Here is a 139,898-nt window from a genome sequence, read left to right as displayed (position 1 = left end):
TTTGAACACAGACCTGCCTGCCTCCAAAGCTCACGTGCTTCCCACTACGCTGTACTGCATTCTGAACCAGCTGGGAGCTTCGAGACTCTAGATTACATTAATTCTAAGTTCAATATACATATAAATATACATATAGATGAACATTCCATACATCTACTAGGAGCAGTCAATGACAAAATTGCTAATGTTGAGTAACATATAGAACTTAATAGCACAAAAAGGCAGCCCTTGAAGAAGGCAACTTTTGTCCTGAAGTTTTTTGGCAATGGATTCACCCTAAGCATGCAGGTAAAACATTTTTAAGGCTTCTAGGACCTATAATCCTATATGAGGCAGTCCTAACAGTAGACGGGGTCCAAGGCCACTAATACGAGTCCAGAGTTGCCTTCCTATAATATATGTTGCCAGTCAATTCAAAAGATCACCACTGGTTCTTTTGCCCTGTCAGGACAAATACCAGTTCACTTTTCAAAATTCCCTCCAGCTCTAAAATAAATGTTTAGAATTTCAGTGAAATGAAAACATACAAGTCAATCTCACAAATTGGACTTCGTGAAAATGTAAAAGTTCTGTGCATCGGAAGACACTATCAGAGTTAAAAGACAACCCACAAAATGGGAGTAATTATTTGCAAATCATGTATCTGATAAATGGTTAATATCCGCAACGTTTAGAGAACTCCTAAATCTCAGCCGTGAAAAACAACCCGATTTAAAACTGTGTGAGGACTAAGACATTTCTCCAAAGGATATAATCAAATGGCCAAAGAAAGATGCTTATCACCACCCATCAGGGAAATGCAAATCAAAGCTACAATGAGAGACCACCTCCCGTCCATTATGATGGCTACTATATTTAAAAAACAAAACAAAAAACCAGAAAGTAACAGTATGGGTGAGGATGTAGAGATACTGGAACTATCCTTCCCTGTTGGCAGGCAGGTAAAATGGTACAACTGTGTAAAACGGTGTGGTGAATCCTCAAAAAATTAAAAATCGGAGCTTCTGGGTGGTGAACCTGTGGAGATGTGGGGAGTGTCACGTGCCTGGAGAGGACACGAAGTTCCAAGCCCCTCTCCCCCACCTCACCCTGTGCATCAATTCCATCTGGCTGTTGATTCCGATCCTTCATCATATCCTTTAACAACACTAAAAAAAATCATAGAATTACTACACGATCCTGCAGTTCCAATTCTGGGTATATAAAAGAACTAGAAAGCAGGGTCTTGAAGAGATATGTGTACATACACCATGTTCACAGAAGCTATTCACAATGGCTAAAATGTAGAAACAGCCCAAGCGTCCACTGACAGATGAGTGCAGAAGCAAAATGTGGGGTGTGCGTACCATGGAAGATACTCAGCCTTCAAAAGCAAGGAGACTGACACCTGCTATAACATGAATGAACCTCGAGGGTGTCCTACTCAGTGAAATAAGCCAGTCACATAAAGACAAGCACTGAGATTCCACTTATGTAACATACGTGGATCAGTCACAGTCACAGGCACGGGAAGTAAGATGATGGCTGCCAGGGACTCGGGAGAGGGGTGAGGGGCAGAGTTTCAGTTTCGCAAGAGGGAAACGGTCCAGAAAGTGGCTGGTGGTGATGTTGACAGCTACAGATTTCCCTCTAAGTACTGACTGGCTGTGTCCCACCACTTTTTGTGTACTGTGTCTTCATTCCCATTCATCTCAAAGCATTTTCTGATTTTCCTTGTGACTTTGTCTTTGACTCATTGGTTATTTAGGACTGTGTTGGTTAATTCCCATATATACGTGAGTTCCCCAAATTTCTTTCCATTTTTGACTTCATTTCTCATTCCACTGTAGTCAGGAAACATACCTTGTATCATTGCAATCCTTTTCACTTTTCAAAGCTTGGTTTCTGACCTAGAATGGGGAGCATCTGAGAGGATGTTCAGAGAAGAATAGGTCTTCTGCTGCTCTTGTGTAGAGTTTTCTATACATAGTTTTTAGGTCTAGGGGGTTCGCAGTGTTTCCGAGTCTTCTATTCCCATGTGGATCACAACTAGTTGTTCTCTTGTTCTCTCCATTATTGGAGAGTGGGTATTCAAATCTCCAGCTATGACGGTTGAATTGTCTACTTGTCCCCGCAGTTCAGTTTTGCTATCATTATAAAACGACCTCCATTATCGCTGTGTTTAAAGCCTATTGCATCTAATACTTGCAAAACCACTCCAGCTTTCTGATTGTTGCTGTTTGCATGACATCTCTTGTCCTGTTATTTTATTTTCAAGTCATCTGCATCTCTGAAACTGAAGGGTCTCTCCTGTAGTCACTATATACAGACAGTCCCCAACTTTACGATGGTTCGTCTAACAATTTTTCAACGTTACAATGGTGCGAAAGTGATATGTACTCAGTAGAAACCATACTTTGAATTTTTATTTTCTCCTGTGTGAGACAACACTGTCTTGCGATGCTGGGCAAGTCACAGCCTCCTGTCAGCCATGTGATCACGGGGGTAAACAACTGATACCCTTCAACCATTCTGCTTTTCACTTTCAGTACAGTATAGTCAATAAACTGTGTGACATATTCAACACTTTTATTATAAAATAGGCCTTGTGTTAGGTAGTTCTGCCCAACTATAGTGTTCTGAGTGCATTTAAAGGGCGCACGGGGGACGCCTGGGTGGCTCTGTCAGTTAAGCGTCTGCCTTCGGCTCAGGTCATGATCCCGGGGTCCTGGGATCATGCCCCACATTGGGCTCCCTGCTCAGCAGGAAGCCTGCTTCTCCCTCTGGCCTGCTGCTTCCCCTGCTATGCTTTCTCTCTCTCTCTTTGACAAATAAATTTTAAAGGATGCACGGCAAAGCTATGATGGTCTGTAGGTTAGGTGTGTTAAATGTAATTTTTTAAAATCATTTTTTAAAGTAATCTCTACACACAATGTGGGGCCTGAACCTATAACCCTGTGATCAAGAGTTGCACGCTCTGCCAACTGAGCCAGCCAGGTGCCCCTAAATGCATTTTGATTTATGGTTCATATTTTTAACTTACCAGGGTTTATCAGGACATAACCACATCAGAAGTCAAGGAAGATCTGTATTTGGAGCTTATATTTTTATCTAGTCTGTCAATCTCTGCCTTTTGACTAGATTCCTTAATCCATTCACATTTAATGTTATTGTCGATATAGCTGGATTTATCTTTGCTATTTTACTTTTTGTTTCTTATATGTCTCGTCTTTTCCCCCTCTATTCCTCCTTACTGATTTCTTTTGTGTTTAGTGAATATTTCCTTGTGTAAAATTTTAATTCCTTTAATGATTTTTTTCACTACATGTTTTTGTTATGTTCATAGTGCTTGCTCTAGGGGTTTACTATATACATCTTTTAACTTATCAGGAGAGTTCAAGATTATTCTAACCTAATTTCAGTGACATATAGAAATGTTACTCCTATAAATATTACTTCCGTTTCCTTTCCCTCCGCTTTGTGCTATTATCATTAAACATATTACATCTGTGTATGGCACAAGTCCCAAATACACTGTTATAATTGTTACTTTATGTAATCTTGTGCTTCAGGAAGAAACTGAGAGGAGAGGGACTATATATGGAGTTTGTTATACTCGCCTTATTTTTTTTTTAAGATTTTATTTATTTATTTGACAGAGAGACACAGCAAGAGAGGGAACACAAGCAGGGGGAGTGGGAGAGGGAGAAGCAGGCTTCCCGCGGAGCAGGGAGCCTGATGCGGGGCTCGATCCCAGGACCCCGGGACCATGACCTGAGCCAAAGGCAGACGCTTAATGACTGAGCCACCCAGGTGCCCCTATACTCACCTTATTTACCATTTTCATTTCTTTTCATTTGTTCCTGTGGATTTGAGTTACCATCTGGTGTCATTTCCTTGATCCAAGGCAGCTTTGCTCTTATCACCTGGGCTGTTATTGTTATTTATATTTGTATATGCTATCAGGCCAGCAATACAATTATATACATATTGCTTTCTACAATTGCTTTTTTTTTTTTTTAAAGATTTTATTTATTTATTTGACAGAGACAGAGATAGCAAGAGCAGGAACACAAGCAGTGGGAGTGGGAGAGGGAGAGCAGGCTTCCCTCCGAGGAGGGAGCCCGATGTGGGACTCGATCCCAGGACCCTGGGGTCATGACCTGAGCCGAAGGCAGACGCTTAACGACTGAGCCAGCCAGGCGCCCTACAATTGCTTTTTAAATCAGTTAAGAAAGTAGAAGAAATAGGTGTTTATGCTAGCTTTTATAAGTACTTAACTTTATTGGTGCTCTTTACCTTTTCATGTGGACCTGAGTTATCTTCCGTGGTCACTTGCTCTCAGCATGAAGAACCTCCTGTAGTATTTCTTACCAAATGGCTCTTTGAGTAACACATTCTCTTGGTTTATGTTTATTTGGAAATGTTACCTTCATATTTGAAAGATAGTTTTGCACGGTGCACCTGGGTGGCTCAGATGGTTAAGCATCTGCCTTCAGCTCAGGTCGTGATCTCCAGGTCCTGGGATCGAGCCTCGTGTTGGGCTCCCAGCTCAGCAGAGAGTCTGCTTCTCCCTCTGCTTCTCTCCCTGCTTGTGCTCTCTCTGTCTCTCTCTCAAATGAATAACTAAAATCTTAAAAAAAAAAAAAAGATAGATAGTTTTGCTGGATATAAGATTCTTAGTTGCTAGGGTGTTTTCCCCCCAACACTTTGTCTATGCCATTCCACTGCCTTCTGGTCTCCACTGCTTCCAATGAGGAGCCAGCTGTTGATGCTGTGGGGTCTCCTTGTATGAAATGAGTCATTTTTCTCTTGCTCTTTCAAGATTTTCTCCTTGTGTTTCAGCATTTTACAATGTAAAATGTGTCTGGGCATTGATCTCTTGTTTTGTCCATTGAGTCCATGAGCTTGGAGTCCATTGAGCCTCTTGCATGTATAGAATAATGTTTTTCAGCATAGGTGGGTTGTTCTCAACTATTTTTTTCTTTGAAAAATTTGCCTACATTCCCATTACATGTATACGGGGGATGAACATAATGGTGTCTCACACTTCTCTGAAGTCTCTGTCGTTCCTGTGTGTATGTGTGTGGTAGAATATATGTAAGATAGTTTACCATTTTAACCATCTTGAAGTGTACAATTAAGTGGCATCAAGTATATTCACAATGTGGTACAACCATCACCTCTATCCAGTTCCAGAACTTTTTCATCATCCCAAACAGAAACTCTGTACCCATCAAACAATAGCTCCCCGTTCCCCACTTCCTCCAGCCTCTGCTAATGTCTGCTATTTTTCATTTGTCTATGTCTGGCCAACTTTTATACTTTAACCCTAGCAGCTTCCTTTTTATCAGGCTTTCATGGGTGAGGGGCAGTTCTTTGGCTTAAAAATATAAGTTGAGGGGCGCCTGGGTGGCTCAGTCGTTAAGCGTCTGCCTTTGACTTGGGTCATGATCCCAGGGTCCTGGGATCGAGCCCCACATCGGGCTCCCTGGGAGCTCCCTGCTCCGTGGGAAGCCTGCTTCTCCCTCTCCCACTCCCCCTGCTTGTGTTCCCTCTCTAGCTGTCTCTCTCTCTGTGTCAAATAAATCAATAAAATCTTTAAAATATATATATATATATATATATATATATAGAGAGAGAGAGAGAGAGAGAGAGAGAGAGAGAAATTACTGCCTGGGGAAAAAGAAAAAATATAAGCCAGGTGGGGATGGGAATGGTGGTAAATTTCATTTGAAAGGATTTTTTTTTTTTTTAATACACAGAGAGAGAACACGTGTCATGAGTAGGGAGACAGAGAGAGAATCCCAAGCAGTCTCCACACTCTGCATGGAGCCTGAAGCAGGGCTCGATCTCACAACCCTGATATCATGACCCTCGCTGAAATCAAGAGTCAGATGCCTAACTTACTTAGCCACCCAGGTACTCCCATCTGAAAGTATTTTTTGAGTAGCTCTGTGGTCAGAATTGTCCAAATTAGAAGCTGACATTCAGAACCTGACAGGAAAAAGAAGACATACAGAATGGCCAATAGACACATGAAAAGATGCTCAATATCACTAACCATCAAGGAAATGCAAGTCAAACCCACAATGAAATATCACCTTACACCTGTCAGAATGGTGATTATTACAAAGCTATACTGTTTTACTCTGATCACTTTTGCAAAAGTGTTCCTGCAAAATGCTTCGTGTTCAAAGAGATTCATGGAAAGGACTTTAAAAGTACAAGTTTTCTGATAACTTTAAAATCATAAAACTAAACTGGGTACAAATTTCCAGAACTAATAGAAACACTGGATTCCAGAAGAACAAGTACAAAGTATATGGGACTGAATGAACTCACGAGGATGATTATGATTTTTTATGACTTTTTGTTTGAAATACTGCTGGTTCCTTAATGTTTTGTTTTTCCAGACCTAAGGAAATGCCTTCTCTTAAACCATCTATGCCTTCCAGCAATTTGGTACAGTACAGCTTTGTAAACAAAGATGAAATATTTACCTTTTCTCTGGACCTATTCCCTCCAGAATTCAGAAACTCTTGAGGATTCTTTTCATACCAATATGGGTAGTTATTTGCATAAGTTCAATAAGAATCTGTTTTCTTTGTAACAGGACACAACTGGAAATGCTGGCCATATTGCCAAGGGTTTGATTGGAATGTCATATTTGAGAGAGACCTGCATAGACTCAGATGTGACCACACAGCCTTCAGGAATTGCTTGGATAAATCAGTCTGGAATCTTCCTCACGGGTTCTTGGAAGCCTTACCAGGTAAGTAAGGAAGGTCACTTCTTGGTAGGTCCAGGAACCTCAGCTTATTTGGGGGGATCTCAAGAAGGGAGGAATTCACCCCAACTGTAAGTAGCGCAGGTAACATCTGATGACAATCCTTGGCTTGGCTTCCTGGCTTTAGAGGCTTTTAAAAGTTCAATCTGAAATTCCTAATGAAAAGTTTCAGGGGCGCCTGGGTGCCTCAGTCGTTAAGCGTCTGCCTCCGGCTCAGGTCATGGTCCCAGGGTCCTGGGATCGAGCCCCGCATTGGGCCCCCTGCTCGGCGGGAAGCCTGCTTCTCCCTCTCCCACTCCCCCTGCTTGTGTTCCCTCTCTCGCTGTGTCTCTCTCTGTCAAATAAATAAAATCTTAAAAACAAACAAAAAAATATTTTATTTATTCATCTGACAGAGAAAGAGCACAGGCGGGGGGCAGCAGAGGGAGAGGGTGAAGCAGGCGCGGGACTCGATCCCGGGTCCTGGGATCATGACCTGAGTTGAAGGCAGACGCTTCACTGACTGGGCCCCCCAGGTGCCCTGCCAGTGCCTTAAATTTTGATCACATCCTCAGGTAGGCTGAAGGTCAGATCAAAAGCGGGAGAATTGTTAAGAGACAAGGCCATGGACAGAATCAGTTGTGCCGAGTCCCAGTCAGCAAACCCAGACCTAACACCCAAGCCAACTGCAGCTTCAGCCTCTACTAGTCTGCACCAGTGGGGGGACTGCCGGATGCGGGGAGGGGATATTCAAACCCAGGTCCCCACCAGCGAGGGGATCCCTGACCGCGGGAAGGGATCATTCAGCCCCGGGTCCCCACCAGCGAGGGGACCTCCTGACGGGAGGAGGGAATCCTTCAGCCCTGGGTCCCCACCATCAGGGGAGACTACCTGACCCAGGAAGGGGACCGGGCCGGAGCCCGCCCATTTCTCGCTAGAAGCCCCCCCATTGTCCCCCAGGCTCTGAGGCTGAGCTCCAAGCTCCTCTGTCTGCTGGGTGGATGCTGGAAGAAATTGTGTTTTTTGTGTGTTTTTTTGGCAAAATAATAAATTACGTGAGATTGGCAGACAGTTGTTGCTGATACATTATTCTCTCAATGTTTGTGGAAATTTTCAAAATAAAAAAAGTTTTTAAAGATTTTATATATTTGAAAGAGAGAGCACATGAGTGGGGGTGAGGGAGGGCATAAAGAGGCAGAGGGAGAAGCAGACTCCCCGCCAAGCTGGAAGCCTGAGCAGCAAGCCCAATACCAGGAAGCTGGACGCGGGGATCCATCCCAGGATCCCGGGATCCTGATCTGAGCTGAAGGCAGATGCTTAACCGACTGAGCCACCAGGCTAAAAAAATAATTTTATACACCACACAATCACTGGGGTCCTTGAGGATCTCCAAACATATTTTGAGCTAGTCGGCTTTCAGCTGCGAGACCTGGTCCCAGCCTTAAAGCTGCCGGACGTTAAGTTTGCCACCCAAGGTGGCTGGAATTTTCCCAGCCATAAGGATTCCACTTCAGAGATGAGAGGCGTTCTCTAAAGGGACTGATAAAGCCCCTGAAGCAGAAAGGAGAGGAGACAAGGGCAGAGGGGACTGCAGCTGAGCAGAGGGCCTCTGCGAGGAGGACCAAGAGCCCTTCCAGGACCAGCATCGCGCCCTGCTCACCAACAGGGGGAGGGAGGACGGCGCTGTAACAGCGGTACTGAACTCTGAAGGAAGGACTCTCCTCTAGTAGTTTGCGGAACCCCAAGACGGGGCCCAGCAGGACCCTCGAGGGGATCCTGGAGTACCCAGGATGCCAGGGAGGTCAGGTCCTTGGCCAATGGTCCCAGGTCCCAGAAAGCACCGGGCAGGTTGTTTTGCAAGGACAGCCCTCGACTAAGACAGCCGGGGGGGCCGCACGACCACACTGGAGTTGGTCACACGGGCTCCATAGTGACCAGCCCAGAACTGCGTGTCCTGGCCCGGGTGTTGGAAAGACACAAAGCGCAGGCCCATCCTGGTGTTGGAGAACACGTGGGTGACCTGAAAGCAGACGTGAATTCGTCCAGGACGTCCTGCCTGGCATCTAGAAGCTGGACAAGGAGTCTGTACCCACAGCCACAGTCGTCAGACACCGGGCTCCCCACCAATCAGACACACAGATCTCAACCCTGCCACTATCTGGCAGCTCTGGCCACAGACCCTCCAGGTCCCAGACCTGCTTTCTGTGACACCACCAGTAGGAAGACACGAAGCAGGTCTGCGAGGGGGCCCCAGGCACCGGGAACAAGTTCACCTCCACCACCCGGCCGTCCCCACCGTGCTGCACGCACTGCTGGAGGCCTTCCTGGCCGCAGGGGTTGCGGATGAGGTTGCGTCCGATCGGGCGGCGCTCGCAGAAGCGGCCCAGGAGGCAGGGCCTGCCGTCGCGGGCGGGGGGCAGGCAGCTGCGGATGAGCGGCAGCACGGCAACCTGCTCCCGGGCCAGGATGCTCAGCCACAAGGCCCGGCTGTCCACCAGGTCGCGCCAGCCCGGGCACACCCGGCGGCAGCACGCCAGCAACGCGCGCGGGGGCACGTGGCTCAGCACCAGCAGGAGCAGCTCCGGGGGCAGCTGGCTCAGGCCCTGCGCCTCCTCGGGTTCGGGCTCCGGCGCGCCGGCGTCGGGAGGCCCAGGCGCCCATGGTCCATCCCAAGACCAGGTACGGAAGCGACTTGGACCACAGCCCAGGATCCTCGCCCGCGGCTCTCTCCGGTCCTAGCAGTAGCTTCCTCTTTATAGTTTTAGCCGGGGCCAGAGGGGCGGGGCCAGCCCGACCAGATCGTGGGGCGAACCAATGGGCCGGAGGGGCGGGACCGTGGGGCGGGACCAATGGGCCGGCGGGGCGGGGGCGGGGCCGCGGGGCGGGGGCGGGGCCGTGGGGCGGGACCAATGGGCCGGCGGGACCGGTGGGGGGGGGGAGCGACCTGGGGCGTGACCAATGGGCCGGCGGGGCGGGGCGGGGCGGGGCCTCGGGACTCCGCCCCGGCCTTCGTCTTCTGCGGGAGCTGCAGCCGCCGCCGCCTCGGAGGAGCCGGGCCGGAAGCGAGAGCCGGAGCGGGTCCGCCAGCCGCCGCCATGGGGAACCGCGTCGCGCGAGAAGACTTCGAGTGGGTCTACACGGACCAGCCGCACGCCAGCCGTCGCCAGGAGATCCTGGGTGAGGAGGCCGGGCCCGCGCCCCGTTATGTGCGCGCGGCCTCCCGCCTCGGGGGCGCGCTCCGCGTCGGCCTGGCTCCCCGGCGCCCGCGGCCCGTTAAGAGCCAAGGCTCCTGGCGGGCGGGGGACCCCGGGGGGGCGGGGGTCCCGGCGGGGGCGGCCCGGGGGCGTTTCCGGCAGGGAGGGGGCTCTCGGGGGCGCGGGGGTTCCGGCGGGGGCGGCCCGGAGGGTTCCCGGCGCGCCCGGGCAGATCTGGCGGCTCGGAGACCCTCCAGCGCGGGCCTCGGGAGCGCGGGCGCCGGCGGATGCGGGACAGGGCGTGGTGCTGGGCCCTTGGGCGAGCAGGGCTGGCCCGGGGCGGGGGCGAGGGGCTGCGAGCTCGGGGCTCCGGGAGGCTGGACCCGCGCGTGGGCCCCATCCCTCCCGCTCGGCGGCCGCGAGAACCGGCGCACGGAAGATCGGCCGAGCTTGGCCGGCTGCTCCCCGACTGTCCATTCTGGGCCCCTCGCCCCAGGCTCGCTAGGCCTGGGCCGGCCCTGCAGGTGCCGGGCGCGCTCAGCTGCCGGGAGCTGCGCCCAGGCCGCTCCTGACGCCGGGGCCGGCATTGTGCTGGGTGGGTTACAGACACGACCCCGCCGGGCACTCTTAGAAGCTGGTCGGTGGTATCCCCACTTTAGCGACGACGTAGAGTGAGCAGCGTTACAGGGGTTCCGATCGGGGCAGATGCTCTCCACCTCTTTGAGAAGATCAGGGAACCAATGGGTACTAAGTCCAATAGGAGGAATGATTTCTCGCAAAGTCCTTACCTAGCTTTTCTTCTCAACATCCATTTGCCCAGTGAGCAGAGAAAGCCAGCCCCTGATTTTTGCTGGGGTGTCTAGAGTTATAAATTTCATGCTTTTACAAATAGGAGTTAGTAGGTTCAATTAAAATGGATTTAAAAGAATGGAATCAGTAAATTGGTAGCCTGAATCTTTACAGTTGCTATTCAGGATAGCCCTTTAAGAGATTTGGTTATTGGATGTGTGCTTTCTTTTTATTTTTAATTAAAACATATTTTGCAAATCACTTACACAGGAGAGAAAGCATATGATACATTTGATCCATGCCTTAGACAGTCAGCATGCCCCCATAAGAACAATTTGGTGTCCACCTTGTAAAAACCCAATGCCTCAATACTGGAACTTAGCCATGGATTTAATACTCAGATAATCAAGGAAGTGAAAAGGTGCTTATTGATGCTTATCTTGACAATGAGCCTTTTCCCACATACTTAACATCACTGAACCATTTCACTGGGAAAGTAAAAGGATGACACATTCCTCAATGAAAATATAGTCCCTTTCCCTGCAGGTGCAAAACCTGCTCAGTATCCCATTTCTGCAGTGGAGATGCAATAACCTCAGGAAAGATGAGAATACTTAAATGATAAAGAGGTATTTCTGGAATTGGTTGGGTTTTGGGGGGAGAGAGAGAGAGACATGAGGGAACATGGATCTCTGTTTTAACAACTGACATCTGTATGCTAAATGTATATTTGGAGTTACATTACAGTTCATTTGAAAGGCATTTACTCAAGCGGCGCCTGGGTGGCTCAGTCGGTTGAGCATCTGACTCTTGATTTCAGCTCAGGTTCAGGATCGTGAGATGGAGCCCCCCATTGGGCTCCAGGCTGACATGGAGCCTGCTTAAGATTCTCTGTCTCCCTCTCCCTCAGCCCCACCTCCCCCTCCCTCTCTAAAGAAAATATAAATCAAAAAATAAAAGAAAAATAAGTAAATAAATGACCTCCTTAGTGAAGGCTAGGAACGAGACCATTAGTGGGTCAAATAATAGTGCACAAGAAATGCTCCTTTTAATGCCGTACATCCACAGAGAAACATGTTTTTTAACAGCTTCATTAAGATACAATTCATGAACTATAAAATTCACTCATTTAAAGTGTACAATTCAGTGTTCTTTAGTGTGTTCACACAGTTGTGTACCTATCAACACAATCTAAGTTTTAGAATAATTTTGTCACCCCAGAAAGAAACTCCATACTCAAAAGCAGTTCCTGTGTTCCCCAGTCACACTCCTCAGCCTTAGGCAACCACTGATTTGCTTTCTGTCTCTGTAGATTTACCTATTCTAGACAATTTTTTTAAAGGTTTTATTTTATTTGAGAGAGAGCATGAGCAGGGGGAGCGGCAGAGGCAGAGGGAGAAGCAGACTCCCCGCTGGACAGGGAGCCCAACATGGGACTGGATCCCAGGACCCTGAGATCATGACCCGAGCTGAAGGCAGACGCTTAACCGACTGAGCCACCCAGGTGCCCCTATTCTGGACATTTCTTATAAATGAAATTATACAATCCTTGGTCTTTTGTGACTGTCTTCTTTCCCTTACCATAATGTTTTCAAGGTTCATCTATGTTGTAGTAGGTCAGTATTTTATTCCTTTTATCGGCCAAGTAATAGTCCAGCGTATGGCTATTCTGCATTTCATTTATTCATTCTTCAATTGCTAGACTGTGGGGTTGTTTTCACCTTATGACTATTATGAATAATGCTGCTATGAACCCTCACATGGAAGTTATTAGATGGATGTGTTTTCATTCCTCTTGGATAGCTGCCAAGGAGTGGAATTGCTGGGTCATTGGTAGCTCTGTGTTCAGCATTTTGAGGAACAGCCAGATTCTTCCAGACCAGCCGCACCATTTTACATTGTCAACAGCAGTGTCTGTGGGTTCCGGTTTCTTCATATCCTGGTTACTGCCTGTCTGTCATTGTAACCATTGTAGCATATGTGTGAAGGGGCACTTCATTTTGGTTTCAGTTTGCGTTTTCCTAATGACTGATAATGTTGAGCATCTCTCGTGCTCATTGGCCATTTGTCACTTATGATTTTGGGATAGTATCTAAGAAACCACGAAGGTTATGGAGATTTACTTCTGTTTTCTTATAAGAGTGTTAATAGTTTTCTTGTATTGAGGTCTGTGATCTGTTTGAGTTAATTTTTGTGTACGGTGTGAGGAAGGGGTCCATCTTCAGCCTTTTGCATGTTGATAACCAGCACCATTTGTTGCAACAACTCTTCTTTCCCTACTTCATTATATCAGTACCGTTGTAGTATTGGTTTTTATGTACTAAAATAAGCTTTGCAGACATTTGGTACAGAATTACTTGGAGCAACTTGATTTGTCTTGAGAGAACGAGGCATGTGAATTTCATCATTTTAGAATACCTATAAAATGTGTATTGCCTTTTATCCTTTGTCAGATGTGTCAGTTTCACCAAGTTTTAAATAAGGTAAAGATGCCAGAGCTCTGTCTGAACAGAAATACACAGAATTATTACTTCCTGAATGAATTCTTCAAGGAATTATTTCTTATCCACCAGTTTTGTTGTTGGAGAATCGCTCCCCAAATGCTCATATTTTAATGAATGACTTGATAGGAAAATTAGTTTTAGACAAATTCACTTCTAGGCCTGTAGGGTTACCTTTTTGTGGTCTATTGCCTACAAAATTATTAACATTTGATAACATGAACTAAACCAACAAAGATTAATAGTTAGGGAGTGGAGAGAAAAAATGGGGAGTCGCACGTCGTATATATAAAACCGGACTTCAGTAGCCTGCCTTGCAGTGTAAGCTTTGGTTGAATTCCTCCTTTCAAACGTAGAGAAAAGAGGGTGAAGCTGCTCTTTTCCCTTCTTTATCTTTTCAAAAACATTCTGAATGACTTAGCTCAAAAGAAGATCCTTCCTCTTCATGCTGTCCTGTATCAAACCTACTCAGCAACATATACAACCAGACACTCATCACACCTCCGCCTCCCTCTTGGGGGGGGGGGGTGTTGCAGGGGCGGGTAAGATCCGGAGAAGAGTTTGCATTTACCCTTAGAGGACACTTGCCTGAAATGCAGAGTTTTTGCTATTGGGCTTTTTCGTCATACTTGGATATTTGCATGTAGATTCAACAGCGCAAATAAGAATCTGACAAATTAGCACCGTGCAGTTCTCACACATTATCCTGATTTCCTGATGGCTGTCAGAAGGCCACGCTGGCAACAATCTTAGCTATCTGAATGTCTAAAAATAGGGAAGTGGGTAGAAGTTACAACTGGCAACTAGAAGTGATTCAGTCATTATAAAGGAAATTATAAAATCTAAGTATGTGTTCTCTATAACATACAAATCATATGTGTCTAAGTACATTGCATCTACATTATACATAAGTATCTACATATATTGTACCTCTGTCAGACACGAGAATATAGAATAGATTTATCAGACTGTGATTGTGACTTTGCAAAACTTACCAGTTTTATATACAAAGAACTGTTAGGGGTAAAAAGGGAATTAGGTAACATGAAATCTTTACTCGTGTGTGATTTTCTTTCTGTTCGTACGGAGAGTCTAGATTTTGAGGCTAATTTTTCCTGCACAAATTTGTTGTGACATGGTATTTAGTAACTTTACTATTGGAATATACACCTCCCGGTAGTGGGGATAAAGTCTCTAATGGAGGGCATATCACGATTGGGAAAAAGAAAAAAAATAATTAATGTGTTAATTTAATGGGTGTTGATTTAATTATAATTGCAGAACTTGTGTGTGCTCTTCTCAGCTCCTGGTTTGTTTGTTTTTCTTTACAGCAAAGTATCCAGAGATAAAGTCCTTGATGAAACCTGATCCCAACTTGATCTGGATTATAACCATGATGGTTCTCACTCAACTGGTTGCATTCTACTTAGTGAAGGACCTAGACTGGAAGTGGGTCATATTTTGGGCGTATGCCTTTGGCAGCTGCATTAACCACTCCGTGACTCTGGCTATTCATGAGGTCTCCCACAATAGCGCCTTTGGCCACTACAGAGCTATGTGGAATCGCTGGTTTGGAATATTTGCTAATCTTCCCATTGGCGTTCCCTATTCAGTTTCCTTTAAGAGGTATCACATGGACCATCATCGCTACCTTGGGGGTGATGGCATCGATGTGGATATTCCCACCGATTTTGAAGGCTGGTTTTTCTGTACCACTTTCAGAAAGTTTATATGGGTTGTCCTTCAGCCTCTCTTTTATGCTTTTCGACCTCTGTTCATCAACCCTAAACCAATTTCTTACCTGGAAATTATTAATACTGTGATCCAGGTCACTTTTGACATTATAATTTACTACGTTTTGGGAATTAAATCTTTGGTCTACATGTTGGCAGCATCCTTACTTGGGCTAGGCTTGCACCCGATTTCTGGACATTTTATAGCCGAACATTACATGTTCCTCAAGGGACATGAAACCTACTCGTATTATGGGCCTCTGAATCTGCTCACCTTCAACGTGGGTTACCATAACGAGCACCATGACTTCCCCAACATTCCCGGAAAAAGCCTTCCACTGGTAAGTAAAGACATTTGACACATACTCTAATTTCTGATGGTTATATGACCAAAATCAGTCTCAATTTGCCCATTTTAAAAGGAATCTAGTGGGGGCGCCTGGGTGACTCAGTCTGTTAAGCATCTGCCTTCGGCTCAGGTCATGATCCCGGGTCCCTGGGATCGAGCCCCACCCCTCCCCCCTCAGGCTCCCTGCTCAGCGAGGAGCCTGCTTCTCCCTCTCTCAAATAAATAAATAAAACCTTAAAAAATAATAAAACAAAAGGGACCTAGTGTATTTTGCCCATCTAAGCTGCTCGTCAAAGCAAACGACAAGTGTGCGTCCTGAGTGTGCCCTCCTGAGTCCTTGGTGTTCACTCTCTGAGTCCCGAAGCCTAGCGGTGGCCCTTAGGGGTCAGCTGGAGAACCTGCCGACTTATAAACAAGTCAGATTGAGAAAGGAGTTCTCATGTGAAGTGAGCCCAGGTTCACGTCCCTTTCATCACTGTTAAGTTGATGGGCTTAGCTAAGATTTATGTGCTGGCTTGTTGGGAAATGCAGACATCCCTCATAATTGGCCTGCACAGTAAATGGACAGTTTCCAGGGCGGCAGACTTTCTTCAGGCAGGGCCTGCCTGTTCCCCATGCGGCAGATTTGGGTGTAGTGTTTGTGGAGGATGTGAAAGAACACAGTTTGACCCCCATCCTTCCATCCTCTGCAGAGGCCCACCTTCGTAACTTATCTTTCAGGTTAATTCTTTTATTAGACTTCCCTTCCTCAAAATGGGTGGCTTTTACAGTTTATTACCAAAAAATGTTTCCATAATTCAAAAAAGGGGAATATGTATGAAAGGTAATAGTTTTTCTTAATTTTTTAAGCTATGATATAAGGGAGCTAACAATTTTTTTAAAGATTTTATTTATTTGACAGAGTGTGAGCACAAGTCGGGGGGAGGGGCAGAGGGAGAAGCAGACTCCCCGCTGAGCAGGGAGTCTGATGCGGGACTCGATTCCGGGACTCCAGGATCCTGACCTGAGCCGAAGGCAGTTGCTTAACTGACTTGAGCCACCCAGGTGCCTCGTAGGGAGCTAACTATTGCCAAATATTTTATGCCATCATATCTACCCAATCGAATTTTATGGATTTCCTCCTAAGTTTTTAACTATTGACTGATTACAATACAAAAACACACAACATGAGAACTAAGTGTGACCTCTGATTATTGACTGGATTCCCACTCGAGGAAAGGAAACATCTAGAGAGAACATTGGGTCATTGGGGAAGCTTTAAAATGAGTAGTGCATCCTCGAGAATATTGTGTTGATGTGAACTTTCTTGGGTGTGAAAACAGTATGATGGTTTTGTAGCACAATGTCTTTATTCGTAGGAGGTAGGTGTTGAATAGTGGGGTGGAACGTTAGGGGTGAGTTGTCACATGCCTGCAACTTACTCTCAAAAGGCTCAGCAGGGAAAGCATACTATGTGGTATATGTCTGTGCAGAGACAGAAAGTGACTCGTGGTAGTTGGTGGGCCTGGGTAAAGGGCATAGTGGGGGGTCTCTGTTCTGCTCTTTCAACTTTTCTGTAGTTGTCACATTTTTCAAAATAAAATGTTTGGGGAAAAACCTTGCAACTGGAGCCAAATTTGAAAGCAGGTGTAATGTGCCCAGTGTCGCTCTGCCCATGCACGTGCCTGACGACAGGGGAGGCCTTGTGTGCCTCTTCCCTAAAGAAGTGAATTTCCACTTATTTTTTAAAGAGGATACAAAGCTGGTTGCCCTTTGAACAAAATCATTTTTCAACATTAACCACACAGTGGATCCTTGGAACAACACAGGAGCTGGGGTGCCAACTCCCCACAGGGTTGAAAATCCACATGTGACTTTTGATGCCCCCAAAATGTACTACCAGCCTGCTGTTGATTGGAAGCTGAACCAATGACGTAAGCAGTATTTTGTATGTTTTACGTGTCCTATACAGTGTTCCTGCAGCGAGGTCAGCTCAAGAAAAGAAAATGTTAAAATCATAAGGAAGAGAAGACACATTTACAGGACTGCACTGTGTTTAGCGAAAATATGTCCGCGTATGCGTGGAACCACGTGGTTCAGACTGTGTTGTTCAAGAGTCAACTGCACCTTAACTTACGGGTTTTTTTTTTTTTAAGATTTTATTTATTTGAGAGAGAGCACATGAGAGGGGTTGGGGTCAGAGGGAGAAGCAGACTCCCTGCCCAGCAGGGAGCCTGATGCGGGACTCGATCCCAGGACTCCAGGATCATGACCTGAGCCGAGGGCAGTCGCTTAACCAACTGAGCCACCCAGGCGCCCTTTTTTCAACTGTTTTTAAAAGATTTTAATTATGTATTTGAGAAAGAGAGAGGGAGAGAGAGAGCGCACAGGCAGGGGGAGGGGCAGAGGGAGAAGGAGAAGCAGACTCTCCACTGAGCAGAGAGCCCGACTCAGGACTCGAGCCCGGGACCCTGAGATCATGACTTGAGCCGAAGGCAGATGCCCAACTGACTGAGCCACCCAGCTGCCCCCATCTTGCGGGGTTTCTTGAACAGCCCCAAACAGAATTTGCTCACTTCAGACATCACTTGCCATAAGGCCCATGGTGAGCAGTGTCTGTTCCGTTCCTGCTCGCTTCCTGCTGTCTCACTGCTGAGCTGCGCTGACAGGTGTCCTCAGAGCTCTGGTCTTCCCTTACCGGCTCTTCCTGTCAGGTGTGCATCAGGGAGCATTCGGTTCTGTGTGCTCAGCAAATCCCTGGTATTTACTGGATCGTCATACTGCAGGAGTTACTGTGCGTGGTGTTAATGGGTGTGTGTGACAAGGTTTCTTATAACAGCCTTATTAAGATATAACTTCCATGTATAGCTCAGCTATTTAAACAGCACCATTTAGGGGCGGCTGGGTGGCTCAGTTGTTAAGCGTCTGCCTTTGGCTCAGGTCGTGATCCCAGGGTCCTGGGAGCGAGCCCCGCATTGGGCTCCCTGCTCTGCAGGAAGCCTGCTTCTCCCTCTCCCACTCCCCCTGCTTGTGTTCCCTCTCTCGCTGTGTCTCTGTCAAATAAATAAATAAAATCTTTAATAAATAAATAAAAGGCACCATTCAGGGACGCCTGGGGGGGCTCAGTTAAGCGTCTGCCTTCGGCTCAGGTCATGATCCCAGGGTCTTGGGAGCGAGCCCCACGTCTGGCTCCCTGCTCAGGGGGAAGCCTGCCTCTCCCTCTGCTTCTCTCTCGCTCTCTCAAACAAACAAATAAATAAAATGTTTTTTAAAAATAATAGAATAAAATGCACCATTCAGAGCTTGATGGGAGAGAGTCTTTGATCCTAGAGGGTCGAGTGTATGTCACTGTTGAAATGCTTGGTGCCGGGATCCCTCCACTGCAGCTCTTACCTGTGAGCGTTTGGGGCAAGAGGAGGGCGGAGGGTGGTTTTTCCTCTCGGTGTATGTGCTGCGTCGGTCCGTGGCGTCCAATCTGACTCTGCCAGCACTCATTCTTGCTGCGCATTTGGCCTTGCAGGTGAGGAAGATCGCTGCCGAGTACTACGACAACCTCCCCCACTACAACTCATGGATAAAAGTACTGTATGATTTCGTGACGGACGACACCATAAGTCCCTACTCGAGAATGAAGCGGCATCCAAAGGGCAAGGTGGTACTGGAGTGAAGGTCCTCATGGCTAAAGGAATTCCTCTGTGGAGCTTCAAAAGGGCTGGAAAGTGGGCTTTCTGCGTTACTAATCGAAGCCCAGAGAAGGTCCCGAGCGTGAGCCCTGTGGTCCCTGGAGCTTCCCTGGCCTCCCATGGTCAGCCCGTCTAGCCTGCGTTCAGCTTTGCTCACACGGAGCATGTGCGTTGCATCATCATTGTTGAGGATGGTTCCCCTGACATCTGACATTTTGTAAGCATATCATAAAAAAGCTATTTCTAGTACATTATTTTCACTATAAAGCTGTACTTTATTAAAACAGCTAATAAAATGAGCTATTATTCACAGTAGTATTTATCACATTTGCATACTTTACTAGTCTTTATCTAATACGGTACTAGGGTGACTTTACTTTAAAATGTCCCCCCCCAGAAGATCTGGAAATATCTTTCCCTGTAAGCTGAATTTTTTATTTTTACTATTGTACGTGAAACTGAGATGACACACTCCTGAATCCTGCAGAGCCTCATAAATAAAATACTTTTGCGTTCAAACACATCCAACACTGAACTTCCTTTTTCAGATGCAGCGACTCCGATTAGAAGCAGCTCCACAGGGGGGAGCGCCATGTCATTTGATGGCAGCAGAACGGGGGTGTGGTCTGATGGGGTACAGCTGGCTCCACGGGGCCAGGGCCCTGGGGCTGAACTGTGTCACTGGGGTAAACTGAGTGTGACGTGGTGAAGTGTTCTATTTCAGCATTTTTATTTTTCATTTTTTTTTTCTATTAGAGAGAGGCAGAGGGAGAGAGAGAATGCCAAGCAGGCTCCACACCCAGTGGGGAGCCCAACTAGGGGCTGGATCTCATGACCCTGAGGTCATGACCTGAGCCGAAATCAAGGGTCGGACGCCTTAACCGACTGAGCCACCTGGACTCCCCATGGTGAAGTATTTTAAAAATAATATGTGGTATCAAAAAATCAAGTAGTCTATAATTTGTACACAACACCAATCCTCAAGCACCCCCCTTCTTTTTTTTTAAGATTTTATTTATTTATTTGACAGAGCACAAGCAGGGGGAGGGGAGGCAGAGGGAGAAGCAAGCTCCCCGCTGAGCAGGGAGCCCAACATGGGGCTTGATCCCAGGACCCCAGGACCCCAGGATCATGACCTGAGCTGAAGGCAGATGCTTCACCGACAGCCACCCAGGCGCCCCACCCTCAAGCACCCTTATGAGATGTTACAAAGTCCAATTTCTGTAATCACCAGCTGGACTGCATCCTTGTTCTTTGAAGGACAAGCAGACCTGCTCTGCACACCTCGTTTCATCCCCAAAGTACTTTGCTTTCCCTTCCTGGTCCTCTTGCCTGGGAAAATTCCTAGAATCAGAACTATTGCTTAAAGAACCATTGCGTGAACGGTTTAGAGTGATAACAGAGCCGATGTTACAATTCAAATACACGCACTCAGTAAAACAGTGTCTGTGAAACACCCGTGGATGTGATGCATTAAGTCAACTGTGTTCTCTGGAAAGCGGCCCTCCCACTCTCCTCGCTTGCAGAACTTGGGCCACCGGCTTCATATGCCACACAGACGCCGACAACTTCCGACTCCCCATCCCGCTCGGCCTTCCCTGGGCCCCGTTACTACTACCCACCGCGTGGGGGCCGCGGTGAACGCAGTCGTCCTTCCCCAAACCTGCTGTGGGCAGTCACATTACCGGTTCTCACTCGGGCGGCAGGTCTCCTGACCAGTCCGGTGCCCAGCCGCCAGTTCAGCCCATCGTTTCTGTCCCCGGCAGGGACTTTTCCAAAGACAGATCTAGGACTCTGGGGGCAGTAGGAAGGCTGGGACCCAGCACCTCTACAGCACCAGGGTTGCACGTGAGAAATCCTGTGGCTTTGCACAACTCCCCTCTGCCTACATCTTTTCTCCTGGTCTGCTTGGCTCATCCTCGGGGCTCACGCCAGCCCTCTGCAGCCCGTCCCCACCCCCGGCAGGCCAGGCACCACTCTTTTGGACTCTCCAAATGATTCCGTGGCCCCACATACCGTTGAGAAATTTGCAGTCTGTTTCCCCATGAGGCAGTCACTCCTGAAGGGCAGGAAAGATCTTCACTTGTGTCTGCCAGACCTTGCAGGGTCAGCAAGCCCAGAATAAATGGAGAGCCATGTGCATAACAAAGCAAAGCTGGAGGGCAGGCGGCTAACCTTGGAGGGTGGTGGTTTGCCGAGAATCCTGACGTCTGCTGAGCCTGTGCGAGCTTACCCTCCATACTTCTAGATGCAGATAGCACTGTTTCTATGCTCCTTGTGGACAGGAGAAGACAGGCTCAGCGAGGCGGAGTCACGTGGCCCGAGGCCACGCTGAGTGAGCTGTAGGGGCCGCAGCGGCAGCTCGGGCCAGGGACTCCAGAGCCCGGCCCGGACGGGCGTGGGAAAGAACGTGTTCCCTCTGCTGCCCGCACGACCTCCTTCCGTGAGCCTGCGGTTCAGGCCGCATCTCAGAGCTTTGACTTCCAACAATCTAAAAGTCATTTTTTGTTTTGTTTTTAGAGTTTGGCTTTTTATAGAACATGTTACGAGAGGTTTAGTCAAAGGGATCAAAGTCCACGCCTCCTGATTCTTCCTTCTGTGCGCCCAGGTCCTCTGCTGGGGGGTGGGGGGCAGGGCCACTGGCAACCCTGCGGTAGGTGAGGCTCCCAATGTTGACACTGGCCGGCGCCTTTGCCACAAGCCTGGCCAGAAAGGGTCAATATTTGCACCAGCTGCTTTAATGAGGGCACTGCTCTTACCTACGTGACCGTGCCCAGCACCGCACCACACTGTGCAGCACGAAGACCCGGCAGATGCCGGCCGGCGCGGAGCCGGCTGCCGGGAGTCTGAGCACCCGGGGAAAGTGAGGGCCTCAGGGGGACCCAGCACCTGAGCAGCATCTAAAGGGCCCATCTAAACTCTACTTTGGAACATTAACCCTTAAATCCGTAGCAAAAATGCATGTACTTATTCACTCTATAGGCATGGTGCCAAGCACTGCATTAGGCAGTGAGGATGCGGACGACACGGGGCCCCAAAGGAAAGCGCCGATGCTCCAGCACTAGGACTGCGTGTGGAATCCGAAATCAGCGCCTAAGACAGGGGAGTCCCGTGTGGCTGAGGGGAGGGAGCACAGCAGGCACGGACGCCCCACCCGCCCCGCAGGTCACCCTGTACCCCGTGCCGGGCTGGCCAGGGAGGGACCTTGCGCACTGGCTCGGGAAGAAACGGGGCCCGAGAGACACGCTCCTTCTGCTCCTCCACCCGCCCGGCTGACTCCGAGGCTCCGTGTTTGAACAAGGAAATGTGCTGTGTGTTGTCTTGCTGGGAACGTCTTCCAGGAGCTAGGCTTAGTCATGTGGGATGAAGCAGGGACGGGCAGCAGGCCCTGCAAACACCACGCTCAGAGACCCAAGGGCATTAAACACAAAGACCCTCTCGGAGGCTGGGGGGCAGGGGGCAGGGAGAGGGCATGTGCCCCACGGGGCCGAGGCTGCGGAGGAGGAGGGCGGCGGTGTCCGGGGGCCGCCCCGACGGGGAGAAGGGGCAGGATGCGCAGGTCAGGTCAGGCCGGCATGCTTCGCTGGCAAGTTAATGACATGGTGGACCGAAGAGAATGGGTGCAGCGTCTGAGACAAGGCAGGCTCCGTGGCTGCCAAATCTGCTCTGGAGTGGTCGACGACCCAGCGGAGGGAAGCTTCCAGACGCCCACAAGTAAAAGCACCTGTGCCGTTGGGCAGGTGGCCGTGACCACAGGCTGGCGTGATTTGGCACCCAAGACCCAGAGAGCAAGGGGTCGGGCCCCGGCCTGAGCTGCTGTCCGTCACGGGGCCCCTCCCTGGATCTGGGGCACATGCCTGGCCTTTCCTCCTCAGGGCAGGACCCGCACAAACACAAACGGCATATTCACAGCCCACGTCCTTGTGTCGGAAACCCTCTGTGGAAAAGGCCTAGAAGGACTGCGTGGCCCTTGGTGCTGGGTACTAAATCCCCGTGGGTCAGGAGTTGGCTAATCCAGGGAGGGCTCTGCAGTCTCCCTCTGATGGCAGCTGGAACAGGCCAGCAGGAAGGGCTGGAGACCCAGGGGAACGAACCTTTTGTCACAGAGGGAACGGGACAGTCCTGCATCGGGTTAGTGGCTCAGGCCCCACATTTCCCTCCCAGGTAGTAGCGGAGATATTTTGGCACAAGAGGGTTTCTCCCTTCCGAGCCTGACAGGTGCTACGTGCTTCCACCTGAGGGTCCTGGAGCACGGGATGGGCCCAAGCAAAACCCAAATCTCCCCAGTCCTGTGGGTCCAGGCGTGCTGGGCGGTCTCACACATTCCACCCATCCTTCTGTTGACGGAGCAGAGACGCGGGATCACGCACTAGGAAGATCTCTGCCCTCGCCGTCCTTCTAGCTCGATGTAGAGTACGTGATCTCATTCTCGGTTAAAGGAGGAGAATGAAAGCCAAAGTTTGGCACCCCGCATCAGGTCGGCCAGCGTGCCCTCCAAGGCTCTGACCAGCATGTTCCCAGCTCCAGCCCTCCCGCCCCTGCCCTGCCCGAAGAGCCTCTGGAACCCTGGGTCTGGCTGCGAGGATGCTCTTCCACGCAGAGGGCCGGCCTCCCCCCGCTCGCCGGGCAGCCCGCCTCCTTCCAGGCTAGGTCAGGCTCCTGGCTGTGCTTCTCAGGAAATCGGTGGTATGGCTCCAGCCCCTGGCCGAGCTGGCTCTGTGCAAGCTTGCTGAGCACTGACATGAGCAGGGCGTTGGGCGACCTTCACTGCCTCACAAAATTCCACGTCAGCAAGCCAGACTGCTTTTCAGAGTAGAGGACGCTGGGTGCACAGGAGCTGCTAATTCCCAGAGAATCCTGCCCGGGGTTGGTGGGGGCTGACGGTGCTGAGGAGCTGCTGTGGGTGCGGGGGGGGGGGGGGCAGGCACGGGCTGCTCCCCCCACGTGCTGTCAGCCCCCACACTGGTATCATCCTCATTTTGCAACCAAGGAAACAAATTCAAAGTCCATTACATCCTTCTTGAATTTGGAGCCCTCTCCCTAATTAGTCTGACACCTGTAGTTTTCAAGGACAGTATCAAGGACAGGATCCACTCCGGGGATCGCAGGGCTCCGGGCAGGGTGGGAGTGTGGCCCGGGTGGGGGTGGCCTGTGAACTCCTCAAGCTTTCTCCAAAAACCGCTCCCGTGGCCTGAAGCGCACATCTAACCAAAGGGTTCTAAGAGCAGGCTCCGAAGCACACGGTTTTCTGCAGAGACCATCCCGCGGCCAATCTAGGAAAAGCAGGCAAAACCTGGGCCCAGCCGGCCGGCAAGAAAGGCGGGCGGACACGGGGATGCTGTGAGCACCCCAGACGCCCAGTCCCCTTGACCGGGTTTATAAGCCTCAGCTGCAGACCCAGCTCCTGGGCCCAGGGCAGAGCCCCGGGGAGGGACCCCGGCTGGGTCCCTGGCATTTGGGGGCACCCGGAGGGCACCGTGTCACCGCTACACATCTCAGACAGCAACGGGGAAGGAAGACAGGACCCGTGAGCCCGTGTGCCCACGGCAGGTAACTGACTCCCTTGGGCACTTCCCCGTCCAGTCTACTTTCCGGGGCTGCTGGGATGGTGTGTGGGATCGTCGGGAAAGGCTCCGTCACCACGTGGATTTCGTCACAGTGGCTCCTGCCGGCACCGGAAACACCAAGGTGCTGAAACTGGACGTCACGACTGTTCCAAATCATAGCAGTTAGGATGTGCTGCCCAAACTCCTGTCGGAACCTTTTTTTCTCTTTTTTTTAGAATTTAAAAGAATTGGGGTAAAAACACATAATATAAAGCTTACCCTCGTACCCATTTCTACGTATGCAGTTCAGTGGTGTTAGGAACATACATGTTGCTGTTCGGCCAACACCCGAAACAGGTTCGCCCTACAAAACGGAGCATGAACACCCTGAGCAGCTCCCCATCTGCCCCTCCCGCCACCCCAACGCCCCCACTCCACTTTCTCCACTCTCTAAAACCAGCACAGCTCCTCTCGGCCCATTGGTACCCCCAACAGACGCTCCGTGGGAGGCCCAGTTTCGGCGGGGGTAGCCGGACACTGGTCAGGTTCAGAGGGGAGACACAGCCGCCCCAGCGCGGGGGCGGGCAGTTCCCAGCAGCTGATTCACGCTGCAGCTGGGGAGACGCGGGGGACAGTCTCCTGGGGACAGGCCGCCAGCGCTCCGTGGCCTGGGCTGTGCGTCCATGACTGGCCACCTCTCAGACATCTCAGGGCTAGATCCTGGTAATTCACAGATTTTCCAAGTACCCAATTTGAACAGACACTTGTGCTTGACTGGAAAGGCCCCGAGATTGGGTTTTCCAGCGGCATCTGGCCATGAATGTGTGCAAGTGTGGACATGCCGGCGGCCGCGGGGCAGGGTGGGTTGTGACACGGGAGGAGCGGCCTCTCACCGTGCCCTCGGCTCCGCGCCACTCCCACGCGTGCGGGCAAGCACGCACACACACGCACGCACAGGACCTTGAGGCCCCGCCAGGGCGTGTTCCAGCCACAGCGCCTGCTTTCTGCCCTGCACACACTCAGAACCGCGAGGCTGCAGGGCCTCCCAATCCCGCTGCCCGGAGCCCGGATCTCTGCCAGGTCCCTTCCTTCCCCACCCTCAGGGCTCGCAGGACGCCTCTCCTCACCCACTGCCTGGTGTGGGGTTTCTCCTGAAGCTGACCTGAGGCAAGAATGTGGATACACACAGCGTGTGTGGAGGGTGGACCCTGGGGGATGGGGAATGGCGTCAGGAAAGGACAGAGGTGGCCCTGGGAGCCTGGGTGGGTGTGTCTCGGCAGCCCTGCTGTGCGGATTGCACCTTGGAGCAATTCGCGCAGCCCTACGTTTGTTCTGTGTCTTCTTCTGGGTCCACATTTACAAGAACAGAGTTTTTAAAGGTTCCCGTGTGGGGTGAGGGAGTGAGGTGTACGTTTGTTGACTCCCGTCCGTCCCTGGTTAATGGAGTCTCCTGGGGACACTGCCCATCTGCTGCAGGTGGGGGGACAGAGGAGACACTGAGGCAGACCCGGGAAGGTCCCTGCATGATGGGGACCTGGGCCCCCAGACTGGGTGGGAGGCCGGGCACCGAAGGCCAGCGATGTCCCCTATGTTTTCATGGGGCCCCATGTGTCCTTCTAGAAGAGTGCCCCACGAACTCGGGTCTGCTTTATCTTCCTCATGCATACATCCCTCCCTGAGGCCATCCCACTCATACCTGCCCCGCGCAGTTACAGCCCCTCGCGCCCCCCACGCTCCTGCTGAAGCGTAGTGAGCTTGCCCACTCACACCTTTGCTCCCTCACCTTTGGTGGCACCAGGCTGCCAAGGGGTTTGGGGATGCGGGGAGCGTGGTGTGAGGTGGACAGTTCCAAAATGGGGTCCTGAGAGGCTGGTTGGCAGTTCTCACCCCCCCTTTTTTTTTTAAGATTTTATTTATTTATTTGACAGAGAGAGACCAGCGAGAGAGGGAACACAAGCAGGGGAAGTGGGAGAGGGAGAAGCAGGCTTCCCACGGAGCAAGGAGCCCAATGTGGGGCTCGATCCCAGGACCCTGGGATCATGACCTGAGCCGAAGGCAGACACTTAACGACTGAGCCACTCAGGCGCCCCAGTTCTCACGCCTTCTTGATGAAGAGGGTTGGTCCACGAAATCGTTCAGGGTCAGGGACCGAAGGTGTGTGTCCCCAGTGTTCAGGGTTGGAGCCCCGGCCCCATCGTGATGTATTGGGGCCCCGAGGTCAGACCCGTGCCCGAATTAGAGGGGAGCTGCCAGAGCACATAGAGGAGGCCGTGGGCCCCGCGGCGAGGGGGTGGCCGCCTCCAGCCTCAACATGAAGCCCGCCCTGCTGGCATCTTGGTCCTGGATTCCCAGCGACCAGCACGGTGACCAGTAGCCTCTGTCGTTCAAGCTGTACAGTGTGTGTCTCTCTGCCGCGGCCGGAGCGGCCGGAGACAGACCACACAGGGCAGCGCGCGTGGGAACATCCTGGGTGTTTCCACCGACGGCAAAGGAGAGGATTTAAAAAACAAAACAGGGGCGCCTGGGTGGCTCAGTCGTTGGGCGTCTGCCTTTGGCTCAGGTCGTGATCCCGGGGTCCTGGGATCGAGCTCCCTGCTCCATAGGAAGCCTGCTTCTCCTTCTCCCGCTCCCCCTGCTTGTGTTCCCTCTCTCGCTGTGTCTCTCCATGTCAAATAAATAAATAAAATCTTTAAAAAAATTTTAAAAATTCTTAAAAAAAAACCAAACAGACAAAGGAGAAACTCCATGGAACACGAGTGACCAGCCCGGTGAGTTCTGCTGGCCTCACACGTCGTCGGGGGGTCAAGCTCCAAGAAGGGGAGGTCCCAACAATCGGAACGGCCTGCGGAGCTGTGGGTGACCTTCCTGTGGGTGTCCCTGCAGGCAGGCACCTCCGGGTAAGGGGTGAGGCAGACAGATCTGTCCCCTGAGGCCCCTCAGCCTCCTGGACTGAGACCGCCTTCACGGGGAAGTGACGCTAACCTCTGATCAGGGACAAGACCACACAACCCATCCGACCAGGGGAAAACTTGGGGACAAACGTTTGAAAAATGTTAACAGTGGCGGTCTTTGAGAACGGAATTATGGATGGTTCGAATACCCTTTTGCCACCTTCCCATCAACTTGTAGGAATTCCTGTAGCCACAGAAAAATAAACGGTGCGGAGTCGTCCACACGGGTATGACAGATGCTCTCCTGCTCCCGAGCTGGTCACTCAACCAGGCCCTGGACTCTGAGGACTCTCCGGGCCTCTCTCCTTTGATGAGTCACTGCTCTTTCTGCCTTGTGACTACACTTGGGGCATTATTTAAACCCTAGACCTTCAAACTTCTCATAATTGTGCTTTGTTTCCTTGAAGAAAGGGATTTTCAGCGGGTGAGACTTGCCCGGCTGCCCCTCTGGCTGTGGCCAGCTCCTTGCGCGCTGAGCAAGGACAAGTGACACCTCCCGCCCAGGAGTCCCGGGAGAACTGAATGGGTTAAAACTCAGCCCCGAGGCCGCCGCCGGAGTGACAGGCGCAGAGGCCTCTGGGGGCGTGGGTGGGACAGGCACACAAATGTAGGCCCACTGTCCCCTCCGACCTGAGCCTAGGAAGCCCCGCGACAGGCAGGGACCTGGGGTTTGCTCAGAGCAGCACCACCAGAGACCGGCCCGAGCCCGGCTCACGGCTGCCAGTCAATAAATATTTGTTGAACAAGTGAGTGAAACCTCTCCTCCCAGTTAGGTTTCTGCCCTGCAGTTTCTAATTCCAGGGGACAGTGGCCTCCCGTCCCGAATCAGGAGGACTCCCCGCAGTGAACTTGGCTGATTTTCATCTGCCGCGGGAACCTGCGACGGGCCCCGCAGGTGGAAATCAATTGGAAATCCTTCGCGGTTGGAGACCTGCCGTGATTCCCAAAGCGTCTCCTTCCTTTGAGCTTTGTGATCGGCCAGGCGGAGGCCAGAGGGCTCCTGCTTGGGCCGCCCTCCCCAGCCTGCTGAGCTCCTCTGCCCCTGAAACCCGGGCCCCGTGAGGGCCCACGGCAGCAGAGCGAGAGGCCGTGTGGGCTCCACAAACACCGACGTGGCTGCAGGGGAAGGAAAAGGAGAAAAGCAAGGAGACAAAGGCTTTTGTTCACTCGATCTGGAACAACTCCGGCCCAGATCTCATGCTGCAAAGCAGGCAGGCCCGCACGTGTCCGTGCCACGATCCCCCGAGGGCGAGCGCACCTGCCCGGTGACGCAGGGCGGCCGGGGCCCAGCTCTGCCAACCCTGCTGTTGGTCTCTTCTGGGCTCAGGCATGCCCCACACACACAACGGAAAGTTGGCTCCGTGACTTAGAGCGTGATCATCACTCTCCCTCAGCCCACTCGGCCAAGCTGTTTTTCCCAAAAGCAACCCCTGAACCTCTGTTTTCGTTGTGAAATGTGTCATAAATACAGGAAAGCACAGAAAATGTATACATGTGCTTAGAGAAGCATCACAGAAACGGAGCGAGGGTGGGAGGCACGGGGGACGCCAGTCAAGGGTACAAAGTCTGCGTTGCACCATGAGAATGACGATGGGTTGTGCAGTGCCCGTGCTTAGTAACTATACTGTGCCGTCTGCTTACAAATTCAGGAGGACGGTACGTCTCATATCAAGTGTTCTTATCACAAAGAAGGAAATTAATGAAGAGGGCGGGAGGGAGGTGATGACAGATTGAGGGCACTGGCTGTCGCAACGGTTTCACAGGTGGGTACTAATCTCCAATCCCATCAAGTCCTACCCAAGTATGTACGGCTTTCTGGAGGCATCTGCACCTCAATAAAATGGACCAAAAAAAGAATGAAGCAGAACACACACCACAGAGGACCCCCGGGCCGCCCTCCCCAGAAGGGACCATTATCCCGACTTCTGTGGATCTTTCTTTTTTTGAAGTTCTTCACAAGAAAGGCTTATTGAGATTTTTGAGGAAAGCAGAAATCAAAATCATTTTGAGGATGGAGGAACACAGTATCTCCTAAATCACTACAAATGTTTATTTATTCATTCAGGAATTTCTTCAAGCTACTCAGAGAGTGCGAAGCGAGCAGAGGGAGAGAGAGAATCTCAAGCAGACTCCATGCTCAGTGCAGAGCCCGACACGGGGGCTTGATCTCATGACCCTGAGATCATGACCTGAGCCGAAATCAAGAGTCGGACGCCACCCAGGTGCCCCAAAATCTTTTAATTAGAAAACGTTTTTAAAATCGTAGCTGACATACAATGTTACATTCATTTCAGGCGCAGAACACAGATTCGACGATTCTATACGTTCCGCAATGCTCACCCTCGGCCATGGCACGATGCTGTTACGATATTATGGAGCGTATTCCCCATGCTGTGTGACGCATCCCCGCGGCTTACTGATAACTGGAAGTGTGTGCTCTTGATCCCCTGCACCCAACCATCAGTTTGTTCTCTGCATTTAGGAGTCTGTCTCTGTTTTTTAAGATTCCACATTCAAGTGAAATCATGCGGTGGTTGCCTTTGTCTGACTTGCTGCACTTGGTCTTACCTATGTGTGGATCCGCAAAAAACCTATAGTTCTTTTTCGAAAAGCTGAGCAGGTCCAAACCTCACTCTGTGGGGCCCTGATGCCCCATCGGATGCCAGTGCCCACAGGCAGCCAGAGCGGAGCCCGGCTTCAGCCTCCTTGGGGTTCCCCGGGGCCCCTGGAGGTACGTGACGTGGTGCCGTGTGAACTCGGTGCTACCTGTCCGGCCGTGAGATGCTCAGGAGGGAGTGGGCTGCTGGCCTTTCTGCCTCCAGACTCGCGCTGGCTGCCAGAGGCTGAAGTCCGTCTGCTCAGGGGCTTGGGAAGCGAGGTGCTCACTGCTCCAGGGAAAGGACAGAAGAAGACAGAGAAGTGGGCCAGGCACACGGTGGCCATTTCATCTTCGATTCAAAACACTGCAGGAGACGGTTGATTGCTCTGTGGTCATGACCTGTGATGACCTGTGTTCTGAGCCCCTGCTGCAGGCTGGCCGGGCTGCCTCCCCGAGGGCCCCCATCCTCCCTCCCGGGCCGGGCCCTGTGTTCCCCGTCTTCCATTCCTTGGTTTTCTCCCTCACTTTGGTAGAACACATCCTGATTAGTTTTCTGAAGGGTGAGGGCATAGAAGTGGACAACACTGCTTGAGGGTGGTCACCTGGGGCTGCTCCAGACCCACCACTCCTCCCCGGGGGCTCCCGCAAGAGGGCCTGCCGCTGGTCCCGGGGTGACAGAAGATTAGGAGGGTCAAGTCTGTGTCCACAATAACTCAGGTTAGCGCTGGCCTGCTCATGGAAAACCTGCAGCAAGAGGTGAATGGCAACCCCAGGCCCTCTGCACAGGCACCGATGGGGCTGGGGGGGAGGTGCATCCAGAGTCTTACCGCCTGGAACCAGGACATGAGGCCTGGGTGCCCGGCACCCTCCACAGGGCGTGTGGCCTTAGAGGGTGTGTGAGCTGTTTCTGGGCACTGAGAAGGCTGGGTAGGGAGTCCCCAGCCCTGCTCCCCACCCGGTGCTGCCCACCCACCCGCCCTGCCGGCCGAGGGACGTAGCACTCAGGACAGCTCTGTGACCTGGAGGAGAGGCATTGGAACCACGGCCCATGGGCTTCTGGGGGTAAACCACGGCAGGAGTGTCACCTCCCCATCTCAAGGCCAGCGAGCCTCTGTGGTCGCAGGTAAACACGCTGGCCATGCGTTTCCACCCCGGGCACTAGCGTGTGTCCCGCGCAATCCCTTCCCAGGGCTCCCCACCCTTAAACTGCGAGGGTGGAGCTCTAGGGGTCCTGGGGGCGGGGGGGAGGCATCAGGATCGCCTGGGAGAGTTGTGTGAGCGGGCTTCCCTGCGCCCCGCCCACGGACTCTCATCCAACCCATCCGCGGTGGCGGCCCAGGTGGTATGTTTTTGAAAAGCCCTGGATGATCCTTGTGTAACCCAGAGTTGAGCAACACTGACGGATGATTCAAAGGCCTTTTGTGGCATCACAACCCGGGAAACTGCGGTAATATTTTCCAAGATGAAATCCACAGGGCGGTGGTGCCGGATGCGCTCAGACCCCCGGGGGCGGCCTCATGGGGACACGGCCACTGCCCTCCAGAGCCTGGAAAACACAAGCCGGCTTCCAAGCCGCTGGGGAGGGAGGGCGCCTTCTTCCCTGTCGCTGGAGTTACCACTCGCCCGACACGTCCGATCTCACCGCAGAGGCTGAACAACAGAGTTCGTGCTTCTTCCCTGTCGCTGGAGTTACCACTCGCCCGACACGTCCGATCTCACCGCAGAGGCTGAACAACAGAGTTCGTGCTTCTTCCCTGTCGCTGGAGTTACCACTCGCCCGACACGTCCGATCTCACTGCAGAGGCTGAACAACAGAGTTCGTGCTCCTTCCCTGTCGCTGGAGTTACCACTCGCCCGACACGTCCGATCTCACCGCAGAGGCTGAACAACAGAGTTCGTGCTTCTTCCCTCCTCCCTCTCCATTTAAAAATCACTTAACACACATACGGATTAAACGACACATTGTCTCCCGTTTGCTTCCCAGTAATCCAGGGTGGGGAGCCCCGGGGGCGGACAGGTGGAGGGAGGCTGGCCTCGAGCTGATGGGCGGAGAGGCCAGGTGCAGGACACTCGGGGAGCCCTTCTGTTTGGACTGGGTGACCCACAAAAACAGCAACTTGTACGTGGTTATCCGGGTGCTGTTCCTTTATATAAATATTTGACAGTTTCTACGATAAGCGGGTAAATCACACATTCAACTATATCCTCACGGTTCCCGTGTTCACCTTTGCGGTTCCGTGTTGCCCTAAGAGCTCAACCGACAATAAGCTCCTCAGAAAGACCCGACAGCCATTTAAACACTCGACTGTTCTGCACAACCTCAGAGCTTACTGCCTGAGGCTTCGGATACTAGCTGCTTGAATTCAAAGACATGTTATACATTACTTTATTTATTATTTTTTTTAAGATTTATTTGAGAGAGAGAGAGCACGAGTGGGGGGGGGTCAGAGGAAAGGGGAGAAGCAGACTCTCCACTGAGGATGGAGCCCGACAAGGGGCTCCATCCCGGAACTCCGGGATCACAACCTGAGTCAAAGGCAATTATTCTTAACGGCGAACCACCCAGGCGCCCCTGTTATCCATTATTTTAAAAAGAATACTATTGTTACAAGTCACACTAGTTCCTGAAGGCAGAACGTGTTACAGCCCCCCAGGAGACATGGCACAGAACTCCCCTTCCTGACAAAGGCAGTAAGATGTAGGATGACACAGGCTTTCGAATTAAGCCATCTTCAGTTTGAATCCCCAGACGCCACTTGTTAGCTATGTGACCAAGGGCAAGTTCCTGAACCTCTCTGAGCCCCCGTTTTCTCAAATATAAAAGAAGATACTATATTCCTCAGTTTTGATGCATTAGTGAGATAACATGTATAGTTCCCCTTCCTCGTCATCCCCATCCCACACCACCGGGCAGAGCCGTGACACTTTGTGTTAAAGCACAGGTGCTCCAAACCTGTGCCCTGCAAGGTGTACGATGAAAGTGGAAGCAAATGATTTCATTTTTATTTTTTTATTTGAGAGAACAAGCGAGAGCGCACAAGCAGGGGGAGCAGCAGAGGGAGAGGGAGAAGCAGGCTTCCCGCTGAGCAGGGAGCCTGACTTGGGACTCGATCCCAGGACCTGAGCCAAAGGCAGAGGCTTAACCAACTAAGCCACCCAGACACCCTAATTTCATTTTTAATAAGTGAATCTAAGCTGGACTACAAATTGAGCGTGGCAACTGAGGGCTGGAAAATCTGACTTAAGTTCCTCGTGAGCTGGGAAAAATCAAGGAGGCAACTGAAAACCAGCAGACACGAAACAGGTGCCCAAAAGTGCTTGCTGATCCCCTTTTCAGACTCGGCCTTTTACCTTGAAACACGATTTCCCTGTGTGCCACAGCTGTTTCCTTCATTCGGTATCTGCACTTCTCAAGCCCCCGGTGACAGTGAAGCTCATTTTGCTTTCCACACTATTAATTCTGAGAAAGTTCGAGCCAGCAAAACTTCCTGGAGTCTCAAAAGAAGACCCACTGTCCACTGACCAGGCTCACTCACGGCCAGCCAGGGTAGGAGAGCAGATGCTCCTGTCTGCACAAAACAAGGTAATTAGAATTTTGGTATAAAACATACATATATCATCTCTTTTTAAAGCCTTCTGTTTTACAGAATGCTCACGCAGGCCCAACTCTCACCAACAGTTTGTTCTGAGACCCTTGAGCACACCCAAGGTTCTGCTCGGCTGGGGACAAGTGTTTGGGGAGCCCTTCTGAGCCGCAATAACTCAGCACCAGACGATGTGCCCCCAGAGTCCCGATGTGCCCCCAGAGTCCCGTGGGCTCCTCTTCGGGACACCTCGGGTGGAAACATCAGATCTCCCCAATGTTAATGCTGCTTCCTTTTGGGAAGTGATTCAGCTATGCAACGCAACAGTTACTTTGTTCTTATTCCGAGTCAAGTGCCACAGATGCAGGGAGGGGTCAGGACCCTGCGTGGAGAATGTGGGTCTCGCACCTGGAGCTGATCCGACATGGGCTCCACTGGCCAGGTCAGCACAAAACTCAGCCCACGCACGAGCAGAGAGAGGGATTAGGCAAAGCTTCTGGGGAAGTGGTATTTCAGGCCCTGTGCTGGGTGGGACGGGACCCAGGAGGCACTGCAGGGGTGGGGACCTCCCCAGCCAAGGCTCAGAGAACAATGAGCTTCCCTGGAATGATAGTACACGTCAGTTGGGGGAGGCGGGACAGGTGCTGAGGGTGGGCTGATGTCCCATCACCAGAGGTCCGTGTATAATTAGACTACTGAGTTCGGGCTGAGAAGTGATGCTGCAACTGAAACCAAGCAGAACCGATGAGAGGCTGACGGAGCTCCCGGTGAGGCTTTGCTCCGGTTATGCTCCAGCTAGAGGGGAGACGCACAAAGGAAAGTGGCCTCGGGCCAAGGCCCCGGGGCGAGGTCAGGGGCAAAGCAGTGACAACTAAGCATGTGCAGGTGGGATTTATTAGCACCTGCACACCCAAAGGTCACGCTTCTTCATGCATGGCAGGTCTGTTAACATGTTCAATATTTAGCACGATAATGAGGGAAAAAGCCAGCAAGAGGTCAGCGCTGGGGTCCATGGTGGTGCAGACTGGTTGGGTCCGGTCCCTGCCGGCTGCGTCCTCCCCCGGCCCAGAGTCCTAGCCCTTTGCTCTTCCTCAGGGGGACTGGATCTCGCTGTCAGGGTTGAGGGACCTGAGTCCAGTCCCTGCTCTGTCTCAGCGTCATTTTTGAGTATTTTGGGAGGGCACCCCTGGTTTCAGTGCCTGCGAGATTGGAACGGGAGGCCCAGCGGCAGACGGCGGTACAAGAGGGAAGGTAATGGCAGCACGAGGGAAGGAAAGCTTGCAGAAACTTGGGTTAACAAAGGTCTGACTGCGTTCAGACTGAAGATGCCTTCAGGGTCTGAGCGGGGGAGACCGGGGGCGGCAGGAGGAAGAGCAGGTGTTGGGGCGGAGGGAAGAGAAGCTGACAACCTCGGTTGGGATTTCAACACTCTTGGACTTTTGCCATGTTTTTTTAAGTTTTATTTATTTAAGAGAGAGAGTGAGCGGGGGTGGGGAGACGGAGACGGAGAGGGAGAAGCAGGCACCCGGCCACTGAGCAGGGAGCCCGACATGGGGCTTGCTCTTGACCCCAGGATCACGACCTGAGCCGAAACCAGGAGTCAGACGCTCAGCCGACGGAGCCACCCAGGCGCCCCCATCGATTACTCTTTGAAGTAGCACAAACATTTCCGTTAGCGTGAGGTGGAGCAGGGAGTGGAAGGAAAAGTGCCCCGTGTCTGCGGCATCACGTCGCGCCTGCCGCGAGCAGCACCGAGGAGCGAGGACAGTGAACACGGACGCAGCCCTTGAGGACGCGGCGGGGGCTTCTCGAAGGCGCGCAGGTGCGGGAGGGGCCCCAACGGGCCAGACCTGGGCAGCCTGAGTCGCCCACGCAAACACTCGAGCAGCTAGCTGTGCCAAAGGGATTCGCTCGTGGTTCCCAGCACCTCCCTCGACGGAGGAGCCGTGTGCGCGGCCCCGGCAGGACCACCCTCCCACGGGATCACAGGGACCACGTCAGAGAGGGACAAATCCCGACGGCGCCACCGGACAGGATGCAGCGAGAACACGGCGCCCCTTTGTGAAACTCCTGCCACGGCTGCGTGACCGGGGTGGAACCACAAGGATGCTGCTGACAAACCACTGAGGGCGTTCTACAAAGTAACTGGGCCAGAACCTTCCAGAGCGTCAGAAGTCAGGAGACGGGAACTGCTCCGACCTCAAGGGAACTCGAGCGGAGGAGGAACAGACAGCTCACTCCTGGCCCATCTGTCACGAAGAATGACCTGGGGCAGCTGGAGAGAGGGGCCTGGCAGGGGCTGGGGGCCCACACGATGGCCATGCCTCATGGCTGTTTTCCTGAGTGTGACGGCTGGCTATCGGGGGATCCTGGAGCGCAGGAGACGTACATCGCGGCATTTGGGGGTGAGGGAGCCTTGGGCTGGCAACGCATGCTCAAATGGCTTAGGGGAAAAGTTCTTTTTACTGTGATCGCAACTCTTCCGAAGTACAGTCGAGACGGTTTCAAAATAAACATTTTATTTAAAAAAAGTTATCGGTTATTTTAGTTGAGCAGTTAAACATCTTTCTTGTTCTTAAAAAGCAGGGAGGGTGTTCCCGCACCCAGTTGGCCAGACGGGAAGAGTGTGGCTCCGACCGGCCGCGTCACTCTGGGAATAACATGCGCACACAGGACCCCATCCGCAGCAGGTGGCAAGCGGGCAGCTCAGAGCGTGCAGGCTTCTCGGCCAGCTGGGCGCACTGGCCTGCTCCAGGGCCTGCTGCGGCCGGGGTCACCGGCTGAGGGACCGCTGCAGAGCTTCATACATCACCTGGTCCTGAGAACAGGGGACAAGACAGACACAGAGCCGATGAGTGTGACGAGGGCTGACCCGCGTCCCCCAAATGCTCGCACTGACATCCCACCCCCAGGACCGCACAGTGACTGGAGGTCAGGTCTTCAGGGAGGCAATGAAGTTGTAATGAAGCCCCCAGGACACAGGACCGCATGTTTGCGGGAAGACGGATGAAGAACAGACAGGCCGGGGGGCCAGGTGAGGACACACGGCCTCAGGAGAAACCAGCCTGGCCCACCCCGCGATGAGGGATGGCCAGCCTCCTGTCCTTCCACATGGAGCTCCACCTGCTCTGGTGAGTGCCCAGCCTGCCGTGCGGCATGTGAGCCCGACTCCCAGCTGCCCCACATCAATCCTCGTCTTTCTGTCAGCGGCGTGGGGACCAGCATGACGGACTGTTTATAAAAGTTACGAATTAGGGTCAGTTCATGTACTCCTATCACAATGTTTTAATTATTGAGGCTTTTGGGAAAACAGATTGTGTTTTTAGCCACCCCCACCCCCAGCTTGGTGTTTCTGCAGTTTTTCTGCTGCTACAGTTTGCTTGGTTTTCCACAGGAACTTTTGGTGGCCCCTGTTTGGTCCCCAGCACAAAATAAGCAAAAATCAAAAGACCACAGAGTAGAGCCATTTAAATGATTCCTAACAGCAACCGACGGCCTTAGCACTGAGGTGTCTGCCGACCAGCCTGGGGACGCACGCCAGAGAACAGCCACCATCCCCGACGTCTGGCGGCCACGGAGACATTCACAGAAATGCAGCTTCGCTCCAAGAAGCGGCCACAGTGGGCCCCTCCGCACGTGTGAGGTCTGCCCAGTGTTTACAGGGGACTTTACGACCACTAGCTTTTACTCTGAGGACAATCCTGAGTCAGACAGAAGCAGAGCGGATGTTCTTTCTGCGACAAGTCAGAACCCTGACCAGAGGGCAGGGCAGATTTTCCGTTCATGAGGGAAACCCATTTCCTGGACTGTACTTAATGTTCACCTCCGGTTTGAAAGATGGATTTGAAAATTAAAAAAAAAAAACAAACAACTATGTACTTGTTTCAGTGATTTTCCAAGTACCTGTCAAACAGTTTCAAAGGTGAACATAAAGTAGGAATTAGTGAAATGCTGAATTAACTCTGAAATAGGATAAAAGGGTCCCTCTGTACATCAGTATCACTGCAGAATAATCTACTGTAAAGACATTTTAGGCAGGCTTAGTTTATAACCAGGTTAGAGCAATTCCTTTTTTAGAGTAAAATAACTTTTTAATTATAAAACAAGATTTATTGCAAAAATATTAGAAAATACAGATCAGCAGGAAAAAATCATTTCCAGAGATAACTATTATTACTATTTTGGTCTTCTGGAACTTTTAAATTACTATTTTTTCAATGTTTATTTTTTTAAATTTTTTAAATTTTTAATTTATTTTTAAGTAATCTCTACACCCAACATGGGGCTCGAACTCACAGCCCCGAGATCAAGAGTCGCACACCCCACCGACTGAGCCAGCCACACGCCCCTCGCTATTTAATGTTTCTGAACAGGTAGGACCTTCATTTGGTGCAAAGTTCAAAGAGGATAAATGGCCCTGCGCCCCGGCAGCCGGTCTCTCCCCACAAGCAGCTGTCACTAGTTTCGTAAGTAATTGCTTCATGAGGGCCAGTTAGGGAGCCAAACGAGGAACGTGGAGCTTCACCTTGATGTGATGGCTTATTTTTAAAAAGATCAAATCAGCTTGGTCATCTGCTTTACTGAATATTTATTCAAAATTCATACTATGCCTATTTCCAAAAGAGAAGTTGTAGCTTCTTACTCGCTAAGTTTTTCAGAAATCAAATATTTAAAGATTACGATCACCAAAAACATTAAGAGGAATGTGCTAGGACTAAGTCTCACGAGGACATCCGTGCAGCCTTCCACAACCTGTGGCAGGTGCAGATATGTTTTTAATAAAATCAGTCACACGGCCTTTGCCATGTAGTTGGTCCCATTCAAGCAAAAGCTACTGTGTAAGCCTCTTCCTAACACCAACGGGATCGAGTGACCAGGTTAACACGTGTTCTACGTGTGGGAGCCCTGTCTCTGTCTGTGAGTCCAGCACAGGGCCTGGCACGCGTGCAGCAGCTACTCAATGCATGAGGAGTTGGATGGTAGGTAACCCATTAAAACACAGCTGGGGGCAGGGGGCTCTGACTGGAGGGGCTGTTCTCCTGTGAGTGTCCGTGGGGTGGAAACAATCCGGGAAACAAACCATCTACTCCTGAGTGTGGAGAAGAGAATGGAAGGGGTGTGGGCAGCGGGTGTGATGAGCACAGAAGCAGGAGGGTTGCTCTGGGTGGTTTAATAGAGGAAGTAGAGAAAGAAATCCGACTGTCTGAGTGAGGTTTCCTTCCTGACGGTGGGAGAGAGCCACAGGAAGCAGAGTGAAAAGCCTGAGACGTGAGACAGTAAGTATCTGGGAGAAGAATCTCAAGGTCTCAATGCGGACAGCAGTGAAGCTGGCTTCGGGTCTCCAGCGCGCAGGGAACACCTCACGGGCAATTATCCCACGCGGCCTGTGAAGCCAGGCACGGCCAGGAGGCCGGGAAAGGTGGCGCGGCCGGGACACACGTCTCCGGATTCTGAGAAGCTGCTGGTGGACGGCCCAGGCTTTTGTGTCGGGCATCTGTCCTCGCAGATCGCCAGCCTGTCAGGTCCTCCTGGGACCACACAGGACGCGGCCACTCACTAGCAATTAGGACGGGCAGGGGCCTCCAGGTGGAGCCTAAGGGCCCGGCCCTGCCCGAGGCAGAGCCAGTGAGGAAGGACAGACGGAGAGGAGTGTCCGCTCCCTGTCGACACCTTCACGCTCAACCAGTTACCAAGGGCTTACTGGGCCAGGTGACACTTCTCTGCATTTGGCCTCTAAACTAAGAGCATGCTGAGTATTTGAGAACTAGGAAGACCAGCTCTGCAGATCTCGGGACAGAATGTCTGTCTTCTTAGACGTCTCATCATGAATCCCGTGTTCACTCACTTCAGAGCAATCGCCATTTCTGTAAGTAGGTCTGAGAGGCTAAAATGTGCTAAGTGTTCCTTGCACGCCAAACAAAATCTAGTGGTTCTCTTTCAGCATGAAGACTCCAAACTCCAACCCCGCCACTACCACGTCAGTTAACTTGAGTCACCAGCATCTTATTTGCAGATTTTCATTCTAGGCCTTGAAGTGTGACCTTTGTTTTTTTTTCAAGATTTTATTTATTTATTTGACAGAGAGAGACACAGCGAGAGAGGGAACACAAGCAGGGGGAGTGGGAGAGGGAGAAGCAGGCTTCCCGCTGAGCAGGGAGCCCAATGCAGGGCTCGATCCCAGGGCCCTGGGATCATGACCTGAGCCGAAGGCAGATGCTTAACGACTGAGCCACCCAGGCGCCCTGAAGCGTGACCTTTATAAAACTCCACAGCCCCTCACAGCCCAGCCTGGCCAGGGCATCTAATTTCCTAACTGGCTGCACTGGTTCTGGCATGGGATCCTAACCTGGGCTGGGCCGACCCCAGGCTCCCGTGAGACTCTCTCCCACCAGAGCTGGCAGGGACCTCTCTAGCTGGGAGGTGTCTGGGCCTGCAGGCACCCACCTTCCCCCAGGAAACGAAGGAATGAGGTTCTGCAGCCTAGAGCCAACTGTGCTTTTAAGATCCTTGTTACATGGACCAACAAACTCTGTTGTTGAAACTCAAGTTACATCATTTTATTTTATTTTTCTATTTGAGAGAGAGAGAGATCTCATGAGCTCACGGGCACGAGCAGGGGGAGTGGGAGAGGGAGAAGCAGGCTCCCCACCAAGCAGGGAGCCCTATGCGGGGCTCAATCCCAGGACCCTGAGATCATGACCTGAGCTGAAGGCAGATGCTTAACGAGCCACCTTGGAGTCCCCAGGAGCTCTTGTTCTTCCCTGCTCACCTGAGTTGGAGCTGGGTTCTGTCATTTACAACTAAAAGAGCCCTCATTTTAAAAGCAGAATGAGGTGGCTTATCAATGAGCTACTCAGATTCATATCCAGAAAAAGCACTGTACCTTTCGACCCTGCCTGTGCCTCTGATTTCAACCAGAAGGAAGAGGTTCTTTACCACAGCTCTCAACTGGGAAGGACCAGGAAAACAGAAAGAAGCAGGACCCAAGACCCCCAATAAACATAATATACATTGGTGTCAAATTCACCTGCAAAAGTGTGCAAAGGAGATAAAGCGAAGACTTAATCCTTAATTGTCGTTAAGGACAATTAAGGACAGGCTGCTCGGATGAAAATATGGCTAAATTCAGATATCAGGTCAAGTGATTTTTGGAACTTTGCACAACACATTTGTAGCCTCTGTAATAAAGTCACTCAGGCAGCAAACGTGGGAACTTTTCAAAATTACAGCAAAGTTTCTAGAAAATCTTGGAGGTAAAGAAAGTAAGAGTGATAAATGAACTATCCAAGGTCAATAAATAAAAACCAACGGAACTTCTGTATATCAGCAATAATTAGAAAACAAGATGTAAAAAAATCCACAAATAACAAAAAAGTATACATGGGAATAAATTTGATGAAAGATGGTAACATATTTACAATGAAAACACATTACCGAGTAAATCAGGTGGCTCTAAGAAGTGAAATGAATTAAAAAGTGAATACATTTATAAGAGAAATTAAATGAATGTAAGTAAGTGGACAGAAGCACTAAGTTCATGAAGTGAAAAACTATTCGTAAGCTCTGCTCTCACAGCCGATCTAGATTCAGTCCCATTCCAAATTAGGCCTAGCAGGCTTCTCGTGTAGGAATCAATAAGCTGATTATAAACTTTATATGGAAATGAAAAGGGGCTAAAATATTTTTAAAAATTGACGGGGGGATAAAAAGGACATATCTGGAGAACTTATACTACCTGATCCCAAGACGTGCAGATCTACAGTCGTCAAGACAGTGGCAAAAGATACCGTGGCCTGAAGACACACATAAAGCACAGGAATGGATCCACACATGGACGAACAACGGGTTTTCAAACAGAGGGTGTGGTGACTCCGTAGGAAAGTCTTGGCGACCAACCGTCGGAGCGAGGAGGAGCCATATGGAAACACGGACCAAGACCCCCACCTCCCTTCCCATCAAAGTAAAACATTCATCTGAGGCGGACCACAGGCCTCCACGGCAGGACGCACAAGCCACACACGCAGGAGCCGAGTCGGCCTCCGTCTGCATTCCAGGCTCCTACTCTCCATAAGGTGCGTTAGACGACAGAAAGGTGAGCAGATTTGACCAGAATATCCTCGGCACGGGCACATCTGAATGAGCTAAGAATTTGTGCAAGTTTATAGTAAGGAGAGAAAAGCCTCGTGTTTAGGAGCAAACCGTGAGGACAGGACAGAGCTCCAAATGGCCCACGAGCATGTGAAACTGTGCTGGCCGTCCGACCACTCGGGGGTGCTCACGGAGAGCACACGGGGCACTGGTTCTCACGCCGCTGGACACCCCCATGAAAGGACCCTGACACTGGGGGACTCGGCCGCTCCCCATGGAAGGGTCTGGAGCCCTGGCCGCACGCCCTGGCTGTGTGCCCCGGAGAAGTGCAAGACCATGCTTGCTCAGTGACCCCGCGGTCCCCTCTCACACACGTTTACTCAGGAAACCACACACACCCCAGCAGCACCGAGTGTCCCCCAAGAGAGGAAAGGAGAAGGAACCGTGTGCTATATTCTATATTCTCATCCTGGAAAGCCGCTCAGCTAGAAACGGACCCCACACAACAGGGACAGACCCCAGAAGCCCTCCACCGAGCTGAGCAGCCAGACTAGGGGGTGCACACCGCAGGCTTCCATGGGGATGCAGCCCACAAACGGGTCAGACCTGTGGTCACGGGCAGTGCTGTCAGCGGCGGCCACTGAGGGGCCACAAGGAACTTTGGGAGGGATGGAATGTTCTAGACACTGATGGCAGTGCCGGCGACACGTGGCGAAGATCACAGAACTGTATGTGTGCACTACAGAGTGGATACATTTCTACTAAACAGTGAGGCTAGAGGAGGGGCTGCGACCCCACATCCCCGTGTCCCCTTGGGGAGGCACTTCGTCCCTGTGTCCTAAGTCCTGACAAGCCCGGGACTCCAGCTGCAGGAGAAGAACAATTCAACTAAAACAATGTTTTTGATGATGAAATCTTCAGGAGCATCACGAGTCTCTTGTTGATCAGAATGAAGAGCACCAGTAACATTAACTATCAAACTGTTCTGGGTTTTATTCAAAGATACTTAGCAGAACAGACCTGTTTCCTCTGGGATACAAAAATGCCCGAGAGGCGAAGGCAGACCACTCTTTCCAGCTATGGTGGAGAACTGAGTGTGGGTACAGCAGACTCTTCTCTAGACGAACCAGAACCACCACCAGCCAAAACTAATTAACTGGTTCCTGCGGTCACCAGTGGTAAAGTGGGAGGGCGCCTGGCTGGCTCAGTCGGTACAACGTGCGACTCTTGATCTCGGGGTTGTGAGTTTGAGCCCCACACTGAGAGTAGAGATTAATTAAAAATAAAATCTTTAAAAAAAAAGGTGGTACGGTGGTCACCTCACCTAGAAGGTTCAGAGTAAAACTTGAGACACCGAACACGGCAGCATGCCTCACGTAACTCCCTGGACTCTGACTCAGGGGTTTTCAATCAGTAATTATCGTGAGAAATACAAGGCCTAGGGTAATAAATGGCTAATGATTTCAAGGAAGTTTTAGCCCAGCAGGAAGCAGGTTCTTGTGGCTAAGGCACATTACACTTCCAGGAGCCCTGAAACAAAAGACTGCCAAGTCAATGAGCTTTATCATGGCGGTGCCTAAGCCAACTGTTTCTGCAGGCTGGATGCATCCCCGCAGCTCCGTCTTGCAGCGATCATCCTCATTACCAAAAACGGGTTACCTCCGTACCGTAAGAAGCAAACACACGAGACCTGGCATATTGTATATAAAGAAAAGCGAGCCCTGTGTTTAGCCCTCCTCTGACCTTACGGTGAGGACATCTGTACCTGCCTGAAACGCAGGGGCGAGTCCCACAGGGAAGGCTGGATCCAGGCAGATAAGACTCGTTGGGAAGGGTGGAGCAGGTCAAGGGACACGCGGACCAAACGGGTGAAAATCCCCAGACGGTGGAAAGACCCACATGGGTCATCTCTCTGGCTTCAGTCTTTCAAGAAACACACAAAACTACCACCTCTCAAGAACACTCCCACAAAGACAAGTATTTTCCTGGTTTCCATGAGTTCACAAGCTACTGGTCTCCATTCCAGTCTCTTCTCTACATATTAAGAGCATTTCTTACCTTTTTTGATATAGAAGATTTCACTTTCTTGAAAGCTTCTTCAAAGTGCTTCTGACTGACCTTGAGTTCACCTGTGGAAAAATCACAAACACATCTGAATGGAGGGCACTAACCGTGACTAAAGGCCTAGTTTCTCCTGAGACACTTCCCAGCAGTCAAGGGAACACGGAGGAGACAGCCATCACAATGGGTCTCTTCTGAATGACAGTCAAGCCCGGTACACTCATCAGATGTTTTTGGACATTTTTTCATTTTCATTTAATTTACACACACCTGACCATATTTAATTTTAAACAAATGCTTAAGTTTTATATCAGCATCCATTTTAGTGTAAATTTTTTCCCTCCAGCAATTGAAACAGTTTACTTTGGGACAAATCATATAAAAAAGTACTTTGTTCATCTTTAATTAGAGAGAGACTATTATCCTTTAAAAAAAAAGTCCCTGTTTTCATTACCCGCCCCCCCCCCCTTATTGAGATATCACTGACACATAACATATGTAAGTTTAAGGTGTAGGACTATTGTGATCTCAGACATGTGTTGTAAAGTGATCACTACAAACGTTAGCTGGCACATCCATCCCTCACATGATTACTTGTGTGTGTGTGTGTGTGTGTGTGTGGTAATAACTTCTAAGATCTACTCTTTTTTTTTTTTTAAAGATTTTATTTATTTATTTGAGAGAGAGAGTGAGAGAGAGCACACGAGAGGGGGGAGGGTCAGAGGGAGAAGCAGACTCCCCGCTGAGCAGGGAGCCCGATGCGGGACTTGATCCTGGGACTCCAGGATCATGACCTGAGCCGAAGGCAGTTGCCTAATGAACTGAGCCACCCAGGCGCCCCTAAGATCTACTCACTTACCATCTTTCCAGTATATCATCCATATTGTTAATTATAGTCATCATGCAACACATCTGATCCCCAGAATGTGTTCATCTTATAGCAGGAAGTCTTACCCTCTGACCAACATCTCCCCATTTCCTGACCCTCTGCTTATCAGGTTTTAATGCAGGATACCCCAAAGAGACTATCACTCCTAAACAGACACCATTTGAAAGCCCCTCTTTGCACCGTTTACACCTTAACGGCAATGAAGAAGAGCCAGAATTTTTCCTTTTTAAGATAACCCAAATAATTTAACTGGGAGTGGAAAGTAATATTCCATAGTTATTTAAGAGTGCATACACAGTAGCAGATGTTACGGAGTTATATCATAATATATGTTAGATACAGAGATAATATCACAACACTGGATCAGAAGGGGCTCTCCTTTATAAGGTTGTGCCATTATGTAAGTAAATCAAATAACTACATTTTGAACAAGACTTGGTTTAAAATGTTACTATGACAGCTTACACAACAACAATTAAAACTGAACTATCGGGGCACCTGGGTGGCTCAGTCAGTTAAGCGTCTGCCTTCGGCTCAGGTCATGATCCCAGAGTCCTGGGATCAAGTCCCACTTCGGGCTCCCTGCTCAGCAGGGAGTCTGCTTCTCCCTCTGACCCTCCCTCCTCTTAGACTCTCTCTCTCTCTCTCTCAAATAAATAAATAAAATCTTTAAAAAAAACTGATCTATACAGATATTAGGATACCATATTTACCTAAAAATAAAATAAAATGTAGTTGAACACGTTGAGTGGAAGGTGAAGAGCATACATATTTCAGTGAGGAAGATATCAACGCTAACTCCCTACAGTACAGGTAACTAGAAACGTAAACTGCAGCAGAGCACAGATGTCAGAATTTGCTCCATGATTATAAACTAACATCCAAACAGCCAATACGTGTAGAAAGGCCCACAAATTTTCAGTGACAAATCCCAAAAAATCGTGAGACTGCTCCCGGGCAGCACACTTACACGATGTTTCTTACAAGATAGTCTAAGTTTGTGAATTATATCACCTACTTCCAAGAGGATTTTTTTATTTTGTTTTAAAAAAACTTTTTAAATTTTTATTTATTTTATTATTTTAATTCTTTTTTTTTTAAGATTTTATTTATTTATTTGACAGAGAGAGCGAGAGAGGGAACAGAAGCAGCGGGAGTAGGAGAGGGAGAAGCAGGCTTCCCGCTGAGCAGGGAGCCCGATGTGGGGCTCGATCCCAGGACCCTGAGATCACGACCTGAGCCGAAGGCAGACGCTCAACGACTGAGCCACCCAGGCGCCCCTATTATTTTAATTCTTAACTTTAATGAAGAATAAGAAAACTCTCCATGGGTAAACCCCCTTTTCTTTTTCATATAATCTGAATACCATAGCAATTTGTATTTTATTTTTTTCCCCTGATTCTAAGTCCAGTACTCTTTTATTTTTCTCTCCAAATTTTTAAATACTAATTAGTTAATATATAGTATACTGTTGGTTTCAGGAGTAGAATTTAGTGATTCATCACTTATGTCCTCCAAGAGAAATCTGAAATAGCTTATAATAAAGGCAGTTCGGATACCGAACCTAACAAACACACAGGGACTTCATCAGGAAGGCACGTGTGCGGACAAATCTCAGCAGCAGAGACGCCGCCAGAACTATAAACAAGTTTGCTCTGAGATTCTTGGGAGCCAAAGACAGTGGGAATGAAAACAGACGTGTTTTGGAAATGTGCTGTGTGGACTCCGGGGGGAGGCTGAGGTTGAGAGGCCACCACACGGCTGCCACGGAAACCACGCGAGGCGGAGCCTATGGGAACGGTCTTGCCAGAGCCACGTCAGCAGTGAGGTGTCTGGAGTGATGATGACGGAGAACAAAGACACTGCAGAAAGCACCCTACCTGTCTCACCTCCGTCCTTCGGTCTTGTCATTTCCTCTCTCAGGGCGCAGACGGATGCCTCCCGAACCAAAGCAGAGAGATCGGCACCCCTGCGGGAGAAGACCTGCTCTCAGTATTCTACAACAGTGGGAAGAGTCCGACACTGCGGCTTCCAGTCACAACCTACAAAGCTAGGGAAGAGACTGACCGCTATGGTCAGCAGGGAAGAGCGTTTCGCTTTTACTTAAAGTATTTCTAGCTTATAATTTATTTATTTATTTATTTATTTATTTATTTATTTATTTATTTATTAAGATTTTATTTATTTGACAGACAGTGAGAGAGGGAACACAAGCAGGGGGAGTGGGAGAGGGAGAAGCAGGCCTCCCATGGAGCAGGGAGCCCGCCTGATGCGGGGCTCGATCCCAGGACCCTGGGATCACGACCTGAGCCAAAGGCAGACGCTTAACGACTGAGCCACCCAGGCGCCCCTCTAGCTTTTAGAAGAAGGATAATTATGATGGGGAAGGAAACAATGCAAGGAATCATAAACATTCCTGTGCTAACAGCTATAGATACTAAAGTTAACATAAAAAGTCTACCTGAATTGCCCAGGCGATAGAAACTTCCACATTTATCATAAAATCTCCATCCATGAGGCCCATGTCGCCAAGAGTAAGCTTACAGAAGAGACACTAATGGCACCTACTTCAAAAGGGGGAAGCACAAAGGCGAACAAGTCTTCAATGCCCTGACTCAAGCCCGAGCTGAGTGGACCCGTCATAAATGAATTAAAGCAGCTAACAAGCCTCCATCTAATTACTTTGTGCAATACTATGCTGACTCAGCACGGTGCCGGAGTTCAATGAGCAACACTGTTCACTGGCCTTTTGCGACCTTACATCCTCAACAGAATTCTTGCAGCTCTTTGGGAGAGAGTTTGGATCTGGGGATAAAAACCTCATTTCTAGACATTAAACCTTATTTAATGTATAACGTCGACCATCCACATAATATGTAACATTTAAATGGCCACAGAACTTAAATTATTAGCTGAATGCAATGTTTCTGTGGCTAGGTGTCAGGTTTATAAGGTTGTGCAATAATCACATACATGCTGCATATTCATCCCTTTCCTTAATATTTAAACATCTCCCACGGGTGCAGAGACCTTGAACTAACATAAACAAGCAGCTGACGACGGTGGAATTCCGTGTCTCTCAAACCCCGGTGACCGCAGCATTAAAACCCTAATTGTACGTCATTCAACATTAACCCTGACCCCTGTGTAAACCTGCGCCCTATGCCGGAGAATCAGAACATGTGGCCCCGGGGTACGTTCTGCCATTAAACTGCCTCTGTGGGTTTTGGCTCTCAAAGCTATAAACTACTCACTTAAGCCTTCCCCGCCCACCCCCCCAGTAGATAGTTCATTTAGTGGTACGAGTTTGATCCCAATGGAGGGGGGTGGGAAGCACTCTCCTTAGAGGGAGGGAGGGGCTCCGAGCGCGTCCTGTCATAGAGACAATCCCTGCCTTCACGTCTGAGCCAAGACAGCTGGACAGAGAAGAGGCTCAGGGCCCAAATGCCCATATACGAAGAAAAGAGAAAATGACACATCCTGACCACACTCCCTGAGAATGATCCGTGTGGTTTCCAGTGCTATCATCTTGATAAGAAATGAGCTTCTTCAACCAGACCTGGAAGTAACGAGGTGCCAACACTGCTCTCCGCAGGTCTGCTGTCGGGATGTAGGTTTACGCTGTGGAGTAATTGTGTCCCAAAGACCTCGAACAGGAAAAAATTGTCTCGGGGACATCTGTCTGGGAGGGCTCAGTCGGTTGAGCGTCTGACTCTTGGTTTTAACTCAGGTCATGATCTCAGGGTCGTGGGATCCAGCCCCACGTCAGGTTTGGCGCTAAGTGTGGCGTCTGCTTGAGATTCTCTCTCCCTCTGCCCCTCCCCCCTGCACGCTATCTTTCTCTCGCTGAAATAAATGAATATATTTAAAAAAAGAAAAAGAAAACACTGTCATACTTGCTTGGCTTTGGCAAATACATTATTTGGCTTTGACCTAGAGGAATATCATGAGCACCAAGTATATTGAGAATAATCAACCAATAATGCTTTCAAAGCCAGAGGGGCAGACGTCTTCCTGTAAGGGAAATGTGAGTTTCTTTTCTTCTCTATATACCCACACTGGGACAGTTAACAACTTTACTTAATGTAAAGAAAATAACAAAAACCACGAGTGCACGAACATGGTGTGGTCCCGAAGGCAGAAACGCCGGATTTCCTGCTGTCACTATGGGCTGTGCGGGTTAGCGGGTATGCTGTGAAAAATGTATTCTGAGCCTCGGAAAATGAAGCACTCACAGATGACCCTCTTCAGGGCTGAAGCACCAACACTGAAATGTCTGCTCACGTCTTCTGGAAGAAGGGATGGATAACTGGTGAAGGCAGCCACAATGGTCAGGGAAGCTGGGTGCCCAGAGTCAATACAGGAGCGGATGCGCCCAGCGCCAAAGCTCCTCGGAGCCTCGAAACAGGTAGTCCCTTCTCTCAGAAGGAAGAGCCAGGACAGAGCCGGATACCGAGCTTAACCATCCCCAGGGGACCCCTGTCCCCTGTTCTGCCCATGAGAGGTTACGGACTTGAGACCGAGGTACTCACGAATAGCAATCACAGCGCAGGTCAGCGGCAAGGGCTTCCAAATTTACATCTGCACCCAGGGGGGGTCTCGTGCCATTCTAAGAGAGAAAAATCAGTTTTCACTGAGACTTTAAAGATCGGTACTTTTCCACCTAACAGGTTCTTCATGAAAAGTAATGACCACTTGACTAAATGAATATCATTGACTCCTAGACCAGTGTAGTGAGACTTCTTTAAATTTCAATTTTGGGAGAAACAAGGTTAAGAAGCAAACTCCAAAATTCAGAAAGCTACAGGCAAATGATTGATCTTGTGGAGTCTGAAGGGTCTGTGTGCGGCTGCAGCAAGAACAGAAACCACCACCTCAACCTTTCTAAAGGGGAACAAACACTTTTCCTCTGGCCGATTAAACACGGCAAGTATGTCGGCAGTGCTTAGTTTCGATGTGAGGATGGCGGGCAAGGCGGGAAGAACCATGAACTCGACCAGGAGAGAATGCCACACGCCTTCTGGGCTCAGTGTGTTCTCAGCCCTTGTCTACAACTTGATCCAGACCTTGGTGCCACTTCCCTGTCGGCTCATATACCAACAGATGCCAGAAAGGACAGACATGAGGGCACACTCAGAATTCCAGCGACACACAGGCATACGCTTATGCCACCGAGGTAATGACATTTTAGTGACTTAAAATCATGACATACATAGATGGCAGGTCTGTGAGTTTTTGCTTTATTATTCTGATTCATAACGTACATATACATTGTGTACAGTCCTTCCTTTGTAACAAATATCACTTTAGGAAACAGGTGAAGAAACACAGAAAGTAGGCGAGTCAACGGGCTATTAAACCTCAAGGTCAGGTATCACACATCAGCAGGGCGGGCACCAAGCATGCAAAGGGCTGGACCAGACCACCGGGCGCCCCAAGCAGACATGCAGCATCCTATCTCTTCCTCCCGGCTGTGCATATTTAACAACTTCATGAACTCTGCATCTGCTGTGACTTGATAAAACGCAAATGTTCATCCAACACGTATTCAAGAAACAGTTACAGTCCCACTCAATTCAGTCACCTGGGAAGTCGTCATGGGTAAACTCTGTGGGACCTCGGGCAAACAAGCTTGGTGCTCTCCTCTTTTATCCCTCCCGAGTGTGGAAAACTAGTGGCCAGACTGCATGGTCCCTGATAATGTATAAGGTTTCAATTTAGTCAGTTAACCCTGGTGCGCGGGTGGGCTGGAGGAAATGGCTGGGGGGAAGGGGCACAGCTTCTGAGGCTCTGGCGATGATCTAGCTTCTCTTATTGTGGTAACATTTGCTTAACAAAATTTATCAGTTTAACCATTTTTAAGTGTGTAGTTTAGCAGCATTGTGTACATTCACAGTGTTGTGCAACCGTCCATCTCTGGAGCTTGTTTCATCTTCCCCAAACGAAATGCTGGACGCACAGTCACTGGCCCTCCTGCCCCCTCAGCTCAGCCCTGGTAACCACCGCTCCATGAATATAACCGGAAATGTTCTCTTCCTTCACCTGGAGGTTCTGTTTATAGAAACTCATGCAGTTGTATTTAATGACGTCTCCACTTCTATGTGCACGGTCCTTCACAAAAAAGGTCTAAAAAGAAGTAACACTGGACCAGGAATTAGGAATTCTGAGTTCTAAAGTTCAAGTCTGCAAATGAAAAAAATACAGGAGGAAGGAAGGTTTCCAAATTCATTCTGTGAGGCCAGCATGATCGTGATCTGATAAAGACACCACAAAAAAAAAGAGAACTACAAGCCAAAATCCCTGATGAACATGGATGCAAAAATTCTCAACAAAATATGAGCAAACTGAATCCAACAGTACATTAAAAAAGACATTCACCACAATCAAGTGGGATTTATTCCTGGGATACAAGGGTGGTTCAGTATTTGCAGATCAATCAATGTGATACGTCACATCAACAAGAGAAAGGCTAAAAACCATATGATCCTTTCAACAGAGGCAGAAAAAGCATTTGACAAAGTCCAACATCTGTTCATGGTAAAAACCCTCAACAAAGTAGGTTTAGAGGGAACATACCTCAATATAATAAATGCCACCTATGAAAAACCCACAGCTAATATCATCCTAAATGGGGAAACACAGAGAGCTTTTCCTCTGTGGTCAGGAACAAGACAGGGATGTCCACTCTCACTACTTTTATTCGACACAGTACTGGAAGTCCAGCCCACAGCAATCAGACAACAGAAAGAGAAAAGGAATTCAAATTGGCAAGAAGCAGCAAACATCTCTATTTGCAGATCACATAACACTTTATGTAGAAACCCCCAAAAGACTCCACCAAAAAACTGCTGGAACTGATAAATAAATTCAGTAATATCACAGGATACAAAATTGAGGTACAGAAATCTGTTGCATTTCTATACTAATAATGAAGCAGCAGAAAGAAAAATTAAGAACACAATCCCATTTATAATTGCACCAAAAACAATAAAACACCCAAGCATAAACCTACTCAAAGAGCTGAAAGACCTGTACTCTGAAAACTATAAGACACTGATATAAGAAACTGAAGATGACACAAAAAAATGGAGACATTCCATGCTCATGGATTGGGAGAACAAATATTGTTAAAATGTCTATACTACCCAAAGCAATCTACAGATTTAATGCAATCCCTATCAAAATACCAACAGCACTTTTCACAGAGCTGGAACAATCCTAAAATTTGTTTGGAACCACAAAGACCCCGAAGAGTGAAAGCAATCTTGGAAAAGCAGAGCTGGAGGCGTCACGATTCCGGACTTCATGTAATATTACAGAGCTGTGATCATCAAGACAGTGTGGTGCTGGCACAGAAACAGACACACGGATCGATGGAACAGAACAGAAAACCCAGAGATGAACCCACAACTCTGGTCAACTAATCCTCGACAAAGCAGAAAAGAACATCCAATGGGGAAAAGATAGTCTCTTCAGTAAATGGTGCTGGGAAAACTGGACCACTTTCTTACACCATACACAAAAATAGACTCAAAATGGATGAAAGACCTAAATGTGAGACTTGAAACCATAAAACTCCTAGAAGAGAACACAGGCAGTGATGTCTCTGACATCAGCCGTAGTAACTTCTTTCTAGATATGTCTCCTGAGGCAAGGGAAGCAAAAGCAAAAATAAACTACTGGAACCTCATCAAAATAAAAAGCTTCTGTGGAAAAAGGAAACAACCAACAAAACTAAAAGGAAAACTACTAAATGGGAAAACATATTTACAAATAACATATCTGATAAAGGGTTAGTATCCAACATATACAAAGAACTGATACAACTCAACACCCAAAAAACAAATAGCAAATTAAAAAAGGGGAAGACATGAACAGACACTTCTCCCAAGAAGCATCCAGATGGCCAACAGACACATGAAAAGATGCTCAACATCACTTGGCATCAGGGAAATCCAAATCAAAACCACGATGAGATACCACCTCACACCTGTCAGAATGGCTAAAATCAGTAACACAAGAAACAACAGGTGTTGGCGAGGATGTGGAGAAAGAGGAACTGTTGATGGGAATGCAAACTGGTGCAACCATTCCGGAAAACAGTATGGAGGTTCCTCAAAAAATTAAAAATATAAAATACTAATTCAAAGGGTTACACACACCCCAATGTTTACAGCAGCATTATCTACAGTAGCCAAGATATGGGAGCAGCCTAAGTGTCTACAGACTGAAGAATGGGTAAAGAAGATGTGGTATATACACGATGGAATATTACTCAGCCATAAAAAGAATGAAATCTTGCCATTTGCAACGACACGGATGGAGCTGGAGGATACAATGCTGAGCAAAGTCAGTCAGTCAGAGAAAGACAATTATCATATGATTTCACTCAGATGTGGAATTTAAGGAACAAATGAGCAAAGGGGGAAGAAAAGAAACAGCCTCTGCACTAGAGATCACACTGATGGTTACTAGAGGGGAATGTATTTAGCATGATGAGCACCAGGTGATGTACGGAAGTGTTGAGTCACTGCATCGTATACCCGAAACTAATATTACACCATACAGTAACTACCTGGAATTAAAATAATAATTTAAAAAACAGTATCTGATCTCCGGATAAAGATATAACTCTGCGCTACATTTGGGAGGGGGAGGGGAAGCAGTGCAGGGGGGGCGTGGAACAGCACACTGGGGCTTCCCAGGCTCCCTGGAGGCAGGAAGGCCTGGTGTACACAGGCAGGTCCAGTCCCTCCAGCATCAGTAGAAGCAAGTAGGGGGGTGAGAGGTAGGCAGGTAGGACAGAAGCTGCCTCCTCAGGCGCGAGCCCTTATTAGATTTTTCAGCGTTTGTTTTTTTTTTTTTTTTTTTAAAGATTTTATTTATTTATTTGAGAGAGAGAATGAGAGGTAGAGAGCGCGAGAGGGAAGAGGGACAGAGGGAGAAGCAGACTCCCTGTCGAGCAGGGAGCCCGATGCAGGACTCGATCCCAGGACCCTGGGATCATGACCTGAGCCGAAGGCAGTCGCTTAACCAACTGAGCCACCCAGGCGCCCAGATTTTTCAGCGTTTGTACAGAACCACCAGCATTACTTCAGTCACCACGTATGGACGCGCCCTGCACACACTCCACATGCTGCCCGTTTGAATCGAAGGCTCGATCTAAGGAATAAACTCATGGAGGACTGCGAAAGGATAACTCTCCTGGACTTCTCAACAACTGAATTCGACTCTTGGGTCAAGATGGACTCTAATAATGGCCTGCGTACCCGCAGAGTGTACTTCTCTGACCTTCCACAAAGTTGTTTTCAACGAACTGGCTTTGAGTTAGGTCTTCAGCTTACATGAAGAGAAGCGTCAAGCTCAGTCCAGAAATGCTTCTGTGTTTATGACAGGAACACTGCTGAAAACACTGTCCGTCAAATTCAGCGTTCCTTTTATGAGGGCTGAGAGGAGAAATCTTCCTCACATCTGCATGCTGCAGGGAGCTGCCAGCTTTCTAGATACAGGACACCCTTGAAGTGAAATCTTTTGTGATAGCTCACTATACAAAGGAATGCAGCAAATGAATAATTATCTAAAAGTAATATTTCAGAAAAGTAATTCTTAGAATTTAGATTTCAGAAATTTTCTAATTCTTAGGAAATTCATTTTTTAAAAAATAAGTAACCCCTTATATACTGTCATGTGAAAGAAAGTAATACGCTGCCTTTTTTGAGAGTGTGAGGTGTGGTATACATGGGACATCTCCAAAAGTTTCAGTACCAACATTACTTTCCAACTAGCAGAAATAAGGGCTGAGGAATCTTTGGATCATTAAAATCTAATCATTCTTGGGGCATGGGTGGCTCAGTCAGTTAAGCGTCTGTGTTTGGCTCAGGTCATGATCCCGGGGTCCTGGGATCGAGCCCCGCATCGGGCTCCCTGCTCAGCAGGGAGTCTGCTTCTCCCTCTCCCACTCCCCCTGCTTGTGTGCTCTCACTCTCTCTGACAAAGAATAAAATCTTAAAAAAAAGAGTGTCCTTAAAAACAAGGGTTCCAAACCAAAGAGAATGGGGCTCCTATCTGAATTGTGTGTGCAGAAACCTTCAAAATGCTTCAAAATTCCAAAATAGCTACTTTGAAGATCTGTGGCAAAGGTTAATGGAAGACTGAAAACGAGAGGCAGCTGGTACAGAAGCTGTACAATGTCACTGCTCTGCTGGGGGCTCCTCCTTCCAGTACCTCAGCCTCAGCCCCTTTCCACCCTGAGGACACATGGGCTCCTTTTCAAACAATGCCACCCAAGGCCGCAGGTACAGCTACCTTCCTGGGGCAGCTTTCAGTCCTTGGCCAAAAGCCAAATTCAAGGTCACCGCTAAAAAATTTCCTAAACCCAGGGAGGATCCTGGAAGGCTTCTGCACTTGAGCTCTCTCCTACGATTAATGGGTTGATAAGAAGGCAGGAAACAGGATGAGAGGCCACCAATCTGACTTTGAAGGACTCTGGAACAAGAGCCAAGATCTGGTGAAGTAGCGCCTGCGCACACATCCCGACTCCCCTGAGGGGGGCTCCCGCCCAGCCATGCCAGAGCTGGCGAGGCTCCCAGGGATGGCTCAGTGGGCTGCGACCTCACTCCAGAAACAGCCAGGAAACCGGAATTAAAATTAATGGAAAACCTTGTCAAAGTCTGGGGGATAGAAGAGCCACACCTCTGCCTTAACCTGCACAGAGCCTGCAGACGGGATCCTGGGGAATACAAAAGCCGCCAGAGGGTGAGCAGTCCCACGAGAGTCAGCCCTCCCAGACCTCTGTCTGTAGCATCAGCAGAAAGAGACAAAACTTTGGTGCCCTCTTTGGTGACATCTCTTAAGTCCAAGGGGTGGATCAATATTGCCAGAAATATGTGTCCCAGTTAAAACTGACAAAATATTTAAAAGGATTGCTTTAGTACTCGGCCAAACAGGAAGCTGATACTCAGAGCCTAATGGGAACGTTTTTTTCGGCCCTCTCCTCTAAGCTAAAACTATGTCACCAGACGGAAAGAAAAGCCTTCTGCAGGCTTTGTGGAAGGATCCCTAAAACTCTTAAAAATATAAAAACTAACCCAAATCTTTGGAGTTCCCCCCTCAGGTTCACATGATCTAGGATATTCTCTGGTGACTAAAAGCTACTTTCAGTTTGTTGGTTTAATTAAAATAGACATCTCTCTGGAGTTATTAACACTGAATATAATGCAACTTCTCTTCCACTCGGGCTTACTAATCAAGTTAGTTCCTGTTACCTGTTACAGAATCGGTTGCCCCCCAAACTAACTTGGAATGACTTTGTGTCCAACATCGGCGAAATTTTTGTAAGTAATCAAAGCCTAACTGTTAAAAATTAACGATTTATTTATTATTATTTTTTAAAGATTTTGTTTATTTATTTGACAGAGAGACACAATGAGAGAAGGAACACAAGCAGGGGGAGTGGGAGAGGGAGAAGCAGGCTTCCTGCTGATCAGGGAGCCCGATGCGGGGCTCGATCCCAGGACCCCGGGATCATGACCTGAGCCCAAGGCAGACGCTTAACGACTGAGCCACCAGGCGCCCCAAAAACTAACGATTTAAACAGATGTAAATGGGAAGAATCTCTAGGTGAAATTTTCAGCAAATACTTTCCAAAGATCTTTTGGTTCCTCGAACCCTTAAAGTTTTGTTAAGTTAAATGATGACTTAAATGAAATTCACTGTCTAGGTCATCCTCAAATGAAATACTGAAACATTTTTAACACCAGGTTCATCTAAAATTAGCTTCCTTTGCAGGGGAACAAAAGATATTTGGGTATGTTAGAAAACATGTTTTATGTCACCCAAAAGTTACTGTGAGAAAACATACATTTCTAGAAATTGTGAACAGTATTTGTAAATTTGGCAAGGCAACAGTCCACAACTGCTTACTTCTTTTCATTATAAATTAAGGTTTTTAAGAGTTGAAAAAGAATTTTATGTGTGGTCAAGCTGGGTAAGATGGAATACATTTAAGGGTTAAAAAAGCTTTAGTACCAATGTTGTAGTTAGGCAGAACTAAACTTAATTTTCTTTCATCTGCTGAAAGGATGAGTTTCCTTGGATTACTGGTCTGCTCTTAAATAAATTATACGGGCGCCTGGGTGGCTCAGTCGGTTGAGCATCTGACACTTGATTTTGGCTCAGGTCATGATCTCAGAACTGTGAGATCGAGTCCCACGTCAGGCTCCAGGCTCCATGCTGAGCGTGGAGTCTGCTTGGGATTCTGTCTCTCTCCCCCTCTGCCCCTTCTCCCTCAAAAAAAAAAAAAAAAAAAAAAAAAAAGGAAATTATATAAGCATTTAATTTTCTGTATTTGCCCGAGAGGTCTTTAAGGGTCACCACGGTTAAGAAGGTAACCAGATGTTTCACAGCAGCCTGTGATCCTATTTGACCAAGTGTTTTAAACCTTCAATATTTTTAGGGGCACCTGGGTGGCTCAGTTGTTAAGCGTCTGCCTTTGGCTCAGGTCATGATCTCAAGAGTCCTGGGATCGAGCCCCGCATCGGGCTCCCTGCTCGGCAGGAAGCCTGCTTCTCCCTCTCCCACTCCCCCTGCTTGTGTTCCCTCTCTTGCTCTCTCTGTCAAATAAATAAAATCTTAAACAAAACAAAACAAAACAAAACCCTCCGATATTTTTGACAAACTTGCCAATTTCAAATCTTAAATGAAATCTTAACTTAGAGTTAATTTTGAAATTGACTGAAGGGTCCCTACGACATCTCCAAGGATTTTTTTCTCTCCTTATAAAGAGAGAGATGTTGAAGGACGGCTTACTGGCTATGTCGTCACGGGGGAAGGGGGGAAGCCCTGCGGGGTAAACCAGCCTTGTTTACAGTGTGCTGTGCGGGTACGTAACTCTCGCAGACACTACATAAGATTCCTGGAGTCTGGTATAGCCAGTATAATGTTACCATCATTTTCCCAGTTGTCATTAGAAGATTCTGTCACAGAAACAACCAAATCTCCAGTCAATCCCATCATAATGGACTCTAATTGATCTTTAACAATGGACATTTTTTGAAATTGTCTGTCATTTACAGAGTTATTGTTTTAGTCGGATGCTTTTGCAATGTTCCTGCCAAAGTGGGTCATCTTCAAGGAGGTTCACAGAAAGCCCCCGGGGCAAATACAGGTTTCTGGTAACTTCAAGATCATAAAAATGAATTGTGCAAGAATTTCTGGAACTAATGGCAAAACCTGGGTTCAAACAGAACAAGAATTAATAACACAGGACTGAATGAACTGAGGATTACAGTATCTTTGTGGTTTTTTTTTTTAAGATTTTATTTTTCGACAGAGAGAGACAGCGAGAGAGGGAACACAAGCAGGGGGAGTGGGAGAGGGAGAAGCAGACTCCCCACTGAGCAGGGAGCCCCATGCGGGGCTTGATCCCAGGACCTTGGGATCATGACCTGAGCCGAAGGCAGACGCTTAAAGACTGAGCCACCCAGGCGCCCAGGATTAGTTTTTATGACTCTTGCTGGAAGAGCTGCTGGTTCTTTTATTTTTCCAGATTTGAGGAACCAGAGATGACTTATAGCAGTTTGGTAAAGCCTCTGTAAACAAAGATGAAACCATTTACTTTTCTCCCAGCCTGATCCCCCTAAAATTCAAAACATTTGAAAGACTTAAGTCTTTCAAATTGAGAAAGACTCATTTGTACTTTGTCCATGTTCCATTCTAATCCCGTTAACTGTCGCTGAGGCTTTGTTATACACCTGTGACTAGACTGGGTCCTGAATTCCAGTTTCCTCAAACATCTGCCCACGACTCTCCACAGTAACATTTCTGGTTTCCTCACCCTTACGGATTAGAATCACTAGGAACAAAGACTAACTTCCAGCCTCCGTTTACAGGCCCATGCCAGGCGGCCCTCCCGAGGCAGACGGCAGCCAGAGTTCAGGGGTTCGACTGTGCATACGCCGCATACAGCTGAACAAGGTCAACTGACATCCGGTCTGCAGCAGCTGGAGACCTCAAGTCAAAGTGATGGGAAGAGAAGCAGGCAACATCAAGGTGGACTGCTTCCTCCTAAGTTGCCAGATGAAACCTTCACACTTCAACTAACCACAAAACCCTTTCTTCTTTTTCCTCCAGTCTGGGCATTGGCCTAAAAAAGTAACAACATCATCTGTATCTTCCAGGCGATTACTGGCGGGGGGGAGGGGGGCAGGTAATCCAACTTCCAATTGACTGTTGGACTTGCCATGATGCTCCTGCCTCAGTGTCTCTTGAACAAACTTAGCCCCTCTCTATTCTGCCTGACTCTCTGAGCCTGGGGTCCATTTTCCTGTCTCTGGTTAAGAACCCCAAACCCACGGAATCTTGTGTCCAGGCTCTATACAAAGACAGACAAACAGGCAGACATAACCAGAATAAAATCTTCCCTGTGGTTTACAGACCCTTAAATTTTACTGGACTCCATGGCTGTACCAGAAGGCCCTCATGATTCAAAATTAGCTCCCTCTGGCAGGTCCCAGCTTCCCTGAAATTGGTAGGAATAAATGTAAATGCAGCTAAGATCAGGAACCTCTCCTTAACTCTTGAAAATATTACCGAATCTGCTCATAAAGCAGAGCTATCCAACAAAACCCCTCAGACTCTGGCCAAAGCTGTTCTGATAGCATCACTCTTGATTATATTTTAGCTAAAAAAGGAGGCATCTGTGTGGCCACACCACCTGCTGCGCTTGGATTAACATTTCTGGGGAAGCGGAAACTCAGCTACATAAAGTCACCGAACAAGCCACTTGGCTTAAGAGGGTAATTCCTGGGCGCCTGGGTGGCTCAGTCGTTAAGCGTCTGCCTTCAGCTCAGGTCATGATTCCAGGGTCCTGGGATCGAGTCCCACATCGGGCTCCCTCCTCGGGGGGAAGCCTGCTTCTCCCTCTCCCACTCCTGCTTGTGTTCCTGCTCTCGCTGTCTCTGTTTCTGTCAGATGAATAAATAAAACCTTTAAAAAAAAAAAAAAGAGGGTAATTCCTTCAACAGGGTCTTTCTTTGACTTGATTTTGGTTGGTCTGGGTCTTGGGGACCATGGCTCTGAAGTGCACTCCAGACACTGGGAACTATCCTGCTCATAATAACCAGAGTTGGCTCCCTAGCACGCTGTATTCCCTCCAAAGCTTCAGATGCACGTTCCCGGCCGCTGACCACCAAGCCCACGAGCTCCTTAGGAACCAGAGTCAGAAATGCAACTAAGAGAATGACCCACTTAGAAGTTGTGAGCCTGAAGGCATGACCTGTGCTTACCCCAGAGCATCAGCAAACACCGAGAACTGCAGAGACCGAGCAGGGAGTGGCCCCAGTGCCGAAAATTTTGATCACATCCTCAGGTAGGCTGAAGGTCGGATCAAAAGTGGGAGAATTGTTAAGAGACAAGGCCATGGACGGAATCAGTTGTGTCGAGTCCCAGTCAGCAAACTGAGACCTAACACCCAACCCAACTGCAGGCTCAGCGTCTCCCAGAAGGTGACCTTCAGCCCCTGGGTCTGGAACTCCTGGTCTGTACCAGTGGGGGGGACCCCTCACTGCAGTAAGGGGATCGTTCAGCCCTGGATCCCCACCAGCAGGGGCACTGCCTGATGCGGGGAGGGACCTTCAGCCCCGTGGTCTGGAACCAGCGGGTCCGAGCTAGTGAGACAATCCCACCCACCCTGTGATAGACCCTTCAGACCCCTTAGGAAGGTGATTTGAGGTGAAATGATGTAGTCCTTCCTAATACACTTCCTTGTCCCACCCCCTTTCCGCCTTAAAAAACCTTTCTTTTCCTACAGCTCTTTGGAGCTCCTTTCTACACGCTGGATGGAATGCTGATTCATGAATCGATGAATTATGCCAATTTGATATTTAAATTACTCAGTTCAGTTGTGTTATTATTTTTTTAAATAATGTTAGCTGTGGGTTTTTTTTTTTTTTCCAAGATTCTATTTATTTGTTTGAGAGAGAGAATGAGAGACAGAGAGCATGAGAGGGAGGAGGGTCAGAGGGAGAAGCAAACTCCCTGCTGAGCAGGGAGCCCGATGTGGGACTCGATCCTGGGACTCCAGGATCATGACCTGAACTGAAGGCAGTCACTTAACCATCAGTTGTGTTGTTTAACAAGAACAATGTGAAAGTACCAATGGCAAAGAACTGTACACTTTACAGTGGTTAAAATGTAGGCAGTAACGTCTCTGACACGGGCTGTAGAAACATTTTTCTACTTCTGTCTCCTCAGGCAAGGGAAAGCCAAATGGAATTACATTACTACATGAAGATAAAATTGTCTGTGTAGCGTAGGAAATCAACAACGAAACAAGATAACGTACTGAATGGGAGGTATGTGCAAATGACGTATCTGATACATCAAAATACATAAATATATAAAGAACTCACACAACTCAACACCAAAAAACCCCTAATAATCCTATTAAAATGGGCAGAAGACATGAGCAGACATTTCTCCAAAGAAGACATACAGATGGTCAATAGACACATGAAAAGATACTCAACATCACTCATCGTATCAGGGAAATGCAAATCAAAACCACGATGATACATCACCTAACACCTGTCAGAATGGCTAAAATCAACAACACAAGAAACAACAGGTGTCGGCAAGGATGTGGAGAAAGGGGAACCTTCATGCTCTGCTGGTGGGAATGCAAGCTGGTGCAGCCATTCTGGACATCAGTAGGAAAGGTTCTCAAAAAATTACAAATAGAACTACCCTATAATCCAGCAGTTGCAATAGTGGGTATTTACCTAAAGAATACAAAAACACCGGACACCTGGGTGGCTCAGTCGTTAAGCGTCTGCCTTCGGCTCAGGTCATGATCCTGGGGTCCTGGGATCAAGCCCCACATCAGGCTCTCTGCTCAGAGGGAAGCCTGCTTCTCCCTCTCCCACTCCCCCTGCTTGTGTTCCCTCTCTCGCTGTGTCTCTCTCTGTTAAATACATAAAATCTTTAAAAAAAAATACAAAAACACTAATTCAAAGGGATACATGCACCCTGATGTTTACAGCAACCCAGTTGTCCATCAAGTGATGAATGGGTAAAAATGTGGTATAATACACAATGAAATACTCTCAGATCTTGCCATTTGCAACGACATGGATGGAGCCAGAGAGTATAATGATAAGTGAAATCAGTCAGTCAGAGAAAGACAAATACCACATGATTTCACTCATACGTGGGATTTAAGAAAGAAAACAAATAAGCACAGGGGAAAAAGAGAGAAAGAGAGAGAGAGAGAAACAAACCAAGAAACAAACTCTTACCTCTAGAGAACACACTGATGGTCACCAGAGGGGGTGGGGGGGGGGCATGGGTGATATAACAGATGGGGACTGAAGAGTGCACCTGTCATGACGAGCACCAGGGGTCATATGGAAGTGTTGAATCACTATAGTGTACCCCAGAATCTAATATTACACTATGTTAATTATACTTCAATTAAAAAGATGGATAAAATGGTAAATTTAAGTTAAACGTATTTTATCACAATTAAGAAAAAGCAAGTGAGGACCCATTTACACTATTATTCCTATAATTCTGATTACACATTAGATATTATAGAACATGGGTTCAAAAAGTATTTCATGTTGTACTATTTATTTACTTTTATTTTTTCAAGATTATTTATTATTTATTTGAGAGAGTATATGCACATGAGTGGGGGGGAGAGGGAGAGGGAGAAGCCGACTCCCTGCTGAGCAGGGAGCCCCACATCAGAGCTTGATCCCAGGACGCTGAGATCATGACCTGAGCCGAAGGCGGATGCTTAACCAACTAAGTCACCCAGGCATCCCTCCTTTTTATTTTTTTAAAAAAGATTTATTTCTTGGGGTGCCTGTGTGGCTCAGTCATTAAGCGTCTGCCTTCAGCTCAGGTCATGATCCCAGGGTCCTGGGGTCAAGCCCCACATCAGGCTCTCTGCTCAGAGGGAAGCCTGCTCCTCCCTCTGCCTGCCATTCCCCCTGCTTGTGCGTGCTCTCTCTCTCTCTCTCTCTCTCTCTCTCTGTATCAAATAAATAGATAGATAGATTTATTTATTTACTTGGAGGGGGGGCGCTGGGGGCAGGCAGAGGGAAAGGAAGAGGGCGAGAATCCCAAGCAGACCCCCTGCTGAGCAGAGAACCTGATGCGGGGCTTGATCTCAGGACAAGAATGGGATGTTCAGCTGACTGAGCCACCCAGGAGCCCCTATAAATTTTATTTCAATGATTACATCTATATTTAATCACAGAAACCTATCCTTTGTCATATAACAGACTCTGGAATCAGAATGATATCTCTTTACACAGTTGATCATAAAAAAATAATGGAAAGAAAATTAACATAATCTTATCACGATAACACGGTAATTGGCAGTTTGGAATTTTCTGTCAGTCCCTGAACATACCCATGGAAACTACCCCTCTGTACCCTGCTCCTGCTCTCCACTAAAACGGAAACAAGAGCAGAACTTTCCAGATGCCCAGAACACTGCGACGAGATTCGTAAACATTACCTGTTACTGTATCTGACGTTCTTAGCTCATGAAAATTTAACAGATAACGTTTCTAGGTGAAACATTAATATATATTTTAGTCTTCTGGGACACACCGTAAAAAATAAATGGGGAGGGGCGCCTGGGTGGCTCAGTTGGTTAAGCGTCTGCCTTCGGCTCAGGTCATGATCCCAGGGTCCTGGGATGGAGCCCCATGCCAGGCTCCCTGCTCAGTGGGAAGCCTGCTTCTCCCTCTCCCACTCCCCCTGCTTGTGTTCCCTCTCTCGCTGTGTCTCTGTCAAATAAATAAATAAAAAATCTTTTTTTAAAAAATGGGGAATTTTGGGTCTTTTATTGGGATTTTTACCGTTATTTTATTTTCTTAAGAGGTATTCAAATAAGTCAATTTTAATAAGATCCTCTACACACACATTTGCTACTGAAAATTGAAATAGCACAAAAAATTTTATTACAATTTTTGAAAACCACAAAATCTAGTGTACACATCTGCCCTAATCATGCTCTAACCAAACCACCCAAAGTTTTCTGTGTATTCCTTCTGCACAAGTTACTTGGCTTCCAATTTTTGAGGTTAGGTCTTGTCTTAATGACTTCAGGCATCTCAAACACACAGGCAACACTCAAAACCTATTAGTGCTTCCTTAGGTCAAATCAAAAGGTGGATGTATACTGAAGTCATTCAAATGCAAACTACAGGATTCCTCACAAATTACTGGTATGAAGGTAGAAAAGATACAAAAAAGACTTCATAATATCATAGATTACCAAAATATTATAGTTTGCCCTAACACAGAGCAGCTTTCCCAAGCTGCTGCAAAACGATCCTAAAATCACTAGTTAAGAAGAAACCATACAAGAATAAAGTTTATGTTTACAAGGGCTCTACATCATAATTACTCTCCACGTTGGTTTCCTCAGAAAGATCTTTATGATAAAGGCAATAATGACGTGACATCTAAATCTTTCTACTCTTGATTCACCCTGAAACAAAGTGAAATGGATTAATTGCATTAATAATTTAAATAAAATGGATTAATTGCACCATGATGAGATGTAACCAAGCCTCCACCCTCAAATCTAGGCTTGGTTATTATAATCTTTTAAGTTGTGCTCCATGCCAACTCAGGGCTTGAATTCACCACTGAGATCAAGACCTGAGCTGAGATCAAGAGTCAGATGCTTCACCAACTGAGCCACCCAGGCACCCCTAGAATAGCCTTTGGAATACATTTTGGAGGGCAAAGAGGAAGCAGGATTGGAATGTATGGGTATCAAAGAATACCAGAATGTGGGTCATTTTGTGATTTTACCGTTATTTTAAAGACTATGTATTGTCTCAAAACACTTGGCAGACATTTTAATTACATTTATTAAGGAAGAAATAGAAGTTAAAAAAAATTCCTTTGTCCAAGGGGCTTTTGGTGATAAGCATCTTGTTACCACATCATTACCAGAAATACCAAAATAAGTAATTTGTTTTGCTAATTTTCTCTTAAGAAACAGACTCCAGAAGATACTGAGAAGTTGCTCTGACCTACAAGTCTTTTCAGACTTCTAGGACCAAAATGAGAGAATTTTACTGTCATCTCCCCCTATTACTTCACGTATTAATAAGAGAAAATGGTATATACAACAATCTGGGAATTTGAGCAAAAATCTGGCAAACTTTGGAACCGAAAGGGTAAACATTGAAAATGACACTTCTTCTCAGGTCAGGCCGATTTGCTAAGAGTGTATGCAGGCAGGCGGTCCCTGCAGTCGCGTCGGGAGGGTTCTGCGATCTGTCCCTCTGCCAGCTCTGGCTCCAGCTGTCAACACAGACTGTGAGCTGCACATCCCAGGCCCTGGGGGGAGGGAGGGAGGAGGACGGGGAGGGGGAAGACGGAGGGAGAGGAGGGAGGGGAGGGAGGAGGAAGGAATGGGGAGGAAGAAGGGAGGAGGGGGTGGAGGCAGAGAGGAGGGGGGTGGAGGCGGAGGGGGGCAGCCTCTGCACGTGGGCAGGTGCCCAGACGCTGAGAACCGTCCCCCTGCAGGTCTGGCTGTGAGGCTCTGAGGCTCCCGCGGGAGCACGCAGCACACCCCTAAATGAAGCAAAAATACCCACTAAGGTCAGAGAGGAAATCACCGAAAGCCCTCCTTTGCCTTTATCACTGACAGATGCGAGAACAGACCACAGTGCTGCCGAAAGCTGCTTTTAAAGTCACATTGATTTTCCTATTAAAATATCCTTTTCTGTTTTTTTTCTCTCCGTAGTCACAACTTTGTGCATGGAAGTTGCCCAAAGGACCGTTGTCTCTAATTCTACACACTTCCTCCTAAACCTCCACATTTATGCCAGGTAACTATTCTTTAAAAAAAAAAAAAAAAGACCCCCCCCCCCCCAATACTATATGCTCACGACAGGACATCTGGAAATATAAGGCAGCGGACAGAAGCAAGGCCCCTGACCTCGGGCCCGGCCTGACACCGTCAGGGGCCTCACCTTTAGAAGCGTGCATATCACCCTGTCGTCTAGGAGACGAGCCCCTCAGAGGGAAGGCCTGTGTCCGAGGGTTTCCCATCCTCACCGAGTGCACAGGCTTGTTGACCGAGGGATCCTTCACGTGCACAATAGTGTATTCTCTTATTTTCTTAATAACTTTGCCTTTGAGGTGGGGTGCTTTTATCCGAGTCTGAGGGCTAATAACTGTGGCAAACGGCACCGGGATTCTAGCTGAAGGAAGCCGTCAGGCTGTCCCGCGGTGCCGAGCACCCACAGAGGAGAACACGAGGGCAGCAGTGATTGGTCACCACCCTGGGTCCGAATGTGCGTGGCCCTGAGCACCACACAGCTCGGGTCTGGCACGCCTCCTCCAGTCTTTGCCTCTAATTAGTGCTACCCCGGGGGCAAGAATGGAAGGAAGGATTATCGGGCCATCAGAACTACAAGGAACACATGGAAACAAATTAGGAGCATGTGCATGTGCTTGTATGTCTGTTTGTACACACATGCTTTAACCAAAGCAAACAACACCTCAGTAACACAGCTCCCGGACAGAGCCCAGGGCGGGGACGGAAACGCGGCAGCGTGCACCCGTCACCGAACTCGCTGGCTACAGAGACGCAGGACGCAGGACGCACGACGACAGCTGCGTTACCTGGCTGTGGCACTGCGGACGTCGTGGGTCAGGTACCTGGTGCTGCGGGGCTGTTCCGTGCACCATAGCTCGCCCCCGGCCTGAGCCCCCAACAAGCGTCCCCAGTGGCTGCCCGGGGGTGGGCTGCTGGTGGTCAGGCCGCCCTAGGTCGAGAGCACCGCACTGAAGACACGTGTCTTCATGTCTCTGACCGGCACCCACGCTGGTGGTGGCCAGACGGCTCTCCCGAGCTCCCAGGCTCTGCGCCAACTCGCGCCTGGAGACTGACCTCGGGCAGCATCAGCTCCTTGTTCCCAGACCCCCATCCACTCAGCGGCCCAAGCGGAGAGTTTCTCCTCCTGTCTTTGCCCCTCAACTCTACGGTCCAACCAGCGTCCTGTTCATTCACACCAGACCCAGTTCTCACACGTAACCCCTTGACACTAGCTAGCATCCAGTGCACCTCACTTCACAGCCTCTAGCTTCACTTCCTCCAGGCAGTCTTCCAGACTGCTCTCACTGGGGCCTGCACCCACAAAGCTGGTCACCCTCGTGCCCCCTCCTTCGGGAGGTAGTGGCAGACATGGCTCTATGCAGTTTTAGGTAATGACGGCCCAGAATCTTCCTCTGCCGATACAGATACTAGTGGAAACCAAATAAAGGCAGGAACCATCTTGTCCGATTCTTGGTTTCAGCTCAGGTTGTGATCTCAGGCTTGTGGGACTAAGCCCTGCGTCAGGCTCTGTGCTCCGTGCACAGTCGGGCTCAGATTCTCTCCCTCTGGCCTTCCCCCCACTCATGCACACTCTCTCTCTCAAATAAATAAATAAAATCTTTTTAAAAAAAAGTTGGCATCTAAACATGGAAGGCAGACTCAACACTGTGATTGAGACTCAGTTTCCCTGGATATTTACAACGGGCCTGTATTTATTCACTTCTCTGCTCCAAAAGTTTCTATTCCATTTCAAATTCCTCTAAGAGCAATTTCTCTAAAGTAACAATCAAAAATCTAAAAGAACAAAGAAGTGCGATGAGAGTAAAATCTCAAATATATCAGTAGAGCATTTAACTCTAAATATCCCTTTTATTTTAAGCAAATAAAAAAGAACGGACAGTCTCTTCAATTACCAGAATCGTTCACCTTTTCTTTGGGAGACACAGGCTGAGCAAATATTTAAAGCTACAGATACCTGTCTGTATCTAAAAGGAGAGAAACACACAACAACATGCCATTTCCTTTACTCACTTTTGTAATGGTTTTTAGGATGGCCAGACGGTCGGCTGGGGGTGGCAAACCCACAAACAGTGTTTTGTCTAGACGTCCAGGGCGCAGGATCGCAGGGTCAATAATATCTAGAGAAGAAGGGAGGGTCAAGTCTTCAATAAATAAAATAGAATCTTTTAAAAAATACAACTAACATGAGATGTGGGAAGAGGACTTTTTTTTTTAAAGGAAAAATCGATAAATTAGACTTTATTAAAATTAAAAGTACCTCCTCATGAGAGTATAACCTCCAGAGAAGCCCATCCCACGTTACGCCCAGACCCGCGTGCTGCCAGGGTTCTCCGGCCCAGATGGGGACCACCACACGAGCTGGGAATTCCGGCGGGTTTCTCTCCTCCCTCTGACTGCTATACCTTCGCCCAGTTCTGGCGGGGGGCCGCCCATTACCCTGTCCTCAGTCAGGGCCGAATGTCGCATCCTCCTAACTGCTCCTGTCTCTAAACTTCCCCTCTTTGGGACCCTGTGCGATGCTGCCAGATCTCCCTAAACACCTGCTGACCCTCACCTGGTGTCCTCTGCAGCAGAACCCACCCACATCTCTCACCACAGCACCAAGGCCCTCAAGGACCTGACTGCTCCCATCCTAGCTCCCTCTCTCCTCACATTCTCCACAACTCCCACACTCCACTGACCACACCTCTTGCCGTTCCCTAAACTACCTAGAAGCCTCAAGCCTTCTTCTCTTTGCTCCCAGTAGTTCGTTTCTCCCTAATACTTTCTTCATTTACACATAGTGGGATTCGCAAACAATGCCTCCTCCAGGAAGCCTTCCCTGAGTCCCCCAGAAGAAACTCTTGCCCTCATTTGTGCTCACCAGACTCTCGGTACCAGGAGCAAAGAGCAGGCCCCAAACGATGCCTGACACTGAGGTTCTTTAGGAACATTCCTGATTCCTCCACGAATAGCCCTCAACCATTCTGGAGAAGCTTCCCATAGCTCACAGTGATAAGACCGTTGTTCAAATGCAGACACACCTCTGAGTAATGGGTCTCGTGTTTTCTAAAGAACACACTCAGACTTAACCATTAATTTATTCTTCCATAAAGAGATAGAGTTCTTTCTAGCTGAAATTCTGATTCTGTTAGTTTTGTTCTTCAGTTACCTTGGGGAAGCTAAATACGTAATTCAACGATCTTTCAACGTTCAACACATTATTGGACTTTCTCTTGAGATGCGAGGATATACTACTTGGCGATAAGGCAAGTTGACTGCTGAACAGCTGCACAGTCACGACGGAGCACTATCCCACAGCCCGAGCGCTATCTTACCCTACAGGGTGAAGGACCCTACACAGGCCTCAGGAAACCTTTACGATTTAAAAAATTACCCCACTGTGGCCTTTCCCTGCTGCTCCTCCCTGATGCCCTTGATCCCCAGGCCGCCGTCGCTACAGATCAGTTCACGTTTTACAGACATGCAAGCATGCACTATGTACTCTGCTTTCTCTGACTCAACAGAATTGTTTTCAGGTTCCCCAAAGTTCTTGTGTGCATTAGTACTTGATTCTTTTTTTTAAATTATTTTAAAGGTTTTATTTATTTGACAGAGAGAGACACAGCGAGAAAGGGAACACAAGCAGGGGGAGCAGGAGAGGGGAAAAGCAGGCTTCCCGCCAAGCAGGGAGCCCGACACAGAGCTCGATCCCAGGACCCCGGGATCACGACCTGAGCCAAAGGCTTAACAACTGAGCCACCCAGGCGCCCCAGTACTTGATTCTTTATGGCTGGGTAGTAGCCCTCTGTGTGGATACGCCTTGATTTATTTTTCCATTCCACTGTTGATAAACATTTGGTTTCCAGTTTTGGAGCACTCACATATCAGTCTTGGTATGTGTTTTCCTTGTTCTCTGGCGAGTCCCTAAGTGTGGAACACAGAGTAGTATGGCCACATCCCACCGCAAGGGTAGGCTGAACCTTAAAAACACCAACAAACTGTTTTCCAAACTAGCTGTACCACTTTACATTCCCCTGTCCTTGCCAATACTTGGTATAGTCGTTCTGATTTTAGTTATTCTAAGGTTTGTAGTGGTATCTCATTGTGGCTTTCACTTGCATTTTCCTGATGACTAACGAGGTCGAGCACATTTTCATGTGTCTCTGCCGCCTGTATACCTACAACAGGGAAGGGTGTGTGCAGTCTTTAGCCAATTTTTAATTTTCTTTTGTTGCTGAGTTTTGAGAATCCATTCTATGTTCTGGATATAAATCCTTCATCACATATACACTTTTTAAGTATTTTCTCCCAGTCTGTGTGGTTTGTCCTTGTGCTCACTCAGTGGCACCTTATGAAGAACAGTTCAATTTATCCTTTTGCTCTAAAACATTGTGCTTTTGGGGTCACATCTAAGAAATCTTCACTTAATCCATGGTAGGAAACATTTCTCCTCTGTTTTCTTCCAGTTTTACAGCTGTGGCTGCTCACTGGTCTTTGATCCATTTTGAGTTAATTTTTGCATGTGGTAAGAGGTGTGTGGATTAAAGGTGATTTTTCTTGCATATGGATGTCTTTTCTTTTTTAAAGATTTTATTTATGAGAGAGAGAGAGCATGCGCACGAGCAGGGGGAGGGGCAGAGGGAGAGAGAAAAGCAGCTCCTCGCTGAGCAGGGAGCCGGATGCTAGGCTCGATCCCAGGACTCCAGGATCATGACCTGAGCCGAAGGCAGACACTTCACCCATTGAGCCCCCCAGGCGTCCCTTGCATATGGATATCTGATTGTTCCAGCACTTTGTTGAAAAGGCTATTCTTCGTCCACTGCATGGCCTTTGTGTGTGTGTTTTTTTAAGATTTTTATTTATTTATTTGAGAGAAAGAGCAAGCACGTGTGCTTTCAAGAGAGGGGGAGGAGCAGAGGGAGAGGGACAAACGGACCCAAGGCTGAGCGCAGAGCTGGACATGGGACTCAATCTCACGACCCCAAGATCATGACGTGAGCTGAAACCAAGAGTCGGACATTTAACCAACTGTGACACCCAGGCACCCTTGCATGGCCTTTGTGTTTTATAAGAACCCAATTATCCAAATATGTGGGGGGATATTTTTAGGTCTTACCACCTTTCAATGTTCTGTGCATCTATGTTTATGCCAATATCACATGATAGAAATGTGTTTTAACTTAAATATACAAGTAGATCTTTTTTTTTAAAGATTTTTTATTTATTTATTTGAGAGAGAGAGAATGAGAGATAGAGAGCACAAGAGGGAAGAGGGTCAGAGGGAGAAGCAGACTCCCCACTGAGCAGGGAGCCCGATGCGGGACTCGATCCCGGGACTCCAGGTTCATGACCTGAGCCGAAGGCAGATGCTTAACCAACTGAGCCACCCAGGAGCCCTATACAAGTAGATCTTAAAGCCAGACCTGCATGCTCAAAAGTAAAGCCTAATATAAAAATCCCAATTATGATCAGAAAACATTCTTAGGGGACGCCTAGGTGGCTCAGTCAGTTAAGCATCTGCTCAGCAGGGAGTCTGCTTATCCCTCTCCCTCTGCCTCTCCCCTTGCTTGTGACCTTGTGTTAGGCAATGATTTTTTTTAAGACATGACATGTCAACAACAGTGCATGTGATAAAAAAAATTGATAAATTGGACTTCACCAAAATTTAAAACTTTTGTTCCTTAAATTGTACCATTAAGAAAGTGAAAAAGACAACAACCCAGACTGGGAGAAAACATATGCACATCACATATCTGGTTGTGGACTCCTATCTAGAGTAAGTCTTACTACATGACAAGACTGAAGATACACTACAGTGAAATGCTACCTCACACCCACTAGAATGGCTACACTCAAAAAGACAGAACAAGTGTTGGTGAGGATGTGGAGAAATCGCAACTCCCACATGCTTTGTTACAACTGCTAGCAGGAATGTAAAATGCTGCAGCCAGTCCGGAAAAGTCTGGCTGTTTCTTGAAATGGTAAACACAGTCACCACATGACTCAGCCATCCCACTCCTGGGTACCTACCCCAAAGAAATGATAATATATGTCCACACAAAAATTTGTACCCGGATGTTCACAGCAGTGTTATCACAAGCCCCAAAGTGGAAACAACCCAAACGTCCATCGACTGCTGAAAGAATCAAATGTCGTATATCCACCCAAGGGACCATCATCTGGCAACCGGAAGAAAGTATTGCTACGTGCTGCAACAGGGACAAGCCTTGAACCCGCGATGCTGGGTGAAGACAGGCAGATGGGACAGCCACATTACATAAGCTAGCCAAGACACGGAAGCCTACAGAGACAGAAGCGCTGGAGGTGGGGGAGGATGGAGAGTGATGGCCAACAGGAAGATTGCTTTTTAGGGTGAGAGAAATGTTCTAAAATCAGATTGTTGGGATGGCTGCAGGAGTCTACAAAGACGCTCAAAACCACTGAACCTTGTACCTAAAATGGGTAAAGTTCATGGTATGTCACCTCTCAATGAAGTGGATTTTCTTAGAAACTGGATCCATCCTCAGACAAATAAGACCATCAATAATATGCTGAGTGAAAATTATTACAAGATCGATCAGCCTCCATGAAACAGAAGTAGGCCTCTTCTTACGATTCAGTAAGCAAATACTTCCTGGGTTCTCTTATGTACCAGGTTCCTGTGACCCAGCATAAGTAATGCCGGGGCCTAAGGCATCTTTAGAAGGGAAATCCTGTGCCAAAGGGCAAGACACACAGGTTTGACCACGGCCCCTAGGCACCGCCATGACCCAAGCCCGGATAGGTAAGGGAACACAGCAGTTTACTTGGAACTCGAAGTGGCTGAATGAATATCCTACGAGTATGAAGTGAATCTCTTCCGTGTAAGCCATCCCCCGTCACCCGACAATTACTAAGGGCTTACAACAGATGGGGACCCTGAACTAGAAGCTTTCTCTCAAATATAAAAACCACGTACCTAATTCTTGACCAGAAGCTTATCCACCATAATGCACTTATTTCTTTCTTCACCTGAGCTGTACACAGAAACTTTCTGGATTCCGTGTGGCTACGGTGGGACACAGACACCTGCCGAGCAGAAGAACGAGGAACAAGCTGGCGTGGCTATTCGGATCTCACACATCTGCATGCCGGGCAGCACAGTGTTTTTAACCAGCCCGACAGGGGATGAAGTGGAAACAGTCCCTCAGAGCCAGGAGAAGGGAGATCAGTCAGGGCGTCTGTGGTCTAGCTGTACGTTGTGCAAGGCGCTTCATCTCCTGGGGTCAAGCATGGGAAGCAGTGTATTTTCAGGGCAGGGTGTGACGCTGGTGGACCCCACACCATAGGAGAGCTGTGGCAGGTCCTCAGAGCACCCACAGGCAGAAGGGTGACACAGCAATCTTTCACTTACTTTCTAAAAACCAGTACCTCAAAAAGTAGGGGAAAAATTAGGACAGAAATGGAAATTAGGAGAAAAGAAGAAATTTAAAAGACCATTTCAGGAGGTTAAGACTCACCAAGTCCTAAGCACACACAGGAAACAAACAAAAAGTCATATAAGGCATGCCTGGAGGGCTCGGTCGGTAAAAGTGTGTGACTCTTGATCTCCGGGTTATGAGCTCCAGCCCCCCAAAAAAATAGAATTTTTTTTTTTAAAAGTCATATAAAAAGAATCAGGATGACATAAAACTTTTAAGAGAAAAAAATGCAAGGCCTACAAACCATGAAAAAAAAATTTTTTAACTCAAAATCCTGTACTCAGCCAGGCTACCAATCGTGGAAGAGAGAGATACCCTCAAATATACCAAACTCAAAAAGCCCAGACAGAAGCCAGAGCAGAGAAAGCTCTGGAAACAAGAGCAAAATACATCACAGACACAAATAATACTGACCACTGTCTGCATATCTGATGAAGAACAGAAACAAAACAAAGCAAGAGAAAGAAAACGAGAGTTTCTACAGCTATGTGAAAACAGAACCCTGATCGCAGTGTAACTCCTGGGTCCACGCAGAGAAATAGGTACACAGTCCTGGTAACGTAAACAGCGACTGGTGATTGAACCAAAAGTTGCGCAGAAACGGTATAATATGTGGGGATGATGGGGTGGTGGTGACAGTGACCGTGTGTGGAGAAACAGTGAACATAACAGAAATCTTCGTGTGCTTTAGAAAGTAGTAACAACAACGTATGAAACTGATAAGAAACAGCAGTATGAGCACATCATTTGAAAAAATGGAGAAAATACAGAAGAAACAGCTCACAGACTTTACCAGTGGTTGCCTCCGGGCAGGGACGGAGAGGGTAATTTTATCTTCTGCTTTTCAGTGTCATCTGAATTTTAACAGCTGCCTCCCTGTGTGGGTTTCTCTTTTCATGCTGGGCAGTGTCAGAGAAGGCCCAGCGGAGAGCTGACATTTCCACTTCTGCCCTCCCCAGGTCTTGGGGTCGTGGGGGAAAATACAAGGCACCCCCACCCCAGGCCAAGGGGATGCTAACGGAAGCCTGGCGGGAATGATGCATCTCCCCACCCGGGCAGTGTGAATGGAGGCAGAGCGAGCCCGGGCTTCTTCTCTCAGCCTGCAGCCATGAGGCTCTTGCCCTTCCCCTGCACAGTCAGAGAAGGCCTCAAAAGAGAAAATTTAAGTAAGATAATACTCAACATTTCTTAACACTCAAATGCCCAGGATACAACTGAAAATTACCTGTTGAAACAAGAACCAGAAAAATCTCAACTTTAATGAGAAAAGAAACATAGAAGCTGGACCAGAGATGACCCAGATGTTGGAGTCACCTGACAAGGGTTTTACTGCAGCCACAATAAAAGTATTTATGGGAGCAATCATGAACAGGCTTGAGACAAATGAAAAAAAACGAAGTCACAGCAAAGAAAGAGAAGATGTAAAGAAGTATATGGAAAATTTTCAATGGCAAAACTTAAACAAAAGGAAAACCTCACTGGACGGGCTCAACGGAACCGTGGAGACGTCAGAGAGAAGAATCAGTGAACCTGAAGAAGAACAGAAATTACCAAATCTGAACAACACAGAGAAAACAGAGAACAGAAAAAACCAGCAACAGAGCCTCAGTGATTTATGGGACTATAACAAAAGATCTAACATGTGTGTCACAGGAGTCCCGGGAGGAAAAGAAAAAGAGCTAAAAAGTATTTGAGGGGATCCTCGGTGGCTCAGTCTTGGTTTCAGCTCAGGTCGTGATATCAGGGTCGTGGGATCAAGCCCCGCATTGGGCTCTGCACTGGGCGGGGAGCCTACTTGGGATTCTCTCCCTCTCTCTGTCTCAAATAAATAAATAAATAAATAAAATCTTTAAAAAATAGAAATAAAAAATTAAAAAAAAAATAAAAGCAGAGCACAGTGACACCCTCCCTGTGCAGTTAGGACATTCAACTGACAGCAGGTCTGTGTTCGGAAATCATGAGTGCTGGAAGGACATGGCACAATTTTCAGGTACTGGCAGACAAGAACTGTCAACCCAGAACTCCCTATCTAGCAAAGACAGGCTTCATGAAAGAACCTGAAACCAAGACAGTTGCAGTTAAACGAAAAAAAAGAAAATTTGCTACAAGCTGAACATACCTAAAAGAATAGCTCAAGGAGGACTTCGGTTATCTCTGCACCTAGTGAGCGCCCCAGAAGCTGTTGCCCCATCCTGGGGTCATGATGGGCAGTAAGATGGCATCTGCCAGCAGGGTCGTTCAGGTGGTCAAGCCACATTCTCCATTAATAAGGTTCCCTGACAGAAGAGACAATCCTAAACCTAACGTATCAGAAGTTTTGAGATCAGCAGGACCACGGTCTCACTCTTCTTCAATTTCACAGCATTCTAAGGGAAGTAAATCCCCAGATTTGCTGATGCATCAGTGTCCACCAGACACTGCAGAAATAATAAAAACATTACCTCAGAAATACAGAAGGAAACTCTTATCTCAAGAAGAAACTGAAATTTATCCAATGTGGAGGTCCAGAATAATCACTGACAGTGTGGCTGCTGTTTGTCATCAGACAAAAAACTAGTCTTTACAATAAAGAACTTCCAAAATGGCACATGAGAAATTATACAGTAAACAACTCGAATAAATACTCTGCCAAAAAAAAAAAAAAGAAATCTAGAAAATTTAGATGGACAAGTGTATCTCCTAATATATGTATCTTGGTCAGCTTCTCCACAAGCTTACCTAATTGTTTATAGGCTTATTAAAGTATACATTTTTAAATGTTAGCCTATTAATTTACTCTCGATTATCAAGTATTACCAGTGTTGAGCTACTAACAGCACACAATATCTAGTAAACTATCACAGGTTTCCCATGATTTCCCTTTTCAGTTTCTTTTTAGACATGGAGAGATTTACTAGAATTGCTGCTTTTGGGAAGTGATTTTCCTGAAATTGGATGAGGATCAGTGAAAGAATGACTCCATTATTTGTTCTTAGTTTTCTTCCCCTTCTTTTCATTCACAAAGTTACTGGAGTATAACTAGTTTAAAAAAAGTGTATCCTCCACTAAATGATAAAAATATAGTCAAGGTAAAACAGGTGACTTTGTGGTATTAAAACTGGGAGTTAATACAAAAGATTATTTGTAACCTATATTCAGAAGAAAATACCAGAGTTTAAAATGGAAAATAAGAGATCAAAATGAATATAACCTAGAAATAGGTGTTTGATTAGAAATTGCAACTTACTATGTTATTAGGGGTGTTAAGAAAGTCTTATTCTTTATTTTACTGTTTTAATTGTCATCATCTGTGCAACTTCTGGAAACCACTAACTTTCTCAAACTTAAATGTCTGAGAGTCTCATAAAATCAACCTAAGTATTTACCTTACTAAGGCAATTTATGAAACTTTAATGGGGTCTTACAGTGCCAAGAGTACATATTATTGTGAAAGTAAAGCCTCACAAAACTAAATAAATTTTCTTCCATACCTTGAAAAAAAAGAATAGCTCAAGGAAGTTCCTAAAACAAAAAGGACATGATAGAAAAAAAATTAGGAACATCAGAAAAGAAAAAACTATGGGAAGATTAAAAATGTACACTAAGTGTAAATGGTCTAAATATACCAAATAAAAGGCAGAAATTGACAGAGTGGATTTTAAAAATGACCTTATATGCTGTTTATAAGAAACTTCAGTTCACATGTAATGACATCAATAGGTTGAAAGTAAATGGATAGAAAAGATATACCACGGAAACATCAATCAAAAGAAATCAGAAATGGCTATATTAACAGCAGATAAAATACATTTCAGAAAAAAGAAACTGGCCAGGGACTGAGAAGGACATAACGTAATGACAGAACATAAAGATCAGGCCACTAGAAGACAATTCTAAACGAACATGCACAAGAGAACTGCAAAATATGTGCAGCAAACCGGACAGGACTGAAAGGAGTATCAAGACACCCACAATTACAAGTTAGGGACTCTATGGTAAGGATGTTTCTTTCTTTCTTTCAAAGATTTTATTTTTAAGTAATATCTACACCCAATGTGGGGATCGAACTCACAAGCCTGAGATCAAGAGTCACACACTCCACCGACTGAGCCCGATGGCTGTCCCTCTTGCATTTTTAAAAAAGCTGCCAGTCTTTCGGGTAGCTGCACCCTTTTGCATTCCCACCACCACTGAGAGCGAGCTCCTGTGGCTCCACATTCTTGTCAGCATTTAACATTGTCTGTTTGGATTTCAGCCATCCCAATAGGTGTGCAACGGTAGCTCTTGTTTTAATTTGCATTTCCCTCATAACATACGATGCCACTGAACATCTTTCCATGTATGTATTTGCCATCTGTACATCTTCTCCGGTGAGGAGTCTGCTTAGATCTTTAGTACATCTGTTTTCTCATTGTTGAGTTTTTAAGAGTTCTTTGTCTATTTTGGATATCAACCTTAGTCAATTTAGGTTCTTATAACAAAGTACCACAGACTGAGTGCTTCATACACAACAGAAGTTTGTTTCTCAGAGTTCTGGAGGCTGGAAGTCTAAGGTCAGGGTGCCACGTGGCTGGGTTCCAGGGAGAGCCCTCTTGTGGGCTGCAGACTGTGCCACCTTCTCATTGTGCCCCTTTATAAGGGCACTAATCCCACTGGTGAAGGCCCAGCCACGTGACCTCATTACCAAAGGCCCCATCTCCTATATCCTGACGTCTGGGGTAATGATTTCCACATAATAAATTTGGGGTGGGGGACACAACATTCAGTCCATTGCACAGCCCTTTACCAGGTATGTGTTCTGCAAATATTTTCTTCCAGTTTCTGCCTTGTCTTTTTATTCTCTTAACCATGTCTTTCATAGAAGGAGTTTCTCACTGTAATGAAGTTCCACATACCAATTTTTTTCCTTCATGGATTGTGCTTTGGGTGTTGTATCTAAAAGTCATCACCAAACACAAGGTCACTTGGATTTTCTCCTGCTCTCTTCTAGTTTTATTGTTTTGTACTGTACATTTGGGTCTATGATCCATTTTGAGATAATTTTTGTAAAAGGGGTAAGAACTATGTCTAGAGTCATTTTTGGCATGTGAGGATCCAGTTCTTCCAGCACCATTTCTTGAAAAGATTATCCTTTCTCCATTCAATTGCCTTTGCTCATTTATAAAAAACCAGCTGACTATATTTGTGTGGGTCTACTTCTGGCTTCTGTTCTGTTCCACTGATTTCTTTCTTTTATTCTTCACCAATACCACACCGTCTGGATTACTGTAGCTTTTACACTAAGTCTTGAAGTCAGGTAGTGTCAGTCCTTCAACTCTTCTTCTCCTTCAGTATTGTGTTAGCCATCCTGGGCCTTTGCGTCTCCATACAAACTCTAGAATGTTTGTCAATATCCATAAAATAACCTGCTATGATTGTGATTAGGACTGCACTGAATCTATAAATCAAGTTGGGAAGACTGACAATCTTGACAGTATTCAGTTTTCTTATCTACGAACATGAGCTATCTCTCCGTTTACTTGTATCTTCTTTGATTTCTCTCATTAGAGTTTTGTCCTTTTCCTCATACAGATCATTTTTTTCTTAAGATTTGTTATTTTTATTTGAGAGAGAGGGAGACATAGAACGTGAGCAGGGCGAGAGGCAGAGGGAGAAAGAGAGAAGCAGACGCCCCACTGAGTATGGAGCCCCATGTGGGACTCCATCTCACGAACCTGAGATCATGACTTGAGCTGAAACCAAGAGTCAGATGCTTACCTGACTGAGCCACCCAGGCACAGCAATGGTATTGTTTTTAATTTCAAATTCTAATTGTCCATTGCTGGTATATGCCAACTGAGTTTTGACAAAGGTGCAAAAGTGACTGAATGAAGGATAGTCTTCAAAAATGATGGAGGAATTGGATTCATAGAGGGAAAATGAACTTAGACTTAAGTTCTATACCTCAAATAAAAGTTGATTAAAAACAGATTACAGACTTTAAATGTAAAAACGTAAAACCATAGAACTTTTAGAAGAAAATACTGGAGAAAATTTGGGGGACATAAAACTAAAAATAGTTCTTAGAAATGCACCCCAAAGCAGAATATATAAAGGAAAATATTAATACACTGAAGGGGCGCCTGACTGATTCAGTCTTCTGAGTGTGCAACTCTTGATCCTGGGGTCGTAAATTCAAGCCCCCATGGGGTATAGAGATTACTTAAATAAATACTTAAAAAAATACATGGAGTCTCTTTGTTGTTAAGAGGATGAAAAAATAAGCTGCAGAATGAGACAAAATATTGCAAATCACATAAATGACAAAGGACTCATATCTAGAATATATAAAGAACTCTTAAAAAAAAAAAGCAGTCCAGGGGTACCTGGCTGGCTCAGTCAGTGGAGCGTGTTGACTCTTGATCTCAGGATTGTGAGTATAGATTACTTAAAAATAAAATCTTAAGAAAAAAAATGCAGTCCAATTTTAGAAAATGGGCAAAGGACACAAGAGATGCTTGAATGAAGAAGATACAAGATGGTAAGTAAACACACGAAAAGATGTTCTAATGGCTCATGAGCCATTAGAGGAATACAAATTTCAACCGTGATGTGATATCACTGTATTTTATCGCTTAGTGTAAAATATAGTGACAACACAAAATACTGGAAGGAAGCAAACAAGCTGGATCTCTCACGCCATTACTGACAGAGATGTCACATGGTACAGCCACTCTGGAAAAAGGGTTGACAAGCTCTTTGAAAAACTGACCATATACTTCCCATATGACCCAGCCACTGTACTCCTAGACATTTATTCCAGAGAAATCAAACCTTAGGTCCAGGCAAGAACCTATTCACACAGAGGTTCATGGCATGTGTAACAAAGAGTGGAAACAACCATAAAGTTGCCCTTGAAGAGAAAGGTCAAACTGCCCCCCACCCCATACAACCCAGCCCTAAACAGGAGTAAACTGCTGATCCCCACAATAATCTGAATCCATCTCAAGGGCATTATTCGAGGTGCACACAGCCAACCTAAAAGGTCACGTTTTGTGTGATCCCTTGATCATACAAACTCCTGAAGTGACCTAGTGTAGGTGAGAGGGCAGGTTAGTGGTTGCCTGGAGTTACGGGTGGAGCGGGCGTTTCTATTCAGGGCAGCACGTGGGAGATCTCGGTGCTGATGGAATCGTTCTCATCTCAACTGCTATGGTCATTACAGGAATCTACACGTGTGTGAAACTGCACAGAAATAAACACGTTATACAAACATGTTTCCTGGTTTTGACATGGTGCACAGTGCCACAGTTATATAAAATATAACAATTAAGATAAACTGGGTACATGGAACCCTAATGCACTTTTTATAATTTCCTGTGAATTTATAATTATTTCCAAATACAAAGTAAAAAAACTAAAAGTAGTCACAGATTTTATAAAAATAGAAATACGAACGAAAATGAGATGGTACCACTTCCTCACTCAAAACCCCCCAAGGGCTTCCCATTTCAGCAGAACACACGAGTGCCTTCCGTGGCCTCCAAGGCCCTGTGTTCCCCCCATGCCCGCTCATCTCACGGCAGGCACCCTGACTTCCGGCTGGTTCTGCGACATGGCAAATATCCTCACACTGCTCTCTACCTGGAGCGCTCTCCTCTCAGACTCTGCATGGCTCCATCCTTCATATCCTTTGAGTTTAACCGCCTCCATTCTGACCTCAGTCTGTACTTTTAACAGAATAGCTCTTCTTTCCAGCTTACCTCTTAACTCAGGCAAAAAAAGCCCAGGAGGCGGAGCATCTCCGGGTAGGAACTGAAACTAACCCCTTAAGCAATAGGGACTGCCCGGAGCCGGCAAGACCCCACTCAGGACTGACCCCAAGACAATGACCGACCTTCACTGCCCACCAGCACGGACCCCCCACGACCTTTGTCCCACACCTGTCTTATGCAAACCTGGAGGTATCTGCAGCACTTTGGAGACTGTCTTTAAGATGCCAGCCCCGTCTTCCCGGTGTTGGCCTCACTGAAATAGACTCCTTTCCTGTTTGACCACCACCTGCCCCTCTGCCTTTGGTTGTGTGTGGTGAGCGGCCAAACCTGGTCTGTCTGGGACCCCCCGAGCCAGGTGATCTCGCCCCCCTGCTTCCCAGCTACATGTGCTCACAGACTACTCCTGAAGAACCCTTCCAGGACCCATCATATCTCAATTAGCATTCCTCTCCAACTACCCATCATTTTCTACCCTCTGACCCTGGTTGTCTATCATTTACTCCAGGTGCCCTGACCCCAAATCAGGATACATACAATTCTTTTGAATTGTTAGCCTCTTAATTCCCAAAGCTTAGTAGGGCCAGGCGTGTAGTAAAAACCCAGTAAGTATTTGATGACGGAGTGAATCTGCTGAGAAATTAAAGAACATGACACTGATGTGACGGATCTTCAACACCAGATGGAGTGGGGAAGCTACAACATGCTTGATGAAACAGAGAATGTGAGGACAGAAACGTATGTTCGAAGAGTTCAAGTCACCCAGTTTTTCACATTCCCCCCATCCCCTGCTCTTAGAGCCGAGCCTCCCTGTCTCTGCCCCCAGCGGTGCCTTCAGGATACATGGAGGCTTCCACCCTGGTCTCTTGGAACCCACTGATCACGTGAGAACGAGGACGCAGAACCCCCAGGGGAAGCCACACGGAGGCCCAGAAAGAGGACAATGAGTGGAGGAGGGGGACAGAGATGCCACAGTGTGGCCAGGGAAGGGGGTCCTCGGGCCCAGCCACACCAGCTGAGGACGTGTGGATCACAGGGGGACCTCTAGACAAGCCCTTCTTGAGTCCCTGACCCATAAAATTGTGGGCATGGCAAAATTGGTGATTTTAAGCCACTAAGTACTGCAGTAATTTGTAATGTGGCAAAAGTCATCAGGAAAGAAGAGATTTCTGAAAGCTGGAGAAAAAAGCCAGTCATAAACAATCAAACAGTGTCACAGGACAGCACACAAGGGAACAGAACTGCCCCATGCAGGCATACGGGTGAAAGATCTAGAACACCTACTTCTGGATTTCTGTAGGTGGGAAGGCAGTGGGATCTGCCCTCGGGACAGAGGGATGGGGGAGGGGCAGAGCGAGGAAGACAATGTGAGGGACACGGGAGGGGACAAAACACAGCACCGCCTTCCTGTCATTCTTAACCACTGGCTCAACTCAGCCCAGACGACTCAGTCTCAGTCCTCGAGTCTACGCAGTCCTTGGTTTTACAACAAAGAATCCAGAGAACTGTAAAGAATTCAGAGGTGCTAGAGATCAGAAACATGACCCAGAGGAAAGGAAATGCTCCTGTGCTGTTTGGAAGGAGAGGATTAGAGTAAAACCTAGGGACATTGAAGGACCTGCTATTTATTCACTAGGTACAGAGATTAAGCTGAAGTGTTTACAGTAACCAAACACGAAAACAGTGAGAGCGGAAGACAGAATGGCTTATTACAGACCCGAGTGTCTTCTGGAAATCTGTATCTACTTAGAAAAGGTAGGGTGTGATTCTGTGCAAATCTGAGATGTCCCAGGCTTCTTCCAGGACGGCCGTGAGTGCGCGGCCTCATGACTGCTCCCACACGGTCACCCAAAGAGCTCTTGGCAATGATTAAAGTCACCGAGCAACTACTTGCCACACCCCCTGGGAGACTCGGCTGCCAGCATCACGTGACCTGTACGACACTCCTGCCAAGTGGGTATCACTCTCCTCATCTCCCAGAAGAGACGGTGGTGAGCAGGATGAAGGAAGGTGTGCCGAGGCTGACGTGTGATGAATACACCTGCTCTTCCTTCCAGTCAGAAAGCTTTAACAACCCCCGGAATTTCCTGAGGGAATGGAGTCTTTGTTACGCTAATGAGAGGACTCAAGGTTGGTCCCAAGATAACTCCAGGATGGGCCAGGTAGCAGAAAGATCAAACCTGCGATTAGAGGGGCTGGAATTTGGAGCCAGACCCCCGTGGAGAAGGGGCGGCAATGGAGATGGACTTTAGTCAACCACAACTATATAATAAAACCCCCAAAGAAACTCTCTCTGGAAGCAAAGCTCGGGAGAGCTTCATGGTTGATGAGCACACTGGGGCCAGGAGGGGGGTGTGCCCCAGCTCCAAGGGGAGAGGGCACCGAGGGCCTGCACTGCCCCTGGCCTGGCCCAACGTGCATCCTTTACAACAACTTGCAACTTTAAGTACAGTGACCCTCCAACAACCTAGGGTTAGGGGTGCCGACTGTCCCCTGCCTCAGAAGTCTGCGTGTAACCTTCGATTCCCCAAAAACCTTCCAGTAGCTACTGTTGACTGGAAGCCATGCCGATAACGTCAAGTCAATTAACACGTATTTTGAGTGCTCTCTATGTTGTGCTCTATTCTTATAATAAAGTAGAGAGAATATTAACGAAATCATTAGGAGGAGAAAATGCGTTTATAGGACTACACTGTGTTCAGCGAGAAAACTGTGTACAAGTGGACCGACGTCACTGAAATCTGTGCTGCTTAAAGGCCAAGTGTATGGCGCTTTCCTACACAGGAAATCCATCCATCCACTGTTGAGCTGCAAGCTGGCTGGTGAGACGTGCGGGGGTCCCGGAGACACCACTCGCATGGACATCGGGGGTGGGGAGGACCCCGGACTCACAGGATCTGATGCCAGCTCCGTGTGGTCAGTGTAGGAGCTGAACCACAGTTGACTCCTCAGCAGTCAGACCGGCTGGGGATGGAACAGAACGGCAAGAGACGAAGCGCCACAGTCAGGCTTCAAACCTGGCGCCGTCGGACTCCAAAGACAGTACTTTACTATCATCAAAGTCTAAACTGTAACATCTGTCAATTTTTCATCTGAAAATGAAGTGGCACATAATTCAGGAAGGTTTCACCTTCCAAAGTAACTTTTGAGACCTGAAAGAACAATTTCATCAGCTGGACTGCCGGCCCATGCAGGTAACACCCGGGTCGATGCAAAGGCAGCTGCGACAGCCAGAGGCTCCCATGGACGGCAGAGGGTTAAACAACAGGAAGAGAATGAGGGACCCACAGGGAGAGCACCCGAAGCACGTGTGAAGTGTGGAGCCCCTTCTACACCCCTCGCGGCTCTGAGGCTTACACACAACTTGAAGTACTAGTTCAATGCAGGTATAAGGACATGATGCCGATATAAATCCTTGACCTTTAGATAGAGTGAGAAGCGTCTGGATCTTGTTTCCTATGAGCTTGAGAGAAACCATAGGACATAAATTCTGATAACACTTGTATGGTCACGAGTGTACATTCTGAGCTTTCTGCCAACTGGACTACCTTCGGAGCGCCAACACAGAAAAAAAAATCTCACGAAATCTGGGCGGTAATACTATGTTTTTTACTCTAGCTTACACAGGAGCTTCCTAAGGTTTTATTTCAACTTATGAGCCCAAAAGCAGTTTCCTAAATGTCATCTTCCATTACTAGGATGTATGTAAATCCCATGACTTCTCCTCACCTGGCCGGTTGGTGGCTGCCATAATGAACACCGCCTGCCGCGCTTCGAGACCGTCCATCTCCGTAAGTAGCTGATTCACCACCCGGACACTTGCCCCCGTCTAAAAATCAATAAAGACAGCTCCATCAGTTCCCAACAAAAGAAAAACCACACCACGTTTTTCCATACAAAACAACAATTTGCTAACTGGAATGAAAACTCCAGTCAAGATGTAACGGTGATCATTTTCTGAGAGGCGCTGTGCAAAACACATTCTCATCAGCACCAAAAACTAATGATGTAATATATGGTGATTAACATAACAATAAAAAATTAAAAAAAAAAAGAAAAAAAAACACATTCTCATCAGGAACTCCCCCAAGTCCTGGTGTCCCCTCTTCCAGAAGGAGGAAGCTAAGGCTCAGAGAGACCACCTGTCCAGGCCTCTCAGCTAGACACACACAGGCCTGGCTGACCTGAGTCTCCTGCCTCCGAGTTATTCAAAGATCTGCTGGCCGCAGTGGATTTCCATGGGTCAAGTGTAGACTCAGTGTGGAGAGATCCCCCAGGATGTGAGATGCTCCTGATCTTTGGGCTGGGGCACGGAGGCTTTTCCTCTTTTCCTGGAAGCCCACAGTACAAAGCAGAGCTACCCTGGGGCAACATCCAAGAGAAAGGACCGGGGAGGTGGTGGACAGACAGGTAACTCACTCGGACACAGAACTGTTCTAAATGCACAATGGAGGAGACAAGAGAAGTGGGGAGTCTGTGTCTGTGTGTCTCTACGTGTCTGTCTGTGTCTGCGTGTGTTTCTCTGTATGTGCGTCTGTGGGTCTCTGTGCATCTGTCATGACCACCCTTCTTCAACAGAAAGTCCATGGGCAGAGGTGGTCATGAGTTTACCTGAGGATTTCCCCAGAAAGTAGCTGGCACACGTCACCACTCCGGGGAGACGTGACACCAACAAATCAGAGGATGAAGATAATTATAATCCACACTCAAAACAATACAGCAACATGGGGCAACAACCAAACCCTGTCCTACCTCAACAAGACGAAACCCTCAGAATCAGTGTAGGAACAGGATGACCGGTTTTACTATATTAAAATTATAACCTGGGTGGCTCAGTTGGTTGGGCGACTGCCTTCGGCTCGGGTCATGATCCGAGAGTCCCGGGATCGAGTCCCACATCAGGCTCCCTGCTCAGTGGGGAGTCTGCTTCTCCCTCTGACCCTCTTCCCTCTCGTGCTATCTCTCATTCTCTCTCTCTCAAATAAATAAAATCTTAAAAAAAAAAACAACACTGTATGTAGTAAACAAATTAAAGGTAAGTGAAAAGACAGAGAAAAACAGCACCAACACACATGACTGGACAATGGACTCTTTCTGGAACACGTAAAAGCTCCTAGAAATCAAAACAAAATTTTAAGAGAAAAAGGGTCAATGTATCTGATCAGGCAAATTATAGAAGATGAAATACACGTTCACTGAAGACAATCAACCTTACTGATAATCGGGGACACAAATACTAAGATTTAATACCATGTTTTGCCAATAAAATTGACAACAATTTTAAGTTGGGTGTTACCCATTGCTGACAAAGGTACAGGAGATGGTTATTTTCACGCACTGTTGGCGGGCATGTGTAACTGGTAGTTTTTGTGAAGGATGACTCAGTGTTAGCTTTCAGAACATAATGCAAGGGGCGCCTGGGTGGCTCAGTTGGTTAAGCGTCTGCCTCTGGCTCAGGTCATGATCCCAGGGTCCTGGGATGGAGCCCCACATCGGGCTCCCTGCTCAGTGGGGAGTCTCCTTCTCCCTATACCTGCTGCTCCCCCTGCTTGTGCTCTCCTGCTGTCAGATAAATAAATAAAATCTTAAAAAAAAAAAAACAATGCATATACATCTACGCTGATATTCCACTTCTAAAACTCTCCCACATGCACAGAAATATGTGATAAGAATGTCACTTCAGTTCTGTTTGTAAGAGAAACAACCGGAAACAGTGTGATTCAAGAAATACTTCTATTTCCAGACTGTGGAATATTTATGCAATCGTTAAAAATTAAGTTATTAGGGACGCCTGGGTGGCTCAGTCGGTTAAGCGTCTGCCTTGAGCTCAGGTCATGATCCCAGGGTCCTGGGACCGAGCGCCGCATCAGGCTCCCTGCTCCGTGGGAAGCCTGCTTCTCCCTCTCCCACTCCCCCTGCTTGTGTTGTCTCTCTCTGACAAATAAATAAACTCTTTAAAAAAAAAAGTTATTAAGTACATGGGAAAATCATCAAGATGAATGACCGCATTTATATAAAAAAACAGATGTAAGTCATACATGTTTTTAAGTTTACAGACAGTTTTAGAATGACAAATACCACACACAAAAGTGGTGGCAACAGTAACCTCCAAGGAGAGTAACAGGGAGAAAATTGGGAAGACAGACTCTCCATCTCTTAACACTTGTATTTGAATTTTGTTCTAAGTACGTGTTCATGTATAACCTGTATAAGAAAAGAATACATTCAAATTTAACATATTTTTAGAATTCCCCTCACGTGAAAATGTCAAAAAAGCAGAACACATGTACTGGAATACGGAAACTGTGTTTGTACACATCCAAGAGAGGGCAAGAGAAGCCAGACGTCAGGAGCGCGGCTCCTGGGCCGCAGACTCTCCGAGGCAGGCGGCGGACTGCATGCACTCGGTGCACCCCTGCAAATTAACCTCCCAGCCGATGACAGGTGGCTGGCTGCAAACCAAGGACGGGGCTGCTGACAAATGAAGGGCTTATGCGGAGCCACAGAGGAGATAAAAAGGAGTCAGACCCAGAGCGTACCACGCCCCAACCAGCAGGCTATAAAGGGCAGTGCTTGGCTCTGAATCCTACATGGGATTTAGAACGTCACAGCAACCAGGACAACCGGGGAAGGGCCTCTGCCCCGGCCACAGATGTCACCATGAGAGACAAGACTGGGGAGGGATTTTCTGGGACGCTAGTGAGCACTCCTAGATGAGGAAACAATCTTGCTGTGACATGGATCATACGGACATGAGTTTTGTTCTTGCGACTCTGGAAGGCTTCTGGAGATTGTGAGCAAAATGAGGCATTTAGTAACTGTTTTACAACCTTCCAGGCACGCACAGAACAACTATGTGAAGAAAAATCACAAAAGAAATAAAATCACCTGCTTAGTCATCTCGCCATGAGTGTCCTTATCAGAGAGTCTCTGCTACCTGTTTCAGAAAGGCTGTCTGCTGCTTACGGGAGGCTTTGTTCGGCTGTGGACTTGGAGACAAGCGTCCCCGTGATAACAGCACTCTAGAAGCTCACCGCAACGAAATTCCTACCAACTGTGACTCAGCCCAGTGACACAGGGGTGTCCGGTGCAGACAAGGAGCACGGCTGAGTCTTAAAGCCCAGCCCTATTTCGAGGGGATGTTAAATTACATTTTCTCCTGTCTCCAGAAACCATGTGTCAGAAGAGAGTCACGATCACAAGGCAGGCTCTTCGAAGCCACATCATTCCCGTTCCCAACCGCTCGCCTGCGTGAACCAGACCAGTGCAACCAAAATCATGTAGGCAGAAATGGAAGCAGAGGCCAAGAAAAACCAACTGTCACCCCCAGGCCCTCATTTCGAATTACCAGGTTTCTTCACTGCAAGAATTGCAGTGTTCTTGGGGAACAACTTTGTCAGAACTCACAAAAGGTTTATTAGGGCACTTACACCTACCTCCCGGTCTGACCTTCGAGGGCACAGGGCGTCCACTTCGTCAAAGAAGATGACGCAGGGCGCGGAGCTCCTGGCTCGCTGGAACACCTGGCGGACTGCGCGCTCGCTCTCACCGACATACTGACACAACAGAAACACAGACTGGTCAGCCCTTGGGTTGCGGCCAAATCTCGGTAAAACTAGTTCTAAACGACAGGTAGGTATCAGAGTCCAAGTATTTGGTTGAACCACATGCAGCTGCTGACAGGCACCCATTTTTGATGCACAACAACAGCCAACGTGTGGCTCAATGTAATAAAATCAGCTATTACTGATGCTTATACATTTCCTTGTTTGCAAAGTGAATGTAAGGTCTCCTCCAGGTCAAAAATAATCCCATAATCCTATTGTGTTTTAGAACCGATCTCCTAAGCTTGATCACATAAGACACCCAGCTGTAACTCTCGTGACTTCAGCCGTGTTGTAACTGCTGTTTGCCGCTCTGCCATGTTTTCCACACGGTCATGCTGCCATCATACACCATCAGAGGAGGCAGGCGAGCCAGCGAGGCCTCCACAGGCTTCGTATGACATACTGTACGTTGGTCTAAATCAAGGGCTGGCTGGCTCTATCAGAGGAGCGTGCAACTCTCGAGTTCGGGGCCATGAGTTCGATCCCCGTGTTGGGTGTAGAGATGACTTAAATAAATAAAAACTTAAAAAAAAACAAAAAACAAAATCAAAATATAGAACAGTAAGATCGGTCAGGAAATACAGCAATTCACAGGCAGCTATAACATTAGAAAGTCACATGTGAGAATATGTTCTCACTGTTGGCGAAGTGTAAAAAATTGTTCTTGTAAAATTTCGAACTGGTTAACTAAGAAAAGCAGGTTTTTCATAATACAACAGCTGAATCAGACAGAATCTGAAAACTACAAGTATCCGCTGTGCTGTTTTATGGTAAAGTCACACAGGCATGAGGCACATCACGGACGACAGTGACAAAAGTGTAAGTTTCCCATGAGCAGAACTGCCTTCCCTCACGGCCGCCCTGTCCTTTCTTGGTACTTCTGCTCATTGTGCTTCTCACGTCTGTGCTGTTTCCCAGCCCGTGCCCAGGTCTCCCGATTGTCTGCCGACTCCTCTCCGTCATGGCGTCTCTACTACTGTAACCTGCAGCTTGTGCACCTTCGCCGCGTTGTAGCGGGAAGTCCTCAGGAGGACACAGCACTTGCATGTTCATCTCCATCGTCACACTGTGCACTCTGCACAAATACAGTAGACTGGTTCGGGTTCCTAAAGAATCTAAGTCAGAACAAGTTCCGTCTGGAACACCGAACCAACATCATCAGACATTTACAAGAAAAGCTAGCCGTGAGTTGTCAGAGGTAAAGTCTCCCACGGGGACAGACGGGGACAGTGAACATGACACAAGGACTGTGGACTTGGCAAACCACAACGACCAAGAAAAGAAAAACTTAATTTAGGGGAAGGTAAACCTCAAGTTTCAAAAGGACACATTAAAAGGTCAGTTAATCTTAACAAAGGCAACACTGATTAAAAATAAAAGAAAACCCCACTATGTTGGCCTTTAAGAAATATTTCAAGTAAGGAGACTATACCTATCATTTCTAATTCTGTATTTAAGTCTTATTAATTCCTTTGAGACACAGAGATACAGAGAGAGAGAGAGAGAGCAGGAGCAGGAGCAACAGAGGGAGAGGGAGAAGCAGATCCCCCGCCGAGCAGGGAGCCCACTGCAGGACTTGATTCCAGGACCCTGAGATCATGACCTGAGCCAAAGGCGGATGCCTAACCAACTGAGCCACCCAGGCACCCCTGCCATTCAGTTTTGAACCTTGATAATCTAGCTTTTGCAAACACAATTAGTGAAAATACTCTCCCTAAAGTCACTAACGACCTTCTAGTTGCCAAACCCAAGGTCCTACTTTCAGTTCCTGGTACTCGGTCTGGTTACACTGACAAGGTTGAAGAAGTTAGCCGCCCCCCCGGCCCCAAGGTTTTCAGGCTTAGAAAGTCCTGGGCGTCCTCCCCCTTCAGGAGACCAGACTGCTTTGCCAACTTTTCCTTCCTTGCCCCAGAGCCATCAGGGGCCCCGCTCAACGCACCCCCTAGTAGACACGGCCCGTTCCCAGGGTTTCAGGTGCCACCCCAAATCTCAACGCTCCAGACTTACATCCACGCATCTGCTGGACATCTCCAGACCCCCTGAGTCTGAAATTCCCCAGAGCAAATGCATTTTCTAACCCTGAGAGGTCAATCTTCCTCAACAGACCACCTCATCTCTGCCCCAGTCATGCTGGACTCTGCCGCAGACCTCTTCCCACACCTCTCCCTAGAGAACAGGTGAGACCACCATGAGATGACCATCGCACTTCTCAGATCTGACACCACGGCGCTGGTGAGGCCATGGGGACCCCCAATCACAGCTGGGGGACATGTAACTCAGCAACAACCACCTTGGGAAAAAAGCTGGCAAAACTATTTTTGAAAGTGCACACGCTCTAGAAGAGACAGCAATTGTCCTCATGTACACACCCTTGGGAAACAGCTCCCAAATATATGTATACATGCGTATATAATGTTCAACCTAAACATCCATCAAGAAAGCAGCTCATTTTTTTAAAGTGTGGTGATATCCATTTAGTGGAATACCACACAGAAGACTAATGACCTCGAGGGAAACATACCAACCAAAATAAAATCTTCGATAGAATGATTCAGAAGAAATATTTATTAGGTCACTCAGATATATCTGGTCTTCATCCACGGTTTCTGAGAACCCTCAGGGCCACAAAAGTAAAAGGTCTTGCTAATCAAGGTGAATTTGGACCCCACCCAAGGGCAGGGCTGGCTGCCAGGAGGATGTGTGGTCAGAGGAATGGAATTTTCAGTCCTCACCCCCGACCTCCTGGTACGAGACTGAATCAGCCAATGGTCAGTGACTCAGCCGATTATGGCCATGTAATCACACATCCACAAAAACCCAAGACAACAGTTTTTCAGTCCTTCATACCAGGTAAGCGGTTTGCCGCCCCATACCCCAGAGCCAGGCCCCAAGCTCCGAGAGACTCCTGTTTGGGACTTTGCCCCATTCATCTCTTCATTGGAGGTAGATTCTTATCCTTTATCATCTTAACCTTTATCAACACACTTGAGTTATGGAGCTACTCTAGCAAATTAGCAAAAGAAGGAGGAGGCTGCTGGAACTTCCAATCTGGTGACAGCCTGGGGCCTGGGCCTGGTGTCTGCAGTGGAGGATGGGGAACCATGCTGTAGGACTGAGCCCCTAGCCTGTGGAGTCCGATGCTGTGTCCTGGCCGACTGTGCCAGAACGGAGTTGACCTGAGTCGAGTTCTTAGACCCCCCTGCCAGTGTCTGAGATTGCTCGATGTTTTGGGGGGGTGATCCCTTGCCCCCCGGAACTGGGTCCAGGAACTCTAAAAGAATTATAATGTTCAACAAAAATAACAATAAAATCAAGTTACAAAAGAACACATACCACTTACATAAAGTCGGTTATTTTTGTTTTTGCTTTACTGTTTATGAAAGCGTTCCAAACACGTAACAAAAGTAGGCATAAGAGTATACTGAACCCCAAACACGCCCATCACCCAGCTCAATCATCATCTGCTCAATTCCTGACCTTCACCTAACAGATGCTCCGCTTTTCGTTCTTGTCATTTTGAAGGAGAGCCCAGACATCGTATTTTATTTGTAAATATTTCCCTATCTCTAACGAAAAACAATGGTTTCTGACAATGACATCATCACACTTAAAACTGGTTTTCCTTTTGTTTTTTCAGTTTTAATTCCAGTGCCAGGAACATACAGTGTAGTATTAGTTTCAGGAATACACATGGTGATGCGCACCTCCCTGCCTTACTCAGTGCTCATTAGTACGAGTGCACTCTGCCTCCCCGCACCGAGTTCGCCCTTCCCTTAGAAGTTATTTTTTTTTTATTTTTTATTTTTTATTTGAGAGAGAGAGAGAGAATGAGAGAGAGCACGAGAGGGAAGAGGGTCAGAGGGAGAAGCAGACTCCCTGCTGAGCAGGGAGCCCGATGTGGGACTCGATCCTGGGACTCCAGGATCATGACCTGAGCCGAAGGCAGTTGCCTAACCAACTGAGCCACCCAGGCGCCCCTAGAAGTTATTTTCTTAACATCAAATATCCAGTGTTCAAATTTCCAATTGTCCCTTAAACAATGATGAAATGTGTACGATAATACTGCGTGTTGCTGAGGGATAAATACATATAGATTAAATGTAGAAAGTACACGGAATTAATGAACACCAAATTCAGGATTATGGTAAATTCTCTGGGAGAGAGAACTGCGTCATGGTTAGGGAAGGTCTGCAGGGGCGTCGAGTATCTTGGTTTTGTGTATTTTTTAAAGCTGGGTGACAGATACAGAGGGTTCATTCCATTACTCTTCATAACTTCTTCTGTGCTTGGGATATTTCATAATAAAGTTAACAAAATGTTACACGCTTGCTTTACAGCCTCTGTTGGGTCTCCGCGATTCTAGAGAGGACAGCCCAGCTCTAGCGCAGAGGATGGCCCTTCACTGTCCCGCAGGACCTTCTTTTCCAGCCTCATCCCTGATCAATCCTCTCCTGCCAAGGTTCATTTCTAACACCTCCACTGCCGAAATGGAAGGACAAGAGAAGTACACACACAGAAATCCCACAGGAGGGGCGCCTGGGGGGCTCAGTCGTTAAGCGTCTGCCTTCAGCTCAGGTCATGATCCCAGGGTCCTGGGATCGAGTCCCTGCTTGTGTGTTCTCTCTCTCTCTGTCAAATAAATAAAAAAAAAGAAAGAAAGAAAGAAAGAAAGCCCACAGGAAACGCCTAAATACGAATCCTTACTTTAGGAGGAAAGTATCACACAGAATAGGAAACACATAAAAACTGGTAGGAGGGATAAATTTAAAAAGCCTTTTAAATTTTTTTAAGATTTTTAAGTAATCTCTACACCCGACGTGAAACTCGAACTCATAACCCTGAGATCAAGAGTCGCACACTCCACTTACTGAGCCAGCCAGGTGCCCCTAAAAGACCTTTTCAAACAAACGATAAGGGGCGCCTGGGTGGCTCAGTTGTTAAGTGTCTGCCTTCGGCTCAGGTCATGATCCCAGGGTCCTGGGATTGAGCCCCGCATCGGGCTCCCTGCTCCACGGGAAGCCTGCTTCTCCCCTCTCCCACTCCCCCTGCTTATGTTCCCTCTCTCGCTGTGTCTCTCTCTGTCAAATAAATAAAACCTTAAAAAAAAAATAATACTTTCACTTCTTCGTTTGAATACATGACAGAATGGCATTTTTACTTCTCACAGGGATGAAGAGATAATAAGATATTCAAAATCTCTTAAATCTGAGACACTGTATAAACTCCTAATTACAGAAAGAAGTTACTACATAGGATGGTAGTATTTTCCCCCCAAAATACTTTTAATTAAAACTTAAGTCATTTGGGAGGCGCCTCGGTGGCTCAGTCGGTTGAGCATCCAACTCCTAATCTTGGCTCAGGTCATGAATTCAGGGTCATGAGTTCAAGCCCTGTTTTGGGCTCCGTGCTGGGTGTGGAGCCTGCTTTAAAGAAAAAAACCCGAGTTGTTTGTGCCACAGGACACGAGGGCAAGGCAAGCAGAGGAGTCACGTAACCGAGATTCAAACCTCAGCTCTCCTCCCCCAGCCCTCGGACTTTGGCCAAGGTGCGTGCTGCCTGCAGACTTCAGTTTCCTTGTTTGGAAATCAGGAGTCAGAGGAAACAATAATTCGTGTCTCACAGGGTTGCTGAAGAAGAATGCAGGTGACCCTTGAACAATGCATGGGGTTAGAGGCGCCGACCCCCCTCCCCACCGCCATCGAAAATCTACATGTAACATTTGACTCCCCCAAAACCTAACCACTAACAGCCTGCTGTTGACCTTCAGAAGCCTTACCAACAACATAAACAGTCGACTGACACCTACTTTGTATGTTCTGTGTATCACACACTGAATTCTTACAAGAAAGTTAGCAGCAGGAGAGAAAATATGATTAAGGAAATCGGAAGGAAAATACTCTGCTAGGACCATATTTACTGAAAAGTCTCCGCACATAAGTGAGCCTGTGCAGCTCAAACCCAGGCCGCTCAAGGGCCAACCATGTGTGTACAGCATGTGATGAACGCTCAGCACAGAGCACACACTTTAAATGTTACTTCCATTTCGCAAGTGGGAAGACGGGAGGCTCAGAGCTGAGGAGACTCACTAAGGAGAGCAGTTACACACACTTGATTCCGCCTGCAGCGGAGTTTTACCAAAATGCTGTGTCCGTCCGTTTCCAGGGCTGAGGACGCTCCACCCCGTAAGTGGAGGGGCCGCGAGTCTCCTAAGTTATACTCATGGCTGAGGCCACAGCAACTTACCATGTTGAGCAATTCGGGGCCCTTGACAGATATAAAGTTCAGTCCGGATTCATTTGCAACAGCCTAGGGAAAGGAAACCAAAGGACACAAGTGAGACAAATATAGACTAAAGTAACAGTAAATCGTGACAGCGCAGGGGCTTTTGCAGTTTATGCTGTTCTCCTTCTCTTACAGCTGTGTTTTCCTTATTAAATGCAGCTCACATATGGGAAAAGGAGAAATGACTTAAACAAACAAACAAAAAAATCAATGGAAGGTTCACCTAAAACCTTCTAAGAACCACTCAGACTAGAAATCAGATGGAGATGACACAAACATTTATGTCAGCGTTTTGTTTCTGTAAACTCGCTCAGATACATACATTTGCACATTCGTAGCTCCAGCTTGGAATCCCAGTGGAACCATAATCTCTGCATCCAACACGCCTTGCCCAGTGAAAGCAATCATTTGCTCATGACCTCAAATTCAAAAACATCAGTATCAATCAGCCTTGGTCAACGGTCAGTGTTTCCAGATTATTTTAATAACGATTAAACCGCATGGCTCAAAGCCAAAGAGAAGCATGAAGGAGACACATGCAGTTATAAGTGTGGAAGAATCTGACAGAGATCACCTGAAGGTCACCTGGATGCAGAGATGAAACCTGAGCGAAATCACCCAGAGCTTCACAAGGACCAGGGAAGGGAGTTCCTTCCTCTCCTCTCCTCGGAGCCTGACCTCGGAGCTCCAGATCTACACCCAACACACTACTCGGCATCTCTCTCCTGATCGGACACGCATCTCAAATCCGTCATTACCAGAGCGGGACACCTGGATCTGTCCCAACTCCCTCCACACCCCACACTTCCAACTCCAACAGCTTTTAGCCCCAAACCGCAGGGTCCCCCTTGACCCTCTGTCTTGTGACATCATCCAATCTGCCCAAAAGTTCTGTTAGCTCTGATGTCAAAATGTAGGAGTCCACCACTCTGCTTCTCCACCACACACCCCCTCACGCAGACTGCCTCATCATCTGCCTGGCTATGCAAAGAAACCAAACCAAACCAAAAAGACCCTGACTGATTTCTTCTCCCTCCTGCTTGCCTCTGACCCATTCTCACACTGCACCTCGCACACTTCTAAAAACGTCAATCGTTATCATTTCCTGAGGATTTGCATTCATCTTTTGAGTACAATGTGAAATATTTACCACAGCTCACAAGCCTGTAGTTTGGGACAGGACAGCTTCTTCGTAGTCCAGACATTGGCTTTCTCTGGATCTCAAACTCAACCAAGCCTTTCGTAGTCCAGACATTGGCTTTCTCTGGATCTCAGACTCAACCTAGCCCTTCCCCACGTCAGGGATTTGGCCACTGCCGTTCCCTCTGCCTGGAAGAGCCTTCCCCTTCTGTCCCTGGTGCCTCATGTGGCCAGCCGGTCCCTCAGGACACGGCCAACGGTCAGCATCCCCGGACATCACTACCTCTAGCAGCCACCTCCCACCCAATCTATCACCACAATCTGCTTATTTCCAGCCTCACGTAGCTGAGCCTCCAATGTTACTGCATGACTCGTTTCCTGCCTGTCTCTCCAGCCAGACAGTAAATGCCACCAGAGGAGGTGCCTGGTTCGCCTCCAATAGCTGCTGGCACAGGGTAAGGAAATCACAGGAACGCACGCGTGCTCTGCCACGGAGGGAGTGCTCGGCGGCCCCCGTCCTAGCTTTCACTCAGCACAACACGGAAAGGGGAGGCAGGGAGCACATCTAATGAAGGCTGACGCATTCACATCAGGTTTTCAGCTTCCACCCTCCAGATTCCCAAGATTTAACCCACTAACACCCCCAAGAGCTCCTGAAGTTGTTGGAAATCCTGTCTCCTCGGTGAAGTGCAGTGAGCACAATTCACTTTTTTCTTCGTGGACATCGGCCTGTGCCTCCTGCACATGGTCAGGAGCTGTCTGCTTCAGGCCAGAGCCCCAGGCACTCACTGACCTTACTCCTCTCTCTGCAGTGTCCTCATCAGTCATCAATGTGCAGGGTGCCAGCTCTGGCTACCACATGCCTTGACCCCATGCTACTCGCATGCTTCCCATGTGCCAGGGTTCAGGAAAACGTCATCTTACTGTGATCGTGAGTGAACAAAACCACCAAGATTAGCCCAAATAGACATTTTATGGCCCAGTCTAGGGTGCCAGGCTCTGACCCGCAGGTGGTTCCACGATCGTCCTCCAGTAACATTTGCTTCTGCCATTCAAGGACATTTTCTACCATTTCGAGATTTTCGGGCATGTACCTCCTGGAGCATCTGAAAAAGTGGTGAACCCTCTCCCAGGAAAAAGTACACAGCCACACAAATACCGCCTGGCTCCTGGGCCCAGTGAGCCTGAAGGCCACCCACGGCATCCTCGGTAAGATTCCCCACTCCACACGGGCAGGTGCCAGAACACGGGCGCACACACAGGCATCAAGCTGTTGGCAGTCGGAGGAGGCAGGAGCAGGGAGAAGAGGAAAACCTGGTCTATGGATTTCAAATAACCCAAGCTGTCTCCCTTCTGCCGTGGAAAGGCTACTCAGAGGCAGATGTAACTAATTAAAAACAAACCAATGTGACAAGGCACCCAGGCTGGGGCCCTGCATCCGCCTGCTGAATTTACACGTTCAGAGACATGACCTTCCTTCTTGCTCTATCCTTCTAGAACTGCTGCCCTGTCCATGGCACCCTGTGCCCTGCTCCGCGGCTCCCACGCTCCCGCACAGCCAGGCCCTGGAAGAGCACCAGAAGCACGGAGCAAGGAAATGTAGTCATGTCAGTAAGTTTGGAAAACTTCACGTGTGTTGACACGTGGGTATTTGATATTTACTGTGGCTAGCGGATATTTACTGAGCAGTCACAAATTCTGTGGACACTGTGGCACTTACTAAAAGTGCTATTAATTTTCATTTCCTATTTGCAAGTAATTCAAATACTTTAAAAAGCTGATGAGGGCTAAGTAAATTACAGATGAAACATTATCCAGACATTAAAAATGACAGCCCACATAACTTACAGATAAGGAAGAGCAGTCTAACATGTATGACTCCAAAGGAAAAAAAGCAGACTGAGAAATTTGCCCACATAAATACGAAAAAAAAAGGGGTGCCTGGGTGGCTCAGTTGGTTAAGCGACTGCCTTCGGCTCAGGTCATGATCCTGGAGTCCCGGGATCAAGTCCCGCATCGGGCCCCCTGCTCAGCAGGGAGTCTGCTTCTCCCTCTGACCCTCTTCCCTCTCATGCTCTCTTTCTCTCATTCTCTCTCAAATAAATGAATAAAATCTTTCAAAAAAAAATGAAAAAAAACCAAAACACAAAAAAGCCATGTGTCAAAAATATGAATAGTCAAAAGTGTTAAACTGATAACCACATTTACAAATATGACAGATTTTAATATATGAAAAATGATTATATAATCACACACATATCAATAGAAAAACAGGCAAAGGATATGAACAAACAGTTCATTAAGAAAATAGCCAATAAATACATAGTTTGACAAGCCCACTGATAATTTTTAAAATGTGAATTAAAAAATGTAAGATACCACTTTTGCCTCCCCGACCATCAAAGATTAAAATCAGCATTACCGGCTCTCGCTAACTCAGGGTGTGGGGGACGATACGCTGATGGGGTTGAATCTGTACAAACCACCTGGAAGGCACTTTGGTGATGGAGCAGATGTAATCTGGTAATGGGTAACTTTGATCAAGTGGTAATGGGTCAAAAGGTTTAAAAACATGCATTCCTTTTATTGAAATATTATTTAGGAATGCATTCTAATACAATGATCAGTTGAGGTACAAAAATGTAAATATGGGACTATTCAACGTAGTGTTGTTTCAATGGGGGATCATTTCTGTAAGTTACAGAGTATCTTTATGACAGAATACTACACAGATACTAAAAAATATGGAGGCGGATATATGTTGACAATTCAAGAAATACTGCTCTGTGGGGAAGCATCATTAAAGACCTTGTATTTGTCAAAACACGTGCATCGGGACATGCGTGTATGGAGAACGTCTGGAAGGACCGACCACGGAACAAAGTGGCAGTTAGCCGTGGTGAGAGGACTGTAAGTAGTGGGTCCCGCTCCTCTGGCTTCTCTGTATTTTCTATTGCAAGAAAACAATTCTGTGAAACAATTGTAAGGGATGTTAAGTTATAAATGATAACTACAGTGAAGCAGGAAAGAAGATCAGCTACAAACCACAAGTACACAACGGTGCTCGATAAAAACCCAGACAACAGAAAATACAGTAAATGCTGTGTAAGAATTGATGGGGTGATGGCTGATGCAAACATCTTTTTCTTTTGCAAATTTCCAATGATGTACTTTTTGTAATTAAAATAAAAGTGGGAAACCTTCCCGAAGAAGTGGTCAGTCCTGCTAGAATGAGCCTATGACAGAGATTATGTAAAACCCGCCCACTCCAAGAGGCTGTAACCTGAGGGTTCAACTCCTACTCTCCTCCCCAACAGCAAGAAAGACAATAGGGGCAGCCGTGTGCACACCGTACCTTTGCCAGCAGCGTTTTCCCACAGCCGGGGGGGCCAGCCAGGAGGACCCCAGCGGGAGTCACCAAACCAAGAGCTCTGAACTGATCAGGGTTGCGCACCGGTGCCTGTAAACAACAAGGCCCACGTCAGTCGTTACAAATGTCCACTCTGTACTGCGTGTCCAAATGATCTCAATGCACGCTGCCAACAGGCGACAAATACGTGAATCCCTGCTCTTGAGGAAATCACTTAAACATAAGTCCTGAAAACGTTTTAAACATAAGGATACAATACTTCAGCACCTTAAAATCATGGTTTTTTTTTTTAAGCTACCTAAATTCCCAGGTTATAAAGCTTTCATGCAGGGCCGTGCCGTGAGGCTCAGAAGCGGGAGTGCCCTGCGTGGTCAGGGGACACAGACACATGCCGTACCCCTGCTCTTCGCTTTCAGCAGCCCCACACCTCAAAGCAGAGCATCCTTCATTAATGAGCCACAGAATGCTCAGGAAAGTAGAAAAGTACACGTGATGAAAATTAATCCGAAGTTTCATGGGCACTAAACTGCTTTGACTCGTAGAGGGTGAGCGAGTTGAGAAAATATTTCTCAGTTGGCTCTTGGTTGAAACCTACATTTTTTTTTCGTCTACTACCAAGAATTCAAGCACAACCATGAGAATAAGTCTAAAACAGATGTCAGAAGAATGAGAAACCACTGCTGGATGCTTAATTAGAATCTAACAGGACCCACGGAAGAAAGCTACAGCCAGCCCGTTTAGACACGCTGCCTTGTGCACACGCCGGGCGCCCAGCGGCAGACACACCTACCAGTATGGCCATGGTGAGCTCCTCCCGGATATCTTCCAGGGCGCCGATATCTGCCCAGGTGACGTTGGGGACGGTGACAAAGCCTTCCCTTTTGGCAGAGGGTTGGACGGAGGCCAGGGCTGCAGTGAAATCACCCCATTCGATGCACAGCCCCTGCAGCTGCTCCTCGGACAGGGGCTCGTGGCTCCTCAGCAGCTCCAGCAGCCGCTGTAACTCCTCCTGACCGGGAGCGATTGAGGGGGAAGATGAAGAAACGTGAAGTCTGTTGACAAAGTTATTTCGTACCTTTAAAAACTGTTACTGCAGTATTTCTTTCAGCTATAACAAGCCGAAAGGGGCAGGTCCCCTGACTGGAATGGAACGCAGGAGGATGGCCAGGGGCCACCAGCAGCTGATTGTGTTTGTGTCCACAACCACCAATTCCCACATTTCATTTATAAGGAATCTAACAGCAGCTCAACTCTGATGGAATTAAACGGAAGTTACGCCGGTAGGAGCATCATTCACAGCACGGCTCCCCAGGGGCTTGTCCCCCACACAGAGAGCAGGCCGGCGTCCTAGGACTACACTGAACCGTGAGCTTCAAAGGCAGATTTCTTGCTTTGTAAAGAATTTTATGAAAGGACCTATGAACAGTAACTGAGTAATTCAATTCATAAAAATCCCAACTTACGTACATTATGTAAGGACTATGCTTATTGTGAATTTTAACAGATACAGTTGAGGTTCCAAATGAGTAAGGAGGTAAAAGACATCTGAAACCACAGACCAAGATGCCCACTCTGGAGAGCAGAGGCCGCGTGGCTCGGGCAGGCCACGGTCTCTTACGCTTAGCCCCTCTGATCACGAAGCCCCGTGAAGCCCCCAAGAAAACCATCAAGTGCTACACAAACATTGTGCTGAGCTTCACGACTCACACAGCTCATGGATGCCGCGCGGACCGTGCCAGTGCCCGTGACCAGACGGTAACCAGGAAACAGGACCAAGTGCCCAGTGCTCTCACAGCAGTGGGCGAACTCTCTCTGGCCAGGCCTGCAGGGTAAACGCTGTAAACTCAGTAAACACCTCCCATGTGAACTGAGAAGCGTGACAGCAGGGAGACGATGTGCAAACACGGCTGTGTCCCCTCGTAACTTCCGTGTCCATTAACAGGCAGTGGGCGAGCAGCCCACGGCTCGCCAACCCCTGCCTCCACAATTTCATAATCCATGCTGTAAAAGGAACTTACTCAGGATCAGCTGAAAAAGTAAAACAACTTGTACTTGGGAAACCACAGCCATTCTGGGTGTGACTGATCATCACACCGATAAAACTGAAAACCATACACCTCAACTCCACTGACACCTGCTGCGTGGCCGACGTCAGGACTGTGAAGGTACCTGCACAGGAAGCGCCGGTGACCCAGCAGCGGGCTCGGCGCCCATCCGGTCTTCCAGGCCTCGTCCGGACGGCAAACCCGCAGTCACAGGATCCGGGGGCAGCACCGTCAGGACCCTGCTGACCGTACCCATGGCTGCCTCTCGGCACAGCGCCATCAGGTCCGCACCAACGAAGCCTGGCGTCAGGCGTGCTAAGTGACGGAAAGGGAAACTTTCCGGAAGTCTAAGTTTTCTGCACAAAGTTCGAAGTATTCTGTAGGAAAGACAAGGGCAAAAAAATTCAGATTACTGACCCACCCGTCAAAACAAGTTACTGTTTATTTGAGGTAAATTCCGCTTTGAGAGTAGATTAAATGGACATCTGCCAGAAATAAAAGCCACCAGACTCAAGTAAACCATCAGTTCTATCCTCCAAAGAAAGCTAGGTTGATACACATCTTAACACCCCGTTTCACATTAGCACAGATACTTCTCCGACTTCACCATACTGCACGTGTGAGAAATCTCGCTCACCTGAAGCGGCACCAGGTAGGGCCAGGGAAACGTGGGCCTCCAGGTAATGACCATCAAAGGAGGACCTCAGACAGTTTGCAGTAAGAGCTTGTGAAGCTCTTACACAAGCCGTACAATCAGCACGGGAGCTCGGAAGTTGGCTCGGCCGCTCGCCAGCCTGGGCCCATCACTGCCCTGCGCACTTGGGTTCTGTCGCTTGTTAGCTATGAAATATAGTAGTGCTCACCCGCAGGGGTGTCGGCCTGAGCCCAGCTAAACCCCCAGAACAGTGGCTGAGCTCCGGTGAGCGCCCAAGTGTCAGTTACTATGATTCACATACTGTGATGTTACCAACGAAGTTGGACAGGGAAATAGTCTGGAATTTCCAAAGTTGTAGGGCAGAGGAGTATTTTCAAATGTCAAGCCGATGGAGAATAAGTCCCAGAAAAGTCACCTGAGATCATGTAAATGAACAGAAAAGCAGCAGATAAACATTACTGACCAATGAAAAATCACTCACTCAGGCACTCTACATAACAGAAAGCAAAAAAAGGTTCCAGCGTAAAACCATTTTCACATGAAAACTAAGATATTCAGAATGTTAGGAGAAAACATAAATAAGTATCCTTTTCTGTTACAACTTCTATTTCTGAAAATATGTGGATATTTCTGGTCACCCTGGAAACTCCAAAGGAGGAGAAATTACCCAGGAAGAGATTTCCAGTTTCAAGATGGCAAAGTGACTGTTGCAGAAACACTTCCTCTGCCTAGAAAAATAACAAGAATCGGAAGCACGAAATCCATAGTCCATGGAACCAGGAGGCGTCTGGACTCTTACCACCCCGAACCCAGGCCATTCTGGAAGGGAGCCACAGGAATGGGCATTAAGAGCATCAGTCTTTATTTGTATGAGGTCCTTCAAAAGCCATCACCACTGGTCTTCAGCTCCAGGGCAGCTCCATGTAGAGAGGTATTTATGCTGCTAGGACACTGAGGGGATGGGCGTTCAGAGGGTTCTGATGCTTACTTACATGTCTTACTACCTAAGAAAAGACAGGGCCCCCAACACAGGTCTCTCTGTGTCAGCTCTAGCTGATGCCATAAAAATCCCCTAGAAAATATTCAAATAGTAGGGGTTCCCAGAATAAATGATCCAGGTTTAATGCTGTATTTGACTATAAACAGGATGAATTTTAACTCATCTTTAAAAAAATACACCTTTTATTTTGGAAGTTTTAGATTTACAGAATTATTGCAGACAGTACAGAGTTCCATATACCCCACACCCATCTCCTACTACTATGGGCAATTCTGAAGATTACTGGCCCAGAATTTTGTAGAGGACCCCTCAATGGGATTAGTCTGATATTTTTATGGTGATTAGACTAAGTTAACGTGTTTTCGGGAAGAAGAGCACAGAGGCGGAGCACTGTTCGCACCCCTCACCACAGGGACGTGAACCCTGACCAGCAGGCTGGACACCGTGTTTGGCAAGGTCTCTGCTGTGAGGTTGGTCCTTCCCGCTTCCACACTGTACTCTTTGGAAATAAGTCACTATGCCCAGCTCGCATTCAAGGAGTAGGGAGTTAGATTCCACTCCTTCAGGGAGGTGCATCCACATAAATCATCCAGAATTCTTCTGCACCAGAAAATTGCCTCTTATTTCTTTATTCAGTCATTTATTTACATCAGCACAGGCCAAGCGATGCTTGACTGCCCATACTCTTAAACCACCATTTATGAAGAAACGAAGTGGATGATAAATGACCTAGGAGCGGAGACAAAGTCAGATTAACCTTCCTCTGAGAGGTGCACTAATGAGGAAAGAGGAGATATGTCTGGTGAACCCCAAAGAGCGGGGAATGGAGGCATCCAAGTGCTGGGCGGCAGAAACGAGGGCCACAGCGGAGCCCCAAAACCAGCAAGTTCTGGACAGCCTGCGTGAGAAGCACTAAGACCCCACATCCTCTGCACGCCCTCAGTCAGCAGGATCCCTGGAGTGCGCTGCCCGCCAAGCCTGAAGCAGGAGAGGGGAGGTCCGGGTGCGCGGACGATCGCAAGCCCCTCCACCAGGAAACCGGGGTGTGCGATCCTGCACTCCTTCCCTGCCCATGTCAGGAGTCCAGCAGCTACAGCAGCTAGACCTGCGGCCCGCGGTGCTGTCTGCTTCTGAAAAACCTGAAGTGACTCAACAAAAAGCATCTATGAAATGGACACATGGAGTTTTCTAGCTAAAATGTTAGCTGGTCATCTGAATGCTTTATAGTGACACTCAGGCTTCAACAAAACCGCTCCCACCGCGGGTCTCCCATCGGCCTCACATCCAACGGTCGGCCACGGTGGGCCACTCGAGGAACGCACCCACAGGAAATGACACTGCTCCATCCATCGTCAGGACTCCCAGCACAGCAGGCACTGTTGCTCAGACTGTGCCCGTGATGTTCCTCACCGCCTCTCCCTGCGACACAAGGCACAGGACAGACCAGAACACGCACGCATGTAGATGCAGAGGAAACAGAGAATGTAAAGAAGTTGCAAGAGGGTTAACAAATGAAAACAATACGGCAATTATGAATTCCAGAACAGTTAAAATGGTGAAGAAAGGTCATATGATCTGATACAGAACTTGGATCAGCAGGGAACAATATTTATACAGAGGAGAAATGAAAATGCTAAATACGGTTATACTCCAAATTCACAATACGATTATACAGTACAAACCTGTGGCTATGGATTGGATATCAGATACATTACAGAACTATTTGTGAGGTATATAACAGCACTGCACGGACGTTATATAAAAAGTCTTTCATTAGACACTGGAGCATGTATAGTTAGAATGACAGTGCCTGGACTTTGCTTTTAAAACGCTCCAGGAAAAAAAAAAAGTGCGGGATAGACGGAGCAAGACTGAAATGGTGATAACTGTTTGAAACTGGGTGACGAGACATGGGGTTCACCGCTGTGAGGGTTTTAAAGCACGTCTGTACGTTCCTGAGCGTCCTCTCACCGGGAGGTGGGGTCTCCAGCCCCTCTTCGAGTCTGGGCCAACCTCTGTGGCCGGTCAACAGCACAGGACAGTGGGGACAGAGGCTGCCGGGACTGCCCAGCATGAACCATACGGCCCTGAGGCCCCCCGGCTCTGAGAAGCCCACAGAGTCCCGGGAAGGGTGCCACACAGACAGCAGAGCCAGACTGGACAGGCAGGTGCATAGACAAGCCCAGCCCAGTGGCTCAGAGCTCCAGCTACCATCTCTGCAACCACACAACACCCTGAGACGAACCCAAATTCTTTACCCGCGGGACTGGTGAGAGACAATGAAATGTTGTTGAAAGCCACTAAATTTTTCAGTGGTTTTTTTCTGCAGCAACAGAAACTGGAACAATTATACCAGACTGCTTCGTATACACTGGACTTTTCCATAACGAAATGCTTTTAAAGTCCAAGAAGACATCAATAGCTACCTTAGAATTCCTATGTGTCGGAGGCTGTGCGAGGTATGTTAACGCAGTCCTCACGAGAAGGCTTTCCAAAGTTCCGGTACCGTTACGTCTTACAGATAAAATGAGGCACTGTTATCATTATTCCTTTATTACAGGTAAACAAACGAAAGCTAGAAAATGTCAGCTATCCAGGAAAAGGCACAGGGACATGTGACCAAGCTGGCTCTACCTCTGAGACCACGTGTCCGAGCACCCTGAGCTCGGTCCACCATCTCCCGCGAACCTGCTCTGGACCTCAACAGATACCTGAGCTCGCCCCTCCTCAGCAGGTGCTCCTCTTTGCACAACTCAGACCCCAGGGCCTCTATTTTCTTTCTTAAATTCTAAATCTTGGTTCCCTCCTTGCCTGAACCTAGACTGTTGAGCATTACTCTGGGAAAGAAACCCCAAGACCAGGCCTACTGGTGCCATTCTACACCCCAATCCTAAACACTGCCTGAAAATCCCATTACCCTAGCCGGCTTATCTCAAATCATCCAAGAACACCGTTTCAGACCTTCATCCTCCTTCAGCCTCTATTAGTCACGTACCTGACTTTCATCAGACGGATCTCATGGCTTGATTCATGGAGAAAACGCCGTTTTCCAAGTACCCCAGCGACTAGCCCCCTGGCCTGCACCCCCTTCCCTCTGCTGCTGCTCCAACAGAAGCGCCCCGGCCAGCACCCCCGGGTTCCCATTCCCCATTCCTCCCACTCACTCCTTCCCACAGCATTCCAAGGCATTCTGGTTTCTCCTATCCTAGCCCCCCGGACACCCCAATATTCCCCTCGCACGGCCACTACCTCCCTCTCCCCCTTCGTGGCCAAAACTCCCTTTGGGGAATCGTGGAAGTCCGCTCGGTTACTCCTTCTCTTTCCACTCACTCAACCACTCGACCCACCGGGATGCTGCCCGATCAGCCCACTCACAGGGCTTTTGGCTCAGGCCACTGGGACCACTAGGTGGCTCATGGCTCGATTCCAGCAACGGTGCTCCCGCCCCCGCCCCCCCCCCCCCCCCGGCCCTCCTGCGGGGAGCGCTGGCTCCCCTTACAAACACTCTCCTTTCCCCAGCACTCTGGTGGCTCCCTCTGTCCCCTCAGCCTGCCCCAGGACCTCTGACCTCTGGTCCTCGCACTCCAGCCAATCCACTCTACTCTCAGAACTTCAGCTGCCTTCAATACGCTGATGATTCTCCAATTTTTACTTCCTCAGAACTCCAGACTCATCCAATTGCCAAGCTAACATCTCTACTTGGACAGCCTGTAGGCACGTCTAGCTCAGCTGCCCCAATCTGCTTTATCCTCCCTAAATCCTCTTCTAACACATGCTTATCTCCAGGATTTCAATCCCCTCTGAGAAAACCAGGAGCAAAGATGCTTAAATCAGAAACCCAGGAATATTTCCTCCTGTTCAATCACAGCCCCCACCTTCCACTCACTCCTTCTGCCAAGAAATGCACCTGGACTGGCTCTACTTGCTAAACATCTGAATACTCCAGCTGTGCCCTCTCCACACTCCGCCACCAGGCACCCCCCAGCTGTGCCCTCTCCACGCTCCCCCCACTAGCCACCCCCCAGCTGTGCCCTCTCCACGCTCCCCCCACCAGGCACCCCCCCAGCTGTGCCCTCTCCACGCTCTACCAGGCACCCCCCACTGTGCTCCATCCACACTCCCCCATCAGGCACCCCCCAAGCTGTTTTCTCTCCACGCTCCCCCCACCAGGCACCCCCCCAGCTGTGCCCTCTCCACGCTCCCCCACCAGGCACCCCCTAGCTGTGCCCTCTCCACGCTCCCCCCACCAGCCACCCCCCAGCTATGCCCTCTCCACGCTCCCCCCAGCAGGCACCCCCCAGCTGTGCCCTCTCCACGCTCCCCACCAGGCACCCCCCAGCTGTGCCCTCTCCACGCTCCCCCCACCAGCCACCCCCCAGCTGTGCCCTCTCCACGCTCCCCCCAGCAGGCACCCCCCAGCTGTGCCCTCTCCACGCTTCCCCACCAGGCACCCCCCACTGTGCTCCATCCACACTCCCCTCACCAGGCGCCCCCCAAGCTGTTTTCTCTCCACGCTCCCCCCACCAGGCGCCCCCCAAGCTGTTTTCTCTCCACGCTCCCCCCACCAGGCAACCCCCAGCTGTGCCCTCTCCATGCTCCCCCACCAGGCACCGCCCCCAGCTGTGCTCTCTCCACGCTCCCCTCACCAGGAGCCCCCCCCAGCTGTGCCCTCTCCACGCTCCCCCACCAGGCACTCCCCCAGCTGTGCTTTCTCCACGCTCCCCCCACCAGGCACCCCTCCAGCTGTTTTCTCTCCACGCTCCCCTCACCAGGAGCCCCCCCCCAGCTGTGCCCTCTCCACGCTCCCCCACCAGGCAGCCCCCAGCTGTGCTCCATCCACACTCTTCCCACCAGGCAACCCCCAGCTGTGCCCTTTCCACGATCCCCCACCAGGCACCCCCCCAGCTGTGCTCTCTCCACGCTCCCCCACCAGGCACCCCCCAGCTGGGCCCTATCCAAGCTCCAGTTATCTCCACCTATACCCCCACCTCCTTAAGCCCAGCACCACCTCATCTAGATGTTACAACAGGCCCCTCCCTGGGCCACCAGAACCCAGTCTTGGTCTTTTCGTTCATTCTTCACGCTGTAGCTATCGTGATCTTTTCAAAATAAAAAATGTTTCCATCACTGTCCTACTTAATTTAACTGCTTTAATCCTTTTCCACCACTCACAGAGAAGTCCAAAATCCTTACCAAGGGTATATGAAGTGCCTTCTAGTGCCTTCTGCATTCCCTGCACTTTGCACATGCTAGTCCTACCCGAAATACTCTCATCATCACGTGATCTGCTCATTGCTCTTATTCTTAAAGTCTCAGCTTACTCGGAGAAGCCTTTAAAAACCCTCAGACCAGGTATGCTTTGCCTGATACATTCTCCCCCAGACCCTGTTTTTTCCTTTTTATACTCACTGTTCTCCTAATCACTCACACTAGTGACTGAAATGCCAGCCACTCTGCCTCCCTTAGTACACAAAAGGTGCTTAAATATTTCCTCAATTAACAAATAACCTTCTAAGAACTACAGATACACTGACATACTTCAATTCTATTTATATATTATCCTCTTAGAATTTAACACATTAGCACCTGCACACAATAATATAACTACCTTGCTTTTGCATTCAGAACTAGACACAAATATAAAAATAAGAAAACTGCATTCTGCCTTTATCAAAGACTCAATCAGAAATACTCTTTCTTGGGGCGCCTGGCTAGCTAAGTCTGTGGAGCATGCGACTCTTGATCTCAGGGTTGTGAGTTCGAGTCCCACGATGGGTGTAGAAATTGCTTAAAAATCATAAAACCTTAGGAATGCCTGGGTGGTCAGTCAGGTGAGCGTCTGACTTGATTTCAGCTCAGGTCATGATCTCAGGGTCGTGGTCTCTCTCTTTCCAATAAATAAATAAGTCTTTAAATAATAGCATTATGAAATCTTAGGAAAAAAAGGAAATACTCTTTCTTAGGAGGGATAATGGGTATATGATACTGAATGTTAATGCTGAAAGATGAAAGTGCAAGATGAAAAGTTCTAGAGGGGCACCTAGGTGGCTCAGTCGTTAAGCGTCTGCCTTCGGCTCAGGTCATGATCCCAGGGTCCTGGGATCGAGCCCCGCATCGGGCTCCCTGCTCCACGGGAGGCCTGCTTCTCCCTCTCCCACTCCCCCTGCTTGTGTTCCCTCTCTCGCTCTCTCTCTCTCTGTCAAACAAATAAATATCTTTAAAACAAATAAAAGTTCTAGAAACTTGCTGCAAAGTGAATAAAGTTAATATTACTAAACCGTGCTGTTAAAAATAGTTAAGATGGTAAATTTTATGTGTTTTTTACCAGAATAAAAGTGATATTTTTAAATACACTTCCTTAAAAGATTCTCACTCGTAATTCTATTCAAGAGCTACCCTCCTTCAGGATTTGAACCCCGCTCTCCCCAGCCAGGCCTTAAGCACAGGAGATGCTCTCACCCTCCAGTCTCTGATACAAGTCCTGTGCGGAGCACCCGGCCTGCATGAAACACCACAGCACTGACTCCAAGTCTACAGTGGACTTTGGACAAAGTGACAACGGCAGTCATAGTACCTGTAGATATCAGAAATGTCTCGATTCCAGTCATTAAGTGAACAAGAAAAAGGCAACTTTAGAGGAGGAAACGCTGACAAACTTCCTAACTGAGTGACCGGACTTAACGTGACCACAAAGTGACACCGTGAGCCTCCCGACATGATGCTGAGGACAGCTCACCGCCCAGGCCGTATTCTTGCCAAAGCATCTAACCTGACTATCATCAGGAGGCAACAATCAGGAGTGTTCAAATTTCACAGCACCTGGAAAACACCACCGTCACGAAAGTGCTTCCTCCCCAAGAAGGCAGGCTGAGGTTACAGGGTCACGTGGACTCAGCCAGGTTCGATCCCAGAGTGCATTCTAGATGAAACATAAAACTACACAAACTACACAGGGACATCCTGGGGGCAACTGGAAAATCAGAACAGACTGTACGTTGAGGTATTATTATTGTGTCAGTATTAAATTTTCTGGAATGGGGTGAAATGGCGTGACACGGAATGACACATCGGAGAAGGACTTACGGCTAAAGTGTCATCATGTCTTCAACCATCCTTCAAATGGCTTGGCAAATAAAAAGGTACACACGCACACAAACAGTTTTCTCCAGAGGCTGAAGACAAGCATGGAAGGTAAGTGTGGACAGTGCTAGCAAAGGTAAATCCAGCCAAAGGGCTTACAGACACTAATCACACTACTCTTTTAACTTTTCTGTAGGCTTCAAATTTTTCAAAATACGACCATCAACAAAAGCCCTTAAGGACTGTCGGTGATGGACACCAGGCAGATGAACAGAGGATTTTATCCAGCAGCAAAGATGGGCCCTGCTGTCTCTGTCTCTATGTCGTTTGGGCTCTGGATGAAACAAAGGCTTGAGGAAGAACACAGGCCTGACTTCCAGAACTCTTACTGGACCGTATGGGTCCTGAAAGCAAGGACTCCTACTTCTCTGCGTTCTTCATTATCGCTGTCCACAGTGGTGTGTGCACATGCCATATGCTCAACACATTTTGCTGAATAAATACGAACCACAGAAATGTTAAGTATCACTGTGCTGCGGGTTTAAACATGAGTGGACGGGGGCGCCTGGGTGGCTCAGATGGTTGGACGTCTGCCTTCGGCTCAGGTCATGATCCCAGAGTCCTGGGATCGGGCCCCACGTCAGGGTCCTGGCTCAGCGAGGAGCCTGCTTCTCCCTCTCCCTCTGCCTCTCCCCCTGCTCGTGCTTCCTCTCTCTCTCTGTGTCTCTGTGTCTCTGTGTCTCAAATGAAAAAAAAAAAGTTTAAAAACAAACATGAGTGGACGAACCTGAAAGGCTGAGTGACTGTGCAGGACCACGCATGTGGGAGCACAATCAGCACATGCTCGACTGTGGCTGCGGCAGCGGAGGAAGACACTGGCCGACAATCCAAAGCTGAAGGACTTACGCGCTGGGAAGGAGGAAGGATCATGCCTTCTCCCCACCGCCTCTCCCACCCACGTGCCTAATGAGCACTTCTCCATCCTGCATCCCCTGAGCCTCCCCCCGCTGCAGCTCCCTCGCCAGCCCATGACTGTCTCCTCGCACTACACACCACTCTTCCTGAAAGCTGCTGGGGACCACAGATGCTGAGAGTGGTGTCACTAACCCTGAGCCAAAAGCCACCACATATCCACTGAGCCAGGGTGGGCCAGCAGACCTCTCTGCTAGATTTCCGCTCCTCGGCCTCCCCGGAGCCTCCCGTGTGGGCTTTGCTTACTGACATACTGGTGGAGCTTTCTTTGCTCTACGGACACTCGACCCCACCTACTAGGACAGGCTGGTCCTGCAACGAACACACACAGCTTTCAGCTCTCTGGCTGCCTTTTCTCGCGAAACCTGTGTCTTAAGCAGGTTAACGCAACAGGTGAAAGTTCGATGTAACCTCCATGTGGGCCAGCGAGCACGGCTCGGCTCCATGGCTCCCCACGCTATCCCTCAGCTGATCAGCCAACTGAGTGACACCAGCCGTGGGTTCCAAACCAACGTTACTGGTACGAGAACAAAGAAAGAAACTACGTGATACTTCTCAGCCCTCGTTTCCAAACCATTCAGTTCAGATGACACAGGAACGCACAAACTTCATCTTTCGAGAGCGTACCTTTCCCTGGAGGCTTCGTCTGGGATCCCAAGGCATATCTCTCGGTCGAACCTTCCTGCACGTCTCAAAGCAGGGTCTAAGGCGTCCGGTCGGTTGGTGGCTCCAATGACGAGGACCCGGGCCATCGTCGCCATGGTATTCAGATCTGGTAAGAAGCAGACACGGGTGAGCGGTGACCAAGACACCGGGATGGCAGACAACGGTGCTTACGTAAGTCCTGTGAGTGGTTACAGACTAGTACACGTTTGGACGGCAATACACATAGAAACCTAACATTTACTAATCGTCCATTACGTGAAAGACGCGAGGAGGATACACACACACTTTGTCCTCAAGCAGCTTGCAGTCTATTGAGAAACCCACCAAACAAATCTTGTGACGCATGGCGACGGGTATAAATAGAGCGTCGTAGTGAGACAACGGAAGACAGCATGGATTCACGGGCACATTCAGGGAAAGCCTTGGAGGAGGAGGATATTCATAAGCAGGTCCAGGTTAATGAGGCTGCGCATTAACAGAGGCCGGGAGGGACAGCAGAGGCACACACACGTGTGGTGGGCTCAGAGAGGGGGGCCGCCCAACAGCGGGGAGTCTGGGAGAGAACGTGCAGTGCAGCTCTCCAAAGAGCCAAGAGGCATAGACATGGAGGTGGGGGAGGTGTGCGCATACAGTCTCCCATTGCTCTGGTGTCATCTAGAGACAGTTTTAGGAATGGCAGAATGCAGGGCCCAGCAGGTCTCCTACCGGAGTCTTACTTCTCTCCACTGAGCCAGGGGGGCCAGCAGAGGTCTGAACTGAGGTCTGAGGTCACACTCCCCACAGGTAACAGTAACAAGGTAGGAGAATGCTAATTCAGTACCTTAATGGCTGGGTCACAAGGAATCTGTAAAATATTCCTTAGCCCACAGGAAGCCAGGAAAGGTTTTTCTCAGAAGATGTGTGTGTTGGAAAAACAATTCTAAGAGTAGAGAGGAACAGAGCGGAGCAGAGCTCAGTGTGATTTGGCGGCAGCCATCAGGGGACAGAGGACACAATAAGGCAGGAACACGGGGAAGAAGCAGGAGAGGCCCAGCAGCAGGGCGAGACTTCAGATGCAGCCCAGGGCACTAAGTCATTCCCCGAGGAGGGTGTGAAGGGCGAGGGGAGGGGAGAGACCAAGAGCACTCAGGTCTGGACAAGGAGGGAGGTGACGCTGTGGAGAGAGCACGCAAATGGGAGGGAGGATAGAGGGACAGAACGGGGAAGTGGGTCTGGCCCGGGCACACAGAGCACGGGGTACCCAGCAGGCAGCCGTGAAGAGGAGGGTGACACTGATCAGAGATCGAGGTTACAGATGCATTCGTGTTTCCTAAAGAGCTGCTCATCAGGCAGAAGGCAAGACGAGAAGGCCAAGTGGGAAGCCCCACAGGCTGCCTCTGTCTAAGGCACAGGGGAACGGCTAGGAGCTGCCGGAGAGCCAGGGCAAGGACACAAAGACAGCGCTCAAGCAATGCATGCCAAAGAGAGAACGCCCAGGATGAGGTGGTCAACGGGCACGAAGGCTCTCGAGAACCACCGTGCTGACGCTCACCAGCGGCTCACTGCGTGCAAGGCGCTAGGGTGCAGTCGGCCCCTTGGCCAACCCCCGTCACCCCTGTAACAGGTAGGTTTAGAGAGGAGGAAACTAAAGAACAGAGGTTCGGGCAGATGAGCGCTGAAAGCCACCGGATGCGGCCAAGAGAGGTTCCCCCACGATTGTCACAGGATTAGCCTCAGTAAAATGTCGGGGACAGACAAGTAGTGACGGGGTGTGGTGTAGACTGGAAACACAAGCCTGCACTTAGCTGACAGTGACTACTCCTTTGATAAATTTTGGTTTGAGCGAGACAGGAAGGCTCTTAAATACTTTCTGAAAACTGCATAAAAGCTCAAGGAAGAGATTCATGATACAAGAGGCCACTGAACAAGAACACTTTAAGGAAATGAGGTGGCACCTTATAATCATGAGCCGCACACGTGCTTCCCATGAGGATGTTCTGGCTACGCCAAGCGCCCCTGCACTGAGGCTGGGACGGAGCCAGAGCTGCTCCCTGGCTGGTTCACGTGGGTCTCATACGCACAGCTACAACAAACGACCGAGGGCGCTTCCTTCTTCCAGGTCAGGTCACTCAGACACTGTGGTCTCGGTGAACTCGCTCTGAGCTTATCAGGGCTCAGTAACAGAATTCAATGAGAACAGTCATGGAAAACTGTGAAATCTTCAGGCATGAAAAATACCCTTCCATAGGAAATCAACAGTCAGCAACGGAAGTGCTAACGTCAAATGCTGTTTTTTCCTGACGCATGAAAGATAAAAAATCAGACCTCACCTAGGACTGGCTGGCCTCTCCTGCCAGTGACTTCAAGATAAATCCCATTCTTCTTCTCCCTCTTCCCCAGTATGATGTGATCATGTTAAACTGACGTTACATTAGCCACAAATTTGAATTCTGGAATATTATAGAAGAAGCAAAGTCATCTTTCTTTCTACACAGAGTAAAACCTGTTTGTGGGGCACCAGGTCTCCTAAACCAAGCATGCATTTGCAGGTAGCCCATCAGCCGTCTATGTGTGTGTAGACATCTGGAGCCTAGCCCAGGCTTTGCCAATGATCCACTGTATACACCAGGTCCTGGCTCGCTATGCATCGCTTTCCTCATGGACAAGATGATATTTTTTTTTTAAAGATTTTATTTATTTATTCATGAGAGAGAGAGAGAGAGAGAGAGAGAGAGAAGCAGAGGGAGAAGCAGGCTTCCCCACTGAGCAGGGAGCCTGATGCGGGACTCGATCCCAGGAGCCTGGGATCATGACCTGAGCCAAAGGCAGACGCTTAACCATCTGAGCCACCCAGGTGCCCATGGACAAGATAATATTTTAAGACGTTTTCCAGCTCTTTAAATAATTAGAGTTATGCCTGAGTTTAAGTTTCTGAAATTAGGTAAAATTAGTTCTCTTCAGTGGCCTCATTACTTTGTTCAAAATAATTTACTTAAAAGTTTTAAATTATTAAAATTCAAATTTGTTAAACTCTGAATTAATATTTTTAAAAAAATTCTCAAACTGGAGGGGAAAAACCACCACCTGGGACAGACTACTTGGGGCATGACTGTGTGCGCTGAACTGTTGACTGTTTTCTCTATTGTGTTCACAGAGGGGACCCTAAAACACACACACACACACACACACACACACACACACACACACACACACACACACACACCGGAAACCCCAACTAACCCCAACTTACATGACTGTGTGCGCTGAACTGTTGACTGTTTTCTCTATTGTGTTCGCAGAGGGGACCCTAAAACACACACACACACACACACACACACACACACACACACACACACACACACCGGAAACCCCAACTAACCCCAACTTTCAGGAAAGCTCTAGTAATGGGTAATCTGCCCAGTCCCTGTACTTATTCCTTTCTTCCACACTGTAAAATCTCTGACATCAGAATGCTTCCACCATCATGAGATAAGCATTGTGTCTCAGTATGACTGCTGGTGTCTCTCTCCTTAGAGAACCACGTAATCTTATAACGGGTAACACTGTAGCTTCAGAACAAGGGCCTCAAAGCATGGCAAGAAAACTTTATGGGAAAATAAAAGAGCAAGCACCACAAGGAGCCCAAAACCTGTACTACTTCAAATTACTTGTGTACGGAAACCCCACGGTATTTCACCAGAGGCAGGATCTAGTTCCAAACAAAATGAACAAAACTGAAAAATAAGTTACAGACTGGGAAGAAATAAATGCGATACATTTAACAAGGAATCTGCTTCCGTAACAAACTAAAATATTCCTTCAAACCAATTTTAAAAAATTCAGTAACACAGCACAGGCTGGGAAAGGGATTTGGGGTGATACACATAGTCAAGAAATATGGAAAGATGATCAACCTCCAGTGAAAACAGGGAAATGCAAAGAACAACAAGGTGAGATCTCCATCATCACCACCAGCCTGTCAACCATGAGAACACAGTGACAGTCGGGGTCGTGGAGGGACCTGGACACAGGGCGTCTCAGAGGATGGGGAAGTGCACACTGCAAACCCTTCCGAAGGCAGTTTGCCATTTCCCACAAAATTTAAAGTGCATAACCCTTAACCATCACCTTAATTTTTAGCATTTATCCTAGAAAAATATGTATGCACCAAACAGGCCCACTTAGGAGATTCCCTACAGCTTCTTGTAAAGCAAAAAACAAAACAACTTAAACATTCATCAAAATGGGAATGCTTATGTGCAATATAATAAATCTGTCCTAAAGAATACCATGCAGCACACGAGGAATTTGAGAAAGAAGACAGAGGATCATAGGGGAAGGGAGGAAAAAATAAAGCAAGACGAAACCGGAGAGGGAGACAAACCATAAGAGACTCTTAATCTCAGGAAACAAACTGAGGGTTGCTGGAGTGAAGGGGGGTTGGGAGGGATGGGGCGGCCGGATGATGGACATTGGGGAGGGTGTGTGCTATGGTGAGTGCTGTGAATTGTGCAAGACTGTTGAATCACAGACCTGTACCTCTGAAACAAATAACATATATGTTAATTAAAAAAAAAAAAAAGAATACCACACAGCAGTTAAAAGGTAAATTTAAATGCATTAAAACAGCCACATTTCCAAGAAGGAACTTTAAGATACACAAAGCAAGTCACAGAACGATGTGAATGGTGCAATCGCAGTATTGTAAGAAGCAAAACAACGTTAGTGCTTACGTGTGTGTATAAACGCATTAAAATAACCATAAGATATACTCCAAAAAATTAACGAGACGATCCTTTAGGAAAAGGATTTTTTACTCTCAGTGTTATTCTACCCAAATGTCTCATATTACTTACACTATTAAAAAACCCCACAATTTATTATCTGAAAATGAATTATTTTAAACTGACCATCCATGCAGGTGAGGAGCTGGGCTACAATTCTTCGTTCCATGTCTTTTGAAGCAACTTCTCTCTTGGGGGTAATAGCGTCAATTTCATCAATAAAAAGGACACAGGGTGCGTTTGACTGGAAATAAAAATATCACAGAAGACAATCATAAAGATATTCCCCACACTGCAGCATAGTTTAGTCTGTATGTTTTAAAGAATCCTGTAGTCTGCGGGTCGTTCAGCAAACGAGCAGCGCTCAAGAAGGCAGTTCCCAGCGTTATCACTTCTGCTTTCATCGGACTTAAGATGCTGCATAGAGGACGGTGAGAGACTGCACACAGGCTACCACACTTCGAGCCCTCTCATCCACCCGCACTTTGCGGTGAGCAAGTCACTAAAATTCTTTCGTCAACGAGCCATCTCCTCGATGCTACGAGGTACAACCAGTGAGTGAGCACACACTCAGCCAGAGAACCAGCAGCGGCCATGAGGACTGCAATGAGGAAGGAAGGGAGGGGAGTCCCCGGTACTGCCGTGTGGACGATGAGCACCTTCCCCGTGCGTGTTCTTCAAGGCGCAGACTGGACAGAGTGGAGACAGGAGGTTTAGACAGAAGCACTAACTACCGGGAGCAGAGCCACGGTGGCCAGGGGCTGGAGAGGGAAAGCGCGGGTCGGTGGCCCGAGAGCATGCATTCAGGCTGGGGAGATGCTGGGGGTGACGGTCACACAACGCATGAGCATCTTACTACAATCACAGAACTGTACTCTTAAAGATGTTTAAAGTGGCAAGTTTAACATATTTTACCACAATAAAAACAAACAAAAAGAGAGGAGGATCAGTTAACATGAAAAATTTAAATAAAATATCAAGAGATGCAATCACCAGCATGCTCATTCCTAGTTCTTCAGTGACACTGATCAAGCTAAGGGTCAGACTCTCAACCCGGCTAAGGCGTCTCAACACCACGGGGACCACGGCAATTTATAGGGAAGATCTGGCCCGCCACTAGCCGGCTCGCTTCCCAATCCTCCTGGGAGGTGATGACTCGGGCACGGGAGCAGCGAGGACTGCTCCAGACAGCACCCAGGTATGTCACAGACAGCAAAGGAGACGGGGGCGAGCACAACAGTATCTACCCAGGACCGGAAAAACTCAGTGAGAAAAAGAGTAAGAAAGTAAGTGATGGTCATCAGAATTCAGCCGGAGGAAAGCCTACAGTTCTCAACAAACAACCACGTGATCCGCTTGGACCGTTTGTTCTCTGACCCACACCCAAGCGTGCTCTGTTTCATCAAGTAACAGGGACTGGTAGAGAGGGGCAGACCCTGTGTTTACTGAGCATCTGCTGTCACCCGCGTTTTAACAGCAGGAATTACAGTTAGGATAAAATCGGATCTGTAATTTCTCTGGTAACAGGATTTTCTTTTCACTGGTTCAATTAGGCAAACAGAGAAGAGTTTATCCTGGCATTTCTATGGCTGCTTTTATAATGCGATAATCCTAAAGATGAACAATTTTCACACCACTTACAAGTCATTTGCTAAACTTAATTTGGGGAAAGTAAAAGTGAAAGGAAATACCACCAGGATAATCTATTTTCAACACATAACCAGTGGCTATGACAGCCCGAACTCCTTGCCAATTACAGTTCTGCCTGATTGCAGATTCAACAGATCAGTATGGCCAACAGTCTGTACCGTGCATCTACTTTAAGTATTTAGCCATCACGAGCTCTCTGTCATAACCATGGGTGACCTGACCCGACGTGGGTTGGACTCACCACGGCCTGCTCAAACAGCTCCCTCAGCTTCTGCTCAGACTCCCCAGATACTCCGGACACAATCTCTGTGGCAGCTACTTTCAGAATCGGGAGGTCCAGTTCCTGGATAGAAATACGTGAAAGAATGACCACTTTGTGAGAATTTATCTTCCCTACCTGTTCCTCATTCATCCCTCTCTCAAAATTTTTGTTTTTTAAATATTTTTTTTTAAGATTTTATTTATTTGACAGAGAGCACAAACAGGGGTAGTGGAAGGCAGAGGGAGAGGGAGAAGCAGACTGAGCAGGGAGCCCAATGCGGGGCTCGATCCCAGGAGCCTGGGATCATGACCTGAGCCGAAGGCAGACACTCAACCAACTGACCACCGGGGGCAACCCTCAAAATTTCATCTTTAAATGCCCAATTTTCTGAGAAACTTCATCTTTTGTGTTGGTCTGATGAGAAACATTATTTAAAGATCTACAGTTTTAGGTCTTGAGACCAGGACCCTGAGATCATGATGTGAGCTGAAGGCAGACGCGTCACCGACACGGCCCTCAGGCGCCCCGGCCACTTGTTTTTACTTTACTGAAGGCACTGTGCAACCCTGTTGTCAACTCTTCTGAGTAAAGCATCTTGACTCTCCAGAGATAGGCTCCCCCTGCTTAGAACAATTCCAGTTATTTCTTTGCTGGAAAGGATCAGAGGGGTCCTGACACAGTTGTGTCCCACTGGCCCGACTGGCACGTCTCACCAGGCGCCCAGGGAAGGAGCCTGGTACCCATCAGAAGACGGGCTCCCGAAGTGGAGGGGCAAGTGCCACTGCTGCCCTCCCCCCCCCCGCGCCCCCCCCACCCCCGGCACACACGGCACCCAGTGTGCTCGTTCTGCTCCTACCCATCCTGAAAATCACCGTGTCAGCCACGGGCGTCCCACGGAGACACTGCCTGCGTGCTGCACCCCGAGTCCCCCACTCATGACCACCATGACTGCGGATGTTTGCTTGGGTGATGTCTGCCTCACGTGGCCTCTCCTACGAGACTGGGTTTGCTGCACTCATCACAGTTTCAACGTCTGCCAGGCGGCGGTCACACAACCGTTTACTCAACAAAGGAACAAATGAGGCAAATCCATCAGTTCTCCTATAAGAACAAGCTCCCTGCACAGAGCACTAACCTATTTGTCACTGGTATAAAATGCTCTTCTTCAAACTGCAGTCACTTGGACGTTGTGCATTTTACCACCCAACAGAGTTTCTTAAAAATCTGATGGGACAAAAATACAAGATGGCTACCTTTTCATTTTGCCACCTAAGTATGATCACCATTTTAGAAAGGCTATTTTCACACTAAAAAGTACAAGAACATGGGGTGCCTGGCTGACTCAAGTCAGTCAGTGTGTGACTCTTGATCTCGGGGTCATGAGTTTGAGCCCCATGCTGGGTGTAGAGATTATTTAAAAATTAAGAAAAAAAATCTGAAAAAAAAAAAGTGTAAGAATATGACTCAAATAGAAATTTTGAGTAAATTTAGTTCTGGGGAAAAAAAATACAATCCTTAGTTTTCTCATTTACTGCTGCTGAGAACCACTGGCTTAAAGGGAAAGAGAAGTAACTGAAACAAACTGTGTGTTGCAAGAAGGGTGTTTAGGCCACATCACCTTGCTTCCCACCCAGCCCCTGCCGTCTAAATAACTGACTGCTCTGAAGCAAACAGCATCTCACGAATGGCAGCAGGATGGGCAGAAATGCAGAGGGGCCAGTCCTCCGGAGAACATGCCACGTCTGGTTCAAGCTGACTGAAGAGGAACAAGGACACACGGAACAAAAGCAACCGCAGCAAAGGCACGCGGGCAAACCTCACCCCGGCAACAGCGTGTGCCAGCAACGTCTTCCCGCAGCCTGGCGGCCCGTGAAGGAGGACTCCGCGCGGCGGGGTGGCACCCAGGTGGTGGTACACCTCGGGGTGACGCATGTGGATGAGCATCTTGCACACCTCCTGGAGGGACCGGACAGGAAAGAAGTCTTTCTCGGCCCAAGAGGAGAAAGAATCCGCGTGGAAGGAAACAGTCTATTCTTTTGGCAAGTTTGAAGCCTGGTCTGAAGCCCAGGTCTGGTGCCTAACGGACTCCGGCAGGAACCTCTCCGCGCCCCCTCTCCCAGCTGTCATAACATCTACCTCACAGCCTTGCAGACGTGACGCATGGTTAACTGGAACAGAGCAGACGCTAAGTAAACAGTAACCGTCACTCACTTCTGCTAAAGCAGTATCACCCACAAAGCACCCATCTTCCACACACCGTAATTCCAGTGGTGGAAAAGTGGAAGGTGGTACTCTTCCTTTACCCCTCAGCACCCTGAAGGTACAAGCCAGGGTTGCCCTTCTCCCCTCACCCAGGCTCCTTTCCACCCCCAGTTCCTACCAGAAACGAAGCGGCAATAAGCTTATCCAAGTAAATTCTGCACTCAAACTAACCTTTAACGTCGTATCATTGCCTCCAACATCTTCAAACTTCACCTTGGAGACTTGTAACTCTAGCCCCTTGGCTTTAGCTGGTACACAAAACAGGAGATGGAAACATTTAGTGATTCAGTAGTAATTCAGAGTCCTATTGAATAATGTGTAAACCGAGGTCTATGGGTCACCGAAGGCTTTTCTTATAGACATTGCTGCACACGGTAGGTACCCTAAGCACAAGGGCTGGAACTGAGGACGCCGCTCCCGAAGCCCATCCCACCCCCACCCCCCGGCCCCCAGGACTCGCGGCTCACCTTTCCGCTGCAGGACAGCTTCTATTTCTCCATCTGCTTCCTGAAGGTCTTTCTTGCTTTTGCTTCCTTTGCTCTTCAGCCTGACTTTCCTTTTTTCACTACACTCCAGAACAGAAGCATCTTTGGGATCCTGGAAAGAAAAGAAATTTCAACATGCCTTGCTTGATATCATAATACCAGTGATGTTTTCTTCAACACAGGCATGACTGAAAATAAAGCATTCCCAGCCGGGCACTGGCACCTATGCCCAACCTCCGTGCTCAGGCGTGGTCTCTGCTGTGGATCAGCCTTCTTTTCCGGAGCTGAAAGCTCAGTTTCTATCCCGCAAGTGAAAACTTCCTTTCCAGACTCTTCCAGTTAGAATTAACCTCTTACTCATACTCCCAGAACACTGAATTTGCAAGTGCATGATAGCCTGCCACGATCCACCTTGTATGTGAGCACTTCTGTGTCTTTCACGGAACTGTGAGCTTCTGGAGATGAAACACTAATGTTCATCTTGTACTTCTCACTAAGCCTTTCGCCAGTGGGTCTTCATGTGATGTCTGATGAATCACTAAATTAAACGGGACCACGGAGCTGCTTTGAAAGCCATAAAAAAGTATGATTCAACGTTAAGAGTCAAGCTGTTTCCTTAGCCTTTGCAATAACGTTCTCTAAAAACAGATGATTAGGGCGCCTGGGTGGCTCAGTTGTTAAGCGTCTGCCTTCGGCTCAGGTCATGATCCCAGGGTCCTGGGAACGAGTACCACAACGGGCTCCCTGCTTGGCGGGAAGCCTGCTTCTCCCTCTCCCACTCCCCCCGCTTGTGTTCCCTCTCTCGCTGTGTCGCTCTCTGTTAAAAAATAAGTAAAATCTTTAAGAAAAATAAAAAATAAAAACAGATTATTAATGTAGAGATTTGGAAAAGGCCCATTAATAATTCAAAAAGAGAAAGGTTTTGCCAAGTCAAGTCTTGGTTCTTGGAAACCACTTACACTGGCGTTGTCCAAGAGAAACACAATGCCACCTACATCATTTTAAATATGTTCTACTAGCCACCACATTTAAAAAAGGGAAAAAGCAACCAGTGAAATTAAGTTAGTATTTAACCAAACATATTCAGAACATTATCATTTCAACATATAATCAGTATAAAAAATTGAGAGGTCTTATATTGCTTTTTAATAGCAAGTCTTCAAAGACCACATACTTTATGTACTTTATGTCTATAGCACATCTCAACTCAGACACTAAATTTTTTTTTTTAAGATTTCATTTATTTTTTTGTCAGAGAGTGCACACAAGCAGCAGGGGGAGCAGCAGAGGGAGTGGCAGAGGGAGAAGCAGGCCTCCCGCTGAGCAGGGAGCTGGACAGAGGACTCGATCCCAGGACTCTGGGATTGTGACCTGAGCCGAAGGCAGATGCTTAACGACTGAGCCACCCAGGCGCCCCTCAGACACTAAATTTTAATGGGAAATACTTAACTTGTATCTAGTTTTCATAAAATTTACAGCTGAAAGAGTAGATTCACATATCCAAGTTGTTCCAAACATACTCAGAAGTTTTATAATAACTGAACTGACCATTATTTTATAAATTTAAATTAAAGATTCAGTCCCGGGGCACCTGGGTGGCTCAGTCGGTTAAGCGTCTGCCTTCGGTGCAGGTCATGATCCCAAGGTCCTAGGATCGAGTCCCACATTGGGATCCCTGCTCAGCGGGGAGCCTGCTTCTCCCTCTCCCTCTGCCCCGCTGCTTGTGCTCTCTCTAATAAATGGATAAAATCTTTGGAAAAATAAAAATAAAAAAATTCAGTCCCTCATTTACACTAACCACATTTTTAATGTTCAAGAGCCACACATGGCTAGCACTTACCACACTGGACAGTGAGCCCCAGGGGCGTCCTCAGGGACTATCGTGGGACAGATTACTGTGAATCCTCTCATTCTGTCGGGCGTTAAAAACTAAAGGTTGGTGCCCAGTGTGTTCACTTTGTGGTAGTTCATCCAGCTTTACTTTTATGTATGGTACAGTTCAACTTAGGTTAAAAAAAAGGGTGTCTACTAATTCTGTACACTTTTGTGGTGTACTCATTTGTGCAGGCCCCCTCAAAGCATTACTTAAGCCCAAAATGAGCCATACGCTGGTTCAGCGCTAACTTCCCTTCCTCCAACAATGACCAACCTTCTGTAACACATACCCAAGGTACCTGTTCTTAAACTTGCACTGGTAAGTGCACCTTGGAAGGCTCATCAGGCACTAATTCAACAAACTGACAACTACATGTCAGATACATTTTATTATTTTTAAGATTTTACTTATCTTAGAGAAAGAGAGAAAGCACACACATGCATGCACGAATGGGGGTAGAGGGAGAGAATCTCAAGCAGGCTCCACACCCAGTGCAGAGCTCTATGCTGGGCTCGATCCCAGGACCCTGAGATCATGACCCAAGCCAAAGTCAAGATTCAGACTTTCAACCGACTGAGCCACCCAGATGCCCCGTTAGCTGCATATTAGCCAGGGAGACATTATTAAACAAACCAAAGGTCCTGGTCCCCTGAAGCTGACGTTCTAGTGGAGAAAGTCAAAGAAAAAAACCCAAATAAACAATTACACAGCAAGTTCTAAGTGATCCTAACTGCCTGACAAAAAGGAGATGAAGCAAATGGTATCCAATGACGTGGTATTTCACACATCAGGAAAGGACGCTGCCAAGATTCCAGGGAAACGAGATGTGAGTCACAGGAATCTGGGGACAGTTCCAGACAGAAGCACAAGTGCACAGGCCCAGGTGAGCGTGCGTGGCATGTTCGAGAAACAAATCAAGGCCATGGCAGCCGAGGAGATGACTGAGGAGACAGCAGGGCAGCTGCGTGCACACGGCTTTGATATTAGACTGAACAAAGCCATTTCTAATACATGAATGAGAAAAATCTGACTTGTAAAAACAACATCTATGGGGCGCCTGGGTGGTTCAATCTGTGAAGCATCTGCCTTTGGTTCAGGTCATGATCCCGGGGGCCTGGGATCCAGTCCCGCATCAGACTCCCTGCTCAGGGGGGAGTCTGCTTCTCCCTCTCCCTCTGTGCTCTCCCTCTCTCTAATAAATCAAATCTTAAAAAACAAACCAACCAACCAAAAAACGACATCTGTGTGTGGAGAATAAAGTGAGGGGAGATTACTTCAGTAGTTAAGGCTTGGACTTGGATAGTAACGGTGGCAGTAACAGGACCTGCCCATGTTCTCTGTGTGCTTCCAAATCCCCACGCCCTTCATGAAACACAAGAGTCTGCTGATGCTACATTCAGGAAAAGGGGGTAATGTGCTCCAACTACTTAGGGCTAAATTCTACAACAAAAATACCTCTATCTCAGATCCTGGCTTCTTGTGATTACTCTTCTCATCTGTCACGTCCATCTTTCCACCAGTCCTGTCGATAAACCACCCTCCCTCAGAACCTCTGGCCGGGGTCTTCAAGGGGATGGAGCCTGTTCCGGAAGGTGTCCACGGGGTCGAGCCAGTGGTTTCTCTGGGCTCCATCTCAGGAGTCCTTGAAATGGATTCAGGATGTCCTCTCCGATATAAGGAGAGCAGGGAGTTGTTCATGTGATTTGCTGCCTGGCAGAAACATGACGTCAGCATGAATTCCTCACAGGTCCTTGTGGAAAGCTGGTTACCAGTACATTGGCACTTCCCACAGTTTCTCTCACAGCATTTCAGCCGGAAAACACCGGGGTCCACAATAAGACGCTTCATCAAACATTTACTGTTCATAAACAATGTCCCCCCTTCACCTTAAGTTAATGCACCAATTCATACATGGAAGTTAAATAAAACCAAGTAAGTAAGCTCGCTTTTACAAAGTACAACAGAACAGGTATAAAAATGAGCTGGTTGTCAAGGAGAGTCACTACTAGCCCATCAAGTCAATACTGGATCAGAATAACTCGTTATCATCCTGACTTTGTTAATAAATTAAAAAAACTGAATTACACCATTGGGGAAAAAATAGAGTAAGTTACAAATCATCTAGCAGGGGCGCCTGGGTGGCTCAGTTGGTTAAGCGACTGCCTTGGGCTCAGCTCAGGTCATGATCCTGGAGTCCCGGGATCGAGTCCCACATCGGGCTCCCTACTCAGTGGGGAGTCTGCTTCTCCCTCTGACCCTCCCCCCTCTAGTGCTCTCTCATCCTCTCTCTCTCAAATAAATAAAATCTTTAAAAGAAAAATCATCTAGTATATTATTTCTACATTTCCCTTTAATTGAAACCTACTTCTTGGCAATGCCAGCCCTTTGGTAGAAAATGTATCCTTTTCTCAATTTTTATTGTTAATTCCCCTTTCTCTTCCCATGTGCCCTTATTTCTGGCCACTCTCTTCCCTTTTTTCCCTATGAAATAGGCTATAAACACAAATACTGAAAAGATAGCCATCCAGAGATTTCTTCAACACTATACACAGGAAGTATTTAATTACTTATTGATGGAGATGTTCAAAGTCTCTGATTCTATTCCACATTGATTTTTTTAAGGAGGGTTCATAATAATTTAAAAAAAAAAATCAAAGTTGGTCCATTAAATGTCTGGCTTACCTGTGTATCTGGGTAGTCTTCCATATTTGAATCATCATCTGAATAGCTTTCAGTAAACCTCAGTAAGAAGAGGGAAAGAAACATTTTAAAGACTTTTCTCCCACATCCTAAAAAATTACTATCCTAAACAAAAAATATACTAAGGCAAAATATTATGGTGGTTAAAGGTCCAGGCTCTGGAGTTAAGAGAAATCTGGATTCAAAATACAACACTGCTGGTTTCTAGCTTCTACTTAATCTCTGTGAGGATCAGCTTCCCTATCTATAAAGAGTAAGAATAAATAATGTCCACCTTACTGGGTTATTAGAGGATTCAAGAGAAGCTCACCAAGTCCTTAGAGTACATAATAAATGATTAATAAACTGTGGTTATCTTAATGCTAGCAATAAATAAAAGTGAAATGCAAATTCCTATCAGACCCAAGGGTCTCATTAGGAATATCAGATGCCCAAAAAAAGGATATATTCCAGCAGGCCATAATTAAGTAACCGTGTAACAAATTGACAAATTCCACATGACCCAGCCACGTGACCAGGTACAGTTTTCCCAAGTCTGTCCATGAGAAATGAAGGTACAAAGAGGTTTTCATATCATACAGCGAGGAACAGGCATAAATCCTAATAACTACAAACTGAGAATGCAGTCTCAGTTCATCATAACCCACAGTTGATACTGAATAGCTTCAAGTAACTATAGGACCCTGCTACTATTTAATAAAATGTCTTTAGAAAATAATTAAATAAGAAAAGGACTCTTCCTGAGTAAAAAGGTTTATATGAATGTTATGACCCACCTTTATAATTAAGACATGAATTCTTTTGTTATTCATTAAATTCCATTAATATAAGTTTGGGCATTTTTTTTTAAGATTTTTATTTATTTATTTAACAGAAATAGAGCGAGAGCACAAGTAAGCAGAACAACAGGCAGAGGGAGAGGGAGCAGGCGCTCCGCTGAGCAGGGAGCCCAATGCAGGGCTCGAATCCCAGGACCCTGGGATCATGACCTAAGCTGAAAGCAGCCGCTTAACCGTTTGAGCCACCCAGGCACCCCAGTTTGGGCATTTCTAATCAATGTGAAGAAGGTAGATTATTCAATTATTTGGGGAAAAACCCATTCTGCCCTCTGAGTCACACCCTACAAAGTTAATTACAAATGGATTAAAGAGTTAAAGGTAATGCTATAAACAAACAAAGAAAAAGTATAGGCAATTATCCCATATACTCCGGTGATAGGTCTTTCTAAGCACATCCACATCAATCATAAAGGAAAAGACTGACAGATCTGACTAGGTACAAATGCAGAACTTCTCTAATCAAAAGACACTTTAAGGGGCGCCTGGGTGGCTCAGTCGTTAAGCATCTGCCTTCAGCTCAGGTCATGATCCCAGGGTCCTGGGTTTGAGCCCCGCTTCCGGCTCCCTGCTCAGCGGGAAGCCTGCTTCTCCCTCTGCCACTCCCCCTGCTTGTGTCCCCTCCCTCGCTGTGTCTCTCTCTCTCTCAAAAAAACAAGACACTTTAAACAAAACTAAAAGGCAAATGGCAAAATGGAACAGTCTATAATACATATAAAAGGAGATGCTATTTTATACAAAGGAATCTGACAACTAATATGGAAAATTCAAATACCTCTCAAAGAAAAGACAAAACCCATAAGCAAGCAACTAACTGAGGAAACATGAAACAGTCAAATATTTAAACTCACTAGTTATCAAAAAACTACAAATAAAAACATATTAAGGGGAGCCTGGGTGGCTCAGTTGGTTAAGCGACTGCCTTGGGCTCAAGTCATGATCCTGGAATCCCAGGATCGAGTCCCGCATCGGGCTCCCTACTCAGCAGGGAGTCTGCGTCTCCCTTTGACCCTCCTCCCTCTCATATTCTATCATTCTCTCTCTCTCTCAATAACTAAATAAAGTTATTTGATTTTAAAAAAAAATCAATTTTTGCCCATGAAACTGGCAAAGATTAAAGAATAGTACTTACTAGGACCTCAAGGGTGCAGAGAAATGAACTCTTTATACAAAGCTGCTGGGAGTATGAACCCAGGCAGCTTTGTTTGGAGGACAACTCCAAATGTACCAGAAATCTCAAAAATAGTCCTCTAACCCCAAAAACACCACTTCAGGAATTTAACATTAAAAAAACAAAGAAATGTATATAAACATACATGTGTGCTAAAGGATTATTTATTGCACATACGATAGAGCAAAACTGGAAACAACCAAATGTCCACGAATACACAACTAGTTAAGAAAATGATGGTAAATCCACATGAAAAGGCAGCAAAGTGAAAAGGAGCTACCAACACAGATCCTACAGACATTAAAAGGAAAATGAGAGGATATCTTGAAAACTTTATGCCAACGAATTCCACACCTTAGCTGAAATGGACACGTTCCTTTAAAAGTACAATTTAACAATACCAATAAAAGAAGAAAAAGAAAATAGGAAGAGCCCTAGATCTAGCAAAATTGACGGTTATCCAAATCCTCTCCAAAAAGAAGCCTCTGAGCCAAGATGAATTCTAGGTGAATTCTAGCAAACTATTTAAAAAAGAAGTAACGGGGGCACCTGGATGGCTCAGATGGTTAAGCGTCTGCCTTCGGCTCAGGTCATGATCCCAGGGTCCTGGGATCGAGCCCTGCATCGGGCTCCCTGCTCGGCGGGATGCCTGCTTCTCCCTGCTTGGCGGGAAGCCTGCTTCTCCCTCTCCTACTTCCCCTGCTTGTATTCCCTCTCTCTCTGTCAATTAAATAAATAAAATCTTTAAAAAAAATAAAAAATAAAAAATAAATAAATAAAAAGAAAGAAAGAAGTAACGGTAACATTACACTAACTTTTTCGTCAAATACAGACAAAAAACCTTTTACGAACTAATTATTATGAAGCCAGTATAACCCTAATACCAAAACCTGAAGAAGATCCTGCAAAAAAGAAAAAAATTCAGATCAATATGAATACGGACATAACCATGTACCAAAAAAAATAGGAAACAGGATTTTACAATATCTAAGAAGGATAAGATAATACATCAGGACCAAGCAGGGTGTATTCCAGGATGCAAGACTGGCTTAACACTCAAAAAATCAATGTAATTCACCAAATTAATAGAACAAAGGGAGAAAACCACAATGAAATCTTTCATTAAGTGCATAAGAAGCATTTGACAAATGTAATACCCATTCATGATAAAAACCCTCAATATTATTTCTTAAAAGACAAAACTGGTTGATGATACTTTTTTTACATACCAGGCACTGTATCAGGTCAGAGAAAAACAAAGATAACAAGACGGGTCTTTTGCAGATACACACATGTAACAATCTCAACACCTTATGACAAGCATCATAACAAACATCTGTAACCAGGGGTTAAGGAAACATGCAGAAAGGCATCTAAGAAAAGTCCAACAGGGGCGCCTGGTGGCTTAGTTGTTAAGCGTCTGCCTTCGACTCAGGTCATGATCCCAGGGTCCTGGGATCGAGCCCCGCATCAGGCTCCCTGCTCGGTGGGAAGCCTGCTTCTCCCTCTCCCACTCCCCCTGCTTGTGTTCCCTCTCTTGCTGTGTCTCTGTCAAATAAATAAATAAAATCTTTAAAAAAAAGAAAGCCCAACAAAGGCACTGACGTGGCCTCTTGAAGGCTGGGTGGGAGGTCATGGCGGGGAAATTAACACTGGCTACAGAGAGCCACTCATACAAAGGCACAAGAATGTGTCCTCTTTAGGCAACTGTGAGCATTCAGCAGGCCTGAAGCAAAGGTCTGGAGACGTTAGGTAAGTATTACACGCGGCCTGATGGTGATGAAGAGCCACTGAAAATTTTACAAATAGGAATGTAATGTGATTTCGTCCATGGTTAAGAAAAACACCCCCTTGGGGCACCTGGGTGGCTCAGTCGTTAAACGTCTGCCTTCGGCTCAGGTCATGATCCCAGGGTCCTGGGATCGAGCCCCGCATCAGGCTCCCTGCTCCGCGGGAAGCCTGCTTCTCCCTCTCCCACTCCCCCTGCTTGTGTTCCCTCTCTCGCTGTGTCTCTGTCAAATAAATATATAAAATCTTAAAAAAAAAAAGAAAAACACCCCCTTTTTTGTAATCCTTACTCATTATCCTCTTCACCTTGTCTTGCTCTTTTTGCCAGATGTTCATCTTCTAAATCTGTTAGATCCTTAAGTTCTTTCTCACTACTGATTATGTTAAATACTGAAACAAAAAGAAAAATGTCATGAGCTAAAACAACTCTTTAACTTCATGAATAATTCAGCTCTAACACTAAAAAACTCACCTTTTTCTACCTGAATCCTAAAAGCATTTCTTTTTCTTCGACCATAGTCTACACTGAAAAACATAACAAGAATCTTAGTACAGTGGTCTCCACCAACATTTTACCATTAAACTCAATCTAAATTGATCACATTAATTTGCACGAGTACATAAGTATGTCACTGTATTCACCCTGACCATAAACTTATTTGCAAGCAACTTCTGAGTTTACATTTTCAGTACTGTAAATTTTTTTTAAAGATTTTATTTATTTATTTGAGAAAGAGAAGCGAGAGTGAGAGAGCATGAGCAGGGAGGAAGGGGAAGAGGGAGAAGAAGCAGACTCCCCGCAGAGCAGGGAGCCTGATGCGGGGCTCAATCCCAGGACCCTGAGCTGAGATCATGACCTGAGCCAAAGGCAGACGCTTAACAACTGAGCCACCCAGGGACCCCGTAAATTTTTCTTGATTAGAGATGGGGTTACAGCATCAGAAACACTGGCAGCTTGTACTAGAAGAGACAGGAAGGATGAAGTGAAGGAATGCTGCTGGAGTTCTGGGATTCTACAGGATGGGCCATCAGCTGTGGATAGGCTTGACCCTTCAAGGAAAGGGATGAGTGAGATGGGAGGGCTGCTGCCACCACCTTGGGTGCAGGGGGCCCAGGTCCAGGGAGTGGCACTGTCTCCTCCTCAGATCCAAAGGGCAGGTGGCGATCCTAGTGGGCCCACAGGACAGAGCACTGAAGCAAAGTAATCCAATACAACTGGTGTTTCTCTAAGAGTAAGAGGGGCGCCTGGATGGCTCAGTTGGTGGAGCACGCGACTCATTTCAGGGTTGTGGATTTGAGCCCCACACTGGGTGCAGAGATTACTTAAAAATAAAATCTTAGGGCGCCTGGGTGGCTCAGACGGTTAAGCGTCTGCCTTTGGCTCAGGTCATGATCCCAGAGTCCTGGGATCGAGTCCCGCATCGGGCTCCCTGCTCAGCAGGGAGTCTGCTTCTCCCTCTCCCTCTGCCTCTCCCCCTGCTTGTGCTCTCTCTGTCTCTCTCGCAAATGAATAAATAAAATTAAAAAAAATAAAATCTTAAAAAAAATATGAGTAAGAGATTAGGATACAGACAGACGCATGGAGGAAAGACCACGTGAGGACACAGGGAGAAGAGAGCCACCCGCAAGCCAAGGAGAGACCTCAGGAGAAATCAACCCTGCCAGTGCCTTGATCGATTGCTGACTTCCTGCCTCCACAACTGGGAAGCCTTACACTTCTGTTGTTTAAGCTCCCCCGCCTCTGGTACTTTTTTATGGCAGTCCTAGCAAACTAGTATACGAAGAAAAAAACAGAGACTCTGATATACACAAAGTGGTGATAATTCATGGATTGAGGTATTAGGAAAGGTGGTGTTAGAGCACAAGAGAAAAACTAAATCTGTAGGGGGAAGCCTGGAGACATTTCGAGGTAGCCAGGAAGCTCAGGGAGATCATGCCTGACGGTTTTAATTCTTTAATGAGACAGGAAAAGAGGCCATACTCCTGATCAGACTGTAAGGTACTGAAAGGGAAGCAGCCATTCCCCTTAGTAACAAGGACAACGCCTTGCATATAACAGGTAATTGATAAGTCTTCAGTAAACTGAATTCTAAACTTATGCACTAGTGAATGAATGTCAGCAGCGATTAATATCCATTGGAAATCTGGGCAGGATGGAGACTAAAAATAAAGGCAAGAATCTAGAGATTACATCTCTTTACCTGTACATTCTTTGTAAATCAGATGCTAAGACTCCAATGTCCACGTATTTGCCACATTTGTTGCTGGTGAGGTACTAAAACAGAAAACATGATAAACATTCAACACTCAGTGATTTTAATCAGAGACTGAGCTATTCAAACATGTTATACTTTAATGTAAACATTATTAAGTATATCAGAAACATAAAAAAATCACTACATAATTATCAAGCCTGGAATCAGAGAATTTAATTAACATTACCAATCACTATAACAGCACAGTAACAATAACTAGAGTAGCTATAAGGTAGTAAGTGAGGGCTTATTATATCCTAAATTCCCAAATACGCCAGAACAAAGCACTAAGCTCACAAGGGCATGAAGGGCTATTTACATCGGAGGGAGCAATATAATATTTGCCACCTGTCCATCACTGCAGGAACTTCCAGCCTGAGACAATTCATGGTTCCATATTAAATCCAACCAACCCATATTAAATCACCTCTTGATGATGTCAGATCTTTGCAAAACTGGGTTTTCAGCAGTTACCATTAAGTAAATCCCTTGAAAAATTTAATATGGAACAGGAAATGAGAGGGTCAGCGTTAATCTGACACAACGGGCACACAAACCCCATTCGTTCGTGTGATTATTTAAGAATGAAACCAACTGGGGCGCCTAGGTGGCTCAGTTGGTTAAGCGTCTGCCTTAGGCTCAGGTCACAATCCCAGGGTCCTGGGATCAAGCCCCGCGTCGGGCTCCCTGCTCAGCGGGGAGCCTGCTTTTCCCTCTCTTGCTCCCCCTGCTCACTCTCTCTCTCTGTGTCAAAAAAAAAAAAAAAGAATGAAACCAACTATATTAATTTTCCTTCAATTTTTATATATCATTTTTTCAAAAAGCTACTAAGTTATTTGGATTAAATAATCAGGAAGCAGCTTAAACCTAACTACTTAATAAACAGACCCAGTAGGTACTCCTTGGCCTGGAGGCACCATGAAACACTCTCGAGAAACTGAGGGCTCCATGCACCTGCTGCAGGGCCTCTGACACGTTCTTCTAGCAGCATGCACAGTCCCACGAGGGATGTCGGTTTCCCCACCTCTCAAGAGACTTTAAAAGGCTACTTACTTACTTGGCAGCACGAAAATTATAGGGCCAGATTTCAAACCCAGAACGTCTACCAACTTCCATGGTTGAAGGCTTGCTGGTCATCCAGTCAAGGCATGCCTGACTTCAGACAGCAGTTTCTTCTCAAGAGTCCCTAATGCAGGATAATGGTCTCGGCATAAATGCCCCAGTGCCAAGAGACCAGGTATCCAAAGCAAACTGTTCTAGCGAATCTTCCCCTTCTCTGGATTCCTAGAGCATGCTGTCATTTACTACAGTTAATTCTGAATTAGACATATTTGTATACATCTCATATCCGCTACAAGTCAAACAGTTCCTTGATGGCAGCAGAAATATAACCACTTTAATCTGCTACATTTGGGGGTGGTCTGTTATGTAGCAATAAATGATATGCTAGTTAAAAGTCGACAAATGTACTACTTGTGGGAAAAGCCCTAAAATATACCAATAAGTGAAAAAAACAAGCAGTAGAATAGATGCAGATGAGCCTGTTTGTGTGTATATATATATATATATATATATATATAAGTGCGTACACGCATACAAAATTTTAAGGTAAAATAGGAACTCGGCGTGGTTACCCCTACAGAAATGAAGATGAAAGAATGCTTTCTTTTCTTTTATGCCCTTCTGTCCCTTCTATTATCATTTTCATAATGAGCCAAAGCAAAAGCAATAGAGAAAAACAGATAATGTCAAATGGTGAAGAGCTGCAAAGGGCCACTGGATTCAGCCCTTAGGAATCACTACTGAAGCACCTGTTGAATGAAGTAAAGGAGCTAGTGGTGGGAATATCCAGAGCCAGCTGTGGGCTGGGGAGCGACGGTCCTGTGCTTGGCCTGCCTGAGGTCAGTGTGGTGAAAGCAAGGGGGACAGCAGAAGGAAACAGGAGGGGCGCCTGGGTGGCTCAGTTGGTTAAGGGTCTGCCTTCAGCTCAGGTCATGATCTCAGGGTCCTGGGATTGAGTCCCTGCGTCGGGCTCCCTGCTCAGTGTGGGGAGGCTGCTGTCTCTCCTTCTGCCCCTTCCCCTGCTTATTCTCTCTCTCTCACTTTCAAATAAATAAAATCTTAAAAAAAAAAAAAAAGGAAGGAAACAGGACGAAAAAGTAGACAGGGGCCAGACTATGTCGGTCTCTTTACGATGGGTTTTTCTCTAGATATTCTGGGACTCCACCAAAGGGGTTTTCTGAGCAGGGCCCTGCCAAGCTCCCTTTAAAAGAACCTCCCTGAGGGCGCCTGGGTGGCTCAGATGGTTGACAAGCGTCTGCCTCCGGCTCAGGTCATGATCCCGGAGTCCTGGGATCAGGCCCGCATCGGGCTCCCTGCTCCTTGGGAGCCTGCTTCTCCCTCTGCCTTTCTCCCTCTCTCTGTCTCTCATGAATAAATAAATAAAAAATCTTAAAAAAAATAAATAAGTAAAAATAAAATAACCTCCCTGGTTGCCCTGGGAAGAACAGACCTTAGGTAGAAGTAGAAGCAGAGAGATCAAAGTGGTTTGGGCTATGATGGAGGCATAGTCAGAAAGGAGTACCTGGGTTTGGAGTATATTTTGACGGTAAAGCCAGATAAATTGCTGATTAATTGCTTACAGAAAGCAAAACAAAGGAGTAGTAATGATTGTTAAGGTTTTTGGCTCTGACAACTGGATGGATGGTAGTGTCATTTAATGAAACAGAGAACCCCGAGAAAGGACAGGTTTGTAGGAGTATCAAAATATTCAGTATGGGGACGCCTGGGTGGCTCAGTTGGTTGAGCGACTGCCTTTGGCTCAGGTCATGATCCTGGAGTCCCAGGATCAAGTCCCGCACCGGGCTCCCTGCCCAGCGGGGAGTCTGCTTCTCCCTCTGACCCTCCCCCCTCTCATGTGCTCTCTCTCTCTCTCAAAATAAATAAAATCTTTAAAAAAAAATATTCAGTATGGACATGTTGTGGGAGATACCCATCAGATACTCAAGAGGAAATGTCCAGTAGGCAGCCGGACATTCAAGATGAAATCCACACTGGACACGTGAGTCTTGGAATATACAGATGGTATTTAACGTGAATATATAGGGACACCTGAGTGGCTCAGATGGTTAAGTGTCTGCTCAGTGGGTTAAGTGTCTGCCTTTGGCTCGGGTCATGATCCCAGGGTCCTGCTCAGCAGAGACTCTGCTTGCCCCTCTCCCTCTGCCCCCCCAACTCATGCTCTCTTTCTCAAATAAATAAAATCTTAAAAAAATAAAAAATAAAGTCAATATATATTCTCATTGAATTTATGTTTATATAGTCACATATACTGAATTTTATATTTATAGTAACTTTAGTGACTGTGTAGGTAGCATATAGACTGTTTAAAGGTTTTACACTGGACGAGACCACCTAGGAGGCAGGTGAGAGGAGTATGAGGATAGAGGAACAGCACGGGAGTTCGGGACACTTCCAACACTTCCTTAGAGGTTTGGCAGGAAAAGACCCATCCAAAAAGGAGACTACAGCACTGGCAAAGTAAAAGAAAAAGAGAAAATATAGCTCCCAGAAGCAGCGAGGAGAAATCTCTTCCTCCTCCTAAGACTGCTTGCAGACTGTGCCACTGCAAAACATTTACCACACACCGCTTTCAACAGATGGGTATAAAAATGAAAAACCCTCGGGCAAAAAGCCTATTACGTTGTCAGATCCAGGCCAAGCACCCGCCCCCACTCCCCGCTCCTCGGGGGCTGCACCCGCCCGGACACCGGCTCTTCTCAGGCTGCACCCGCCCCCCTCCCGGCTCCTCCGGGGCTGCACCCGCCCGGACCCCGGCTCTTCTCAGGCTGCACTCGCCCCTGTCCCGGCTCCTCCCGGGCTGCACCCGCCCGGACCCCGGCTCTTCTCAGGCTGCACCCGCCCCCCTCCCGGCTCCTCCGGGGCTGCACCCGCCCGGACCCCGGCTCTTCTCAGGCTGCACTCGCCCCTGTCCCGGCTCCTCCGGGGCTGCACCCGCCCGGACCCCGGCTCTTCTCAGGCTGCACTCGCCCCTGTCCCGGCTCCTCCGGGGCTGCACACGCCCGGACCCCGGCTCTTCTCAGGCTGCACTCGCCCCTGTCCCGGCTCCTCCGGGGCCGCACCTGCCTGGACCCCGGCTCCGGGCATACCCGCCACGGCAGAGGGGCGGCCCGCGCACCGCCCAGGTCCCGGGCCGCGGCGGGCGGCTGGTCCACGCTGGCCTGGGAGCCGCCGAGAAAGGGCTGCGCACAATATTTACCTGCACGACTCGCTGCTTCAGCCTGTTGTCCACGAACCCCGCGGGTCTGGGCTTCATCGCGCGCGTCAGGGCGGCCGCAGCCTGGCCGCAGGCTCCAGGGGGGCCGGGGTCCTCGCAGGGCTGCCCGCGGCGATCGCCGGGCCGGCCGCCCCGCCTGCGCCCGCCCGCCCGCGATCCGCGCCGTCCCCCGGCGCTGTCCCACCGCGAGTGTGGAAAACGCCCCCGAGAACAACGACATCTGCCAGCACCAGACTCCCAGGACTTTATGGGAGTCTTACTTTGCAGGCTTGTCCAGCGGGCCCCGGATGACAAGGACCCCTTTTGAACACGCTCAACTTTATTGTTCTCGCTGTGCAGACACGCGTGCGCGCGCTGGCCGGCTGCGAAGACCTTCCCGGGGTCGCCGCTCCGCCTGGGTTCCTGGGTCGGGCTCCACCCACACCCTGCGCCGTGCAACACGAGTCTCGTCCGAATCTTAACGAACCCCCAACCTAGAGACGCCTGGGACGATGAAGTCGGGGAGAAACTCGGCGCCACCCAGCTGGGCAGGGAGGCCCCACCTGGGCGCCGGGCTGGGCCGGCAGGTGCGCGCAGGTGACCCCGGCGTCCGCCGCGTTGGGAAAGCTGGTCATCTTGCGCGATTTTCCGCCCATTTTCCGCCGCGGTTTGTCGAGCAGGTCCAGGGCAGGATTACAGCTAGACCTAGAAGCTGCCCAGGATTTTGGTAAACGTCCGTATTTGCAAGTGAGGTTTTATTATGCAGTTGAGAAGGCACAAAGGGATAGTTAACGTTAACACACGCCCAGAGCTGCCGGCTTCCGTTTCTGTGTACGTGCTTGGTTCCTCGCGGTTTTCAAGATTCCCGTTTGAGGTTTTATTTGGCTTATGACAACGGTGTTTATTAAGGTTGGAGGGGCGGAGAAGGTGGATTTAGAAGCTGTGAGATGTTAGCACATAACTCAGGATGATGAGGGAGCAGAAGGCTGGCTGAGCACAAAGCTCAAGGCGACACCCTGCAAACTCCTCCCCCCCCTCGCCCCCGGTCCCAGGGTGGGACAAGTGTGACATTCCTCCAGGAAACTCTCGACTGTCTTCTTCTTAATGCCTCGCCAGAGGAAAAAACAACCTTAACTTGACAATGGCAAGGCCTCGGGTATCCTGTGAGTCTTTAACATACAAAAATCCTTTTGAAACCTCCCTTTTTCTTACTTACCTCCCCCAACTCCCAAGTATATAATTGGTCACCCGTCACAACCCTGGGGCAGCAGCTCTTTCTGCCCATGGGTCCTGTCCCCGGGCTTTAATAAAATCACCTTTTTACACCTAAGAAGTCTTATTCTTGGCTGTTGGCTCCGGACCTCACCTCGCCAAAGCTCACCTATATCCCAAAACCACATCAAGGATACCACAGGCTTGTTTTTCCCTCAGAGTTCAGATCACATCACTGCTCTTTTCAATAGTTCTTATCCGTACACTTAATATAGATTCTCACTCTGATATTCAAAACTTTGGTTGACTTGGCTCCAGCTTCATCTCCTACTTCTTCACTGCATTTACTGGGTCAGTCCTGAAGGGCTGCTATGTCGCAGACACTGGTTCAGCGGGGAAGAAACAAGATTCCTGCTTGGAGGAGGCGTCCAGCTCTACCAGAAGGTAATACTTAAACATAGCGCTTGGATTTCACTGATATTTCCTCTTGTCTCCGATGCCCTTCCCGGCCAGTCTGACTTCTCTAGAATCCTAGCTAGCCATCTCGGGTTTGGCCTTTCCCGGTATTTCCCTTTGTTAAAATCTCCACCCACTGAATATTCAGCACAGGTTTATTGAGTGCTTACCTGTTTCAGACCCTGCCCTGTCCTGAATCTTGGGAAGAGCAAAAGAATTACAAGTGTACCTTTTTATACCATCTTTTTTTTATTAGATTAAGTATGTACTTGATTATATTAAACTTTAGCAAAGATTTCCTATAGTAATTAGCACAAATAGAGTCAATGTCTAATAACTGCTTAAGTGTAATTTAATTGTGAGCATGCCAAATGTACCACATGGAATAAAAAGGGGCTGACAGGCCCAGCAGCATCACAATATATATGAAACAGCATACTTTGTTACTCTGTAATTTGTCACGGAACACTATCTACATTTAGAGTTGGTTTCATGGGTGTGTGACCTGTCCCTTCACAAAGGCCTTAGTGCTTAGAAGATCCCCACACTTGGTTTAATGTTCTGCTGTTGCCACCTTGACATTCTTTTTCTTTCTTTCTTTTTTTTTTCTAAGTTTAGGCTAATGGGGATCATCAGTGTCTTTGCCCTGAAATCATCAAAGCCATGTGGCCACTCTAAGAATCTCTTGTGACAAATGGGAGTGCGTTGAGAGGGCCAGAAAAGGGGCCTCACTTATGAACCCCAAGGAGAAGGAAGTATACAGCACCCATACAAACCAGTCCTTGCTTCTCCCTATGGTTTATCTGTATTATGGGTTACAAATGTATTTTTTTAAAACATATTTTGCTTGGGGCGCCTGGGTGGTTCAGTTGGTTGGGCAACTGCCTTCGGCTCAGGTCATGATCCTGGAGTTCCAGATCCAGTCCCGTGTCGGGCTCCCTGCTCAGTGAGGAGCCGCCTTCTCCCTCTGACCCTCCCCCTCTCGTGCTCTCTCTCAAATAAATAAAATCTTTTAAAAAAAATTTTAAAAATATTTTGCTTAATAGTATGCACAAGTGTTTCACCATGAAAAGCACTGAACAGGGGCGCCTGGGTGGCTCAGTCGTTAAGCGTCTGCCTTCGGCTCAGATCATGATCCCAGGGTCCTGGGATCCAGCCGCTCATCGGGCTCCCTGCTCAGCGGGGAGCCTGCTTCTCCCTCTTCCACTCCCCCTACTTGTGTTCCCTCTCTCACTGTGTCTCTGTCAAATAAATAAATAAAATCTTAAAAAAAAAAAAAGCACTGAACATTTTAAATGTGTGGTATGAAATGCACCCTCTTCACTATTATTTTTATTGACCATATTCTTGCCAACTCTAATTTTATTAAGAAATTTAACTCCCTGGGGCACCTGGGTGGCTCAGTCGTTAAGCGACTGCCTTCGGTTCAGGTCGTGATCCCAGGGTCCTGGGATCGAGTCCCACATCGGGCTCCCTGCTCGGTGGGAAGACTGCTTCTCCCTCTCCCACTCCCCCTGCTTGTGTTCCCTCTCTCGCTGTGTCTCTCTCTGTCAAATAAATAAATGAAATCTTTAAAAGAAAAAAAATTTAACACCCTGTAGAATCTTAAACTTGTTCTTTTTGAAAAATTTTTGAATAGCTGTCAAAGAAAGGTATTACTTTTAATAAATATAGTATTCCTCATTGTTCTGAATCAAAAGGATTTCTTTCTTTTTCTTTTCTTGCCACATAGTGTTTCCACCTTGAAATCTTTAATACTTTTTGAACAAGTGGCCCCTTATTTTAATTTTGCACTGGGCAAAATTTGCAAATTATGTAACCCATACCAACCTGAAATACTTTCCAGAATGCCAGCTTCTCAAGGGCGAGCACTATGTTTTTAACCTCTTTACTGCCTCAGGGGCTGCAGGCAATAATTAAAAGTAAGTTAATACTGGGTATCAAAAATGGTATGTTTGAACACTTTCTGCTGGAATTACTTTTAGCAATTACTGCCCTGAAGACAAATTTCCAACAATTCCAGTATACCATACATCCAAACCAAAAAGATGACTGACTAGTACCCTGAGGGCACATGTAGGTCAAGAGCTTCCTGCAATGATGGAAATGTCCTCTGGTCTGTAATGATGCAAAACCCCACCTAGCGGTAGCAGTACATTCCACCGTCTGTTCTTCACACATTCGCCCTCCCAGACTTTAGCTCACCAACAGCCTCTTGGTGGATGGTGCTTTATAATTTGGGTGATCTAGTCCTGACTCAGTCCCGATTTTTGCCTCTTGATGCAGCATATTTATTAACAGTGCAGTAATTTGTGGAAATAAATGAAAATCATCCAAATGAGAAC

The 139,898-nt window shown here is 47.7% G+C and overlaps 2 protein-coding genes and 2 pseudogenes across 6 annotated transcripts; 2 read left to right on the top strand and 2 right to left on the bottom strand.

Annotated features, from left to right (window-relative positions):
• Window positions 1-8,620: 8,620 nt before the first annotated feature.
• On the bottom strand, window positions 8,621-9,845 carry LOC114215643 (F-box only protein 27 pseudogene; annotated as a pseudogene).
• On the top strand, window positions 9,767-19,499 carry DEGS1 (delta 4-desaturase, sphingolipid 1). Its single transcript, XM_028111660.2, has 3 exons — window positions 9,767-9,925; window positions 14,564-15,306; window positions 18,814-19,499. The coding sequence occupies exons 1-3, from the start codon at window positions 9,844-9,846 to the stop codon at window positions 18,958-18,960; spliced, it is 972 nt and encodes a 323-aa protein (XP_027967461.1). The 5' UTR covers window positions 9,767-9,843; the 3' UTR covers window positions 18,961-19,499.
• A 16,659-nt stretch (window positions 19,500-36,158) lies between these two features.
• Window positions 36,159-135,996, bottom strand: NVL (nuclear VCP like). Of its 5 annotated transcripts, none has more exons than XM_028111646.1 (23): window positions 135,889-135,996; window positions 131,556-131,629; window positions 129,827-129,879; window positions 129,645-129,744; window positions 125,542-125,599; window positions 124,315-124,569; window positions 120,966-121,095; window positions 120,670-120,746; window positions 120,058-120,192; window positions 118,216-118,317; window positions 116,451-116,568; window positions 111,523-111,667; window positions 101,313-101,565; window positions 99,934-100,152; window positions 99,129-99,233; window positions 94,595-94,657; window positions 88,181-88,300; window positions 84,474-84,573; window positions 67,583-67,689; window positions 49,227-49,303; window positions 46,575-46,663; window positions 43,803-43,873; window positions 36,159-36,474 (listed from the first exon to the last, which is right to left on the bottom strand). In XM_028111646.1, the coding sequence occupies exons 1-23, from the start codon at window positions 135,943-135,945 to the stop codon at window positions 36,430-36,432; spliced, it is 2,553 nt and encodes an 850-aa protein (XP_027967447.1). In that variant the 5' UTR covers window positions 135,946-135,996; the 3' UTR covers window positions 36,159-36,429. The 5 variants fall into 5 exon arrangements, with proteins under 5 accessions (XP_027967447.1, XP_027967448.1, XP_027967450.1 ...); XM_028111647.1 differs by having other exon boundaries at window positions 46,584-46,663; XM_028111649.1 differs by lacking the exon at window positions 124,315-124,569.
• On the top strand, window positions 75,215-75,527 carry LOC114215566 (alpha-ketoglutarate dehydrogenase component 4 pseudogene; annotated as a pseudogene).
• Window positions 135,997-139,898: the final 3,902 nt, after the last annotated feature.

Source organism: Eumetopias jubatus, unplaced genomic scaffold, assembly GCF_037043125.1.
Source record: "Eumetopias jubatus isolate StellerSeaLion01/CBP00866 unplaced genomic scaffold, mEumJub1_p1.0 scaffold_12, whole genome shotgun sequence".
Classification (NCBI taxonomy): domain Eukaryota; kingdom Metazoa; phylum Chordata; class Mammalia; order Carnivora; family Otariidae; genus Eumetopias; species Eumetopias jubatus.
This window is presented reverse-complemented; position numbering and strand designations above follow the sequence as displayed.

What these genes read in the sequence shown, in the direction of transcription:
- NVL (XM_028111646.1), bottom strand. Translation starts at nt 135,945, where the DNA reads ATGAAGCCCAGACCCGCGGGGTTCGTGGACAACAGGCTGAAGCAGCGA. An exon ending in AGCTGTTTGAGCAGGCCGTG is followed by an intron (nt 116,569 to 118,215) that starts GTGAGTCCAACC and finishes TTTTATTTCCAG; the next exon opens with TCAAACGCACCCTGTGTCCT. An exon ending in CACCGGCGCTTCCTGTGCAG is followed by an intron (nt 100,153 to 101,312) that starts GTACCTTCACAG and finishes GCTCCCGGTCAG; the next exon opens with GAGGAGTTACAGCGGCTGCT.
- DEGS1 (XM_028111660.2), top strand. Translation starts at nt 9,844, where the DNA reads ATGGGGAACCGCGTCGCGCGAGAAGACTTCGAGTGGGTCTACACGGAC. An exon ending in CCGTCGCCAGGAGATCCTGG is followed by an intron (nt 9,926 to 14,563) that starts GTGAGGAGGCCG and finishes TTTTCTTTACAG; the next exon opens with CAAAGTATCCAGAGATAAAG. An exon ending in CCGGAAAAAGCCTTCCACTG is followed by an intron (nt 15,307 to 18,813) that starts GTAAGTAAAGAC and finishes TTGGCCTTGCAG; the next exon opens with GTGAGGAAGATCGCTGCCGA.